At 33.6% G+C, this 113,003-nt stretch overlaps 13 protein-coding genes and 1 non-coding gene across 36 annotated transcripts; 7 read left to right on the top strand and 7 right to left on the bottom strand.

Moving 5' to 3' along the window:
• Positions 1 to 5: 5 nt before the first annotated feature.
• LOC140873711 (golgin candidate 6) lies at positions 6 to 5,491 on the bottom strand (the record flags this gene model as incomplete). The annotated part of the gene is made up of 18 exons (XM_073276930.1): positions 5,268 to 5,491; positions 5,002 to 5,054; positions 4,798 to 4,925; positions 4,656 to 4,708; positions 4,013 to 4,159; positions 3,867 to 3,940; positions 3,725 to 3,794; positions 3,593 to 3,646; positions 3,102 to 3,197; positions 2,762 to 2,812; positions 2,576 to 2,662; positions 2,348 to 2,461; positions 2,192 to 2,263; positions 1,641 to 1,826; positions 1,301 to 1,404; positions 1,171 to 1,219; positions 704 to 769; positions 6 to 506 (listed from the first exon to the last, which is right to left on the bottom strand). Coding segments are annotated over exons 1-18 (1,929 nt in total), but the record flags the coding sequence as incomplete, so codon positions are not given.
• Positions 5,492 to 9,055: 3,564 nt separating this feature from the next.
• LOC140873629 (homeobox protein BEL1 homolog) lies at positions 9,056 to 13,468 on the bottom strand. Of its 3 annotated transcripts, none has more exons than XM_073276818.1 (5): positions 12,804 to 13,468; positions 11,558 to 12,457; positions 10,880 to 11,262; positions 10,277 to 10,337; positions 9,056 to 9,953 (listed from the first exon to the last, which is right to left on the bottom strand). In XM_073276818.1, the coding sequence occupies exons 2-5, from the start codon at positions 12,347 to 12,349 to the stop codon at positions 9,309 to 9,311; spliced, it is 1,881 nt and encodes a 626-aa protein (XP_073132919.1). In that variant the 5' UTR covers positions 12,350 to 12,457; positions 12,804 to 13,468; the 3' UTR covers positions 9,056 to 9,308. The 3 variants fall into 3 exon arrangements, with proteins under 3 accessions (XP_073132919.1, XP_073132918.1, XP_073132917.1); XM_073276817.1 differs by having other exon boundaries at positions 11,558 to 12,471; positions 12,814 to 13,468; XM_073276816.1 differs by having other exon boundaries at positions 11,558 to 13,468.
• Positions 13,469 to 29,677: 16,209 nt separating this feature from the next.
• LOC140873787 (brassinosteroid-responsive RING protein 1-like) lies at positions 29,678 to 30,412 on the top strand. The gene has a single exon (XM_073277037.1). It carries the CDS (start codon positions 29,696 to 29,698, stop codon positions 30,191 to 30,193), a length of 498 nt encoding a protein of 165 aa, XP_073133138.1. The 5' UTR covers positions 29,678 to 29,695; the 3' UTR covers positions 30,194 to 30,412.
• Positions 30,413 to 33,381: 2,969 nt separating this feature from the next.
• LOC140873805 (uncharacterized) lies at positions 33,382 to 35,205 on the top strand. The gene is made up of 4 exons (XM_073277062.1): positions 33,382 to 34,182; positions 34,254 to 34,421; positions 34,535 to 34,663; positions 34,847 to 35,205. Exons 1-4 carry the CDS (start codon positions 33,631 to 33,633, stop codon positions 35,009 to 35,011), a joined length of 1,014 nt encoding a protein of 337 aa, XP_073133163.1. The 5' UTR covers positions 33,382 to 33,630; the 3' UTR covers positions 35,012 to 35,205.
• Positions 35,206 to 39,791: 4,586 nt separating this feature from the next.
• LOC140873696 (general transcription and DNA repair factor IIH helicase/translocase subunit XPB1) lies at positions 39,792 to 47,677 on the bottom strand. 2 transcript variants are annotated; one of them, XM_073276913.1, is made up of 20 exons: positions 47,605 to 47,677; positions 47,413 to 47,453; positions 47,226 to 47,301; positions 46,958 to 47,120; positions 46,022 to 46,244; positions 45,875 to 45,931; positions 45,585 to 45,728; positions 44,941 to 45,021; positions 44,736 to 44,823; positions 44,127 to 44,464; positions 43,984 to 44,059; positions 43,668 to 43,861; positions 43,135 to 43,298; positions 42,966 to 43,038; positions 42,193 to 42,306; positions 40,924 to 41,004; positions 40,762 to 40,821; positions 40,499 to 40,582; positions 40,257 to 40,399; positions 39,792 to 40,135 (listed from the first exon to the last, which is right to left on the bottom strand). In XM_073276913.1, the coding sequence occupies exons 1-20, from the start codon at positions 47,612 to 47,614 to the stop codon at positions 40,039 to 40,041; spliced, it is 2,307 nt and encodes a 768-aa protein (XP_073133014.1). In that variant the 5' UTR covers positions 47,615 to 47,677; the 3' UTR covers positions 39,792 to 40,038. The 2 variants fall into 2 exon arrangements, with proteins under 2 accessions (XP_073133014.1, XP_073133013.1); XM_073276912.1 differs by having other exon boundaries at positions 46,958 to 47,131; positions 47,228 to 47,301.
• Positions 47,678 to 48,143: 466 nt separating this feature from the next.
• LOC140873599 (beta-adaptin-like protein B) lies at positions 48,144 to 55,160 on the top strand. Its single transcript, XM_073276779.1, has 15 exons — positions 48,144 to 48,383; positions 48,705 to 48,902; positions 49,641 to 49,754; positions 49,860 to 50,110; positions 50,615 to 50,750; positions 50,905 to 51,084; positions 51,181 to 51,273; positions 51,368 to 51,579; positions 51,682 to 51,745; positions 51,845 to 52,024; positions 52,661 to 52,753; positions 53,234 to 53,628; positions 53,730 to 53,919; positions 53,993 to 54,196; positions 54,642 to 55,160. The coding sequence occupies exons 1-15, from the start codon at positions 48,297 to 48,299 to the stop codon at positions 54,939 to 54,941; spliced, it is 2,697 nt and encodes an 898-aa protein (XP_073132880.1). The 5' UTR covers positions 48,144 to 48,296; the 3' UTR covers positions 54,942 to 55,160.
• Positions 55,161 to 56,636: 1,476 nt separating this feature from the next.
• On the top strand, positions 56,637 to 65,688 carry LOC140873615 (puromycin-sensitive aminopeptidase-like). Its single transcript, XM_073276802.1, has 33 exons — positions 56,637 to 57,103; positions 57,236 to 57,310; positions 57,410 to 57,454; positions 57,564 to 57,704; positions 57,815 to 57,890; positions 58,370 to 58,446; positions 58,711 to 58,824; positions 58,935 to 59,009; positions 59,089 to 59,196; positions 59,283 to 59,495; positions 59,600 to 59,661; positions 59,750 to 59,777; positions 59,863 to 59,949; positions 60,060 to 60,085; positions 60,771 to 60,834; positions 60,929 to 61,009; positions 61,141 to 61,188; positions 61,319 to 61,337; positions 61,472 to 61,476; positions 61,591 to 61,602; positions 61,744 to 61,800; positions 61,874 to 61,983; positions 62,056 to 62,136; positions 62,223 to 62,406; positions 62,998 to 63,146; positions 63,224 to 63,362; positions 63,438 to 63,584; positions 63,688 to 63,769; positions 63,853 to 64,028; positions 64,843 to 64,953; positions 65,051 to 65,167; positions 65,251 to 65,322; positions 65,421 to 65,688. Exons 1-33 carry the CDS (start codon positions 57,026 to 57,028, stop codon positions 65,499 to 65,501), a joined length of 2,940 nt encoding a protein of 979 aa, XP_073132903.1. The 5' UTR covers positions 56,637 to 57,025; the 3' UTR covers positions 65,502 to 65,688.
• A 3,753-nt stretch (positions 65,689 to 69,441) lies between these two features.
• On the top strand, positions 69,442 to 74,166 carry LOC140873713 (uncharacterized). Of its 2 annotated transcripts, XM_073276933.1 has the most exons (3): positions 69,442 to 69,896; positions 70,148 to 70,232; positions 71,017 to 74,166. In XM_073276933.1, exon 3 carries the CDS (start codon positions 71,080 to 71,082, stop codon positions 74,083 to 74,085), a length of 3,006 nt encoding a protein of 1,001 aa, XP_073133034.1. In that variant the 5' UTR covers positions 69,442 to 69,896; positions 70,148 to 70,232; positions 71,017 to 71,079; the 3' UTR covers positions 74,086 to 74,166. The 2 variants fall into 2 exon arrangements, with proteins under 2 accessions (XP_073133034.1, XP_073133033.1); XM_073276932.1 differs by lacking the exon at positions 70,148 to 70,232.
• Positions 74,167 to 74,978: 812 nt separating this feature from the next.
• On the bottom strand, positions 74,979 to 79,709 carry LOC140873722 (uncharacterized). 4 transcript variants are annotated; one of them, XM_073276950.1, is made up of 8 exons: positions 79,552 to 79,709; positions 79,135 to 79,221; positions 78,194 to 78,290; positions 77,363 to 77,915; positions 76,571 to 77,277; positions 76,423 to 76,491; positions 76,135 to 76,333; positions 74,979 to 75,992 (listed from the first exon to the last, which is right to left on the bottom strand). In XM_073276950.1, the coding sequence occupies exons 3-8, from the start codon at positions 78,194 to 78,196 to the stop codon at positions 75,922 to 75,924; spliced, it is 1,602 nt and encodes a 533-aa protein (XP_073133051.1). In that variant the 5' UTR covers positions 78,197 to 78,290; positions 79,135 to 79,221; positions 79,552 to 79,709; the 3' UTR covers positions 74,979 to 75,921. The 4 variants fall into 4 exon arrangements, with proteins under 4 accessions (XP_073133051.1, XP_073133048.1, XP_073133050.1 ...); XM_073276947.1 differs by lacking the exon at positions 78,194 to 78,290 and having other exon boundaries at positions 74,980 to 75,992; XM_073276949.1 differs by lacking the exon at positions 78,194 to 78,290 and having other exon boundaries at positions 74,980 to 75,992; positions 79,427 to 79,556.
• A 5,837-nt stretch (positions 79,710 to 85,546) lies between these two features.
• LOC140873646 (ASI1-immunoprecipitated protein 3) lies at positions 85,547 to 90,465 on the top strand. Of its 2 annotated transcripts, none has more exons than XR_012148088.1 (8): positions 85,547 to 85,940; positions 86,060 to 86,122; positions 87,410 to 88,105; positions 88,248 to 88,382; positions 88,620 to 88,703; positions 89,573 to 89,725; positions 89,804 to 89,890; positions 90,105 to 90,141. XR_012148088.1 is itself a non-coding variant. In XM_073276846.1 (8 exons), exons 1-8 carry the CDS (start codon positions 85,611 to 85,613, stop codon positions 90,366 to 90,368), a joined length of 1,719 nt encoding a protein of 572 aa, XP_073132947.1. In that variant the 5' UTR covers positions 85,547 to 85,610; the 3' UTR covers positions 90,369 to 90,465. The 2 variants fall into 2 exon arrangements, 1 of the variants encoding a protein (XP_073132947.1); XM_073276846.1 differs by having other exon boundaries at positions 89,573 to 89,632; positions 90,105 to 90,465.
• Positions 90,466 to 91,127: 662 nt separating this feature from the next.
• TRNAV-CAC (transfer RNA valine (anticodon CAC)) lies at positions 91,128 to 91,201 on the bottom strand. The gene has a single exon. It is a non-coding gene; the product is annotated as a tRNA-Val (tRNA).
• Positions 91,202 to 93,901: 2,700 nt separating this feature from the next.
• Positions 93,902 to 101,117, bottom strand: LOC140873731 (uncharacterized). 4 transcript variants are annotated; one of them, XM_073276962.1, is made up of 8 exons: positions 100,903 to 101,117; positions 99,140 to 99,203; positions 95,856 to 95,942; positions 95,434 to 95,586; positions 95,173 to 95,260; positions 94,916 to 95,074; positions 94,627 to 94,716; positions 93,902 to 94,164 (listed from the first exon to the last, which is right to left on the bottom strand). In XM_073276962.1, the coding sequence occupies exons 3-7, from the start codon at positions 95,888 to 95,890 to the stop codon at positions 94,654 to 94,656; spliced, it is 498 nt and encodes a 165-aa protein (XP_073133063.1). In that variant the 5' UTR covers positions 95,891 to 95,942; positions 99,140 to 99,203; positions 100,903 to 101,117; the 3' UTR covers positions 93,902 to 94,164; positions 94,627 to 94,653. The 4 variants fall into 4 exon arrangements, with proteins under 4 accessions (XP_073133063.1, XP_073133062.1, XP_073133064.1 ...); XM_073276961.1 differs by lacking the exon at positions 99,140 to 99,203; XM_073276963.1 differs by lacking the exon at positions 99,140 to 99,203 and having other exon boundaries at positions 94,630 to 94,716.
• Positions 101,118 to 102,211: 1,094 nt separating this feature from the next.
• On the top strand, positions 102,212 to 104,610 carry LOC140873764 (uncharacterized). The gene is made up of 5 exons (XM_073277006.1): positions 102,212 to 102,463; positions 102,561 to 102,627; positions 102,867 to 102,915; positions 104,084 to 104,128; positions 104,265 to 104,610. The coding sequence occupies exons 1-5, from the start codon at positions 102,257 to 102,259 to the stop codon at positions 104,329 to 104,331; spliced, it is 435 nt and encodes a 144-aa protein (XP_073133107.1). The 5' UTR covers positions 102,212 to 102,256; the 3' UTR covers positions 104,332 to 104,610.
• Positions 104,611 to 105,286: 676 nt separating this feature from the next.
• Positions 105,287 to 108,917, bottom strand: LOC140873695 (uncharacterized). 12 transcript variants are annotated; one of them, XM_073276909.1, is made up of 7 exons: positions 108,831 to 108,917; positions 108,452 to 108,577; positions 108,213 to 108,357; positions 106,649 to 108,000; positions 106,426 to 106,568; positions 105,996 to 106,185; positions 105,287 to 105,896 (listed from the first exon to the last, which is right to left on the bottom strand). In XM_073276909.1, the coding sequence occupies exons 4-7, from the start codon at positions 107,832 to 107,834 to the stop codon at positions 105,310 to 105,312; spliced, it is 2,106 nt and encodes a 701-aa protein (XP_073133010.1). In that variant the 5' UTR covers positions 107,835 to 108,000; positions 108,213 to 108,357; positions 108,452 to 108,577; positions 108,831 to 108,917; the 3' UTR covers positions 105,287 to 105,309. The 12 variants fall into 12 exon arrangements, with proteins under 12 accessions (XP_073133010.1, XP_073133009.1, XP_073133012.1 ...); XM_073276908.1 differs by lacking the exon at positions 108,831 to 108,917 and adding an exon at positions 108,685 to 108,824; XM_073276911.1 differs by lacking the exon at positions 108,831 to 108,917 and adding an exon at positions 108,685 to 108,824 and having other exon boundaries at positions 108,281 to 108,357.
• Positions 108,918 to 113,003: the final 4,086 nt, after the last annotated feature.

Below are 113,003 nucleotides of genomic sequence, written 5' to 3'. Positions count from 1 at the left end.
AAATCAGACATACTGGCAGCAGTAGATCTTGACAGTGGTTTACGGGGCAGAGCTGGCTTTGCGGATGTAAAAAGCAAGCTCTTCTGCATTTCATCAAACTTCAGAAAGAAAGATGTAAGCCCATTTTTCTGGCTTATGGTATCAACAATACTGAAAGCATCTCTTCCACTCTCCGTGATTTTATTGTATATTACACACTCCCCTATGAGCACAGCAGCCAATCCCTTAACACATTTAGTCGCTGTTGGATTTGAAATTAACTCAAACAAGTATGTGAGATGCGGTCGAGAATCAAGGAAACACTGAACAGCACGTTGACAATCAGACAGCCAAATAACCAGAAGTTTCAATATAATTGGTAGGACATAGATAGACCCGGATGTGTTGGCTTTTCCATCATTACTCTTCATGGAAGAGGCAAGGGCCAGGTACTTCACCAGACGGTGCATCAAAGGCTCTGGGCCTCCCAGTGAAGGAGTAGGTGCCTCGAGGTCGATTTGAAGGACCTGCAGCAACTTCCACGTCATCATATATGTAAAAGAACATATTCTAGACTTCCAGCTACGAGTAAGGAGGAATGCTCTAAGTAGTATTGTGAATGAATTTTCCAGATAGTATTCTGCCAAGCTTGGATTAGAAACAGTGGTTTGCTAACCAGGAAAACTCCATAAAAGGAATTTAGACATGGAAATGAATTGCATACCCTCTCCTTGCAATGGATATTATCCTTCAAAATATGAGAAAGAACACTGGCTGCCCTACAGCAAGTCTGCACAAGAAAAACAAATTAAGAAATTCTGACCAGATAAGGGTTTGACATCATCAAGACAGTTAAGGTAGAGTAGAGGCGTAGAGCAAGCCAAAATAATGGGGCACATGTATAAACAAAGAAGGGCAAAAACCAAATCAGAGTAAAAACAGCACATGACAATAACAATATAAGGTGCCACATAACAGCCTCATCTTCTTATTTTTCAGACTCATCCCCGGTTTTAATATCCGAAATATCGAGACTAAATTGGATATTTCCAGGTCAAAAAATTAATTAAAATATTATGATAAAAGTTGGACGAGGTCATCTAATCCTTCTAAATAGACAAAGTTCTTGCAGATTTCTAAAGACAAAAAAATTCTCAAAAAGTGAAAGATCTATTAATTATATGGCATTACCTCAAGATCGCCATCACCCTCGTTCAATGTCAGACCACGGAGCAGCATGCTGCATTAAAACAAAATTTTAAAATCATTTAAATTCTGATTGCTGGGGTGGGAATGAATAAAAGATCTGAAACTAAATCACCTCCCAAATGACATATTGACATCCTCCTCTAGAGGAGCATGGATCATTGAGTGAGGTTGAGGAATTAAAGTAGAAGCCAACATTGTTTGACTGTCGGGATTTTTCTGTTCCAAAGTTGGCAGATCATAAAACAGCAAGAATTGCAATGAAAACATCAGAAGATACAACTAAACAAAACGAATTATTCCAAAATTATTTCATCACGATGTAAGGAAAAAACCAAAAAATGAGAAACACACGGCCACATACTACTGGACATATGGACCAATCTAAAATATACTTATTGCACTTGCTCAACAAATAAAACAGTCCACTCCAAGATAAGGCTAGTTAAACAAACCTCACAAAAGCTCTTAAAAACAGAGTCAGCTGCAATGAACTCTTGCATGCTAGAAGTTCTCAAAATAATCCGGAGAACAGAATTTAGGGCAGGCTCAACTTGTGGCTCCTCCCCAAGTACTTTACTTGCAAGGGCATCACGGTTCTTAGGGTGATTGATGACTAGGTCACCAATACATCTGAGTGCCTGACAAAAGTTACAGCATCAAAAGAAAACCACCACATTTGCACATTGAAAATGGTCTTGTACTTTGACCAATTAAGGAACATGTTTCTACACTCAACTCTCAAGTTGACAAATCACCAAAAGCTAACATGCTGACAAAAACATCTTAAAAGCATCATATGGTCCATCTTACAAACTAATCCAAACACAAGCAAAGTTATTTTTTCCGAACGAAGTATACATCGAGGGAAGTTTCCATTATTTTTCGTTGACAGATAATAACTTATTTTTTCAAAAGTATTTGGGAGAGAAGGAAACGAGAATGATCAGATGTGTGTGAATAAAGTATCAGAAAGAAATGCATTATTGTGGAACAGTTATCTTACCATACAACGAACAGCAACAGGGGCCCATTGACTCTCAACTCCCAACATCAGAAGATGATCCAATACCTTCCTCTGCAGTAATTAAAGTTAATTGTGAGAAAACAGTACAATGGGAAAATGTAAATTCTTCATATAAACTTTGAGCTTATAATGAACCTGAACCAAAACTGTTTTATTGGCCATCCTGTCGGTGTCTTTTCCAGGATCAGCTTCTGGATTTCCATGTAGGAGTAAATTAATAGTGTCCAACACACTAACAAGATTTATCGTCTACTTGCAACCAGTTCAAAAACGGCAAAAAATTAGAAGAAGATCACATGTTAGAGAGAAACTAAATCCTAATATCACACAAACAAAAGACCTTCAAGCACATTTTTGTTTTACCTTCTGCTGTGTGAATTTATAGGTGCTTCCTCTGAGCTTCAAAATCGAGATCAAAGAGTCAAAGCCCATTGTCTCCCTAAGTAACACCTATGCCACATTCCAATCCAATTCGAACATTAAGACACTAATCTAAATTTTAGTACTTATTGAGAAACAAAACGATAAACAAGTAACAGTGAGCCCAACCTGATTTGAGGCATTATTTCGAAGGAGATTGTTTAACAATTCGAGACAGTCCTGTTTGTCATCAAAATGCAGAAATATATAAGTAATAACTAAAGTCAGAGCTCAAAGAAAAATCTTCATATAAAATATTATAACATAAAAAGATTAAAGAATATAACCTAAGGTAGATAGAATTATGTACAACGATCATATCAGATAGGAGGGTGACTAATGAATCCACATTCTTCAATGAAAATTAAATAAAGCATGGAATACTGTACACAACAAGCATAACATCCAAAGATCGTTAAAAATGGCATATGAGAGAACCATGACATGATCAAAGTCTTAAATACATCACCTGCACAACGACACCACCTTCAGAACCTCCTTCCTCTTTGATGATGCTAAAAATCTTCTCAAATGCACCTTCAAAGACCACAATTTTTTGAATTTCCTGAATAGTAAAAACTTAATAAATAATCAGAAAAATAAAATAAAATAGAATTATCTGTTGATCTCTCATACATGGCACCATTTTTTTGTGTTTAACGTATAAATAAATTCAAGTTATATTTCACATGGCACGCGTCTTGACATGGTGGGATATCAGTTGGAATCAATTGCAACTCAAATAAAAATTTCCCAGTTATATGGCAGTATTATGAGTAGCATTTTTTCGTATTTTGATTGAATCGTGTCCAATAACAAACTCTTTAATTAATGGTAACTTTAAAAAAAAAAATCCTTTTTTGTTCTGTCATAAACATCCACACAGAAATCCTTCATAAATTGAGAAACAAGGAAGTATGTGAAATTATTTCAAATGGCTTTATAAAGGGAAACAATCACCTGAGCTTCACGAGTCAAATATGTAAGAAGTAATAATGCTTCATTCCGTATAACCTAAAAATAAGATATCTGTCAACTGGAGAACAATATGAAAGTTGTAAAGCAAAATATTAACTCAGTTTAGATAGATACCTCACGATCCATGAGCATATCCATAAGCCGAGTTACACCGCGTGGAGTTGTGAGAATAGCTTCCTGAAGACTGCAAATAACTCCAATGACCTACTATTTAATTTTCTTTAGAGGGATATAATAGTATTAAACATGGTTTTACCTGTTCGGAGAATTGGTTAGAAGCGCTGTCAATAATTGCAGAGTATAATATCGCACATAGAAATCCTCCTCTGCCTGCAAAGGTACTAAATTATGAAAACAAATAAATATGTGATCCAAGAACATGTATTTTTCGGTAAATTTTACCAGTAGACTCAGAAGAAGAGAAATGCTTTCTACTTCTCTAGATAGCAGATCACTATTCATCAAAGCAGGCTCAACCTCATTCTTCAATACTCTTGCATGTTCAACAGGGCTTACGGCACTTACAAGAGTTTCTAGAGCCCCTCGGACCTGACCATATCAATGAAAAATTTCAGTATCAAAGGAAAGAGTGAGAGATTGTTCATAGCCAATATGTTGGTCACAATCAATTCTACAGTAATAGCTGGACTCTGCAGCAATTAATGTTGTGCATGTATATACGTGGGCCTGTAGCCACTACTGAAACTCTGGCTCATGAGACATGAGGCAAGAAAAACAGTTGTAATCATTTAGGTTATATGACAACAATGCTAGGGGTGTGTAACATTTACACAAGTACAACATATTGCTGATATCAAACCTGGACCTAGGAAAATCTCTTTACACAAACTGCACTCATGAAATTGTAGATGTCACAGAGTATTGAAAATTCGTTCACTATAAATTACTGACTACAACAACTATATCAGCCAAAATGCCCAGACAAAGATTACAAATGGAAACTTGTCACACCAATATCAGAAGTTAAAATGATAACATTAAATTTAGGAAACGAACAAAAGTCAAGATGACAGAAGCTTCCAACCATTTCAACATCATCGCGCTCCTCCCGTAAAACACTCAACATTACTGGAAAGCCTGCAACAAAATTGAGCTGAAGGAATAAATCACAGATGAAACCAGAAGTAGAAAACACAAGCTATTCTGTTGAAAATAAATGAACCCACCCATTGCCCCAAAAGCTAACTGTGCAGCACGACTTTCAGCCACAACTGATTGAAGTTCAGACATTGCATTCCTTCTGTCCTCAGCCAGGACACCATTGCTAATGCGGTCAAGCAAGCGCTCAACATAACTATCAATACGGGCCATGAATAAGATTATCAATAAATATAAGCCAAAGTACCAAAAGTCAAAGCATGAAAAATTACCTATCGTCATTTGAGCTCGAACTGTCATTTCCAAAAACCCGCCCAACGACACCCTGAATTGAAATTAATTCAAATCGACCATACTTATAATACTGAATAAGACAAACTGAAAAGAAGAATTCAAAATGTCAAGAAACCATCGGCATGCATTCCAACTGGACTCCGCAAAATAAGACCTTCTAAGCTACAACTGACATTAAAAACTTGCGATCTAATTAAAAAAAATAAAAGCTAAGCCAAATAAATGTTGCAAAGCTGAAAAGTACCTGGTACTTGGATACTAAATCCATCCTTTTGCAGCAAAACAGTCAGAAAACTAAAATCACTGCAATGCACTATTAACAACAGAGAATCGGATTATGCAACAAAAAGCCAACAGAATTCGAAGCTTCCTAATTTCAAATTTGAGCGTAACCAATCCTCGTATCCAAAAATCCAGCAATGATTGAAGATTTAGGGTTGAATGAATGCCCTAAAGAGAGTGTTTGTCACCGTTACCTGGAAAGGGATCGACGATGGTCAGGTTGATTTGAACTCCAAGGATCGGGTCAAGATTTTGGATTTGTCATACTTATATTTTATTATCCTTTTGGTACCTTCATTTTGTCATTACTATCAAATCAGTACCTTAACTGTGCTTTTTATTTGTATCTTATCTGATATTTAAACTATAGAAATAACAAGTAAAATTTGTTTTCGTAGTCTAAGAGTGCCGAATGAAAAAGTACTCATAAAAATAAACATGAAATTCCAACTACAAAATTTTTAAAAAATAACTTCAAATTTGATTTAAAGGTAAATGAGAAGTGAATTAGAATTGTGCATGTATTCTCTGATTTATCCCCTTACAGGATATTACACTATCAGCATAGAATTAATAAGCGCTTTTTGTTTCTTGTGTTAAAAAAAATTGAAAAAAAAAGTAGCTTTTTGTTTGGACTTCTTTTATTTCTTATTGAAAATAATATGGGTCATTGAATGGCCTAAATTCATTTTAAATGGACCATGAGGCCCGTACTTGATTCAAATTTGCTTCTCTTTTTAAAAATTATGCTTGGATTGATCATGCATTATCTGATTTATCTCCTTGCATGGGAAAAAGAACTTTTTCTTTGGGCTTCTTCTATTTGTTATTGAACATATATGGGTTATTGATTGTCCCAAAGCTATTTTAAATGGACCATGAGGCCCATAATTGATTCAACTTTGTTTTTCTTTTTTAAAAATTATATATATGTTTGGTGCGGACGTTCTCCCATGATTAAAATGTTTATGTCACCGCAACACTAGTTGATGAAACTTTTCGATTAGAATATAAAAAAAAATTCGATTAGTTTCTTTTTTTTATAACTTTAACAATTGGAAAAAATTGATGATGAGTTTTCTTAATTATTCAAACTTCCAGGATGGTCGAGAGGGTTATTGGGATGCAAAATTTAAACTAATTTAATATCGTTATCCACGATGTTTCGGAAGCAAATTATGATGATTAATAGCACCAATAAAAAAAATTTGGGGCCAAAACCCAGCTATATGATTGATTGATATATTTAACAGAAACATTTGACGAATGCAATTAATCAATCTCCTCTGATATTCTCTGCTATATTAAAATAGGGGGTCCTATGTTGATTGATGATTTAAAAAATCAATAATTGGAGAGGGAGGAACGGGCTAGTGCCCTAAGTGGGCTCAAGTAGTCATTAATGTGGCCCATGCACAGCCCAAGTAGTCAATGATTTTTATACCTTTCAACTACCATATTCCCCCCACTCGTGTACTTGTGAGGCAACTGGCATGCCACAAATTACAGAATTAAATAACGTATCATATATGCACATGCAAACTCTTGCGGCCTCAGTAGATTAGGGACTCTCAAGTACTATGCCTTTCTTTTCTTTTCTTTTTTTTACCTAAACTCTTTCTTTGCGGTTTTGGTTATTTATACGATTAAATTTCACCATGCATAGTACTATATATATATATATATGTATTTTGAATTTGGTAATTTTAGTTTTTTTTTCCGATGAAAGACGATCCAAAAGCAAAAAAACGAGAAACCTACTTTTTGATTCTTGGGTATTTCGTGGCAAATTCGTTAATGCAAGGCATAAGAAAAACGTCAGTGCTTATTTATCACGTGTTGGGGGCAATTGACTAAACAATATAAACACATCGATAGGACACCCCCATTAATACATTTGTCCTCTTCAGCATGACCTTTAAACCTATATTGTCATCTCCTGTTCACTCGATTGAGCAATCCAAAATGGAAAAAGAATATGGTCCATGATTTTTAATTAAAGAAAACTTTTCAATTTTTTGTGCACTTCTTTTTTCTTATACAAATTGAGGAACTTACGGAAGTATTCTCCAAAAGTATCGTGTTTTTCGTGTGTAACGAGTATATGTTTAGCACACCTTAATTTAAAAAAATTGTTCGCTTTAATTGGCATAATACATGAATTCTTAATTAATGACATCACATAATTTTTGTGAGACGGTGTCGTGGGTAAAATTTGTGAGATAGATCTTCTAATCAGGTCATCCATGAAAAAATATTATTTTTTATGACAAAAATATTACTTTTTATTATAAAATAAATATGACCAGAGTTTGTTCGGCTTACGGATAAAGATATGTGAGACAGTGTCACAAGAGATCTACTCTTATGTCATTAATTAAGCTAAAGAGACTATATATTCATAATTAGCGTAGTAATTGAAACATCAAATTCTGGCCATGTTTTCAATTTTCTTTAATCCTAAGGGTCTAATTCGTCGCTAGGGATCCCTGAAAATTTGATGATTAAACGCATTATTGGACTTTAATTACATCAATTTAGTTTCAGATGGAGTTAAACGAAAAATATCTATAAAAAAATGATATTTCGTAAATAATCCGGGTTTTTTTATCCACATGCTAATTATTGATTTTTTTTTTTTTTACAATCAACGTTATTTTAATGATCATATATAATTTCAATAAAAAACAAATTAGTTACAAAAGGAGTCATAATTCATAATTTTTAAATAATCGAAAATGGTCCTAGCTAGCTAGCGTCCGCAACTGTTTTCATAAACTTTTCATACAACGTTTTGTAGGATAAATTAAGAAAGGGGGAAGTCATTCATATCTCCTTGGAAATTTTTAAAGTAGCAAAAAATATATATCCCTTTGTTGACTATTGAAAAGTAATACAATTCTTTTGGAGAGAATGGAGAGGAGGACCACAATGATGAGATTATATATCATGATTTTTTTTTCTTTTGAAATTTGTAAAGATGAGAAGTCCTCATCTTAAATCGAGGGTCTAATATCCTTTGCAAATTCAGGTGATTATATTTTATTTAAAAATAATAATAATTTCTATTTTCTACAATATATTACGAGGAGGTTTTGATATATTGTTATGCCTCCCTCGTTCTTTTCACCTTTTCATAACTATTTAATTACAAAAATACCGTGTTTACATTTTTCTTTGTGTTGTAGTGGATATTTATTAATGAAAATAATATATTTTTATTTCATCATTGGTGGAGTAGGTGAACTCTTGGCCATAGGTCAGGAGTTCGATTCCTTCTGCCAACACCTTCTTGGACTAGTTTGTCACACAGGGTTTGCCTAGTGCATGTGGTTTACCTGACTAGCGTAATTTGTAGGCTATTGCGTTAATCCGGTGGTTTACCCATAGCGCACCGAAAAGTAACGGTTGCGGGTTCCCACGTCATAAAAAAAAATCTCTTAATGACTCAGATCCTTCCAAAAAGAAAAATGGAAACAATAGAAGTAGAACCATAAATGTTTCCATCACTCACTTTGAATTATCAAACCCCAAATGAAGAATTAGAATGCAATTGAAAGAAGAATGGATAGTCTTATATTAAATGATTTTCCACAAATTTCGTGGCTAAAAATTTGTTTTTTCAACATGGTAGATGGCACGTAACAAATACAATATGATATAATATTTAACGTATTTCACAATTAATTAAATGAATGAAAATGGACGTATTATAAATCCATGATTCACGTGCAAAGAAATTTAAGCAGATCAATTTCATTCATAACAAAACACCAAATTGCACATAAATATGATTTAACCTATCCCAATATTTTATGTATACCACATGTAAAATATATATAGGTTTTACTACTGCAAATCACCGAACCCTTTTTTCCTTTGAAACTCCCGGCAAAATATCTTGGCCGACAGAATAGAAACTTTCTTGAATTCTTTTTTATATATATAATAAAAATCCCTTTTTTTCTAAAAAATTTTCTGGGAAAAAAAAAAATAATAAAAATCATCCAGCCAAATCATGCAGCAGCTGCGCCCCCATCAAATTCCTGTATGGCAACGGCTGGCTTTCGCTATCCAAAAGCGAATACTGAACCGTTTGGCAATCTTCCATGTGATCTCTAGGGTAAAAGATCGAATTTTGAGACGTGGGAGAGAACGACAAACTCACCCCACCATGCTGCTGCAACCCCAACGTCAACGACACTCCGCCGCCTGCCGCCGCATAGCCGTGGACGCCGGTGGCGGCGTTCTCGACATAAGAGCCCGTTGCTGCATGGTGTGCGTACGATGATGAGAAGTTGAGTTCCATGGCACCATATGAGTCCGCCACAACTCCACCGAAGGGCTGGTTTTGCACTAGTTGGTGGTTTTGGAGAAGGGTTTTGTTCTTTTTGCCGTTGTTCTTCTCCGGATTGTTGATTATGGAAGATAGGCAGTCGGAATCGATTCGTATTAACTGATCGTGGGTTGGCTTTTGATCTTCGTTTATGGAAAGATTTTGATTCTGCAGGCTTTCGTTTTCATCAAGGTTTTCAATGTCTAAAGCTCCCGCCACGCCGTCTCCGACGTCTTTCAGCTCTTCTAAGTACATTTCCTCCACCATGGGTTTCCATAGCCTCACTCTTGCATTAATGAACCAGTTTGAAACCTGAAGATGGACCAAATTAGTAGCAATTCATAAAAATTTGAAATTTTTCTGTATAATGATATAATATTTTATCATTTTTTTGATCGAATTAGTATATAGAGGAGAATGTGGTTGCTACATCTTTCCTGTCGCTTCGTACGTGATTATTTGAAATATAAGGTTTTTATTAATTAAGTCCTAGTTAAATGACAAAAAAATAATGAAATAAAATAACCTTCATTGAATAATACTTTAATCTTGGGGCTTTATTTAATGAAGATACGGTTAGTTTCATTGCATAAATAAATACATGAAGTTAATAAATAAAAAAAAAAGGGACTTGCCTGGCTTCTTGAAAGACCTGTTTGGCGGGCTAAAATATGTTTATCGACATCACTTGGATACCTGCAAAATTTCAAGAAAAAAATCAGCCTAGCTAGCAATCATAAAATTTGGATATATATATTTTTTAAAATCATTAATTGGCATTTATTTTCGTGTCATGTGAGTTTGTACTTGTTTCTCTTGAGAAAAAAAGATATGAAAAAACTTGAGTGGATGAGAGTGAGAGAGGGAGATGGGGTCCTATGGAGGTTGAAACAGAATCAAATCCACACAAAATATAACAGAAAGATCCAAGAAAATTCCCTAAAAACAAAGAAGAAATACATGGACGTCGGAGCTACCAATGTACACTAACACAAAAATGAACTGATCGAATATTCTTAAATGGTGGGGGATAGAAAACTAACAAACCATATATGCACCGGCTTACGTTTGCAAAACTAGTGATCATTTGTAACAAGAACCTGAGTATACTAGAACAGCAAGTGGAATGTTTTCTTTCCGTTGGAGAATCTGTATGGAACACTACTTGCGTATATATAAAACATACGATTCATGATCATGTATATGAGTTTGTTTATGAGGAAGAGTAGTGAAATTACGGGTGAAGGAAGTGCTCGAACAGCCAAGCACGTAGAACGGAGACCGATCTTTCGGGTAGGCCTCGTTGAGGTCTCCATGGATGAGTTTCCATCATGCTCATTTGTTGGAATTGTCGATGTTGCCTTAAGGATTGATCTATAAGTCGTAATCTTGGTGTTTCTCCTTTGCTTGTTCCTGGAGCGGTCGTATCTTTGTCTCCCATTGCCTTTTTTGTGGCCTTAATTTGGCTCACGATTCCATCTCTTAAGCATCTGAAATGCCTCGACATAGCCCTCGAAGCTAAGGCCGAGTACACTGTTGCGGCGCCATTTCCCGCTACTGATTCGAAAGATGATACCACAGCCTTCATCTGATCACAGTAGTGCTTGTACCTTCTATCCACCTAAAACAGTCAAAAGGGTAAAAACAAAATCATAGCAAAGAGGCCAAAGTTGCAACTTTTCCATGAATTTTAAGGTTAATTTACAGCAGAGATAAAGACTGAGAAACTGAAACAAGAATAGATGGTTCTAAAATTAAATGGAACTCCGGATTTGTCACCATGTGGGCATTAATGAAAGAGAGTCCCCCCATTCACTTTGTTAGTTCAGATTTTAAATATCAGTAATCAAAGATTGCAAAAAAAAAAAAATGAAAATAAAAATTTGATCTTTAAAGAAAGATGTACACAAATATACCTCTTCCAGCATATGAAGCAACTTGGCTTTTCTTTTCTGCAACTCCAAAAGGTCAAGAGAGTAAAGTGATTGGTTTTTTACGGCACTTTCATCATCATGACACTCGCCATTTTTCTGAAACTTTTTCTTTGAATTTTCATCATTTTGCTTTGTCCCAAGATTACAAAACTCATTCAGAAGCTCCTGAGCCGGCCCCAAGAACTTGGAATTCCCAAAATGGAAGAACCCCGACATCAAATTTGGCTGGTTCTGAACGTTAATAGACCTAGAACTCGACGGACCAAATCTCAAATCATCTTGTTGTCTGAGTTCAAAAGATTGAAGCCCAATAGTGGAAGGATTAGATGAACTCAAAGAAAGTGAAAGACCTTGGCTTGGCCTTTCATTACCTTCACAAGGAAACACACATCTCAAATTGGAATCATCTACCATCAACCTGTTTTGATGGAAAGAATCTGGTGAAATAATATTCATTGTCATGTCCGAAATCGCAGCTAAATCATGCGGGTAAAATTCACTTGAACTGGGCTCGTTTATCACTTTCGAAGAAGATGAACCGGCATGGTTTCCAGGCTTGTTGAAGAAAGACCCTCTCCACAAAACCGAGCTGCTATTTTCTTGGTGCAGATTCTTGGGAGGAAACCCTATCATCTCCATTCCTGCAGTTAAATTATAGATCTCTGAGTTGGGCTCAAAAGCCTGCGACTGGTTGATCAAATGAGGAGTCTGCATATTTGGGTTCCCACTTGAAGATGAATCAGAATAGCAATATCCAGTTGACGAACCAGCCATACAAAAGCTATATCACTATATATATATGCAGATCTTGGTGATGATCTTGCTTAATTTCTTTCTTTTAGCTTCTTCAAAAATCTTGACTCAGTCCCTTAAAAAACTTGACTTGAATCATATATCTGAAACACCAACCAAGATCCAACCCGTTAATCAATAAACAAGAGCCTAAACCAAAAGATCGATCAAGAAAGCTTGTGTTTGGAAACAGTAAGATTTCCATAAATGGAAGAGCATACTATGTTCATATGTTTAGGGTAACCATATATGGTGGTGGTGGGGAGAATCATGGGTGGTGTAACAATAACAAAACAACTTTAAAGAAGAGAGAAAAATATATAGATAATGGTGGGTGAGAAGCCAAAAACAAAGCAAATGGGCCAAAGCTTTGGAAGAAATTAACCAAACAGAAAGAAGAGAAAAATTGTTAACATTACAGAAGCGAAAAAAGAACTCATGCTTACATTAATTCTTCATCTCATATGATTTCTTTTGCCCCTCTCTCTTAAAAGAAAATAGTGGGACAATATACATACATACATACATAATACATACAAAATAGACTTCCCACAAGTGTACTAAATATAATTAATAAATTAACCCTAAAGGATCCACTCCTTCAATTATTTAAACCCTCCAAGATCTTTATATTCCTTTTACCATCCCCCACTTATTAATTTTCACATGAAACTAAACTCTCATTTATTTAAAAAAACACACACACACACAAGAATCATGCTAGAGACAAACTACATATTCATGAGGTCAAAATTTCAGGTAAAAAAGCGTTATCATGCATGATAGGCGTAGCTGAACACAAGTTTCTTTGATACGAATCCCCAGAAGTGAAGCTAAACTATAGACGCAGCAGGCTTTTTCAGATATGGGTACTGTGAAACTGGTGGAGTTGTGGGGCAAATTATCTGATCAAAAATTCAATACAACAGTAAAGAAAAAGATTATAATTAAGGTGCCAGAGAGATCAGAAGAAGAAGATAAATAAATAAATAAATATTAATAATATATGAGTTTATAATAATGGGAATTAGATGCCTCAATATTATTGTGTTTTGCAAAATGTTCCCTGTAATAGGGCCTGTGAGGGGCATGATGGATGAGTGGTCCTTGTACCCCAACTAATTCTAATTAAAACCATTCTATTAAAGCCATCCACCAATCTTTTCTCCTTTTTCTTTTTTTTTCTTTTTTTTTTTTTTGGTTTTCTCATCTTCTTATTTGGGACCATATAATTTCCTTCTTTCTTTCTAATTTTTATTTATTGATTTAATTTCTACGATTTTTTGTGTTCAAAATGCCAATATAAACGCTGAAATATGGCGTTCGAGATCGTATGTTCGACCGTATTTTTCTTTCTAATATGATGATGTTCATGATGATATATTGATCAAGCAAGAGTATTTGTTTAAGGAAAAATAATTTTTTTGGTCCATTAACTTGTCCATGTTTTGGTTTTGGTGCATTAATTTTTTCGATGTGGGTTTTGATACACTAATTTTTCATTTTCTGTTATTTTTGGTCCAACTGCATACGTGTCATCTTCTGATTGGTTCATTTTCTGATTGGTCCAAAATGATGACATGGACTAATCAAAAGCTGACACGTATGCAGCTGGACCAAAAATCACAGAAAATGAAAAGTTAGCGTACTAAAACCCAAATCAGAAAATTTAATGGACCAAAACCAAAATATGGACAAAAAAAAGTATTTCTCTTTTGTTTAATTAAAGCATAAATTAAGCTTCAAGCGAGCAAGCAAGCGTGCGCCTTCAAACCATGCATGTTCAACATTAAAATCCAATAATTAAGGTACGGATTAGGGTGGGTTCGGTGTTGGCTCAACATTTAACTACAAATGATTAATGAGTTTAATTAGACGGAGTCCAAATTAAAACCAGCCAGTTTTAGCTTTCCTAAATGCACTTTTAGGTGACATGTATGTATGTATATACAAATATATATATTTTCTTACGGTGTAATTAAATAAACTAATATAAATTAAATTTCGAAAACAAATATGTACGTATATATTAAAGAGAATCTCTCCTAGGGGGGCCTATAGAGAGAATAGTGGTAGAGAGACCACGCGCAAGTCACGTGCGTGGACCTCTTTAGAAGTTGAATTCGTATACACAACCTTTTTTTTTTTAATTTTTGTCTTGTAAAGGAGAGGTGGTCCTGCAGCAACCAAAGCTTTCTCCGTCGCTAGCTTCCCATTTATCTCCTCTCGTATCTGCCCTACCGCACAACACACACACCCACGTGGGTGTGTGTAAAAAGCGGCAGAGTCGGAGAATTAGGTAACGTTTGCAAATGCTTAAAAAAAAGTTATATATTATTGTGAATTTTTTGTTACAAAATGTTCAAATTCTATAAAGAAATTAGCTTATGATCACCGTTTTTTTTAAAACATTTGCAAACAATACCCTAATACAGTTGTAAATTAACAAATCTGAACAATCCATTCATGTATGTATGTATGTATATATATTAATGAATTTTCAGATAATTAACAACTTCTCTAATACTTCATGAGCATATAATATGGTTGTAGTTTTATGAAAGTTTATCTAGCGTGTGTGGTTTGTAGACTATTGGATCGGTGGGTTGTGTACCCGAATGACATTGGCCGCTCCGCGTTCTTCATCATAAAAAATACATTTTAATTTAATATGATTTTTTTACGTATATGCTACATATTTATGAGATCATCCAAGATAATTAGTATGAGATTATCAACGTGTACCCCCTCCCCTCCATCTCACTTGTTTAGGTCGTATTTCATTTTTCATTCATCTCAATTATATAGTCTAGTTTCTATATTTAGTGTTTTATTTCCAACACTTTACCAATTTACCCCTGTTAAATCAATATCGTTAACTAGTAAAAATTTTAATTTTTTTTTAAAATCTTCATTAAATAAAGGCAAAATAAGAAATTATTTTATAAAAAATTTGCATTGCAAAACACTTTTTCAAATATTTATGAAGCACACACAAGTCTAAATAAGTAGGACGAGAGAGTATGAAATAGTATACATACAAATAATACTCGATAAATTAAATATGGATGGTGAAATAAATTCTTAAACAAGTAAAAATATATAAAAATGTATAAATTAACATCATTAGAAATCAGAATCGTGTTACATGTACAAAAGTATTTGTATAACAATTCTTACACAAAAAATTCAATAAACAAAAAATTCAATACAAAATTTCGATTCATGCATCAAAATATCATAATAAATTCAATATAAAATCTTACAATATAATTAATGTAATATTTAGCATTATACTAGAATTATGGAATAGATGGACGATCACCCAGCCATCACTATAAATATACACGCACATACACATGTGTGCATTAGGTGTGATGATGTCATCCCCAAAAAGTTTTGGCTTTTTATGTTTGGTAACTTTATACTACGTGAACAATAAGCACTACTCACGAACGAAAAGATTTGTGTATTCTTTATTTTTTTTAAAAATTAAGTTTAAGTAGTTTGATTTCTTCCAAATTTTATAATTGAAATGAAATATTATTCAATCACATGGATCAGATTTTCATGCTCACTTTTATGCGCAAAAATCTTGCCTTAGAAATATAGAAAATACGCGTTTTAACCTCACAATTAAGGAGAGCTTGAATTTTAATTCTGTTTATTTTTATTTCAGGGTTTTATAATATATAAAATTTGGATTCTATTATTCCACTAATAAAGTTTATCTGTGCATCGATCAAATTAACCTCCACAACCTTGTAATAAAATTAAATTTCCATTAATCAGTTATTGACTAATTATTTGAACCTTTAATCAAATTAAATTGTCCATGTGAAGACAATAAATAGATGATGTGTATCATTAATTAACTATTAAGTACTTGTTCGGTTGATCAAGTATTCGATACATAATTTTAAAAAATGTTTAATTAGTTAAGCCACATTATCAAGTTAATTACGAAATTAGATTATTAATTTGTAAAGCGAACAAGTATAAATGGTGAAAATGTTTCCATATAAGTATTTAAAAATAGTTTCACAAATGATACCGCATATTTTAATTTCCAAATAAATTACATTTTTAATTTTGTAACTTACATATTTTTCGTTTTAAGTTATAGTCGTTCAGTTCATAGTGTTTGTACACTAACTTGCAACGCAACTTTTTTCCTTCTATTTTGCACCGAAATGTTATTGTCAAGCCAACGTTTTCCGGCAGCACATAAACATTTCTCGATGCCTCAATATTTGTAGTGGACCAAACATTAATAAGCGAGAGGGAAAAAAATAGTGAATAGTCAAATAAAAAGTTACATTTTGAGCAATTCATCGAAACTTGCATATGTGCAGCCAGTTTGGTTAAACAGATGCCTATACTGCCTTTAAATATACCGTAGAGTGGTCCTTTATGTATGTATATTTAATTTATTCAAACAAAATACAAAAAGGTGACCCCCATTCTACAAGCCTATGTACAAAAATTAAATTCCAGATCGAAACTATAATATAAAAATATATAAATGATCCCCGAATAACTGCGACGAATTGTAATTAATTAACTCAGCTTTTTGAAGTGTAATAAAGATAAAATGAACCAATGGGAATCGAATGTTGAATTCCAATGATTTCTAATTATGATAGATCAAATGTGATCGATTTTGGGTTACATAGAGCATGTGAACGGTCTATATTTGGAAGTCTAGATTTGGACTACATTAATTACGCACATTTTCATGTTCACAAACAGCTTGTACCCACCTTCAAATTCAACAACCTATGAGTTTGATTTCGCGTTCGAGCTAAATTGATTTTCGGGATTCAATCAAGCTTGAGTCCGAATTTTTTTGTATTAAAGAGAATTAATATATACCATTCATTTTAACGAATCGAAATGCATGTTATCCGATTTGGTTTAAATAGTGAGATTTAATTTAATCCAATTATTTGCAAATATTTGTTTATATGTACGTAGGTCGGGTTATTGTTTTAGATCATTATTTTATCAATTCATTAATGCAGTTATCTCTTTTCATCTTTTGTATAAGTTGAAGATCGCTTCAACTTTGACAAAGCATGTTTGAATATATCTATATCTATATTCTACATAAAGTGTGAGATATATATACTAACCGACTTGGTTTGTCAATATGACATCAAAGTGATCAAATTACATTTCTAATCTTAAAAAATATTCATGAACTTCTATTGATAAAGGACAAAATTTCCGATATCAAAATTACACTCACACTAAAATACAAATAGATACGATGCATGTACAACATATTAAACAAAATTGTGAACATGCATCGTATGTGCATTGATAGCTAGTTTAAATAATTCTTGATGAATAAATAAAATAAAAAATCTTTGTTGTAAGATTATCTTACTATTATTAAAGTAGAGAGATTTTAATTAACCAAATTTCAATTAATTAGTGAAACTTGAGATAAAATTATGATTTTATCCTAATTTAATTTTAATCAAAACCAAAATTATTAGACAGATTAGTCATTTCATACGATCTTCTCTTTTCTTAACCATTAGATTTTATCTTATTTCTATCTTTTTTTATTTTTAAATTTTTAGATTAGATAATATCACTTTTAAACTTTTGAATATCTAATTTATCATGTGACTTCTAAAAATAACATAAAAATCAATTAGCATAAAAAAATTATGTACATGCGTGCAAGAGATGTTAGTTTTTTTAAATGCTTCAGCCTTCAAGGCTGTACAACATTAGGCATTATTTATTGATTAATTGGTGGGTTCTTTGAAATATTAAGTGGAGTGTATTTTTTAAGGTAAAACTTTTATTTCAACGGTTTTAATTTTGGATAAAATTTTGTTTTCTTTCTAAAATTGGTTTATGGTAGTTTTTCCTTAAAAAAAAGAAAGAAAATACGAACTATTATTTTCAATGTCTTTACTTTTTTTCACACCACCCGGCACCCACTCAGCTTCCTTCGGGGGTTTAAAAAGTTCAATTAAATAATTTATTTGGAAAAAAAAAGTAAGAAAAACTTTCTTCTCCCTCACCCATGACTAAATTTGTTTTTTACCCCCTCAAATGTGCGTTTGATACTATTTTAATTATTGATTATAAAAAGTCACAATCTGTTTGGAAATGCATGATTTTTTTGTGACTTTGATCCCATATGTGGACTCTTATATATGATTTCCAGGTTTATGACCTTTCATTTTTCAATCTCCAAATTTTCAATTATAACATACATTAATTACTTGGAAATCTTATCATTTGAATAAATATTTCAAAAACCATAAAGTCTTTTATTTTCTTTCTTTCTCTCTCTCTCTTTTTTTTGTCGCATTTGTTAATTCACATGAGTCTTAGCCACAAATTAATTAGTTGGACCATATTATAACTCGCATATGTTTTTTTTTTTTTTTGCCATAATGAGATGGAGGATTTACTTAAACCTAATCTATGTGATAATATAAAATTCCAATACTTAACATCCCTAAATTGGTTTGGACAAAAGTGTTACTATATATTAAAAATAAATTGAAATGATATGAAAAATTAATTACCAATATTTATTATCTCCTCCTTTAAAACAGGATAGAAAGTTAAATAGATAAAAAAAAATGGCCATCTTGGTGTTCCTTAAAATTTATTATAGTATGTACATGAAATTTTTTTAGTTCAATGTTTCATGTTTCATATCGTACCAGTGTATTCATACGCACCCGTTGTATGTGATGAAAAAATTGATTTTTTTATTAAAATTAATTTCAATAAAAAAATTATCTAATAAATTTATATTAGTTTTATTTGAAATCAAATTTTCAACTCAATCCTCATATCAAATTGTTTCATGAACGGAGCCAAGAAATTCAATTAAGAAGTCAAAAATAAATGATTTTGAATGATTAATTATCCAAATGATACAATTATAGTATTTGACATATATGTATTATGTTCATATCAATTTTTTTATTAATAAAATTTTTATTGAGTTGATAAGAGGTTGAGATGGAGGAGCGGTGTGGATAAATCATTTAGAAAAATAATTGTTATTGATAATTTGGAGTGTAATATACTAGAGATGAGATAAAGTTGAGGACACCTCCTCATTTCATTAAAAAAAACAACCTAAATCGCCCCTAAGGAGTGTCCAAGTTGATGGAGTATGTGAACTCTTGACCAGAGGTCAGGGGTTTCCCCTACCAACACCTTCTTGGACTAGCCTTACACACAGGGCTTGCCTAGTGTGGTTTACCTGCTTAACGTAGTTTGCAGGCTATTGCGTTAGTTCGGGGGTTTACCCAATGTGCAATGAAGATAGCGGCTGCGGGTTTCCACGTCAAAAAAAAAAAAAAACCTAAATCTGTATTCATTGAAAGACTATATGAGAACTGATCAACGTCCAAAGAAAATTATGCATGTTAACAAAAAACTTAAATATTCTTCATTTTTTTTTTTTGAAAAAAAAAATTACATATAATTAATTTGTGATCACTTATTATTCAGAACAAGATGTAAAATTACGTCATCCATGCCACCATGATTAATTACCCTTGTAATTACATAAATTATATTGAATCTTATCCGTCAATCTTGTGGGATTTTTTATTTTTGAGAGAGACATTAGCAAATTGTCCGCATAATTGTGAATATGAATGGAACAAATTACAATATGTATAAGTTATAACCGGTCCCAAATTTTGATACCCACTAATATTTTGTTTTGTAAGACACGATTTAAATATATAAGGATTCTATTTTTTTTTAACAATCGATATTTATTCAATTCAGATCAATAGACTTAAAATATTATAATATTATAGCGGTTTAATTAGTTCAAATTTAAACTAATTAATCTTTATTAATTGTGCAAATTACTCGTGTCCCACGTACACCCACCCATGCATATATGCTTTTATATATATATGGTCCATTCCTTTTTTTGATTTTTTTTTTTTAGAAAATTCCTTATTTTGAATTAAAATGTAACGGTTGGTGACTTTAATTTCTAAGTTGAAATGTCTTATATATATATATATATGTATAATTAATTATTTGTCTATTTCAAATTGCATGACATTAGAGTAAACTAATATAACATCTAGAAAATCCTACCACATACAATCACATACAAAGCGTAATCAGCCCTAATTGGATATTTGTTGTGTGACATATCCAAATATCCTAGACCACATATAGAGTCTTTATAAAAAGAAGAAAAAAAAAATTTAGAATCTTTATAAAAGATCTCAATTAATTATTAATTAGTTAAACCAAGATCAAGATTAATTTAATTTTTTAATCAAACGAGCTAAATAATTAAGTTGGATTATGACCCACCAGATAATGAAAATCATATCGATACCCGATTTATTATATATATGATTATTTTTTTAAATATATATATATATGGTTAATTAAAATGCTTAAAAAATTATGTTGCATAGGTGCAACGCAACAAATTAGAGCCACAAGCATTGCAATAAGACAATATATTTTTATAGTACCAATTGATTTCACAAGACAGATTGTAAGTTCAGAAGAGAACATTTTTGTGGGTTAGGCTTATTTATTACTCCTAAGTATTTATTTGGAAATGGCAATGGCGGCTCATCAAATTCGTGTTGTAATAAAATTAAAAAATTCCCATGTAACCATATTCTTTTATGTTGTTGAAATCCATGTTGGCGTACATTTTGATTAGCTGACCTTTGGGAAATTATTTACAAGTGCGTCCAAAGTAATTAATTTTAAACTAATGTTTAATTAAACCAAAGAAATTAATGATCGTCTTGTTGGGTAATCAGAAGCAGTTTCTTTGAAACAATTTTGTTGGATGATTGTGAGAAAAACTAATTCTAAAACGGACAAAACATAAACATTATCTTATTTTTTCTAATGTTGAGTTTTGGAAGATAGCAATTAGATTCATTCAATTTAATATTTGGGGAGTATTACTTAATCATACATGATTTGGGATTAAAACAAACTACCGTCTGACTTTGTTTTCCTTTTCACATTTTCTCAGGGTCAGGGAACAGTCTTTTTAATATAATAATTAATGCACAACGATTATCCAGATCCATATATACAATTCTCAAGAACTTAACAACATATGTGAACCACTTCACGCCGGCTTCAACATCTAGCCAGAACATGAAGTTTAAAAGAATAAGCGGGTGACCCATAGGATAATCCAAAACATATATAATGAGTTTGAGCTCTGATATCATCTTAATATTATAGCACGAACAATAAATTTTCTGGATAATAAAGTTGAAAGTGTCACGAGTCCAAGATTTGTTGTCCGATTTCCACAACTTTTGTTTCGGGACACTTGCAGTGACCTAGGCAAACATTCCAGGTTGCAACAGTTACAAGTTGTGTCCTAGATTATGTTTTTTTAATGCTAATTATTTTTTATGCATGCACCCAACCTCTGAATAATCGACACGTCTTTTATCTTTTTATCATATAATTTAATCAAATTATATATTGATGTTGCAAAACTAGGCTCATGAAGTTTTTTTTTTTTTTTGGTAAAACTAGCTTTTCAATAGTTTTATTTATTGTTTAATGAAGTTTTTCTATGTTAATAAAGGAAAAAAAAATTTAAAAAGAAAGAGGGGAAGCTTGATGTATATCTCAATTGAGGTTCAAAACTTCAAATACAAAAAGATCTAATTTGTTATTGTTGTTTTTTAAAAAAAAAAACAAAAAATGCGAAGAATGAAATTGAAGGAAAAAAAGATTAAAATATAATTTTATTTATAGTGGAGATTTTCAAGTAAATGAAGCTTTAGCCATAATCACGTCACTAATTGAACATCAAAAATCAAAACTACCAACAAAATTAGTTTGAGACCAAAAATTCCTTTGGGCCAGGCTATCACCCAGCCCATCTAGATTCACTTCAATTTAAGCCTATTCTAGCCTGGATTGAAATGTGTTTATTTTGTAATAATTAATGTTGTTTCGGGCCCAAGTAATTAGCAAGTAGTGATCTCATGAAAAATCAGGGCATTAATTTTACGGCCCAAAAAACAAAGCCCCGTGAATACACCATGTCACAGACTCACACCCCAAATATATATATATTCATAAATTGAAAATATTATCTAGGGAAATTTAAAAATTGATGTAAATTTATATTTACCCACGCGGCCACGCCATTATTTATTTTATTGATTATTATTTTGTTTCCATCAGCGTATGATGCTTGAATTTTATAAGGGAGTTACTTCAACTATTTCTGTATTGTATTGAATAATCATTAAATAACGATATGAAAACTTTCAGTTGAGTACAATAATTATATCTGATCAATGAATAAAAGATTTGAATTGTACCATTCACAACAGCTATATATTTTAAAAAAACGTCAATCGCATCGTTAGAAACTTTTTTTTTTTTTTTTAAAAAAAGTCCCCTTTCCGCTTATTTTCTTAATGCATTAAACACAAACATGCTTTTACTGTTTACATATGTACGAGTATTTTAGTTTGAAGTAAAATCATTGTTATAGATGCAAATTTTGTAAAAAATGATTGGTTAGAAACTTATATTTAAAAAAAAACTAATAGAAATAATTAATATATTGGCTGGAGATGTCGTCAGAGTAGTAATTTTGGAAAAATAAAAATAAATATGAAGTTACCTACAACATGATTATATATTATATATTATTTAAAAACCAACATCCCACATGGTTTAGTGCCCCCACAATCTGACTTGTAATGTCTCTCCTAAAATCGTGATCTTTCCATTTCATTCCGTGGATTTTACGGGTTTGAAGTGACGTGGCATAGTATGATTGGTTAAAATCAGTGGATCCCATATGGAGTCCATTAATTTTAACTATTGACGGATTGACACGTCACCCTAAGAATAGTATCCTTGAGATAGCATAGACTTTCCCGGATTTCACATCACTTAGGCCCTTTATTTTATTTTATTTTTGCAAAACCCTATATATAGACTTTTATTACAAAGTTACTAGCTAGCTAGTCCTAGACCAATAATATTTATCACTAATTATCATAACATCTATCCAACAGACAAACTAGCCAAAAAATCAATGATGAACAAACCACGAAATATGCGGGGCGGGTGAAAAAGACTTCTTTTCATCAACTTTGCGAGAAATTCTCATGTGAAAGAATTTTCTACTTTAATTGAATCCATAAAAATTAATATAATTTAATTGTTGTAGCGCACACGCTTCATATGCGTGCACAAATACAATAGATCGTGTTTGTACATAAATTTACAATATATTTTTAATTATAGAAATTGTTGATAATTTATCTTAAATTTAGTTTTAATTATAAAAAATAACATGCACATGAGACAATACTCTTCGGATAGTTTGTGAGTTGTGTTTTCATATTTCCATAAAATCATAAAGGAGACAATATTAGAATTACGAAAAACGTTTTACCAAAAAAATAGATACTAAAAGGGCCGGGTTTCTTATTTAATTTATTAGTAGGATAGATTCCATTAATGTCCATAAGTTATATTGTTTGAGAAAAAATGGAATCCGACTAATTGAATCCAATTATATATATGCTGACTAAAAGCTTGGTTAAATTAAAATGAAAGCTAATATCGAAAATGAGATTAGGGATGACAATGGGGCGGGGCAGGGACGGGTTTGCCGTCCCCATCCTCGCCCCCGAATTATACCCCCGTCTCCATCCCCGGTCCTGCTTAACCGGGGAATCCCCGTCCCTGAACCCGCGGGGATCAAATCTCCATCCCCGTTCTCGTCCCGTCCCCGTCCCCTATTGCAGATTACGACTTGAAATTTTCGTTTTTCCAACTCATTTTCTTTATATAAATCCAGTGACATACATATAACATTATAATCTCAGCTTATTATTATTATTATTACTATTATTATTATTATTTATTTATTTATTTAATATATTTTCGGGGCTATTGGGCGCGGGTTCGGGGATGGTGATGGCCCTCCCCACTCCCCTGCGGGGATTTTAAAAAAATCCCCGAACCCGCCCCCGAACCCGAAACTCTCCCCCGAACCCGCCCCCGTTTTGGGTTTTTCCCGCGGGGACCCAAACCCGTGGGAAAAATTGTCATCCCTAAATGAGATTCTATGCTTAAATCAACGCAGGTGATCAATATTTATCGATATATGCGGGGTCTGCACAATGAAATTTCTCGCCAAATACCCTATAAATTTAATGTCCAAGAAACTAATTCTTCATTTCACTCTAATAAAGTTTAGGCGTTTGCTAAAAATTAACTTCACTTTACTAATCTCTTTTATTTATATATCTATATTTACTATGATGATAGACGCATGCAGTCCAAATCGTGGTTGTCGTTTACTCGTTTTACTCCTTGATAAGTACTATCAAAATGGGTCAGCATGATAATCGTTATTTTAGTGGGATCAAAAATTGTCAATCCAACTCATTTATTTCATGTATGTAGCAGAGTGTGCGTAGCTTCAAGAAGAATAATTATTTTAAGTTTTTATGTAATACATTCGAAAATACCTATGAAAATTAAACTAGACACTCAGTACAGAAATTTGCGTACCTTACAAATTAATTAATATTAATAAAATTAAAAATCCACCCTATTAATTTTCATACACAAAACCGCAACATATCTAGAATTAAAAATTCTCCCGAATAAAACCGCTTGATTTAACATGTTTTAGAAATAGTAAAAAAAAATTAATTCTGTCGATATAAATTATTTCATATGAAATATTGGAATAAAAATATGAGAAAATTGTTTTTTTGGTCCTATATGTTTGTCATTTTGCGATTTTGGTTCTTTATATTTTCAGATTTCAGTTGTAGTCCACTATCTTTATTTTTTTGGCAATTTTATTTCTTTTTTCGACGTGGTGCTGATGTGGTACCAATGCAGTGCTGATGTGGAGCTGACGTGCAAAGTATCACGTAAGCATTTTCGAATAAAAATAACTGAAATTGTCAAAAATCAGAACATACAGGACTAAAATTGAAATATAAAAACATAGAGAACTAAAATCGCAAAGTGACAAACATATATGACCAAAATTGTAGTTTTACCTAGAAATATATTGTTGAAGTAACATGATTATGCAATTAGAAACCCCCCAAAAAAAAGATAAAATATAATATATTATATATACGACACAAAAACTCTGAGTCATATTTCATGAATTAATTTTGTGAGACATATCTTCAAACAACCAGATAAAAAGGGTCGGGACATTAATCGATGTAAGGTCTGGAGAGGGGTTTGTGGAGGAAAAACGAGAACATATTACATCATTAAAATCTCTTTGCGCTCCATAAACCTATCAAGTTCAAAAAGCAAGATTAGATGTAGACATCCTTTAAACGAGAAACTCCAAATCAAGAGTCAAAAAGGAGACCACAAATCCAAATCAAAGGAGAATCATGTTTCTTCCTTCTTCTTCTTCTTCTTTTTCTTTTTTTTTTTCCATACTATTAAGTCGGTGTAACATGCATGGAGGGTAAATTTGGAGTACTCGACTATGTTTTTGTTCAATTCGAAAGCGTCTTTAAATATAATTATATAGAACCGAATTAAAACCATGTTTTGATTTCCGTTACATGTCGAAAAGTAAAGATTTGATAGTTTTAGTTTTGAAATCGAACCAAGATTTTTATTTTTATTTTTTTCAAGTAGAATTTTTTTATATTTCAATTGTAAAGCTTTAAGAATCAATTTTGGTACTTAGACGGAAAATAATTTTATGGTCACTCTTATAACACATTGCCAATAAAAAATTAATTATATAATTGAACGCTTGTGTATTCAATTATTATATAAAAAAATATCTAATGTGTGTTTTTTAAAAATACGACATTTTAAAAGTATCTGTTTTTTATTTCAAGTATCCTCGGAATTAAACAATTTGAAGGATTAGAATATATTAATTAAAAATAAACAATAGCATTATTACTGAAGAGAATCCCACATGTGCTGCATTTATACACACTCGTTTTTGGAAACACAGACAATAAATGGAAGGAACAAATTAATTAGACGAATGGGATATGTAATAATAACATTCTTGTTATATATCTATATATTATCTAGCAAAACTCGAGGCCCCTTTAATAATTGAATTTAGTCCAATTAATTATTATACAAAAGTATATTTGCATGCACATTTAATCATGTTAATGCACCTAAATCCAACTTATAATTTTCAATTCATCTGTTAACTTTCTATTTTCTCATCGTATATGATAGTTAATTTACATAATTACATACGTAACGTGCATGTATGCATAATTTAATTCCTTTGTTATCAAATTTAAGATATTGAAGAATTTATAGAAAGCATCCATTCGCATCAAATCCCTTGCTTTGCTACAAAACTGAGCCCCACGTAAGAAATAATCATTAAAATATTTATTTAAATTATGCTTCATGGATCGATCTGCAATGCATGCATCCCCTACTTTAATAAATATTGGTGGGGCTTGGTGCCTTTGGCCTATCAAGACAGAAATAAGATTGGCGTGAATGCAGGCAGGGGTAGGGGGTCACCGAGTCGTCATATGATATCTCTTGCTCAATGATCACAAATCATAATCGATGATCGAACCAGTTTAATTATCTTAAAAAAAATGGTGTAATCGATCATATCGTTTTAACCAGATGATCGAATTAAAAAATTGTTTATATAATATAATATAATTAATAATATATTTTAAAATTTTAAAAATCTAAAAAATGTATATAAATAGAAAAAAATATATTTATCATAGTTTGAAAACTAAATAATCATATAAATATATTCAAAATATTAATTATAGTTATATTTTTTAAAAAATAAATTAATTAATTAATTAATTAATATTACTAAAATAATATTTTTAATAAGTACAAAATCCAAATAATCTTGTATATATACAATAAAATATTAAATTAAGGTTTTAAAATTTAAAAAATAATTTTAAAAAAATCGAAAAATCGGTTGAACTGGTTCTTGGCCGATTATTAACTGGTTCGACCGGTTCTTGACCGTTTTTGACCATTTCTGATCGTCAAAACGGTTTGTAGGGATAATCCGGATCGAACCAATGACCGGTTTTCGATCGAACCGGTCGGTCCAGTCCGATTTTAAAAACATGGCTCAATCCATTCCATGAATATATATTAATTTTAATGTTAAAAGTATTATTTCATATTAATTAAAAATATGGTCCAGAGACGGAGCCAATGTCGCAAGATGGTTTTCCACTCAATTTTGTTTAATTTATAGTATGATGTCCTCGAAAATTAAAATAATTTTTTTTTCTAAATATCTCACGGATATACATTAAAATCATTTCATTGAATTTCTTGGCTATGTCTATGGGATCAATATGTCACACGAATATTGATCCGTGAGATTATCTCACAAACGACACACTCACTACACACTCACTACAAATTTATCTCGCCTCTATTGATATACAGGGCTACTTGGATGCTATCCATATATACTGTCCTAACTCTTAATTGAAGGGTTATATATATGGCGTATATATGAGAGAAATTAAATATGTATTTTTCAGATAGAGATGTATATTGTATTTTACGAGAAAATAAATATGATTTTATACTTTCGTGGTATACGTAACTCTTAGATTAACAGTGGGCATTGAACAGGTGAGACACTATTTATATGGTAACATGGTCAAATCTGATTTGCGCTTTGATTGTAAAATGTAGACTCATATAACAGATTAATTATAATTGAAGCTATCAGTCATATATATTACTTTTTACTTTAAAAAATCAATTATATTTCATATCTTAGTTTATCATATAAGTTTAATCAAATCAAATTAATTTAAGTGGATAGATGATATTATATTGTGTTCGTGCATTGTATTGGTGCACGAAATTATTAAACTAACGAAATTAGAGATGGTCGAGTTTGATAGTTGTATCCAGCTCCGATTCAACACTAAACTATTCAAATGTGATAATTAGTGGTATGTCACCTTTCATTAGAAAACGAAACTCGAGCAACTTAATTAGTAATTACAAGACGATTGTGAGTTTTCATAAATAGAGATTTAGAAAATATTTTTGATAGAATACATTCATCACTATAGTATTGTCGCATCAAAACGAATTTAATAATAATCTGTTTATGAATGATATTAATCACTTAAATTAGACAAGCCTTTTCCAATAATTGAAGTTGATTCGTGCTAAAATTTTCAACTCGAAGTGAGCCCAAAATCACAAACAGAGTTTTCGATGTAGCTGACAAGTTATCTCAGTGTAGCTCTTCCAACGCTCAAGCCATAAATTGAGTATATAGAAAATCTAGCAAAAAATAAAAAAAACATATAAATATAAGAATGAATAATGAAATCATCAAACTTAGCACAATCCACGTTCTCTAACTCATGCATACCCAGCTCCTCATCACATTCCACACTCATTATTTCATCCTTAACTCCTCAGTCCATTCCAAACTCCTTAGTTCATCTTTAGCTATGAAAAGATCTTGGAGTTGCGATAAATATTAAATTTTTTTTTGGAAGAAAAAAAAACTTGCAAAAATACCTTATGTTATTATATCACGCACATACACACATGTGTGTGTGTGTGTACATGCATTAAATTTAGTATGGTGTAGTGGGTTTGAAAAGGGACTGATGAGTGGGAACAATTAATGAGACCCACCTTAATTTGATGCCTCGTGACATTTACCTTACCTCAAAGACTTTTCTCAATCGGTCCCCCAATACACACTCACTCTTCCATCCAATCTAAGGACTCATGCATTGCACATTCAAATCAATGTCTCATCTAATTTTACAGATGTATTACTACTTTAAATGGAGTGACAATATTAAAGCGGTGGTTGTTAATTTGGTATGATGCCAACTATATACATTAACTCATATCATTCACTCTCATCACTAGTGAAATAAATATGGTTTTATTTCAATTGTTGTACGTACGTCTTAATATCACATTATAGACATCCTTTGTCTTTTTCTCCATAATTATTTTGACAAACAAAGAAAATGTGGAGATCTTATTTTTTAATTAAATTAAATAATAATAAATTGCGTTTGTATAATAATCCCCACACGTGCTAATCAACCACACGTATGCAAATGGTTACGACAAGTTCTGACAAATGGCACCCCTACGAAGGAGACAGCTGATACACCCCGCCCGCACTCTCATGTTCCTCGATTGTCATTTACTATTTTCATCAGACCCATTTTCGTCATTTCTCACAACTCCCACCTCCCTATATAATTCATCTTCGTCTTCATATTAATATTCACATTCAATATTATCTTCGAACCGGAGCTAGAGATGGGATTTCCCGTGGGATACACTGAGCTGTTTTTCCCCAAGCTACTGGTCTACGTATTGACGCTTCTGGGATTCGTCCGTAAAGCTTTATACGCCGCCTTCTCCTTCTTCGGGCTCGGGGATTTCCTGGAGCCCGAAACGGTGCCGGTTTCCACCCGGGAGGAGCCCGTGTCGGTGTCGGCGGCGCTGATCCGGGAGCTGCTACCGGTGGTGATGTTCTCGGATTTGGCGGAGATGGAGCCGCCGGAGAGCTGCGCGGTGTGCCTGTACGAGTTCAGCGGGGAGGATGAGATCCGACGGCTGACGAATTGCAGGCACATATTCCACCGGAGCTGCGTGGACCGTTGGATGGACCACGACCAGAAGACGTGTCCGCTGTGCCGGACGCAGTTTATTCCGGAGGATATGCAGGAGGCTTTCAACGAGAGGCTGTGGTTGGCTTCTGGCATTTCTGATTTCTACTGCGACATTTCCCCCATTACCGCCGCCGGCTTGTAGCTCGGATTCTTTCTAGTAATTTTTTGAGGCTTTCTTTTTCTTTTTCTTTTTTCCATTTCTTTATACATATATATTATATATATATATATACACACACACACAGAAATATATATCTATCTATGTGTGTGTGTGCAAATTGCAATATGGATTGGTATGTAAATGTAAATATTACGAGGAAAACCGTGGAGAAATTAAAGAGGATTATCGGAAATTATTTGGGATTAATTTATTGAATTTAAGAAATAGTTTTATTTTTTTTAAGTACAAATACATGTCATGACTTAAATATAGAAATGTTAAACTCATAATACACATGAAATTATAAAATTATTTCGTTACTTGATTTGAAAAAAATCTTTTCAAAATACATTAAATGTATTCATGTAATTTTTAATGCAACTTGTAATTTACGTAGCATCACCCTAAATACAATTATATGAATTAAATGCTACCATTGCACACAGGATTTTGAGCGCGGATTTCAGATATGTTAATATGAATTATATAAAAAAAAAAACTTCTAAATCTATAAACTGGTATGATAGGGAAAAAAAATTAATTAACTTGGATATTTTGTGTTTTTCAGTTTAAGATAGAAAATAAATAAAATTGCAAGGTTTTTAAAAAAAAAAAAAAATTATACTATTATAAGGTTTGCTGGTGGATTGCCCCGGTTCAGCCGGATCTTGTCATGTACTTCAGTACTTGTGCTGTTCTTCCATATTAATTCTGATCAATTAACCAGTTAAATCGGATCTATTATATTTCAATTTCAAATTAAAAATACTTTCTTTTTTTTTAAAAAAAATAATTAATTAAGAACGATAAAATTATTTATTTGTCGTACGTAGCATGCAAGATAGTACCTTGGTCTTGGTTCTTTCGAACGTAAGTATTATAGCTAGTTCATTATGACTTTCACTTGTAATGCATCTTCTGTTCCTTTCACATGGAAATAGTTTTTGTACGAAGAATACTATTTTATTCACTTTTTTTTTTTCAGACAAGGTGTGAGACGGGGGTCATCCATCATCGATGAGAGGCTAATTAGTTTTTTTCTCTCCAAAGTTCAAATTTATATATGATTTTGATCGATCATTAATAAATTATTATAATTCATCGACACTTAAAACTCGAAAATTTGTATACAACTACATTGAAAATAATGTTAATTCGCACACCGTTTGTATGTCATAAGCGTTATCATTGAACAAAATAATTCTTATTACACTTGAAAAATTAATGTCTAGGTTAAAAACAAAACCATAACGAGTGAGGATCAATTAAGCCTTAATTCTATCATATATGTTCTTTACCGCACTTGGTTGATTCTGATTATTTCTTTGGATTATCATGTTGAGGCATCTTTAAGTCACAAAGACTATTTTAAAATCAATCTAGTGCATTAGTTGGTGGGAGTAGAGGATTTTTTTATTAAAAAAAAAATAGATATATATAAATGGCGATCGCACAAAACTTGATGGAGAATCCGCTAATATCAAAGCAAAGCCACTATTTTTTATAATAATTTTAACTTCTTTAGATACATATAAAATGTTTATTTGCAAAACTAAGTTTTCGCCTTCTGGAATTCGAGATCCATTTTGCGGAACGTAAAAATTCAACATACAAGGTTTAGCTAGTTAATATGGGACGTCTGTGGACTAATATAATCACTTATTTTTAAAGGTAACAAATATTATTTAAGAATAGAACTGCTACCTCCAAAAACCGATATTATATAATCAATGTTAAAAATAAATATTTTAGCCTTTATCTACAAATCGAAAATATCCGTCCCTAATGCTCAACATTTAAATAAAAAACGTATACAAGGCGAAATACGCATGTTTCGCCAGGAAATTCTTAATTCTTGTCGATATTTCCTAATGACGGCTTTTTTTGTTACTAACACACACTCGACGTAGACTAATTAAAAGCTTACAATCCTTCAAAAAAAAAATAATAATAATAGCACAAAAATTCCTATTAAACGAATTTACAATTAAATTTTGTGAGACAAATTTTTTGTTCGATTCGATTAATAAAAAAGTATTATTTTTTATATAAAAAATATTATTATTTTTATTGTAAATATTTGTTGGATGGATCGGTCCTACTATAATAATATATTCTTAAAGTATGAACATTAATGACAAATTTTCCTACTTATTTTATTACATCCTTCATGGTATATAGGTCCACTCAAATATCCCTAAAACAAAAGGAAAGAAAGAGTGAATGAAGGCCCACTCAATTAGCCACAATAATTTCAAGCCCAAATACGAAGATCCAATTACATCGTTTATTGGGCCAACTTTATTCAAAATTATGACGCCTGGATCCACAACCATTGCCCAGATCTGATTTGTTTGGACTACCCATTTTCACAGAAACAAGTTTATATCTTACGGATATTAAGGTAGTGTTTGCAACCTCTAAAAATAAGTGATTATGGAGATTTTTTTAATAAATTTGTTAAAATTTTTTCCATAATCACTTATTTTTAGAGGTTGCAAACACTACCTAAATGATCTACCTTTTTACCTAACTAAAAATTTGTTGATATTAATCAATCAATCGAATTCACATCTTAGTATTCAATAATTAGTTTATGATCATTGGCTTCCAAATAAATTCAATCAATCGTATTCACATCTTAGTATTCAATAATTAGTTTATGATCATTGGCTTCCAAATAAATTACCCGACACAGAAAATTTTTGACCATGACTGTGAATTGTGATCTTAAAATAAAAGGAGAATATGAAAAAGACAATTAAAGATTGAATTCTATGATGTCTTGAGCTAAATTTCGAATCATCGAAAGCTTTGAATCCCTAACCTATTCTAGGAGTGTAAATGAATAGAATTTCTAATACTTTTAAACTCGTAAATTTCTTGTTCGTGCTCGAACTCGAGTTACGGACCGAGCTAGTTTTTATATATGATCATAATTTTGTTAAAGAACGAATTAAAACTATCTCTTAGTAGCTCTCTCAAATACTAGCTCATAAATCATGTTTTAGAAGCTAGTTTTTATACTTTTGACTCGGGGTTGAATTTATAAATATGTAAACGACGAGGACTGAAAGAATCATTTCACATTCGGAGGGACTAAAATGAAATTTCCTTGTCTTTTTATACCACAAGATCTGACCTTTCAATTTGCTCTGTCGTTTGAGCTTCCAAAGCTCAGCAGTGGAGGAACATTTACTGCGTGTGTTTCTTTCTATTTGAGGAAAACAATTTTAAAGTGGGAAAAAAAAAATAGATAATGCAAAATAAGATTCTTGTCATCTTGCTCATAAATTGACAAGAAATTTGATTGAACAAACCATCAAATTTCAACTGTCATCTCCAAATTTTGTTCGTGCTACAACAGAATTTTCTTACCCAGAGTTCGATTCAATTCAATTCTGGGTGCTGGATTTTCGATGGCTTCTGATATGTTTTTATACGAAAACTCTATTCTAGCCGATCCATTCTTCCCATTCACCGATTCCTCCGCCATTGATGCCCACCTTCATATCCCATTTCAAGAAATTCATGAATATCAAGCGACTGATACGATCCCAGAAAACGAGAGCGGAAACCCAGTTGATGAAACGAGTCTTCTAAACGAAATCGCGTCTGTTTTGCTCTCATCTTCTTCCCCACCAAGTTTCAAGCTCGAAAATTTATCTCTAACCCAGTTGAGGAATGAGGGGCGGAACTCTGTTTTGGGTGTGAAAACAGAGGAATGTGGGTTAAAATTCGACTCAAATCCTTTTCTGCCGCAGAATAGCATAGATGAATTATCTGCAATGAAGTTCATGCAGAGGAGTTACAGCAGCAATTCATTCGTATATAATTGCCAGAATTCATCATCATCGTTTCGAGCTGGATTCGACAGTGTTATGGAGTCTCTGAACTTGCAAAATCCACCTGAAAGCAGCATCTTCGGCTCCGGTCAAATGAGAAGAGTTTGTAGCACCGGAGATTTACAGGTAATTAATTATACATAAATTGGTTTTTCATGTATATAATATATTTGTGACAGAATGTGAAAACAAATCAGATGGCGAAAACAAATAATGCTTTGAGTTCGAGTCCTTTATCGGCAGAAAAGTCATTAATGGAGGAAGCAAATTTCAAAATAGGACGCTACAGTACAGAAGAAAGGAAGGAGAGAATTGACAGATACAAAGCCAAAAGGACTCAAAGAAATTTCAATAAAACTATTAAGGTAATAATTAATATTGGAGAATCAATTATATATTGTTATTCAAATATGTTTTATTTAATAAATATTAGTAAAATCTGTTTGTTTGTTTGTTTATCATGAATGTGAATAAAAAGTATGCATGCCGGAAAACGTTAGCGGACAACCGATTAAGGATCCGAGGAAGGTTTGCTCGGAACGATGAAGGTGGCGAGATTCCGAAAGCATCAATGTCTCACAGATATGAGGATGAAGATTATTTTTGGGTAATATTCCTTTTTATTATTATTATTATTATTATTTTATTTAATTTAATGGTCCAGTTTCTTTGTTTTTATAATAAAATATTAATACTTTTGTCTATGCATGCAATGAAATTAAATTTTTTTGCAATAGCTTTTTGAGTATTACTACTAGTTATATGATCATGATCCGAAATGTGGCTGCAGAACGATGGATTTCACCAAGAAGACGACCAAGGAATCGAACGACTGGGATCGTCGTCCTTCCGCGGTTTGAATGCGACAATGCTACAAACTCAGTATGAGAATTATAATCATCGATTGATTACAAGTTGTAGAGAGCAGATGCCAAGATCAGTTCAGTTCAAATGAAGTCTTCAATGATATATATTATTAAGTTCGAAGGGCAATTTTTATCAATTTTTGAATAATTTTTAAAATTAATAAGCTCTTTCAATGGGAAGTTGAGGTTAACAATTAGCATAGATCCTTTCCATGAGATGGATGTCTTGCATTTGTTTTGTAATTGGCATTACTCAATATAATTAGCTAGTTACATTTCATTATTTCATAGATTGTTTTCAAATTTCATTATGATGAAATTCTTAAATCGTTAATTACGTCAAATTAAACACAAATTCAAGGCTATTTTTGATTTGATCGTCGAGCTTAATTAACATAATCGTTTTATATATTTAATCTAAAAATATTTAGTTCAAATCCATTAATAATTTCTAAATAATCCGCAGAAGAAAGGAGTTGAAGATATTTGCATCGATCAATTAAAATATTTATTGTCTTTTTAAATCGGCTGTGTTTCATTCGAAACGGCATAATATACTCGCTGCCTCCGGAAACTGTATATAATTTACACAAGTTAATTTCAGTTATTAGGCCCATAAAATATGATGATTGTTATTTTATTAATTTTATTAACAAATTATTTTACATTGATCACCGTTTAAGTACTTGCAAATTAAAATTTTTAAGAACCAAAATTTTGATTAACAATTATCTAAAGTCTAGGAGTCTAGGACAGTGTTGTTTTCATTATCATTTTTTTTAAAAAAAAATTTATCATATATATTATATATATATATATATATATTAATTTTTATTGTATTTTTTTACCATTTCATATTGAATATTTGTTTTTTTTAATTCTAAAATATTAAACAAACTATTAAAATCAATAAAATAATGGCAACTACTTTTATAAAATCACAAGAATATAATTTTATTTAAACATAATCAAATAATCCCAATAAATTTGACTATATAGGAAATGATTCAACATTCTCGTTTTTCTCCGATTATTTTTCCTTATTTTTTCTAAAATTTCGGTTTCCAGAGAATTATGAAAAGAAAAACAATACAAGCTCTAAAGTGTAGCATTAACGCGTAGAATTTTGGGGTGGGAATGGTGCTTCAAAATTCAGTTGATTCTTTTATTTTTGCTAAAACTAATGCTTTACCTCGAATAGTGTTAATTAAAGAAGTAGAAGCGATGACTTAATTTCAAGGAGGCCCTTAGTTAAATTGATGGCATGGGTTTCCAAGATGTAATTTTTGAGTCAGATTCTAAAGTAGAGATTGATGTAGGGAGTATTTGCAATAGATTGTGCTTTTATAGAAGTGATTAATTTATAGATTATAAAAAAATTAAAAAAAATCAAAAGTTGGTAGTCTTTGAAAACATATGTGAAAATCTAAAAATCAAAGTTGAGTAGTGTTTTATAAATAAGTGATTAGAGTGATTTTAACAATGACTTTCTTATTAGAATCACTTTTGAAGAATTATAATCATCACATGACTTGCTTTTAGATTTCAATTAAGTTAAACATAAGGTAACACATAATATAGGTTTAAGAAACACACATTTTTAAGCCAAAAACTAACAATCACTTTTTTTTTAGTGATTGTAAAGACTCCCGTAACGTGTTGCAAACAATGTTGCTATGACGTCTTATTTTCATGCTCATCCTACGGTCAGGACTTCTCCTTCGGATCTTTGAGTGAAGATTGTTATTTCTCTAGTTCTTAATGATATTATTTTTTCCTTAAAAAAAATTACACAGACAAGAAAACAAAGGCCAATTGTGATACTCACTCATCATAGAACTTTAGAAACATTTTGCCAATAGTATAAGAGACTACCAAAGTGGTAGCCGCACTAAAATAATAGCATCATTTGCAGGTTGATCATGATTATGTTTTCCTTAAATTATAAAATTAAAACCAAGTTTCTTCGCATGATTGGACATCTTCGAACCAAATTGTTTTTACTAAAAATGTATCATATAAATCAACAAGAATCACGACTTATAAATTCATCTTGGTCAAAGATCTTCAAGACCTAGCTAGCTAATATTAATTAAGACATATAGTAGGGCATATATATATCATGCATGATTAAAGTATAGTACTTAATTATTTCTCAACCCTTTTCATCATGGTCATTATCAAATATCGTAAATTAAATCATAACAAAGTTCCCCATTGTCTTCCTATATTTCAATAACAAGATCGATCGAAAATCATTAATTGGTTGATTATCGTTACCAAAATTTCATCACGGATCCAGCGTGTAATATATGACCATGTACGATAATTAAGATTAAACTAATTGTTAATATATATGAATAAGAAACATTCCTTAATAATGTACATGTATTATATATATATATATATATATATATATATATATATATATATATATATATTTGATTTGCTTGCTTTACTCATATCATTGTACTAATTAATCCTGATTCTTAATTTGTAATGATCAGTTTATAAAGCAAATTCTTTTTATAAAAACCGATCAAAGCATCTTCGAATGTCTTTAATAATATTTTAGCCCATTGATGATGAAATGACTCGATCCTTTCTTATTATTCTTGACTAAATTCTTCCAAAACCTTTTTTTCCCTAAAAAAATATGATTATTTTGATCTCTGAGACCACCCTAGCAAACTTTTTTTTAGCCCCATTAATTATATTGACACCTACTAAAGAGCACTCAATTGTAATATGTATAAAATAATATGAAACCCCATAGAATCTCCAAGAGTGGAGAAGAAAAAAATATTGTGAGAAATTAAGAATCTCATAATACTTTCACTAATTGTAATTTAATGCAACCCGTACGCATTTTCTCTTTGGTATGTATGAAGCGATTTCAGAATAAAATTCAATCAGAATTATGAATTATCAAAAAGGTCAGCACTTTAATTTTTTGGTATTATATGCTACCGTTAATATCTATATTCCAAGAAATCACTTTTGACCGGATATAATGGAGACAATACAGTAACTACTTCGACATTCTATAATAGCAGCCTACAGAATATAAAATAAAATGATTGTCACTTCAAATAAATTTTCTTGTCAAATTTATATGTCTAAATCGCTTGGTGCAATAATTGTCTTATTAGGAGAACGAATAAAACGATAAAAAAACTGATGTTTGAATGATTGTACAGTTTGAAATATTTGATTTACATAGTTACAATCGACTATATATAGTTTTTAACCTAATAACAAGCGTGTGTTTGGTCTTGACAATAGTATTAATTAATTATATTAGGGATAATCATAAGATAAATATTGTGCACGAATGGTGCATGACTTTACGAAATTCAACACTACTAAGTGACACTACACCCAGCAGGCAGGAGATCATGCATGTGTCTCTTTAATCATCAAACATTTGATTTACTATACAACAAAATGCATTGAACTTTGACTGCTCCTATAAAATCTTATTCGTATAATTTAACATTTTTACGTTTTCATCGATTATATATTATATATATATATATGTGTCTCCATAAGCATAAAATATATATGAATTTAACGTCGTAATTTAGGGCAATGGTGCTACCTTAAAATAAAAAAAAAAATTAATTTTTTTTAGAACTATACATATTTTAAAAATATATTATCCGGAAAATATATAGTTGCTTTCCCCTACAAGTTTTGTGCGCTTTCCATTTGATTCTTCCAAGGGAACAATAAGCTCCAAACGAATAAAGTGTACTCTCACTTGGAATCTATGTCTCGACCTAATAATATTAATCCAAGTGCCGTCGAGTTAAAAATATTACACATCAGGTTCGAAAATATTTTATTTCATTACAAAAAAATATGTTAAAGGTTCCATTAATTAATCATATAAATCCCCTTAATTTTTATTTTTTAAACATTTTTCACTTGATTTTGGGTAGAACTAATTGATGAATACTTATTTTCAAGGAATAAATACTTACTCGATCGTGTGAAATTTTGTGATTTTTTTTAACATGAAATTTTGCGTGATTTCAATTATGCAGTCTACACATATAAATTAGACACGAAAATGAATCAAATTGTCTTTTCAAATTTGTGTGCATGTTTTGCAAAAAAAAATAAAAATATTCAGATAAAACCTTGGCTCAATACTAGGGGCCTTATTCCATTGTAGAGAGTATAGATATAATAATAATTTCAATTCGTCGCGTACACATTATAAATGGTTAAATGCAACCCCCTCGATCACAATTATGGAATAGGGAATGTGCCAAAAGCAGTCAAATGCATGTTGGAAAGCTCCACTTCATAATATATATGTGTGTGTGTGTTTTAGTGTGTTTTTATTTGATAAATTGAAGAAAATTACTTGGAAAATGTGAAGAGGAAAATTCCGTTTCGTTTTCGCGAGGAAAAGTGAATTCCCCGGATTGGAAGTGTGTGTGTGTGTGCGCGTGGGGAGTGACTTTTACCAACTTCACAGAAAGTGACATTCCATTTATTTAATGCTATAATTGTCAATTTGCCGACGGCACAAAGAGAGATTGTATAGTATTATTAATTTGATATAATTCTCACTAGTCAAATATTTGTCCACCATAACTATAAGAGTTTTAGTTTGATTTCACGTGAAAATAAAATAAAAGAATGTCTACTCTAGTCCAAGCCCCAAAGTACTATTCAAAGCCCAAATGCGAAGCCACATTGCAAAGAAAATTAACTGTTGCCCAAGAAGGTCAAGATATCTTGATTATAGGTTCAGGCTATTCATCAACATGATAGTTATTATATCTAGAGATCATACATCTCGAGCAATACAATATGCTCCTAAATAATAATTGATTCATAATCGAAACGCTCAAATTCTACCAAATCCCAAGTCCACTGCACTTCCAAAATTACTTCAAACACACTGATATATACATCGTCTTACTCACAAATCGAATGTACGAATTCATCATCCCAAACTACCAAGTTGCTCAATTTTTCCATGAACACCCAACATTGTATTACGTGGGGATGATGATGTATCACAGTTATACTCATCTTATAACAAAAAGTTTCCAACAAATGCAGAAGTAGATAAAAGTTTTGCCAGATGATCACAAATTTAAGGACCAGTAAAACGTTTCTTGAACAAGTGGTGCCTCTTGGCCGGATCCTTAGGCTTGCTCTTTAGCTGCCCATGTAGCCTTTTCTGCCCGGTACTGCAAGGCAATCAACAACGGGGCAATTTAATACAGAGATCAGGAAGAGCGACAAAAAATATTATGAGAAATTGATTTTATTAGAAGGATCAAGGATGCATGACATGTGATGAATCCTTACTTAAATTCCATGTAAACCATTCCACTAGCTCCAGACATCACACTCATGGACCCGAATGAGCGGCGGGCTTTTTCAAGAGCCATGCCATCTGCATCTTCTTCTAGTTGCTCTAAACCGACTATATCATCCCCAGCACATAGCACCTATTTTGTGACATATAAAGAGGAGTCATCAGTACTTGAGTAGTGATAGAAAAGGGATAATATTTCAAGCCACAAAACAAGGACACAAATAAAGAAGACCTGGCCGAGAAGTGCTAGCTGATCATCGAGATAATGGTAATTCAACTCGGGTCCCGAGTCTGAGGGTGGTAAGCTCGTGATAACCTGGAACAGCCAGTTAAAACATTCAGAAGCATGGCCAAAATGCAATTCAAACATTTGTTATATTTGTAAATGAAATATATTTCAAGAAGCAAGTATGCGGGACTTGAAGGGATAATGTAATTGGAGTCGTTATAATGTAAGAATGCTAAAGTGCATCAACTTTTGAAACTGTTATGTACCTTAAAACTATAACCTTGATCAACCAAAAACTGCTGTCTTTTGGTTGAGTAATACATCTCCTGCATTAAAAATAAATCAACAATGTGATTTTGGGGGACAACTTAAGTGGGGAAAAAGAGCAAGCAAATCACTTGTAAATGGGAAGGAGAAGACTAACATACCTGGGTGTCTGTAGATACGAGTGAATAGAAAAATGCATTGTACTCTTCCTTGCCTCCTGCCACCCTGTCTTGAGGCTTACCCTATTAAATCAATAAATTCAGACACGACGAGAAACTCAGTCCAAGGGAAATACACAAACAGAGGTAGATGTGAATAAGAACAAACTCAGACTGAATAACTAATTTCTTATTTCCACAATATAAAGGTGACCAACAAAAACAACAATGAATCAAATATTGGATGATCACAGATATACTGACTTACAGAGTGGTCTAATTTTTCCCAAATCGATCTCAAAACTGTTTCAAAGTCAAATTACTTTAAATAATATATATATCATAAGGTTCTCCATGCAGGAAAAGGATTCCTGGGCAGCTTGTGTCAAATACTGATCTGACCTCCAAAATCCAAAAGCTGCACCTTTTTATACGACAAATTTTCTTGGAGAAGAAAATTCACAACTTCTTTCAAGTATTGATTTAGTTATGCGTGAAGTGCAAGCCAGCAGAGGCAGTATTCTTTCTGAACAACGAGATAACATATTTATTCCCCATACGAAAAAATAGGTGCTAATAATCACTTAGACATCTAGAAAGTAAATATGCTGTCATAACTAATCATCAACCTAAAACATAAAATGGCAAGATGATGTGAATACAGGATCCAGGCTATACTTGGTACATGAAAAACTATAAACCATTTTTCAAATGTATATTACTGTAAAAATAGTATTTTTGAATGGTCTATAAGTTTTAAACTCGCATCAGTGCTGCCAAGGGTTGAGCCACAGGATTTTATACCTGAGTGGGCTAAACTAATACAATCATAAATTTTTATTGCAAATATATTCATAAAATTTAATGTATCAAGATTAATATTGAATCAAATATATCATTAACTGATAACATTTTAGTCATGCAACAGAATATGTAAAAAATATTTCTTGAGTAGGATATTTTTTTGGGATTTTTTAATAGAATTTTAACAATTAAACATTGCATACCCATAGTTATTAATATTTGAGTCAGACTATTACTAAAAAAAACGGTTTAGTTAATTTGGGTTATTATTTTTAACAATATAGTCATGCATCATAATTAAGTGGTAAATCGACTACCATTTGTATAACTCTCTAGTTCAACCACAAATATTCACATAAAGCCCAGCACAACCTATATGCATAATCATGCAATGAATTCACTGCCCTTTACATAGACATTCTGCCCCTGAGTGCTGCATGGTGAGCATGCATACCAGGAAAAGCGTACCTTCGCCCTAAGAATACGCCCCAGCCGTTGAGCCTCTTGACGCCTTGAACCAGCATGTGATGAAATCTGAATGATCACGTTTGCCTCAGGAATATCTATGGAATTATCACCCACCTGGAGTCAAAGAGACGATGGTTAAATTAGTCCATCATCCAAAACTACCACAGGCTCTCACAGGACAAAAGAACAGAGAATCAAGATACAAATACAATGACGAAATGAACATAAACAATATATAAAAACAAATGATTAATAGACATCATGATTCATGCCTGAAGTAAAGATGTTCACTTGTGAACATAATGCACGAATTTTGATATCATCACATCGGCAAATAAATTAGCAATCTCATGAAACAAAATGATGAACAAACATCTTCACTCATGACTGAAGTCAAGCTGTTTGCCTGTGAACATGATCCAGATATCACATCAGTTATTCACTTAGCAATAGAGTTTGACATAAAAATGGCTTTGTGGAACTTAAGCATCATAAGAGTGGGCAAGAAAGCACAGGTGAAGATTTGTATACAAATACACATTTCAAATGCATAACACGCAACAAAATAACAGAACATCAAATAAAGACTAATCATGTTCTTAAGGACTCGCTTCTAAACATCTTGTTTGGTCAAGGAAAGCACACACTGATGCATCACCACATGCTACATAGTTGCACATAGACGGATTCAAGAACACTTGGGAAAACGATAGTCTCTTCACATAGCTCAACCAAGAGGATGTTAATACTTGGGCACTAACGTGCATACATACCTTCGAGAGGAAAACGGTGTTCACGTCCCGACTGGTTTTAAATGCATCAAGAATTTTAGTTCTTTCAGCGTGGCTGTGATTTGTGAATCACACAACCCAATTATTATGACATAATATTAAAACAGTATAAGCACGCCAAATTTCAATAGAATAATGATAAAAAGCAAACCTAGTTTCACCAAAAATCATAGGTTTTTGAAGCTTTATTGCATATTCTCGCAGCGCAAAAAGATTATCCGCAAAAACTATTATCTTATCACCCCGCTGCTGCTCATGGAAACGGATAAGGAACTCACAAGCTCTGAATTTATTAGGGTTCATCACATAAAGAGCCTGAAATATGCAATGAAAAACGTGTTGGAAAAACACAGCAAATATAAAATTTCAATTTTCCTGTAAAAGTTTTTGTTCATGGCAGGGAAATAATACTAAGCACAAATTTCAACAAAAAAAAGCCTCTAAAACTTGTCAGAGAGCTTAAAAGTCACTGATCAAGCATGCCACGCTGACGAGAAAAGACCAAAGTTTCAATAAAAGGGGCACTGAAGGTGATTTTAATCAAGGATCGGTGATGTTGCTCTGAGAGCATTTAGTTACGGTAAATTAGTTTGTCTTTGACACGCCGAATACCATGAACATTAATTCAACAGAATTGGATTCTAGAAAAATCATAGTTGAATACTCATCGAGTAAATATAGGACCTGTTTCTTCTTTGAATTTTCTTTCTTTAGATACTCGGCAAAAAACTCCTTCGTCATTGGACACCAGACTTCTGCACACTGAACATTTGCAATGAACCCTCCTTTCACTAAATCCAACCAATTAGCCTCGTATAATTTTGGACCAATAAGGAAGTTCAAATCGGTAATCCTCTCATCTTCTCTCACAAGTGTTGCTGCATATAAAATGACAACAATTTGACTCATCATTCACAATTGCTTATATATTAATATATTAATATTATATTAAATATTTTTAAATATATTAAATATAAATATAAACGTGGCACAAACATACCAGTAAGCCCCAGTTTGCAGTGAGATTTTGTGATACTGATGACCTTCCGGAACATGTGAGCAGGGACTACATGCACCTGGTTTTAAAGAAAATAAATGTAGGCATCATCAAAGAATGTAAACAAACTTATGTCATTAACAAACCTCATCCATTAGAAGCAATCCCCATTCCCGGTTTCTTATTTCTTCGAGGATCTTCTCAGATTCTTCAGATCGTTTGCCATTAAATGCAATCATATTATATGTTGTCACCACCACCCCAGCATTGCCACGAAATCTCTCTTTGCTGTCAGATGTGAAACGACATATTTGTTCCTCTGTAATAGTTGACCACAATTTAAACTGGAAAGCCCACTGATCAACAGACACCGCATTCGTAGCCAAACAAAGACAACTCTTTCTTATCCTGGTGGCAGCAGAAACACCAACCAAAGACTTTCCTGCACCACAGGGTAGCACAATGATACCAGAGCGGGCCCTGCCTGAAACAAGAAAAATAATGAAGTACTGAGTCCTAGATTTTACTCTGAAATATTAATTCTCTTAGCCAGTAAAATAGAGTAATATCCTTGGTGAACTTTTAAGGCCTATGGCATTATATATATATATATATATATACATTTTATACCTGGATAATACATTCAAAATGAAATACGAGCTACAAATAATTGGTATATTATCATTGGCAAACAGATAATACAAATACAAATAAAATAACCACATGAAATGAAAGTAGGTTGCATTTATGCTTACCATTTCCAAACATTTTACTAAGACTTTTTTCTTGATAAGGCCGTGGTTGCGCATGGGGCTTCAATTCAACCTCCAGATCAGGATTTACCTGAAATATCCACAAGAATCACCAAGCATACCCAATGCTGATAACTAAAACTACTGATATTATGATCTCCGATACACATAACTTTCTAAGTTTGGGAAGGATATAAGAGCCACTCACAGTGTCATTTCTAAAGTCATACTCCTCCAACATGGGATAGTTTAGAGCGTTCGGCAAACACCGTTGCTTTACATTTTCAACCTGTTTATGAAAGCTAGTTAATTCCGTGCCCTTTATGCTGAATAGAATACATTGTCTATCATCTGGAATGCCATCAAAATAATACAATTCTAAAACATTCAAATTTGCACCATGTTTGGTAACTATAGAGAGAAAAACATAAATGACATTAAATTGTTATCATCTCAAATTTGCAAGAGAACTAAGCTGCAGTCAGCTCATTGAAACAATTTCCTGCAAGTACGTGGTTGAAAACATGGATAGGCATATGTAGTATATGTCCATGAAAAAAATGTAAATATCTTGAAAATTTATAATATTAGACTGCGTAAAATAGTAGATCATACAGATGTTTGTCTAAGTAAATAGTTTCAGAATCAATATATTTAGCAAGGAGAACCTCCAAATGGCATTTTGCTTTGAATATTTAATGAGGAATAAAAACGAATTGAATTGTCATATCTGGTTCAATGTTGAAGCATTCCGGCTAAAAAGAACATTAATCGATATAAAAAACACGAGAGTTAAGGTCTGCAGTTTGTCACCCCAATCACAGTTCATCTTAAAGAGATGCAAAGACCAACCTGAGCAGGATCAATTTCAAATGAATGAGTTTCTTTTTCTTCAGCTGCAGCTGCCAACTCCACTTCATTTAGCAACTCATTGTGCCCACCTTCTATTTCACCAATAGATTTTCCTATTGTAAACCCATCACCTCCTGGAACTCCCTAAAATAACAGCATTCAAAGCGTGTAAATTATGAACCAAAGATAATAGAAATGCTATATGGCTTAGATACAAAATTGGCCAAGCAGTAACAACAGGTTTTTAAGGGGAGCATTAACCATCCCGAGGCGAATACCTAAACACATACCTCAGCGGAAATCCTTGCTCGTCCTATAACCTCATCCATTAACAATTTTTTCAATACCTGAAAATTTTCGATGGCAATAAAAAAAATATAACATCAAAATCATAAGCTTCATTTTAACTGAAGAATGGGTAGAGTAGAACATCTTGCCTCTGGAAATGGTGACTCAACAAAATATTTATTCTTCTTGAGCACGAGCTTCACTTTTCCATAATTAGCAGTGGAACTATGTATAAAATCAATCATGTCTTTTGGAAGTTTGGTCTTTGATAATTTATTGAGAACAGAAATAACAGTCTCTGTTTCAAGTCCAACTGACACCGCAGCATACAGGGAATGTGGAGTCAAGTTGTACTCATGCATTGATTCTGGCCTGTTGAGTAAAACAAGCATCAAGCATCAAAGCCCGGGCACATGAACAAACTTTAAACAAAATTATTTTGATTCAACCATCTCTTTGCCTGCTTGAATCGGACACTTTTAATACCAACTAGTCTTTTGTTTTGAGTAGTAACTGATTGCATAATATCCCGAGTTATTTTTATCTCTTTTTCGATCTTCAGAAATAATAACTAATATTTGATTCCATAAATCTATCGGATCACAAGTGTAACTAAAAGTTAAGTACCTGATGAAAGATATCGGCACACGCTATGGAGATTGTGCATAGGTCCAATAACAGAAGAGGTTTGAGTTCATTACCTCAATTATGAATTTTCTCAAACCTTACTACTACTACTACTACTACTACTACTACTAATACTACTAAGAATAGCATATTTTGTTACGTCACGTGGATCAATCACAGTCATATCATATATGACCAATAACCAATACAAAATGCATAAAAACGTCCGGCACACAATCTTACATTGTACTTGAGCTATATTATGTTAAATAATAAATATCATGCTAATAAATGCACTGCAATTCAACAATTGGATGATAGTGGTAGGATGTTAAAAGATTAGTTGTGGACAAAAACAAACTGGAAGCATATATTAAAACACAAAAAAGTACAGCAGCAATCAATCAACAATCAAAACTTCCTTGGCGCACCCTTGGAACTAAAGTGTACCAATTTACCTGCAAACTGGTTCAGCAATGGCAATAAGAAAATCATAGGCCTGTTTATAAAGGGGAGAGGAAGTCTCCAAAAAAATTCGACCATCGGCACAAGCCCACAATGGCCGATTTTCATGATCAGGTTTAAGTTCCAATTTTGTAAAGTCTCTCTTTTTCCCTTCACCTGAAAGAACAAATTAAACAAATTGATCAACTGAACCCTCACAAACGCAACACCACCAAAAGTTGGGGAAAATTTATGTCACAATCTGTAAATTAGCGCCAATACCATCTCGAAGATCCTCGTCCATATCTTCATGGAAATGAGAATTATCTTCATCAGCGCCTATGTTCCTATGGTCCTCCTTCAATATAAATAAAAGCAACACAAAACGCATAATTCCACGACAGTTCAGTTTAAAAAGATCAGAGAACTAAACATACAAAAAGAATTGAAATGGAAAAACTCTATGAACCTGAGAGTACTTGATTTTTTTGATATGCCGACCTTTATCGCCTGGAATTCAAACGATATTCAAATCAAATTGAGTATCGAAACTTTAAAAAATTTCCATTCAGAATCATCCTAGTATTACTGCCTGTGTGCTCGTGAAAATACGAATTAATTCAAATTTAATTCGGACAATCAGTTCTTGCAAAAGAAGTACCGTTTCCCATTCCGCACAATTTTGGATTCACTGTGTTCTTGGGGTGGGGATCTTCGGTTGCGTGGTATATAAATAGAAGAAAGCTGAGAGCTCTTTACAAAAAGACCCCTCAATAATACATTATTTACTAATGCTGGATATTTTTTTAATTTAAATTATATAACGATAATAAAAATAAAATAAAATGAATTATTATTAATGCAAATTGCTCAAAAATCCCCAATGCAAATATGTTTTACTCTGCACTTTTTAGCCATTTTTTTGTACCATATTTTTTGTTAATTTGTACCACATCTTGTATGGTTTTGTACCACATATTGTATTGTTTTGTAACACATTTAGGAACTCCAAAGCAAAACATGTTTGCATTTTGGAATTGTATGGTTTTGTACCACATATTATATTGTTTTATAACACATTTAGGAACTCCAAAGCAAAACATGTTTGCATTTGGGGATTTGTGAGCAAATTGTCATTTTATTATTATATTTTAATTTTAAATTAAATTAAATTATTCCATGAAAATGGACAATTCTACGCTGCTCATCTCCGGACTCCAATTTCAGTGTCTTGATTTTACATTTTCCTTTCCTTCATTGAATCAATATTATTATTCGTGGCCGATCGATCCCCTCTTTCTCCTTCGACTGGTCTGCACACGGCGGAAGCGGAGCTCTGCAAATTGAAGAGCGATGAGCGGGCACGATTCGAAGTACTTCTCCACCACCAAAAAGGGTGAAATCCCCGAGCTCAAAGAAGAACTCAATTCTCAGTACAAGGTGCCTCTTTCTCTCCTTCAGTCTATGTTTCGTGGGATTTTTTCAATTTGCGCGTTGATGAATCTGCGCGGATCTTCGTGGATGTAGTGTGAATAAGAGTTGGATCTAACATTTTTTTTGGTCTAATTGACGAGAAATGCTGTTTAGAGTTATCGTTATTATGTCAGATTTATGGGGTCTTATCTTCTGTTCATGCCATGTTGTGATCTTGTGGGTAAAATCGTGGCCTTTATTTGTTGAATTGGGAATCTAACGGACTGGGTGCATATTCATTAATTTGATCGCGTGCCATTTTTTACATGTGCGCCTTTGTGGATTCAGGACAAGAGGAAAGATGCAGTTAAGAAGGTTATTGCTGCAATGACAGTGGGGAAGGACGTATCATCCCTCTTTACAGATGTTGTGAATTGTATGCAAACTGAAAATTTAGAGCTTAAAAAGCTTGTATATTTGTATCTCATCAACTATGCAAAGAGCCAGCCTGATCTTGCTATATTAGCAGTGAATACGTTTGTTAAGGTAAACAGCTGTGTTTATTTGCACGAGCTCTTGGATGTTCATAGTTTTTATGTTTAGGCTCAACATATGATCCCCATTGTTACTTTGCTGGTTGAGATATGTATTGGGCAATCTGCCATGTACAAATTCAATTAATTGTTGCCATTTTGCTGTAATAAATGCATTTTGTACCTTTCAATTCACAGGAAAGATATTTCTCCCATGGAGGTTCGCAGATAATAATAATAATAATAATAATAATAATAATAATAATAATAATAATAATAATTAAGAGGGTGAGGGTGGGTCCTTATCTTTCATATGAAAACTAAGTCGTGCTCGCTGACAATGATAGTGCTTTCACCCCTCCATTTTTTTTATGTTAACAATCTGTGATCATCTGATTTCCACACTCCACCCATCAATAATAGTTAGTTTTTGTTTGCATGATTGAAGAGGGTGGAACTGCAGTGAATAAAAGAGAGTGGTTGTGCTAGTTAAGGTGGTGTATGAAATAGAATTTTGGTATGCACCTTAAAATATTTACATGTGTTGTATTGAAGAAATAACGAGAAGCTGGAGGCTGTTAAGCCATGTTTGGGTTAAACCATAAATGATATCTTAACTATCCTTTGCTAGGAAACTGGCACCTGTGTATAATGTTGTACCAATGTTTTTCTAATGATAGACTACAGCTTCTAAAACAATTTGTGAATGGCTATAGTGAGGGGTAAAGTTTCCTGCTATCATGTTTTTCAGGATTCCCAAGACCCAAATCCCTTGATCCGTGCGTTGGCAGTGAGGACAATGGGATGCATTCGGGTTGATAAAATTACAGAGTATTTATGTGATCCCTTGCAGCGATGCCTCAAGGTATATTCACCGATTTTTCTTTTCATTTTACTACCTCTGGGCATGATGAAATGTGGTTGAGTAATGAATTAAGTGATGTCCTTTTTTCTTCTCTCTTCATATCAGGATGATGACCCATATGTTCGCAAGACGGCAGCTATATGTGTTGCTAAACTTTATGACATAAATGCAGAGTTGGTGGAGGATAGAGGTTTCCTAGATGCTCTGAAAGATTTAATTTCGGACAACAATCCCATGGTTGTCGCAAACGCTGTTGCTGCACTTGCTGAAATTCAAGAGAACAGTAGCAGACCCATCTTTGAAATCACTAGTAACACGCTCTCAAAGCTTCTTACTGCTCTGAATGAATGCACCGAGTGAGTAAAAACGGCATGAGTGGTTCACCGTTATTCGGAGGAAAACTCAAATTAATATTTCACATTACCCACCTGTTATGCTCTTAATCACCCATATGTTAAGTTTTATACGCGTGTTCTAAGTTCGCATTCAATCACATTGATGTGGATTTGCTGATTTTCTACTCTTCCCTTTTAATGGGAGTTATGAAGTTATGGCTTTCTCTTCATCAACAGTTTACCAGATTGTCAAAAAATTAGAAGAATTATGTGAATTTTCCAAGTCAAGGTTTTCTTTTCATTTATTTTCCTGGGTGTGCAGTAAAAACTGGGTAATATTTATTAGTACTGAGATGAGATAAGTGTAAGGTGTTTGGACTATTCATTATAAAACTTTGAACTTATTGCTTAGCAGAGGACTAATATTTGGTGGAATGTTTATGTCCTGCTCTGTTTGATTTGTCAAAAGATTCGTCTTATTTTTCCATGCTCTTTAGTGCTGTAACAATAATATACCACCTTCAGGTGGGGCCAAGTTTTTATTTTGGATGCTCTTTCCAAGTATAAGACAGCTGATGCTCGTGAAGCCGAAAATATAGTGGAGAGAGTTACGCCGCGATTGCAACATGCGAATTGTGCAGTTGTTCTTTCAGCTGTAAAGGTTATAAACATTTACCTCTAGAATTTTTTGATCGAGTTTAACTTTGTTTAGTTGTTTATCAGCGTCTTTTTTTCCTTGTTTACTTCTTCCATTCGTCACTGTATTGACATTCAAAGCACATTACCTATGATGTAATCTTGTGGAACATTTGCAGATGATCCTTTTACAGATGGAACTTATTACTAGCACCGATGTAGTCCGGAATCTTTGCAAGAAGATGGCCCCTCCTCTTGTGACATTGCTGTCTGCGGAGCCCGAGATTCAATATGTTGCTTTGCGAAACATAAACCTTATTGTGCAAAAGAGACCCACAATTCTTGCCCATGAAATAAAGGTAATTCTACATGATGTCTTATACACATTCAAATTGGGATTAGAGGCTCAAACATGTTGGCGAATCTACAAACGATCGTGCTGCTTTGCCACTTAGGTGTTCTTTTGCAAGTACAATGATCCAATTTATGTGAAGATGGAAAAGTTAGAAATCATGATAAAGCTTGCATCAGATAGAAATATAGACCAAGTAAGTTGACTTTGGTTGCAGTAGATTGCATATCTTACCTTGTGCGTGAATAGATTGTGTTCCATTATTATCCTCTCTACACTTATGCTTGCAGGTTTTATTGGAGTTCAAAGAGTATGCTACTGAAGTAGATGTAGATTTTGTCAGAAAAGCTGTTCGTGCCATTGGACGATGTGCAATCAAGTTAGAGAGAGCAGCTGAACGGTGTATCAGCGTGTTGCTTGAGTTGATCAAGATCAAAGTAAACTATGTTGTTCAAGAAGCTATCATAGTGATTAAAGATATCTTTAGGAGATACCCTAACACGTATGTTCAATTTTTTTTATCTTTGAGTCTGGTTATTAGTGTCGGACTTGTTCTAATATGTTTTGACTTTCTGAACATAAATAAATTCGTTCTCTGTCTCAGTTATGAGTCCATCATTGCTACACTTTGTGAGAACTTGGACACCTTGGACGAGCCAGAAGCAAAGGTACTTTTTTGAGGGATGAGATCCTTTGGCGGTTGGCCTCTATTCAAAATGTTTCTTTCTGGCCACTTTGAGCTTGTTTTCCTCCATATTTCTTTACAGGCATCAATGATTTGGATCATTGGTGAATATGCTGAAAGAATTGATAATGCTGATGAGCTCTTGGAGAGCTTTTTGGAAACATTTCCTGAGGAACCTCCACAAGTTCAGTTACAGCTGTTGACAGCGACGGTCAAACTTTTCCTCAAGAAGCCAACTGAAGGCCCACAACAGATGATCCAGGTTTTTCTTTTATCTATTCTTATCTCATTCATCGTCTTTAACTTGTTTATGTCGTTCTTGATTGACCCAATCATCTGTGATTCATTTGAACATCGTTTCAATGGCGGCATGCCACAGTTGTTTGCAAGGTTTCATGTTTAATAAAAACTACTAGAATTTCGATATTGCAAGTAAAGATTTTAGGCCGATAAATGATCTGGCCAAGCTCTCGTTTTCAGCATGTTTTGTCTTGGAAGCCGTTGTTTTCTTTGATGGGAGAAAAGGGGCCCATATATTTTGTTTTATCATCCTCAGCTTAAGCCTTAGAAACAACACCTGAAGTTGCAAGGTTGGAGTTATGTTCCACCTCTCTGCATCTAGCTCCAGGATGCTTGCTGCTGTTGCGCCTTGCACCTTGGTGTACTCCTCATGTGCCTTGAACATTGTGTTTGTTCAGTTTTTGTTACCTCTTGTTAAAAAGGGCGTGTTTATGATGAATTTATAGTCTTTCCTTAAATTTAGTTTCCATGTAACAATTGGAGGTAATTCAAAATTTCCCATGTTCATACCTGAGTTTTGAATTAAGATTTTTCAAGATCCTTTTATCTTTTTTAAATGCATGTTTAGAATGTGGCTTCACTATAATCTTATGAACAGGTTGTTTTGAATAATGCCACCGTCGAAACCGACAACCCAGATCTTAGAGATCGTGCTTACATATATTGGCGACTCCTGTCAACCGATCCAGAGGTAACCATGTTTTTTTGTTAAAATTTTCAAATGCTGATTTATTGTTTCACAATATTCCGCTTTCTCACTCGTAAGAATTTGTATCTGATTGTCACTGCATGTTACACCAGGAAAATTTGAAGAAATAAAAGAAAAAGAAATTCTTTTCTGGTGTTCAGCTGAACTGGGGTTGATGTGGTGCATTTGTTTAGTTCAGCATTGCTTGTGCCAGCTTAGGTCTAGGTATTTTTCGGTTGTGTAGGACTTGAGTTTACCGTGTTTGGCATGTGGAAGAATTGGCCAGTCAGTTGGTTTTCAAGTTTACAACTCAGGTTGTGCTTGCGAGCCTGGTAGTGCTTGGTTTTCAGTGTTTCTAGTTAATAGATCCTAAGTCTTTCCACTATTTGTGTCTTAGCTTCTCACTCCATTTAGGCAAGGTAACCTTTTTTTGTATGCATATATTTCTTTATAGTTTATTAATAACAATCTTTTGAATTTCAGGCAGCAAAGGATGTCGTCTTAGCTGAAAAGCCTGTGATAAGTGATGATTCAAATCAACTCGACTCTTCTCTCCTGGATGAGCTTCTTGCTAACATTGCTACATTGTCCTCTGTCTACCATAAACCCCCTGATGCATTTGTAACACGTGTGAAAACCATCCAGAAAACCGAGGAAGAGGATTATCCTGATGGGAGCGAAGGAGGGTATTCTGAATCATCGGCTCAAGCTGCTGATGCAGGTTCATCATCGCCAGCTGTCACGGGTAATGCTCAGAATGCAGCTGGAAGGCAACCAGCTGCTGCACCAGCCGCTCCTGCGGCCATACCTGATTTACTTGATTTGATTGGCTTAGATAATAACAGTGCAGCTGAGGATCAGCCTGCAACCATTTCTGGGTATGCTTCTTGTAGTTCAGTTGTGGTTATTATGCGTTTTCTTTTCTTGTTTGAAAATGTTTAACCGGAAGATTCATCAACTGGAACCTTTTGAGTTGCAGACCTCCTTTACCAGTTCTATTACCTGCAACTACTGGTCAAGGTCTACAAATCCGTGCCCAGCTCACTCGGAAAGATGGCCAAATCTTTTACAGCATGTTATTTGAGAACAATTCACAGATTCCGCTTGATGGGTTTATGATTCAGTTCAACAAGAACACTTTCGGTCTGGCTGCAGCTGGGCCGCTTCAGGTATTTATTATTAGCAATTTGCTAGGATGTTGGCTTTTACCCTTCGTTCCAGCTAATATCTTTTTTCATTCAGGTTCCACAATTGCTACCTGGGACATCTTCAAGCACTCTTCTACCTATGGTTTTGTTCCAGAACGTTTCTCCTGGTCCACCGAGTACACTTCTGCAGGTTGCTCTGAAAAATAATCAGCAACCTGTATGGTATTTTAATGACAGCATTCCTATGCTTGTATTTTTGGCTGAGGATGGGAAAATGGAGCGATCAGCATTTCTCGAGGTACGAAACTTTTCCATAGCTAATTCGTTAAGAGTGATGAGGTCATTAATTTGTCGAATCCAAATGTGCTTTCTTCTGCTTTTGAGACAGCTGAATGTATTATATATGCTGCCAACAATATCATTCACCATGATACTGCCCTTAGAGATTATCTGTATGTTGATAACCTCAAGGGCGAACATACAAAACCACTGTTGGCCTCACTTCTCCTGAAGTTGGGCTGAAGATGCCACTGTGCCCTGTGGTAACTTTTGACGAAAATGTTAGCTGTCAAATATGGATGGATATGCGAGTACAAGAAATTGTGGATTGTGGTTGAATGTATGTTTGATTTGCAAACTACTAAAAAAACAACCAATGCATAGATGAATAAAACATATGAACGACATGGAGCTATTTTGCAAAATGTTTCTGGAAATTGATTTTGCACCTCTGTCCATCGCAGACATGGAAATCGTTACCTGATTCTAATGAGATCTCCAAGGACTTCCCAGCAATTGTGGTGAATAATTTTGAAGCAATCATAGACCGGTTGGCTGCATCCAACATGTTCTTTATTGCAAAGCGCAAGCACACAAATCAAGAAGTTTTGTATCTATCCGCCAAGATTCCTCGAGGGACCCCTTTCTTGATCGAACTTACGGCAGCCATCGGTATCCCTGGCCTTAAATGTGCAGTAAAAACACCAAACCCTGAAATGGCCCCTCTTTTCTTCGAAGCCATAGAAGCTCTCCTCCAGAATTAATATGGTTGTATCCTTTCTCTCTATTCCAGTTCCGATATGTTCTGGTTTTTTGTGTGGGTTGTGTTACGACTTCACATTTTTTGAACACCAAAGTTGGAGTACCTTATTGCTAGTCATTTAGCATATTTTCTTATCTATCGACGACCTTTTATTTAGCTATGCTTTGTGTCTGATGTTTGAATATGTTGATTAATTAATTACTGTAATTTTTTATCTTAATTTTAACATTTCAAGTCATAAAAATGTGGGGTTTGGGGTTGATTGCATCAGCTCCTCGTGAAAAGTTTAACCCCTAAAAAATATTAATAGGATCATGCATCTTTCATTCTTTAAAAATCAAACATATTTCATTGTATGTTATAAAAGTGGTGTATGTTTGTGATTTGTCCAATCTGGTAGGGAGTTTATGTCTTATTTAATCTCTGTCTTATTTTTAAAAATAAGTATAAGTATAAAATGTTATCAATTTTACATGGTGGTTTTTTTTTTTTTTTGAAATATTACATGGTGGTTTGGTTGTTTTCTTTTTATTTTCTTCTATTTTTTATTTTTTTTTTTTTAAGTGTGTAGATGCGATTAGCTCAAAATGTGCGACATTGGGAATGCGGAAGGTTGCACAATGCGGAAGGGTTGCAACTAAAATTGTAAATGAATCGAGTCGAACATAGAGAAAAATTCAAGATGGGAATATATTTGAGCTTGAGTTTGATTTCGACTCAAAATATTTAAACATATTCGCGAGTTACTAGAAAATAGAATATCATAATATATTATATTATCTTATATTTATCAATAAAATATTACAGTTTACTAACAGTTGAATAAAAACATTTAGGTTATAATTTGGTTCGAAAAAAATTATAACATATTTGAATTTTTTTTTGGGTCAAATACGCTAATATGTGTGAGTGAGACAGGTTGTTTCTTTAATATTTTCAGAAAAAAGTAATAATTTTGATATAAAAAATAATACTTATCATGAGATAAGTCGCATTGGATATCCGTTTCATAAATTTAGACGGTTTCACATGATTTTTTTTTTTTGCTTTTTTAATATTACATTTGATGTTTAAACATTTTAAATGTATTATATTTTGTTACAATACAACATAGTATTTGAATATCTTTTTAATGACAAAAAGATTGAAATGATTTTCGGGAATGGTAAAAGGTAAAATTTATAAATCATTTGTGTTGAACGATGTGAAAAATGATGCTTTAGAAAATGACAATAAAAATGGAATAGTACTGTCTTTTTTCGTTGCTAAAAGATCAGAAAATATTTTTATCCTACAAAAAAAAAACAATTTTTTTCAAAAATATAAACAAAAGAAACCTAAATTTTTTTATATTGAATAAAGAAATGTCAGTCAAAGTCTCACTGCTTTACATCATATTCAACTTCGCGTTTAATATTTTAGGATTTAGGATCCTTGAGAATTGAGATTTTTTTTATAAAAAAAATAAAATAAATTGAAATAACATTATCCACACTTTTTTTTTTAAAAAAATGGACATTATCCCCGTTTTATAATAAATCTTTTTTTATTTTTTGGGATTTTTTTTTTTTTAACTATTTTGTTAATATTTTGTTAATTGTTCAGTTGTCTCTTAGGTTTTTCTGAGAGATCTGTGTTTCTTTTGTCTTCATCCCTGATCATACAAACAGGTAACAAAGATGATAGAACAATGGCAATGGAAATAGAGTTTAATTAGTTTGCATTTAATTGATTATTTTTCTTTATATATATGATTTTTATTGTCCAATAATTTCAATTTATCCATATCCTAGTGTACAACCTTATAAGAGCCCCTGTTCACTCTGTTTCACTAAAATTTCTGCTCGGGATAAATTTTTTTTTTTTTATCAATTGCGGCGTTTTTTGCTTTATTCTTGAAATTCCATGGTGTTACTTTATCTGGGCATCCCTTGTTTTAGTTAAAAATTGAATCTTTTTTTTAATATCAAAGTCAAATTATTTTCTGGTTTTTGGGGAGAAACAGAATACTCAGACGGGTTTTTATTAAATAAATTTTTAATCAGTCTTGTCGGATTATTAGGAGTCAATTATTTTGATAGTATAATGTCTCGATTGATTCTACCATGCAAAGCTTCGATCTTGTCAAAGACTTGTCTCACGGGTTTGGTCTCTAACACTCCTGTAATTCCTCCATCCATATTTGTTTTCAGTTTTTGTTAGTTTTTTTAGCTCGTGATTATATGCATATTTTTCAACGTTGAAAAAGTTATGGAAATGTATGGCTCTGTCTTATGATCTTTGGTAATATTTCAGCTTCGCTTAAGTTGTCATGTTAGGGGGCGTTTGGTAAAAAATATTTGCTGGTGCAGAAAATTACCTATTTCCGAGGTTTGTGTGCTTTGTTTATGAATTTTGGCTTCAGATATCACTCTCCTGTTTCGATTGTGCCGTTTCAAATACACTTTCTTGCTTAACTATTGCCACCAGGTTCCTTATCCGAGGAGTTGTCGATTACCGAATCACTCATTGCCTGTAAGTTTATTCATTCATTAGGGAGCCTATTGATTTCCCCCAAACTTATCAAATTGCGAAATTCTCTTGGTAACATTATTCTTTGTGCTTGCTTTTCAACATCTTCTAGCGTGTTCCCAGTATCGGTAGAAGGTTTATTTGCTCAGTTTCAACAGCGACACTGCCAAAGCAAGTTGAAGAATCTACTATGGAGACACCAAAAGAGATCTTTTTAAAGGACTATAAGCAACCTGATTACTTCTTTGACACGGTAATCCAATATGCATCTGGATTCTTGTTGACAAATTTCAAAATGTACATGAATTTCTGATATTTTTTTATCATTGCCGATCTGAACAATGAAATACGCCATTTTCTTAGGTTGATCTAAAGTTTACCCTTGGTGAGGAAAAAACGATTGTGTTTTCCAAAATTGCTGGATATTCCAAAGTGGAAGGTATTTGATCATCTTTTGAATAATTTTTATTGTCTCTTCCCTTTTTTGCTTATACAAACTTCCGAAATCTGAAGTTGTGTCCTGTTAAAAGAAAAGCTGAATTAGAAGTCCAATAGTAAGATTTATGGCCTTTGGCTTTTCGATGTGTTTTCCTTTGACCAAATATTTGTTTTCTTGTGGCTCAATAGCTTGTAAAGCCCATATTGGATGCCTTATGAAAAGGTTTATGCCTAGCGGCCCTAGCCTGTACCTTGGCCTGGACTGTATGATACCTAGGCACCTATGTGCACCTTACACCTCCTATGAATTATGATAATTTGTTTTTAATTTAAAGTGTCTTATGTGACTCAAAAAAACTAACATGTCATTTTTTTTTTCAATTATGCTAACAATGTAACTTGAGTTTTGTCTTTCGTAGTTAAAACAATTTGGATATTCTTGAGAAATAATTTCTATCATCTGCTTTTCTTCATAAACAGGTTGTTCTTCACCTCTAGTCTTGGATGGGGTAGACTTGAAACTGATTTCATTGAAGATGGATGGCAAGGAACTGAAGGTATGTAGCATTAGGCATATACTGAACTTTGTCTGAGCTATCAGCGATAAATGATTTTTTTGCATCAATTTTACTATATTAGTTAGCTTATAGTATTTAATCCCCTTGCTTTTAGAGCCGGGACTGATTGCCCTATTGTCCCACGTATCTCACTCCGAATTGAAAATTTTATTTATTATTTTTATCATAGAATTGAAAAGTTTATTTGATATCATGTACACTTGATTCCTTAGTGCTTAATAGAGTACAAATCTTTGTTTACAGGAGGATGATTTTCACCTGGACTCACGCCATCTGACTATTAAATCACCTCCAGTTGGTAAATTTATATTGGAAATTGTCACCGAAATCTATCCACAGAAGAACACAAGTTTAGAGGTTCTTCCCGAATTTGGAATCATCTTGTGATTGTATTGAAAACTTATTGATGCACATATATGTATAGTGTTTGATTTCTCATTTTGTTCATCTATGGATTATTCATACAGGGGCTTTACAAGTCTTCTGGCAATTTTTGCACACAATGTGAGGCAGAGGGTTTTCGAAAAATTACATTTTATCAGGTATGCTACTGAATTGATGTCAAAACTTGTGCATTTATTCTTTTGAAACTTGCTGCTAAAAGTTTGGATACAACATTAGGACCGTCCTGATATCATGGCGAAATACACTTGCCGTATTGAAGCTGACAAGTCATTGTACCCTGTATTGTTGTCTAACGGAAATCTCATGGAGCAAGGAGACATGGAGGTTTTGTGTGTGTGTGTGTGTGTGTGTGTGAAAATGATTTTTGATGTAAATGGCAATGTGATTTGTATTTTGTTGCATTAATGCAGGGAAACATGCATTATGTGATATGGGAGGATCCTTTTGTGAAACCATGCTATCTATTCGCATTAGTTGCTGGACAGTTGGAGAGCAGAGATGATACTTTTACGACTAGTTCAGGTCGAAAGGTCTTACTTCGAATCTGGACCCCTACGCAAGATCTTCCAAAGACAGTTCATGCCATGTACTCTTTGAAAGCTTCAATGAAGTGGGATGAAGATGTAAGATGTATACTTTTTTCAAGTGCTTTCAACGTTATGGTTACCTTAAAGTTAAAATGCACTTTATTATTTCTTTACTTCTTTGATGTTTTCTTTCTACATAGGTTTTTGGGCTCGAGTATGACCTGGATCTGTTTAATATTGTTGCTGTTCCAGATTTTAACATGTCTGTTCATACCTCTGAGACCTGTATTTCATTCTTTAGATTAATTTTAAAACATTTCTAAAGGATCTCTATTCATCCTGATTGACAGGGGAGCCATGGAAAACAAGAGTTTGAATGTATGTTGAATACCAAACCACTGCTTTTTATGAATTTACGTAATCGACATGTTGCCTTGAATTCTCTGATTTTGTCTTTTTCCAGATTTTTAATTCCAAACTTGTCCTGGCATCTCCTGAAACTGCTACAGATGGAGATTATGCTGCAATTTTGGGTGTCATTGGCCATGAGGTGTGTCACCTTTTGAGACTGCTGCAGTCAATTTTTTCTTTGACTTGGTGATCTACTCTGTTGGGGTTTTTTGCCCTTTTTTATTTTTTTTCTCTCATCTGTTTTTGCAGTATTTTCACAACTGGACAGGAAACAGGTTAGTTTGTACCTCTCAATCTCATAATTGCGGTGATATTATCTAATTTTTTGTCTCATGTGTTGGAGTATTAAATCGTGGCATTCATTGGCTTTTTTTTTTTTTTCTTCGCATGATTTCAGAAGAGAACTATATAGGACTTGTTTGGTTTGGGAATTTTAGGAAACGTTTTGGGAAGTAAATTGTATGTTCAGTTATTTATCCGTTTTCTTATTTTGTTAATTGTTAATTGGAGTACTCGATTTTGACAACTGACATGGGCTGGTTAGTTATTTTTTTCACATGATTTCGTACGAGAATTATATCACTTCTTGTATTTGTTTTGGGAAAATAAAATTGTTGCTGGAGATGTTAAATCATGTCAGAAATTGTGTAATAAAATATTTTTAAATTAATTTTGGCTTATAATATGATATAAATGTAGATAAAATTATTTTTTGGGCAAAGAAAATAAAAATGAATGAGAACGCTTGCTTTTGCTTTGGGGGAAATTGTTTTCCCAAAAATGGAGAAACAGTTAAGGATGATTGTTTTCTATATTTGAATGTTTAGTCCACTCAATTGATTTGCACCAGTTGATTTCTTTGAAATGGATTTTGTGATCTTGTGCTGCATTCTTGTAGAATGCACCATTTGAGTTGTTATAAAGTCTTAACATTAATGTTGACATTCAACCAAATTCTAGAGTGACATGTCGGGATTGGTTCCAGCTTAGCTTGAAGGAAGGCCTCACCGTTTTCCGGGATCAGGTGGAGACACATCTTGTGCAGTTGTGCTGGAGTAGGCATTTAAGGTTGTATTAGCATCCCAGCTCGAGACACTAATTGAAATGCCTATTTCCAGGAATTCTCATCTGATATGGGCAGTCGTACAGTACAACGGATAGCCGATGTTTCAACACTTAGAACTTATCAATTTCCTCAGGTATGGACAAAGTAATCTAGTTGCGTTTCGACATACATTTTGAGATCACTTTGAGCTGTTTATGGTCAGATATATCGGAACCTATCAAACCTCGTGAGTTGTAGTCACTGGCTTTTATCTTGATTTTCCAGGATGCTGGCCCGATGGCTCATCCTGTGCGACCTCACTCTTATATCAAGGTTTCAAACTCACTCTTCTGCTAATTCCATTTAAATAAGGTTGTTGTCCTGAAGCTAGTACCACCTAAATTTTTTATGTTATATGAACCTTCTTTTTTTTTTTTTTTTTTTTTTTTTTTGCTTTTGACAGATGGATAACTTTTACACCGGCAAGTGCCCTTTTTCTATATTTGACACAGATACCATTTATCTTTCATTACTTTTATCTGATGTTTGGGTATTTTGGCTCTTCCTTCTACTGATGCAATGAACGTGACGGTTGGTCTTAATCTGAAACATGCAGTAACGGTATGTTTTTGGCATCATCATCGTTCTATCTCTTTAAATAGAAGTTTCTTCTGTGTGTTTGGATTATTGACTCAGTGTTCTTTTTTCTTCCTGGTTTTATTTCCTTATTCGCAGGTGTATGAAAAGGTTGGCTTTTTTCTGTCCATTAATAATTTGTTTTTGCCTTGGGCTTGAGGGTTGGCCCCTTGTGCTTTCGGATCTTTGAGTTGTCGGAGCTATGGATTAGTTTTGGTTTCATCGTTGCTTAGTTGAATCTGCTTTTATCAGGGAGCCGAAGTAGTCAGAATGTACAAGACATTGTTGGGTAGTTCAGGATTTCGGAAGGTAAAGAAGAACATTGTTGCCAGATCCAATATACCACATGTATCATTCTAAATCTATTACTTCATCTTTTTAGGGCATGGATTTATATTTTGAGCGGCATGATGGGCAAGCAGTGACATGCGAAGACTTCTTTGCCGCCATGAGAGATGCAAATGGTGCTGATTTTTCCAATTTCTTGCTATGGTATGTTGTTAACCCTGCTTTAACTTTCGAAAATAAATTGTCTGCGGTACTTGATTTAAAGGGAAAATGTAGGTACTCCCAAGCTGGGACGCCTCGTCTGAAGGTTGCTTCCAGCTATAATACCCAATCCAAGACTTATACTCTGAAGTTTAGGTTAGAACTTGTGTTTTCATTTAAATCCAACTTCTTCTTTTTTGTGTTGTTGACTCGATGAATAGCATAATTTGATTGTTTTGCAGCCAGGAGGTTCCACCAACTCCAGGACAACCAGATAAAGAGCCAATGCTTATTCCCGTAGCATTGGGGCTTCTTGGCTCCGATGGCAAGGACATGCCTCTATCCTCTGTATACTATGAAGGAAAGTTGGAGAGTCTCACCGAAAATGGCCAAGCTGCCCACACAACAGTGCTCAGAGTGACACAGGTTAATCTAGCACTACACTTGTGATGACTAGAGCTGCAAATGAATTGGATTGAGTCAGAATCTTGAAACTCGAGCTTGAGTCTTCTTACTTGCACTGACTGAAAGCTCATTGCACTACTCTGTGCTCAAATTTGTCTTTACTTGGAGTTAGGGTTCGAGCTCCTTTTATTTGATTTGAAGTTAATTATCAACTATAGGCTCCAATTATGATCAAACACATTAGCTCATTTAATATTAAATACATTATTATTTAGTAAATGTCGATGAATTTGTCAGACTTGGTAGCTATTGATCGTGATTTGGGTTCCAATTCGGCTCTAAAGTAAATTCGGACCTGTTTTTAGCTTGACTAGTCTTTGATACTTTTAAAGACGAATCAAATGATATCTGAGTTTGCTTCATAGTGAGATGCCTCCGGATCTTTTGAAGGTCTTGATCTCTTTGTATTTTCAGTTGCTTTTATTTTATCCATCAAAATGCTCATTAATATTTTTTATCATGAGCTGCCTTGGTGCTTTCACTATTCCATGTTCCATTTGATATTTTTACAGTGATGATCTTATTTAGTTTGTGGTGGTATATTTTGAGCAGAAAGAGGTAGAATTTGTGTTCAACAACATCCCAGAGCCACCCGTACCGTCTTTATTAAGGGGTTACAGTGCTCCTATTCGACTGGATTCTGATCTCACTGATGATGATCTTTATTTCCTCCTGGCGAATGATTCTGACGAATTCAATCGGTATGCAATTTCAAAATAGACATTATGTTTACACATGGAATTACTTGAATTCTGAAGCATCCTTTTTTCTGCCTCAGTTGGGAGGCTGGGCAGGTGTTGGCAAGAAAATCGATGCTTGGCCTGGTATCTGATTTTCAGAACAGCAAGCCTTTGGTTCTAAGTAAGCAGTTTCTGCACGGAATCAAAAGCATACTTTGTGACGCGAGCTTGGATAAGGTATACATAGATCTGTCCATGTTTTCTTTTCTATGTAAATTCATTAATTTTCTTTACACGCTGCTGGTTATTTAGGAATTTATTGCCAAGGCAATAACTCTGCCTGGTGAAGGGGAAATAATGGACTTGATGGACGTTGCTGACCCTGATGCTGTTCATATAGTTAGGACTTTCATCAGAAAACAGATTGCTTCCGAATTGAAAGAAGAGTTGTTCAATACGGTGCATTGTTGTTTTACTCTTAGTCTTGTACAAAAAGTAGAAATAACCTGCCATTCCTCGAAATTTTGGGATTTAATAATGTTCTCTTGTACATGCTTCACAGGTCAAAAACAACCGGAGTTCTGAGCAATATGAATTTAACCATTCAAATATGTCAAGGCGTGCACTCAAAAATACTGCCCTCGGTATGTTGTTCATGTTTGTATTTATTTTTAAATAGAACCAGTTTCATCTTAACTAATATAAAGATGTGTCTATGGTTCGGCAGCTTATCTTGGTTCACTTGAAGATGTAGAAACAACTGAGCTTGTCTTGAACGAATATAGAAATTCCACGAACATGACCGAAGAAATTGCAGCCTTGGTAGCTCTTGATCGAAAACCTGGTAATATTCGGGATGAGGCTTTGGCTGATTTCTACAACAAGTGGCAGCACAATTTCTTGGTATGCCATTTTTGCATCTCTGGTGAATCTAGTTTCGTTTCTAAATCTTTTTTTTTATCTTGAACTCTATCTTGCATTTGGTGGCTATACTTGACAACACTATCCTGTGTGGCTTCTCCTATCTGTGCATGTAGCAAAGTAATCGAAGCATTGTCTCCTATCTGTGCATGTAGCAACGCAATCGAAGCATTGTCCTTTGACTACCGCATAGTTTATAATTTGGGTGGCTGTACTACTAGTTATATCTACTGTTAGTGTAGCGACATACCTTTGATCAGGTAAGCTGACATCAGTTTTGTAAATGGCGGTAAGCGGTGGGCGGTTCGCGCGGCAGCATCGGTGGTGCGGGCGGTTCAAGGCTGGTTTTTGTGTTTCCTGTGAGTGATTGGGTTAACTATTTTGTTTTGAAGAGAACATGTATAATTTATTAATAATTAAGGTTTTTAAAAACTTTTGTTGACTTTTGACGGTCTTCAGCTTGCCTCACCCACCTTGCCTGTCCCGGCTCATCTTCAACCACATAAGGCAAAGGCGGTTCGGTCGATGGCCGCCTTTGCTGCCATTTAGAACTTTGGCTGACATATGTAGAGAAAATTGCAGGTCCAATTGTGCTATTGAGATATTTTAAGATTCTCTTTGTTACCCTTTTATCCATGTACCGGGATGATAAGAAATCTCTTTGAATCATACACGGATATTTCTGTGAGATGCGTTGCAACAAAAGTTGAAGATACCAAATTTGTTGTAATAAATCACCTGAACTGAGTAATTTTGTGAGATTTTATGAAAAACTGAGCAGTTAAATTTTCACCAGGTGGTAAACAAGTGGCTTGCGCTTCAGGCTACGTCGAACGTCCCTGGGAACATTGAGAATGTACGGAAACTCCTGGACCATCCTGCCTTTGACATACGCAATCCGAACAAGGTTTTTAACGAATCAAAAGCTGGTTACTTCAACTCTAAAGATAGAATTTTTTTTTTCTTTTTTGCAAGAATTGTGAGTTATTTTGAAATAAATACAGGTGTACGCACTTGTTGGAGGATTCTGTGGATGTCCAGTCAACTTCCACGCTAAAGATGGATCGGGCTACAAGTTTTTAGGTGAAATGGTGGTTCAGCTCGACAAGCTGAATCCTCAGGTCGGACGACTGTTGCCTTAGCTCGTAGTCTCATACTGGTTTTCATGCGATGTTTCCTTAAAATCATGTAATAACAACTGCAGGTGGCTTCACGAATGGTGTCTGCCTTCTCTAGATGGAAGCGTTATGACGAAACTCGGCAAGCTCTTGCTAAGGTACATACAGTCCATTCTCACCAACATTGAGAAAAAATCGTCCTTCAGCAAAAGTTTTCCAGTTTTGGTGTCGTGATATCAAAATTATACTCTTGCAGGAGCAACTCGAAATGATTCTGGCAGCTAACGGGCTATCCGAGAACGTGTTTGAGATTGCATCCAAGAGCTTAAATGCTTGATCCTTTTTATATGTTTACTTGCTTGGGTGAAAGTACAAGAACCGCCACCAGTTGGATCGAGTATATCGCAAACATGATGATCAAGATACTGTTTGATATGATTGATGAGATAGATATAGATTGTTCAACCAACTATCAACGAAGATCATGAAATAAAAAAATATCTTATATCTTTCTATTTTTTTAATCGACGTACACACGACTATGGAGCTCGTTTTTCATGCATCGCTTGACTCGTGAGATATGGCGATAGAAAGAAAATTGATATATGACATGAGTGATACAAAAGTTATAAATTAGGAGTTCACAATAGTGTTCTATTAACAATCTAAAATTTCACCTATAATCATTAGGTGAAACATGGCCGCAGAAGTGGAACCATATGTTGTTGACAATTCTTTGTACTTTTGTTGCCATATCAAAACTATGTTCAGAGGATGGCCCACTATTGTCGGCCCAACTGTACTATGTGGTCCGCTCCAAGGCCCACTAATTATAAATAAAACTAGCAAATGACAAGTTTGGTTTTATTCTCCTGGGATTGAAATTTCAAAATAATTTTAATATCGTATAATAATCGATTAGTTTTAGTTAAAAATGTTGATTATAGTGAAGACATACGTAGAAAATCAATCAACATTTAACTAATATTTAAAAAAAATAACATGAAATAATTACAAATCCTAAATCCATGCAGCTTTCAAGGGTGAATTTTCAATTTTGTGTTGAACTTCATTATATCATGGACATTTATCACATCTATTTACTTGAATTTCTTCATATGTATATATTTTTTGTTCGGGTAAATAATTGGTAAAAGGATAAGATCAAGAAATTCTACAATATTCAAAAGATTATTAAATTTAGCTCATTAATCCCCACATGATCCAGATGACAAACAAACAGCATGCCAGGGAGTAAGTTGACTTTTTTTTATTGTTAAATAAATTGAAAATATACAATTTTAACATGTGGATAGGTCCCCTCTCTCTGTCTTCTTCCTTCTATATCTTGAATATTATTTATGTAAAAAAAATTTAATAAAAATGGCTATTAAAATTCATTTGAATTGGAATCGATATTTCTAGTGTACGTGAAAAAAAATTGGGATTTTTCGAGAAAATGGGACCTCGTTATTTAATGGTGTCGAAAGAAAGCCAGTGCGCTTTGAAATTTTTCGACCTCCAGTGTAGGAGTGCAAACGAAGCGAACCTGTTTGTGAGGTTTACGAGCCCGCTCGATAAATATTTGATTCGTATTCGAGCTTATCGAACTCGAGCCGAATTCGAACATGTTCGAACTTTTTTTCGAGCCGAGCTCGAGCCAAAATTACTCTGTTCGATAGTTCGCGATAAGTTCGCGAGCCTTAATATTTAGTTAATATAATATAATTATATAATAATATATATACATTTCGAGCTTTCGAACCATAATATCCGAATAGGTTCGAATATTTCGAACCGAACTCGAACTCGAACTTTATTTCGAGCCGAACTCGAGCCAAAATATTTAAAATTATCGAACTTCGAATCGAGCTCGAACTCGAATATACTCTTATCGAGCCGAATTCGAACCTTAAAATTTTACCTTATTCGGCTCAATTCGGTTCGTTTGCACCCCTACTCCAGTGCATGCACTTGGCGCATTGATCAGAGTAAAATCCAAAACCAAGGGAAAAATATCATCTGCTGTGGAGAGAGAAACAACATTGGTGCTGTGCACTGAAATAACTTTGATTTACAATATTTCATGTGTATAATTAATTAAACATATTATTTTTTAATCCTGTGATATGAATTAAAGAAGCTATTTCAATGCACAGTACCTTGTGCTGTTTTTCTCTCCACAGTAGAGGATCCGAGTCCATTGAACAACATGATATATGCTCGATTTTATTCTGATTGCATATTAGTGTTTTGATGCCAGCGTTGATAAATTTTTAAATTTGTCATCATAAAAAAGAGGGGGAAAAAAGTCATATCACTTTATTAAACTTGGTCGATCGTCCGCCTCCCCATCAATAACAATAATTCTTAATTTCGACATTGAATTGGAGAAATATGATACATGCTAGATTATATTCTAAAAATAATTTTTTATTATAGATATAATATATATCACGTTAGATTATTTCGTCTAAAGAAAAGGACCATAGCAACACAGCTTGATACTAATAATTTCCATCAACTCAAATTCCAAATGCAGATGGATGCTTCGGATTCAAATCAAACACACTCACGCGCGTGCGCGTATATATAGATACACTCATACACACATAGACACCTATTTTCTAGGATTTTTTTGAGAACACATACAAACCTAAATACAAATATGCACACACAATTTCAAGATTTTGGGACACAGTTAACTATAATGCATCAGATGTGTCAAATCTAACCCTATGTTTCTGTCTAAAAAGAGTGCGTGAAACACTCAAGATTTCTTTCATAATTTTGCACTCACATGGAAGCATGTGCCCTTAAAAATATAGTAACAAATTAGTGTTTGGAATTTTGTCTTTTAATTCCTCCGAACACTGTTAAGGTCCAAATTCCGAATTCAAAATTTTCACATGTCAAACTAGCTACCTACATAAATGTACACCAAAATACACCATATAAATATATATTTTTATCTGAGAGCTGACAACAAGAATGCATATAATTTACCATTAGAAAAAAGAAAAAAAAAGAATGCACCTAATTTTATTTTTCCAAATCTTGAAACCAGTACTGAAACTACGTCAGGAGCAGTATTATATCCAATTCCACTTCATGAATAAAAACCATTCTTATTTCCTTGATAAAACAGTATAAATAATATATATAACGACAACATTTCTAATGAATTAGATAGATCGATAATTTAGGTAATGTTTGGAAGAATTTTTGGGATGTTTGGAAGAATTTTTGGGAAACATTTCTCATTTTTTTTCACATATCAATAACGATTCTTGTATAGACGATATTTGATCATTCAACTATTCGAATTAATGAATAGCAATAAGCGAGGGTGCCCCCCACCCCCCATTTAATCTTCCTGCTTTAAAATGTCAACATTTCATTATCCCACCCCACGATTAGTTATGTTTTATTGAAGCAATAAATTAAACAAAATAATGTGATCCATACAAAATATGAATCATTCAATTCAACATCATTGTATGATAATGTATAGCAGAATACTATTTTTTTTAATGCAAATAAACGTCACACAAATGCTGCTAGGCTGATGAATAGGTTTGTTTCAAGTGTTTCAAACTACCATGAATTAAGCTTCAAAATTTTGAAGAACAAGGGGAAAATTACTTATTAAGTGAATGTTTTGGTCTTCTAAAACAAAAATCATTTAATTTTACAACCACCACCCTAAAAATAATTATACTTTATTATGCTCTTATACAACAAATTATATTCTAAAATAAATTATCAAACATTATTTAAAACTAAATCTATGTGATGCGAACTAATCCAATATGTTTTTATATAGCATGGCTTCCATAGTCAAAAGATTTTCTCCCCAACTCCAAGAGAAGAAGATCCAACCCCTCGCCTCCGCTGCCACAACACAAAACATCACTAATTATTAAAGATCTATTTGTTGTTTAATCTCTTCTATTATCTTTACTATATACAACAATGTATCGTTAAATTTAACTATTTTTTCAGTTTATTTGAGTTTTTCATTGTGACATACACCTAAAATTGCATTTTTTGGCATTAGGTGTGAAAAAAGAAGTTGCGATATGGGAGATATCATCAAATTTATGAAATCAAATCGATGACCATTTTAAACATACGAGACTGAACCGGAAAAAAAAACATTTGAATGTATCCAAAACATATATTGAGCCAACAAATGAATTATGATCTTTAGTTTTAATCAAATTGATTGCAACAAAAAACACACACTTTAACATTGCTGGTCCTTTGTTGTTGATTAAAAACCTTTGACACCAAAACAGAGAAAAGAAAACCTTTGACAAAAGCAGCATTCCTCGACAGATCCGTGCTTTTGTGTCGGACCCCACTTGTATCGCGCCGCGTTTCCAATCCTACTCTTCTCCATTTTTCATAAATTTCCCCACCCCTTTTTTCTCAGTTTCACACACATCTGATTTCTGATTATATCTACATTTATTACATATTCATGCATATCTGCGTGAAGGGATCGAATGGGAGGGATTAATGGGATCTTCATCTAGTTGGGAGTCACAGAACAGAAGCGAGAGTGAGGGTGGCCTCCAAGATAACACAGAATAAAGAGAGTGAGAGAAACAGATTGCATTTTTTTCAAATATATATGTAAGTTTATCTGGAGGGGTTTAATGGGTTCTGTGTTTTTGGGAAGAGGGTAAAGAAAGTGCGAACCCATTGGATTTTTTGTTCGGAAAAGGTAAGTCAATTTCCCTAATTTTCTTTCCCCGTGTACTTTTTAATCAAAATCTTTATTGCCCTTTTCGACCAATTTTTAAGAGCAAGTCCGTCTCATGAATAGTAAACTTTTCTTCGTCAATAGTAAAACTTTTCTTACTTACATCCACTCTCCTTCGACAAAATATTCCCTTTTGCGTAGTCAATTGTCGACTTGTGTGAAAACAAAACATGTTTGACGTTTGAGTAATCATTATTGAAAGTATTTAAAAGGTTCCATGAAGATATTTTTGAGAAGCTGCTTGTGGGCTCTACTCAGCGGATTTAAATCGAGTTTTTGTTTGAAGCTTTAGTCCAGGTATAAGGGAATTTGGAAGCGTCGTTTTCGCTTAAGATTTTGCTATTTTATTTACTTAGATTCGATGATTTAACTCGTTGATGCTTTCAACGGTACAAGAGAATTTATGTTTCAGTCGTTTTCATTTGACTTTTTGTAAGGAAATCGTTTTGGGAATCACAATGGATTTGGATACCGTTCGAACAAATCATTGTGGATTCCTGGATTTGATGTGAAAAAGGAAAAATAAGGTTGAAACATTGAGATTGAAATTCGTCTTGTTTGAGTTCTTCAGATCTGATCATGATACTGGGATTTGTCTTTTGAATTATGATTGAGCATCTTTTGTTTTAGCTGTTTCTATGGCATTTGGAGTTTTAAGTTCTTTAGATCTACAATGCTTTAAGATTCAAGCTTTTCATTCTTCGATGCTTCCATTGACTGTCAATTATGATGTTTCATGGTTCAAGACGGGATCGTAGACGATTGAATGTGAAAATTTATCATGTTGCATATGCTTGTAGTAATTGAATCTTTTTAAGCTTTAACTAATGTCTAAATCTGTCTGCTTTTGCAACATTCGATTTTTATGGTCAAAAAAGACATTTTAATTGTATGTAGCTCTATGGTTCTTTTGTTAACATTTTCTTTCATTACAATATGGCTGCAATTTTTGTTTTGCTTTCCTCTGCTTGCTGCACTTTCGGTTTTTCCTTGTGTAATGTGTTGATATAATTCTCTTTTTGGCCTATATTCCAAGTTCTCGTGAATTTATTCATTTTGAAATCTTTGTTCTCTATTTCAGGCGTCTTTTCCTTTTCAAGAATGCATATAATTTCAGCTGACGTCTTATTGCGGGACTGTAAAAATGGATACTCCAGAAGATAGTCGTGGATTCGGACCGTTACCTTATTCGTCTTTAAGGAATCTCTCATCGTCCTCATCAGCATTTTTTTCGGCAAATCAATCACCCTTCTTTTCTCCAAGCGCAAGTACAGGTCTCGTATCTACACGTTCTGACAATCCATGTCAGGCTGCTGTCACAAACTTGGATTCCCTGGATTTGAATAGGCCTGTGGAATCAGAATATTTAGCAAGCTCTACATTTGCCTCAATTAACGTATATCCTGGTGCAACCACGCGCACATTGAATGATCGCAGGAAGTTTGAAAATGTATCTTCAACATTGGGAGTATCTGACAGTCCCTTGTCAAGTTACAACATAGGTCATAAGAATGATTGTTCTGAGCAAAATATTAAAACAAAAGGGCCTAGTAAATTTCTCGAAATCGCAGTGCCCCCAAATTCCTTTTCTTTGAATAGACTGAGGAGTTGTGACGTGTTCATAGGTTTTCATGGACGAAAGCCTTCACTTCTCAGGTTCGCCAATTGGCTCCGCGCCGAGTTAGAGGTTCAAGGTTTGAGTTGTTTTGTGACAGACAGAGCTAGATGTAGAAATTCTCGCAAGCATAGTATCATTGACAAAGCTATGGAGGGTTGTACATTTGGAGTCGTTATCTTGACCAGAAAGTCATTCAGGAACCCATACACCATCGAAGAGCTGCGATTATTCTCCGGGAAGAAGAACTTGGTTCCAGTGTACTTTGATTTGGGTCCTGATGATTGCCTTGTGAGAGATATTATCGAGAAAAGAGGAGATCTTTGGGAAAAATACGGTGGTGAGCTCTGGTTACTTTATGGTGGACTAGAGGAGGAATGGAAAGATTCTGTCAACGCCCTTTCACATACTGACGAGTGGAAACTAGAGGCTCGGGATGGTAAATGGAGAGATTGCATATTAAGAGCTGTCACCCTGCTGGCATTAAGGTTGGGTAGGAGAAGTATTGTGGATAGACTGACCAAGTGGAGAGAAAAAGTGGAGAAAGAAGAGTTCCCTTTTCTTCGGAATGAGAATTTCATTGGTCGGAAAAAGGAGTTGTCCGAGCTTGAATTCTTACTTTTTGGTGACGTCAGTGGAGATGCCGAGAGAGACTATTTCAAACTCAAGGCCAGACCAATGAAAAGAAACTTGACAATTGGCCGTTCGAGGACTAATTCAATGGACGAAAATAGAAGTGATCAATTAAGTGAGAGTAGCAAGCGGAAAGGGAAACAACCACTTGTGTGGAAGGAATCTGAAAAGGAAATTGAATTGCAGAACACCGAGTTTTCTCAATCCCAGCACAGACAAAAATCGAAGAGCAGTAGGAAGCATGGCAGGAGAAAGAGATCTATGAAAGCCATCTATGGAAAAGGAATTGCGTGTGTCTCTGGAGACTCAGGTATTGGGAAAACCGAGCTTCTCTTAGAGTTTGCTCATCGCTTCCATCAAAGATATAAGATGGTATTATGGATAGGAGGAGAAAGCCGATACATTCGACAGAATTACTTGAACTTGTGGTCGTTCTTAGAAATCGATGTAGGGGTGGAGAGCTGCACAGAAAAAAATCGAACCAAGAGCTTTGAGGAGCAAGAGGAAGCTGCAATAGCCAGGGTCCGAAAGGAGCTCATGCGAAATATTCCATTTTTATTAATAATCGATAATTTGGAGAGCGAAAAGGACTGGTGGGATCACAAACTTGTAATGGATCTGCTGCCACGTTTAAGTGGCGAAACTCATGTTATCATTTCCACACGCCTATCTAATGTGATGAATCTTGAGCCCTTGAAACTTTCTTACCTATCAGGGGTTGAGGCGATGTCTTTAATGCTAGGAAGCGTTAGTGATCAATCGATCACAGAAATCGATGCATTACGAGCTATTGAGGAAAAACTCGGAAGGTTAACTCTAGGCCTTGCAATTGTAGGGGCTATTCTATCTGAGCTTCCCATCAGTCCCAGTAGACTTTTGGATACCATTAATAGGATGCCGTTAAGAGATGCAACGTGGAGCGGTCGTGAAAACAATTCATTAAGACGCAACAATTTTCTTTTGCAGCTTTTTGAGGTATGCTTTTCCATATTTGATCATGCTGATGGACCAAGAAGTTTGGCAACTAGAATGGCTCTTGCAAGTGGTTGGTTTGCACCAGCACTGGTCCCTGTATCCATTTTAGCTCTGGCTGCCCATAAGATACCCGAGAAACACCAGAATCAGCAGGTCTTGAAAAAGATTTTACGCTCCTTAACATGTGGTTGCACATCATCATATTCACGGAGATCAGAAGCAGAAGCATCCTCGTTACTTTTGAGATTCAATATAGCAAAAGGCTGTACTAAGGACAGTTTCATTCAGTTCAACCAGCTCATAAAACTCTATGCTCGAAAGAGAGGTGTCACCAGAGTTGCACAAGCCATGGTGCAAGCTGTCACCAGCCGTGGCTTTATATCCAATCACTCGGATCACATATGGGCCGCCTGTTTCTTGCTCCTAGGATTTGGAAAAGACCCTGTAGTTGTTGAGCTCAAGGCGTCAGAGTTGCTTTTTGTCGTGAAAGAAGCGATATTGCCCCTTGCAATTCGTACATTTATGACATTCTCTCGTTGCAGTGCTGCTCTCGAGCTGCTTCGTCTCTGCACAGATGCATTAGAAGCAACTGATCATACGTTTTCCACCCCGGTTGAAAACTGGTTGGATAAGTCCTTGTGCTGGAAACCCGTTCAGACAAATGCGCAGTTAAATCCGTTGCTATGGCAAGAACTCGCATTGGCAAGAGCTACTGTGCTAGAAGTCAGAGCCAAGTTGATGGTACGAGGTGGACAGTTAGATATAGGGGATGATTTAATCAGGAAAGCCATTTTTATTAGAACTTCGATATCCGGTGAAAATCATCCGGAAACGATATCTGCTCGTGAGACGCTTAGCAAACTCACTAGACTTGTTGCCAGTGTTGAAAACCATACTTCATCTGAGACATTTGAGCATAATTTATGATAGAGTTGTAGTGCAAAGTTTTGAATACAAATTCAGAGAAATTTTATACCATTTTTTAGTTGAATATTATGACCTGAATTCTTTCCGCACTTCTCATTGTTTTGTAAATAAACATTTAATTTTATTACTGAGTTTTCTTGTTCTAATATTTTTCTTCGTTTAACGCATCCATCAGCAATTCATATTTTTTCTATTACGACGCGTTTTCTTTTATGAGATGAGATTATATTGACTGCAACGTATAATAATAAATATATATTGCTATAATCTAACAACATAGAGAATAAGTTAATTATATTTAATATATTGGATACATTTTATCTATAAAAAAAAAAGTTAATTATTCAAGTTGTTGCGAGTATTATTTTCGTTACAAGTGAATTTTCACCCAAAAATGACATTAAAACTAATATATTAGCATCTGTCGATAATAAAATAATACGTTTCGCATCCATTTTGTGAAAATTGATTCATATACAAATTAGTAATTACCCTTATAATAATAGCGACATACATTTTGATAATATCTTTAACTTATTATATGTTGTTTCCCAAGTGTGACGTGTACAAAAGCTGTCTTTTATATTGTATTTACGTCTTTAAATTATTTTTCGAGACCGTAAAATTACCATGACTAATATAACTGAAATTTCAAGATTATTAAGTCTACTTTTATAATTTTTATGTTTAATAACAACTTTCTTTCTTCTTTTTTTTTTCTAACAATACACTCTAAAATAAAAATCAATCATCGAGCAGTATAACAACTTTCTTCTGTTATCCTTTATTCTTATATTTCGTGATTTTCTGAAAGCTGATAAGAGAACCAGTTGTAGTTTGCCTAAATCACAAAATTAATATAAAAAGTTGGGTTATGTGGTTACCAGAGCTCCCTCTTCAGTTCCCAGTATCATACATGATCGCTACATATTTCAAAGTCCCCAAGGATCATGGAGATTCCTGCGAGGTACTTCTTCTGGTTCTGGCTTCACTTTCTTGAAACTCGGATTAGATGCGATACAAAAAAACTGAGCTCTCAAATTCAGTCTCCCCAGTGGTGAAGTCTTTATTCGAATTTTCTTCAATGGATAAAAGGTTGCGACAAATTTATTCACCTTCAGTAAAAGTAAGGTGAAAGGTGGGTTGAATGAATTTGCGCTTGGGATGTTGGGCACCATTTTTTTCCAGAATTTCTTCTGAATAACGTCCTCCCATCAAGTGGTGGCGTTCCTCCTTTGCAGTGTCATTGCTGGCTAACACTCTGCTGATTTTGGCTTCTCACGATCTCGGGATTTCAATTTTCTGCTGGGAAATGTGATTGTTGATTGCATGGTGAGTACGGGTTTGGGGGTACTACATGGATTGCCTATGGGGCTGCTGTAGTTCTCTCTACGGTCTGAGAGTCAAGCTCGTGTCTGTGGCGTTAGTGACTAGAGAAGAAGAAGAAACCCAAGTTTTCATTTTCTAAGTACCTCTTGGTTGTCATTTTCTAAGTTTAATTGTCATTTTAGCTGTGATTGGGATGTTGATTATATCGGTTAGCAGGTCAACAGAAGGGTGGTTCAAACTCAAAAAATTAGCTTACAAGGGCCTTCAAAATTTATCAGCCGATGCATAATTGTTACAGAAACAACATAAGATCGCTACACAAACAAGATGCTTGTCATAGAAAGCTAAAAACAAAGAAATGTTTTGACCAAGCAACACACTTAAATTACAAATTAGCAAAACCAAACTAGTTTTCCAGGTAAAATGCATGTGTTTCCTATTCTGAAATCCACCAGGTACCTGACAACAGATATAAGCTAACCTTGAAGATCCCAGAAATATGAAATATCATGATGGTACGACCGTGTCTTCTCTACCATAAATGCGTTGAAGCTCCCGGGTTGCAGCTTGATATGATGCTGGTAAATAAAACATCAAGAAAAAACATAATTTAATTTCCTAGTGGAGAAAATAAAGAATTGAATGAGATATTATTAGGACCTACCTAGATGAACACTAATCCGTCTCCGGATCCAGGGATAAAGAAAGAAATGGGCTCACCTTTCCAATTATGGAAATTTTTCTGGTTGATAGGGGAGCCCGTCACATTCTGAATCGCTTCAAATAGTATTTCCTGGGGGGTACTCCTCAGTTCTTGAACCACTGCATAGATAGTCTTCCCATTCTCAAAGTAAATATGGTTATTTGGGTGTTTGGTTTTGCAACCAGCATGGCGCTCGAACTCATAAGCATTGATAACCTGCACAGTGCAAGGACGCAAACTTAGCACAAGAGTTAATTCAAGCTTCAACATTGTCAGGAAACCATCTTCACAATACGAGTTGTTACCTTTGAAAGCTTACAATCCTGGCAGCTACACAAGTAACCCGTCCCTTTTACCACACCTCGAAGATTCTTCTGCATGCCTCCATAACATTGCTCAGGTCAAGAGAAAGGCCGCGAAAATAAATGAAAACCAAATAATAACTAATTTTACCTCTCTTGACCATGATATATACTTCACTGGAATCCCATCAAGTATGCCAGTTGATAATAAGCTTTTAACATTTGCAGGGAAGTTGTTTGAAGTTCCTTTTTTTGTCTTAGGTTCTAAACTCTTGGGTGTGCCATCTGTCCTTGAAGCAGCTACCGAGGCAACATTTGCAGTTATCTGTTCCACGGAATTTCTCTGTCCCAATGCTGCAGAAGATTGAGCAGACAATTGACTTACCAAAATATCACGGCTGCATATGAGTCTGCCAGAGGTGTCACTATCAACAGGGTCATCCTGCAAGCGGCCAAAAGAAATAGTAGTTTGTTCATCATTCTCATGATTCTCACCCAATGATAGCATCATAGAATTTTCTTTGCTGTGGACCGTTCTTTGTGGCATAAAGGTTACATCTTGCCGACTATGAACATATGTTGCTGATGTAAAATCTCTGTCACCCTTATTATAAGTAGAACTCGCAAGTATATTGAATGTTTCATTGGCTTTATTGTAGAAAGGGTCCATTGCAAAGAAATTCTCCTGCCCCTGGCAAGTCGAACCAATTGACACGAAATTGCCACTGCTTTTTTCAATTGAACCAGTATCATAGTTCCTTCTGTTGAAGGCTTGACCAACAGAGAGCATATTGTCATCTATCCCACTAAAGAACTGATTCTTAACCGTAGCATCTCTCTTGCTGCCAGCCTGTTCAACTGAAATAAAATTTTCATCCATTATTAAACGCAGAATCCACCAAAATAGTTGTATTTTAAGTAGATTTAAGTAACAAGATACTACCATTCTGAAACATGGTGCATGGCTTTTCATTTTTCTTTCCAGGGTTAGAGTTCTGAACAAATTCAGGCAAGCAATTCTGTAAGATCCTTATATCATTAACCATTACTTTCCTAACTCCTGAATTTAGACATAAAGGATCTTCCACAGTTTGAGACATGGAAAAACAGGTTGATGAGTCAATTTCAAATTGATCCTCAGAACCCCCCTTTTCCATATGAGGCTCAGCAGAAACAGTGGAGAAGACATTCTTCTGAGAAAGATTTGAACTCTGAACAGTCTTGGGGTTGACGAGGTGGTCACCTATATGACCTCCTGACTGAGAACTGGAAATGTCACTCCATAAAGGATAACTCGTTACTGTAGCTACTGAACTTGTTCCTTTGTTATCAGATTCTATCGCTTGCTTCTTGTTGAAGAATAGCTCTTGCTCATGTGAGCCAACAAACCACTGATAACCACGCTTGTGCTCATTTCTAGTCGAGGAATCAGCCACCTCTCCATTATCCTGAGAACCAGATCTAATAGGAATCCAAATTCCATTGTTTGGAAAAGACTGCAAAAACCAAATAGAATCACACTAAAGTAACACCATGAAACATAGGGTAAAGTAACCTCTGTCACGCATAGGTCAATTCTTGGTGTTTTTCAGGTTGGATGATTGATAAAGATTTTAACCAGATAATCGTATAATCATCCATGAGTGCCATGAATACAAAGGAGATGAATTTGGACTAAACCATGAACCATGGTTACGGGGAAAGGCACAAAAAGAAAATAAAGAACAGCTCAAAATATTAAAGCAGATAGGAAATCTGAAATTGTACTAACTACCATATCCTCATCTTTCCAAGGGACAAGAAAACAGATTCAAATGGATCTTAATTTATTTATAGGAAAGGATTCACACTTCATCAACATCAAGACATACCTTTTTACACCAAATGAAGAAAAGCCAAAGCTAGTGTCTAGAAGGAATAGGATGAGAAAGCCAATAACGAGGAGAATAATTAGTTCCGTGATAACTTATATACAAGTGTTGTTTAGATTGTGGATCCCAAAATGGGAATAGATACCCAAAAATCATATTATCCATGTATTGGAAGTACACATCATAAAGTTTTCAGAATTATTGTAATAATGATAATCACATCCGTAAAATAGATAAGCCCCGAGATATGGATGAAGAGTTCTACAATTTTTGAATGATGTGTATGCCATTAGATAGGAACTCATCAGAGCTCTGCAGAATTTCCTTTTCCTATTTTCCGTTACATTTTAACACACCAAGAAAATCAAGATTTCTGTCTTTTTTTCTGGTTGCATTTTTTGCTCTTAACCGACATAACATCATGAACTTTACAAACATCCATTGCAAGCAAACACGTTGCTGAATAATACATCAGCACCAATTAATTTTCTTAAAGCAAATTCCTTCAGTTTAAAATCTTTCCACTGAATAGATATGGGACAATTACACATCTCGCAAATGCAAAAGCCTACATGCAGATCACATCTTTCAGTTACTCCAAAAATCTTAAGGCACGCCATTGTTATATCAAATCATCAACATGTTCAGCAAGGCAAACTTATCTAAACTAAAATAACAAATCCTGATCCATTGCCATGAATTAAAATTTATTTGATGATTCACTAAAAAAATCTGAAGAAATTATTCGAAATAGGTACATGGTAGAAAATAAAAGCCAGGGAAACGAAGCCAAGACAAAATTAAAACTACAATATTTTTGCTGGATTCATTAATGGAGATGTACCATTTTCACTTCAGCTTGGAAAGAAAGAAACTCAGCTCATTCGATCAAGTCCCCTGCTTCAATTGTGCCAACTAATGCGCCAAGAAACTGATGCATAAATAAACAAATTAACAGAAAATCGAAGAAACTTTTCATCCAAACAAAAAAAATAAAGAATCAATTTTCATTTCAAAAAACAAAGTTTCGCCAACCTAGTAGCACTGAACACTCAATAAAATTCTTAAACCCTCAATATATTCTCACAAAAATGTAAAAAAACAATCCACTAGCATACATTGATAAATTCGCGTACATTGGATGCTCAACGAGCCTGCAAATCGGATGCATTTCATGAAATGAAATCCACCCGTAACCCTAAGTAGTACTCAGCGCTCGGGTGCAGTATTCTACGAGTTCATAGTCGAAAAAAAGTTATACCTTCGCCGGAAACTAAGCAGAGGCTAGCGATGTAAGATCCCGGCGATGCTGCGGCAAAGGAAATGAAACGGTTTTTTTAGCTGTCCGCGTTTTTTTAATAATAATATGTTTTTTTTTGTGAAAAGTGCAGAAAGGCCGCACTGTACTTTGAGAAAGCGACGTTTCGACTCGTGGAATTGCCATATAAAAAGGGTTTCGAATCTCTCAAGTTGGTTCGTGACATTGTTTCACCCTGACATAAGGTGATTCATGATATTGTATATTTTTATTTATACAAAAAATATAGCTATTTATTATAAACAAAAAGTAAATTTGACTTCTCATAAATAAAAATTAGACCGTTTCACGAGATATCAAATCATTGTTGTATACACCACAGAGAATAACTCATTGTTTTGTATACACCTGATATCTATCACTGTCATGTATTCAATTTTCTTCCTAATTCTTATATCCGACGAAGATCCTACCCAAATATTCTATTATCTACTACAATTACATTTAAATTTGATTTATTTCGATAAAATTATGTTTATTTATCAATTTCTTAAGAAATAAAAATCATATAAGAAATAATAAAATATTATAAATAATTTATTTTAATATCATTATTTTACAAAAATAACTTTTGTTTTATCAAAAAGAATTTCGTTTCATCCAACTACCATCATTCAACAAAAAGTAACTTAGAATTAATATTTATTTAACATAAACGTATATGCATATATATATATATATATATATATAATCGGATATTCGAGTTGGATATGGGTAAGATGTTACTACATCCGCATTCATCTCCCAACCCAAAAAAAAATTATTTTCAATAACCAATATAATTTCAATAAATTTGAAGATGAGTAATGTGTTAAGAGAAAGCCAAGTAACGAGATTTATGACATTATTGTGTGTTGATTATTATGGCATCTACATCGTTTCTTCTAGCCATCTCATCATTACGGATTTATCATTCTAAAATCACAGACACATCAATCCATTTGTTTTGGTTCTTCTAGATGACGATACAAAGTACAAACACATCAATGGCATCTGCATCATTTCTTCTAGCCACCTCATCATTACGAATTTATCCTTATAATCCTTCTAAAATCACAAACATATCAATCCATTTGTTTTGGTTCTTCTGGATGACGATGCAAAGTAAAACACATCAATCCATCTGTATTTCATCGATTCTTCGGGTGGAATGAGACATTCACACTTCATAATTTGAGGTATGATTAAGAATCCCGATTCTTATTTTGTTTTTGCTTCGGAGGCAGCAGGAGAGTTTGGATGAAATGAACAAGAAAAAAAAGATAGAGAATGTTAGAGTTATGGAAGGGAGGATAAAAAGTGTATTGACTCGTATATAACATGACCCAGATCCATGATCTGTATCTTTGTTCTCATTTTTTCGCGAAAAATCATAAAAAATATTCCTAAATGTTTTTCAAAAATTATACTTGGAGAACAATTTTAAGAAAAAATTTCAAAAGATAGTCTTCAAAAATTAGTTAACTCTCCATTAAATTCAAAGGGTAATGTTGAAACTATGAATTTTTTTTGCTACGGTATTTTATTTTATTAATATTAATATTAATACTATATATAACAATAATAATGGTAATGATAATACTTAATATTATTAATGATATAATAATATCAATAATATCAAAAATTTATTAATCATACAAAATATAATTATAATTATATTGATAATAATAATTAATATGATTATTGTCATAGTGTTATGATCTATGTAATTTTGATAATTGTTATAACAAAAAAAACATATAAAACGAAAAACATCAAACAGTTTTAAGTTTCTATTATCTAATTTAATCCAAATATTTTTTTAAAAAAAACCATACGACTTATTAAAAAATATTTTATAAAATTCTAGAATTTATAAGCCGTTTTAAATAAAAATAGTCAAATCTATATATATATATAAAAACAGAGTTTTTACTAAATATAGTAGTTTCACGCCAAAACGTACTTACTATAAATAAAAATTATGGATGATATTGATTAAAACTACAGATAATGCGTGTTTTTGTTCAAATAATAGCAATAATATGATGATTAAAGTTGTAGATAATTTCTTTGGTTCAAATAATTCTAATAATTTTTTGTTTAAATTTGTAAAAATAAATTTATATTTACTACTTTTATCAATAAATTTCAATTGATTTATTGTGTCCATATAAAAATTAATCTTACCAAAAATATCATAAATAATTTAAATATCGTGTGTGTATATATATATATATATATATATCAAATTAATCTTATAAAAAATATCGTGAATAATTAACACATAAAATTTAAATGTTATATATATATGTGTGTGTGTGTGTGATAGTTTCCTAAAATAATAATAATAATAATAATAATATGATAATTTCTCAAAATAATAATAATAATACAACAGTTTCGGTTAAAAATTGAAAATTTCTAAATTTAAATGAATTGAAATAATAATAAAAAACTTACGACACAACTTAAAACATTTATATATGCTATACATATTTTTTTTATAAATGCTATATATATATATATATATATATATATTTGTGTGTGAGATAGTAGTAATAAGGAGATATGGTAATTTCTCAAAATAATAATAATAAAAATAATAATACATCATTTTCGGTTCAAAATTGAAATTTTTTGAATTTAAATGTTAGTATATCACCATTTTATCTTATTAAACGAATTCTAAATAATTGGCAAATCTAAATTTAAATGTTATATATATATATATATATATATATATATATATATATATATACCAGATCAAATCCTATTAAATATATTTAATATACCAATAAATTTACATATTTGATATTCTATCTTAACAACATATAAAAATTAATCTTATAAAAAATATAGTAAATATATATATATATACCAACTAGGTAATTTATATAATTTCAAATAAAAAACTTACGACACAATCTAAAACATTTATATATACTATACATATAGTTTTTAAATTATATACATATATATATATATATATGTGTGTGATTGTTTCTAAAAATAATAATAAGATATGATAATTTCTCAAAATAATAATAAAAATAATAATACACCAATTCGTTAAAAATTGAAAAAATTTGAATTTTAATTAATTAAAATAATAATAATAAAATTACAACACAACCTAAAACATCTATGTATGTTATATATAGTTTTCATAAATGCTATAATATATATATATATATATATTTGTGTGTGTGATAGTTTAATAATAAGGAGATATGATAATTTCTCAATATAATAATAATAAAAATAATAATACACCAGTTTCGGCTCAAAATTGAAAAATGTTGAATTTAAATGTTAGCATGTCGTCATTTTATCTTATTCAAAGAATCTTAAATAATTGACACATCCAAATTTAAATGTTATATATATCTCAGATCAATTCCTATATCAATATATTTAATATATTAATAAATTTACATATTTGATATTCTATCTTAACAGCATATACAAACTAATCTTATGAAAACTATCGTAAATAATTAAAAAAATTAAAATTTAAATGATATATATGTCTAATTAATGTATAAAAATATCATAAATAATGAACACAACAAAATTTAAATCTACGAATTAGCTAGGTAATTTATATAATTTTAAATAAAAAAACTTACAAGACAACCTAAAACATTTAAATCATTTTATGTTAACAGTACAATAGTTGAAACTTGCATAAGCTTACATGAATGTCTAATATTTTTTTTTTTTTCAGATATGAAAAAATTTTAGCTACTGATCATGGCCATTCAAAAACAGATTAAATTTGTTTACATTTCGATACACGCATTATAATACTTACACAATTATATGTTTATAATTTGAGAAAAATTCTCATAGGTTTGGATTCATGTCTACGTAATCCCATAACGTATGAGATCTAGATATACAACTATCACCTTTTGGATTCATGTCTACGTAATGCCATAAATTTTTTGTTGGATACGCTATTGAAGCTATACATATACAATTTTATATTTTTATTTTTTATTTGTATAATTGACATTGAATGATGATGAAATTAGAAACTATGTCTTAGTTGAAATTGAAAAAATATTGCGAAGCTTTGGAAAGAGTTTACGTGAATTCGAGTCAACGTCATTTTCCAGTGATCAATATTTTCAGTATTTACCAATTAGATTAATATATGATGAGTTGTGGTTTGATTGACGATCTTTATCAGAAGAACGTGATATTCTCCTTAATGATTTGAACTATGAGCAATGTCATGTATATGATACGATAATAAATGCAGTTCATACAAATAAGGAAGGGTTTTTTTTGTTATATGGATATGAAGGTACTGAAAAAACATTTGTTTGGAAGATTGTATCTACATTTTTTAGATCGGAGGGAGAAATTGTGTTGAATGTGACATCCAGTGGTATAGCGTCTCTTCTATTGCCTGGTAGAAGAACTGTTCATTCCCACTTTGCAATTTCATTTAATCCTAATGAGTAATCAACATGCAATATCAAACAAGAGAGTCCTCTTGCGGAGCTTATTATAAAATCTAAACTTATCATTTGAGATGAAACTCCAATGATGCATAAGTATTGTTTTGAAATTTTAGATAAAAGTATGAAAGATATAATGAGATTTGTCAATCACTCAAGCCTTCATTTGTTGTTTTCGGTGGCGATTTTCGACAAATATTGTTTGTTATTCAAAAAGATAGTAGACAATATATTGTTCTCGCCACCTTCATTCGTCGCATATCTGGAGACATTGCACGATTTTGAGATTGACGACAAACATGCGGCTACAAAATTTAGGTTCTGATGAAGATTGTTCAAAATGAAGGAATTTTTGGATTGAATTGATAATATAGGAGATGGAAAAATTGGAGAAACAAACGATGGCTATGCAACGGTCGATATTTCTAATGATCTTTTGTTAAAATATTGCAATGATCCTATTGCAGCAATAGTTGAGAGTACGTATCCATCTTCAGACATATGTATCACCGACACTGCATATTTTCAACAGAGGGCTATTTTATGGCCTCTACTCTCGATGTTGTTCAATCCGTAAGCGAATACATGATTTCTCAAAATCACTCCGAGGAAGGTTGTATTTAAGTTTTGATACATTGTATTACTCAAATAGAAAGAAATGTCGATCTACTGCATGATGTGCATACCCCTGAAATAAGATGTTCTCGAGTATCAAATCACAAGTTAAACTTGAAGGTTGGAACTCCAATTATGTTGCTGCGGAACATAGATCATATCTTGGATTATGCAATGGTATTAGATTGATTGTGACGAGGCTTGGAAACCATATTTTGGAAGGATAAATTCTTACTGGAATTAATGTAGGTCATAAAGTGTTTATTTCAAGAATGTCATTGACCTTTTTGATTCAAGACTTCCTTTTAAATTTGAATGAAGATAATATCCTTTGATTGTATTATACGCAATGACAATCAACAAAAGTTAAGGTTAATCATTGTCTCACGTAGGACTTCTTTTAAAGAACCCCTTTTTTAGTCATGATCGGTTATACGTTGCTATATCCAGGTTTACGAATTTTTGGGGTCTAATAAATTTGATTTGTGATAGTGACCGTGACATCAACCAAAAAAATATAACGACACATGTTGTGTTTAAGGAAGTTTTAAAAATTTTTAGAATAATTTTTTGGTTTTCTAATTGTCTATAATTCATTAATATTTTTGTAATTTAAATTTTTATTCAATTGCTCATACTTATTAATTTGAATAATTAATTATATAAAATAACATTCCGTGCATCGCACGGATGAAATACTGGTACAAAACAAAGACAAGATAATAAGATATACAAAGTTCAATGCAAATCTACCCGGGCACGATGGCAAAAGTGTTAATAATATAAAACCCGAGGGACATTTCCGTAACCGGCTCATCCGCTCTATAAATTCATTTCCCAGTGTCACCACTTGGCGCGTTAAATTCCCGTAAGTGGAAATTATCGTCTGTTTTTTTTCCCGACTCCCCTCTGAGAGACTTGAAAGTGAGGAGAAAAATGCGCAATCGCCGCATTGCACACGTGCCGACCAGCGATGACGAGGACGACGCGCCGCTGCAACAGCCTCGTGACTCTCCGGGGGATGAAAACCAGAACCAAAGGAAGCGCAAAAAGGTGTACCTATCGGACGACGAGGATGAAAGAGAGGTGAAATCGCACGGAAAAAGGAAGAAAATGGAGGAGAAAGAAGAGCCGGAGCCGGAAGATGAGGAGCAGGAGGATGCAGTTGCGCAGCCGATGGGCGAGGTAGTTAGGGTTTCTGGGAAAGGGAGAGGAAGGAGGAATCATTATGACTCATTTGAGCTCGATGGTCTTCAATATCATCTCGTGAGTTGTTTGGTTTGGCTTTTTTTTTTTTTTTTTTGTTATTATATCTGAAAATTATGCATGTATAATACATTTGTGTTAATTGCTTCAATTATCTCACTAATTTGATTAATTTGTAGGAGGATCCCGTGCTTTTAGCTCCTGAGAGAGAAGATCAGAAGCCTTATGTGGCCATAATTAAGGTAGCTATTTCTCACGCCTTAGTTCCTCTGAAAGACAAGGTGATGTGATGAATGCAGGCTTCTTTGTAGACAACTACCACTTTGAGAACTTGAAGTCGTGTTGGTATCCATCTAGTGTAATTGAACACTTAGTTATTGATAGTCTTCGTGAATATTGTGTTTGTGTATTGAATATATGTTAGGTTATAAACCCATGGTATCCATCTAGTGTAAATGAAAACTTAGTTATTGATAGTCTTCGTGAATTTTTTTTTTATTTTTATTGAATATACATTTGGTTATAAACCCATGAGTTGTCCATTCCAAAAAACTTGCCTATTGGGTGAGATTACTTCAAGGTTTTATAACTCACTCTTTGTTAGTTTTATTATTCAATATGGGACAATTGTAACATTGCCGACCCCTTGAGAAGCCAACGTCCGCAGCGGCCCAATCTAGACGGCTTTCATTCACCCTTCATCCTGTGGTACTACCACTTTCTTAGGTCGTCTACGCCGGCTCTCAACGAGAGTACCAATGTTAGGTCATAAACACATGAGATGTTCATCCCAAAAGGCAAGCCTTTTGGGTGAAATTACTTCAAGGCTTTATAACTCATTTTTTTTAGTTTTATTATTCAATGTGGGACAAATGTAACAATATATGTCTGGTATTTATTCTCCTGGTTCTGAGTGGTTTTTCGGTTTACATTGTGAGTTCTTTGTTATAAAATTTTGCAACAATGATGGTACGCAACTAGACAGATTAATTGAAACACATTTCAGTTGTGAAATAGGTGGTCATGGGCTTCCAGTTCTATGTAAGTCTGTTCTCTATTTCTGCTGATTGATGACAAAGTTTCATGATCTTAGTTTTTTGTTGTGGTATAAAATGTTCTGGAGTCTCAGTTGATGTCCTCTGTTCATTAAAGTTAGTGCCACTGTCGTGGTAATTTTAATTGTGTTCTTTTTTGAATTTCATTTCTTACATCTCGAGAGTAAGTATATTGGTCCAATGTATGCAACTGATTTCTTATTTGCATGAAATCTGCTACTTGAAACATCAAATATACTAGCTATTCCCATGATATCATTTGTTGCTTCCTTTCATTTATGATTTTTATCACGAAACTTGGAATTAATAATATGTTAAGATATGATTCTACTTGGCTGAAAAATGGATTTTGTATGATTTGGTTCTGATTGATGCTAGAGTTCACTATATATTTCTCACGTAAAAAGATTATGTTATATGATGCAATCGACCGACTTTGTTGTAATTGGTATTGAATTGATCATTTGTGAACAGGACATCACTCAAACTTGGAGTGGTGACATGATGGTAACTGGGCAATGGTTTTACCGTCCGGAGGAGGCAGAAAAAAGAACCGGTGGAAATTGGGAATCACGTGATACAAGGGAACTGTTTTATAGTTTCCACCGAGATGAAGTACCTGCAGAATCTGTCTTGCACAAGTGTGTGGTGCACTTCATACCACTACATAAGCAGATTCCTAATCGCAAACAACACCCTGGTTTCATTGTTCAAAAAGTATATGATACTGAACAGAGGAAGCTTTTTAAGCTAACAGACAAAGATTATGAAGACAATAAACAACAGGAACTGGATGATCTTGTTCAAAAGACTCTTAAACGGCTTGGTGATGTTCCAGATCTTGAACCTGAGGATATGGTCGTGGATCGGGAAGATCAAATAAAGAGTAAACGACTTATTAAGAAAAAGAGCATGACACCTTTGGATGTTTCTAGGGATAACGAATGTTTTAGTAAATCGCAACTACTTAAAGCAGAAACTCCAGGAAGCACTGGTGTAGGTACATCTGAATATAATACAATTCTTTCAAACCTTATGCTGTTGACTGGGGAAACACAGCGCGACAAATGGTTAGAGAAGCTTCTGCAATCAGTTCAATTCATATGCTCTCCAGTGAACAGTGAGCAGAATGATGTGGAAAAAAGGGGCGATCCAGATGCGGGAAATAAGGTTTGCAATTTTAGGGTTTGGAGCCTTTGTCTTAAATGTGAAACATTCAATGGAATAAACACTATTTCTTAGGAGATAGGGTAAATTCCTGTTAATCTTATAAAAACTTTACTGTTTCATTTTTTCTATTTATATTTTATAGGTAGATGAGTCATTTGACTGGCCAGATGCAGCTGTCCACACCATAGTTGCTCTTGAGAAAGCTGCACATGACTCACTTTCTGCAGATTTCCAGAAGTACAACCAAAAGTTGCGGCAGCTGGCATTTAATCTTAAGGTAGCTAGTGTTGGAGTTTATGTTGATCTTATGCAGAAGTATCTCTGATATGGCTGTTGCATATCCTGTTCAACACACCAAACAACGTACTGTTTTGTTTTTGGACACTGCATTCGTGGAAATTTAGACCTTTTCATGCCATCTTTGCAGCATCGATTCCGTAATATTAGTTGACGTTATGATTTAGATACAATTAATGGCATTTCTTTCTTTTTTTTTAATAAAAAAACTTGACAGAGCAATGCCGTATTGGCACGACGTCTTCTGAAAGGTGAGTTGGACTCTGCACAGATACTGAATATGTCACCCAATGAGTTGAAGGTACCAACTTCTACTTTCTTAGAATTAAGCTTTCATTACATTGTTTTCTCTTCTTATAGTCTGTCAGCATGTTTTTATTTGGTATCGTTGGATATTATTGGAAACTGAACTTGAAATTTGACTTTAATGTGGGTTCTGTTATTTTTTTTCCACATTGAGTGCCTTCTGTTGGCAATGCATTTTTGGGTAGATATTATTAGCAATATTTGTCATCAAACCTTTTCTTTCTGCATCCATGGCTATGTTTTACCAAAAATTTTGTAGGTGGTTGTTTTTTTCTCAGTTCAAATGGAATGTTGATTCCTATTTTCTTTCAATTCTTTTCATACGCTCCACTAAGACGAGCCTTGTTCCACTGGGGTTCAACAGCTAGAATTATTGATTGTACAAGCGTCCATGTTGGCATACTTTCTCAGAAGGTGGACATTTTCTACTGCTGTCCTTCGATGGGAACTTTCTTTTGATTTAATTTTTGGGACCCTTTCTTCGGGGCGGTGCAAGGGAAGTGAATTTATGTTAGTTGTTGATTTATCAACTGACATGTTAGGAGCTTAATGGCTTGGGATATGTTGATTGGTCTCTAGTGGTCAACTGGACCGATCAATCCATGTTTTTTTCTCCAAAGTAAATACATATGTAATTTTTTTCCCGATTATTTATTCAAACCATCTTGTCCTATGTAGAAGCGACTGTTACTTCATTAACCGTTACGGTAAGATTTAAAAGATGCAAGTGAGCACGAGTCCAAGTGAAGGCCACATCGGGTTTTGAAAACGGTTGAATTATTATTCATTGTGAGAAAGTCACAAAGCCTGAATTTGATTCAACTGGGAAGTTCCTTTTATCTAATTCATGATTTGTTTTTGCAGGAAGGTTTAACATCTGAAGAGATTTCTAGCAGGGAGCCGGAGGAATCTGGCATTATGCAGGTTGTATTGGCTGTTTCTATCTGATGTTTTGAGGCTGTGAGCGCGACGTCTTCTTGCGATAAATTACTGCACTGATCCTACTTGCTCTGTAGAGTTAATAATTCAACTTTCGGATTTTTTTTTCTATGATAACCACTGTTCTCTGATAAGTTTTTCATTGTCGAGCCCCAGATGACAGATGCTCGTTGCAAAAGATGCATGGAGAAACAGGTGGGATTGAGGGAAATTATTCAGACTGGACATGGTGATCGCTACCAGGTTTTGTTTTTTTTAATGAGTATTTAACACTAGCCTTCCATGTGGGTATTAAAAACTTAGGATATCTTTCTGCCAAAAGAAAAATATAAGATATATCATTCTGCCAAAAGAACAATATAAGATATATTACAATTACATGGTAGATGGCCTAATAGTGATGAGCAGCAAATACTTTCATGTTCTAAACCATAATGTTTTTGTGTTGTGTTCCCAGTTGGAGTGTAATGCTTGTGGGAACACCTGGTATGCTTCCAGGGATGATGCTGCTACTCTGACCATAGAAGGTCCAAGTTCTGCAAAAACGGTTGGCATTGCACCGCTGGCTACCGCCAAGTTTGAAGATGTTGAGAAGAATTTGATTAGTCCACGTGGAGTTGAAAGGGGGGCTAATGATGTATTAAAGAAGGCGTCGGAAGCATATGTACCGGTGTTAGATAACCAGCAATTGTCAAACAAAACCTTAGCTGAAAAAAACTAGCGTAGGTGACACTTTGGTAGTTAATCTTCTGGTACTGGTGTGGTTATGTGTGCTTTATTTGATGCCCGTTTTGTAAAAAAGAACATTAAGTAGTCCAGCAGGGTGGTATGCCTCTTATGTTTTGTAAAGCATATAGTCAACAGGGAATAGATGCAAGCAACAGATATATTTTCGCAAAAATCTGTGGATTTCTTTATCTTTTGGAGGTAGATTTGGATTCTCACTATTGTAGAAATTTTTAGAAGCAATCTCCAACTCTATATTCCATAATCTATGCACGTGTGCGATCGGTTCGTGAATTCAAGGAATTCGGTGGATGATTCGCTAAAACTATTCAAGGTGCACGCAAAATTACAGCCTCAAAACTCATATTAGAGAAGAATGAGACGATGAGGATGTCAATTACGAATAAAATTATATAGATCAAATAAGACAATTACGAATATCGCATCACATCTATAAAATATGATAACTACTGTGATTATAAAAATCCAATCAATAAAATATGATAATTGCTATGTTAAAAATCGTCTATATGAAGACGATTATAAAAGACATGCATTTGTATCAAGGAATTCTGAAAGTGTTCATTTACACGGAAGACTTGTGTATTCATGGCTGGTGGTTTATTTTTACTTTTTTTGTTTGTTTTAGTTTTCACCAATTATCTTTGATTATGCTCATCTTTATATTAATCTATCTAGGAGACTCCATTAATGCAAATAAAATACTGAACTATAATTTGATGAGTAAAAAAATTGTCTGAGCCCGGGTTCGAACCGGGGACCTCTAGTGTGTGAGACTAGCGTGATAACCAACTACACCACCCAGACTATGTTGAGATGTTTAGAAAGCAAATATATATTTAATAAACACAAATTTTCATGTTGTTTCATGTTGATTCATACCTCGTTACAAAAGGTGGGCCACTATTTTCCTTGAAACCAGTGTTAAACGTTTGCTCAACGGACATTCAATCACGCTTAACAGGGATGGCAACGGGCGTGCTAAACTCAAACCTCGTCTTAAACTCGTCCCGTTCGAGACACCTTCAAATCCACTCAAAAGAGTTGCAGGGCTGGCAAGGTCCAAGTCAAGGGGTTATATTTCATTTCATAAATATATATGTACGTATATATATTTATATATTATTGTTATTAATGATACTCAATAAAATTTGATGGTCCGAATCTCACTCAAGCCCAAAAAGCTTCAAGTATAGAGATGAACTTGAAATCAAGCAAATAATGTTAGAGGGGGCCGGGAGGGTATCCCGGCGTAGCCCCTCCAACGCTCAAGTCAGAGACGCGAACGAATAAGAGAAAGAGGAGCTTAGACGCCCTTCAAAATGAAAGTGAATTAAATTCAAATGGAGAAAGCAAACCCCGTATCTATAGGAGGTAAAGTAGGGGATCACGAACATTTTGTAGGGGACCACGAGTGTATAGTTCACACGCCACTCCTTTAGGGCTCGCCCTCCAAAAAAAACCAAGACACAAAATCAGGGGCATATCCAGGATTTTTTTCTTTGGGGGGCTTCAAGTATAAATTATTAAAAAAACTAAAAATTTAGAAAATCTAAAACCTTCAGTTCAAAATAATATAAGAAAAACACGCATAAAAATAATATTAGCAAGTTAAGCCACTAAAATTATACATTTTACGTTAAGCGCAATCTACGATTTTTCAAAAGATCAAATCTATCGAGTATATACTCCAAATTAATCTCACGAGAACAATGACAAAAAGAGATATTTAAATCGAAAACAACATAATTCAAACAAATAAAAAGCTACAAAAATTATCCAAAAATTAAAGCATAAATGAACGCACTAATTACAAATAACCTAGATTTGAAGAAATCTATTAGTAATCATTCACGGGCATTAATGCAGGAATATTTAAGAAATCATAAATTTGATAAAAAAAATATTAAACAAATAAAAATATAACAAAAGCAAATAGAAGATCACAAAAACGAGTAAACACATCGCAATTGATTCCTAACGTGAGGGCTAAGTTGATTTGGTGAGGTTATTACTGATTTGGTAACGTGATTTATGAAGAAAATCGGGGAAGTGTCGAGTGAGATTGTGCGAACTGAATGAAGGGTACGCCTATTTGATTTTTTTTTCTGTGCTTAATTAATACTTGGGTCACAGCCCATATATAGCATACCTATATAATTTTTTTTTCTTGGGGGCTTGCTGGGCTTAAGCTCAGTCAATCCCCTACATATGATACGCCGCCTCTGCACAAAACCAAACTTACCATCCTAGGGCTCGCCCGCCTTAGGGGTCGCCCACCATAGGCGAGCCTTTCCTCCATTTCTTTCTTCTACATTGTCCATATACTCTTTCACATCTCCATTTCAAATTGTCATAAGCTTTTGACTTATCTTAGAGACCTCATGACTAGGGTCCAACTTGATAGGGCTCTCCCTCACTCATTCAGAGCCAACATATACCTTCTTCCACAATTTTCTCATGGGCTAACCCTACCCTTTAGAATAAGACTCAGACCCTATTCTTTAGTTATGTCTTTATTGGGCTCAAGCACGTTAGGGCTCACTCATGAAGTATCAATTATTTTATAATATTTTTAAATTAAATGCATAGCAGCTCCATGACTATAACTTGGGTTGGACCGTGGACGCGTCCGGTTTTGAGGTGATAAAAAATGAGGCGGGCAGGTTCGGGTCTAGTTCTTAATTTTTCTTGGCGAGGCGAGACTCAGATTTGATCAAATTCGTCTCGTTATCATCCCTACATTTAAATTTTAATTTATTTAAACTCGATTAAGGAACCAATTTTTTAACATAAACCTTCACTTATTTTTTTGAGTAAAAATATTTTAATATATTTAAAGCCCTTTTCGATGTTGTGCGCCTGCTCGCCCTTGAGGTGCCTCACCAGACTATATACTCGATTAAATTAGTAAACCATGAAAAAAGTGATATGTAAAGAAGTATAAAATTGGAATTTTTTTTTTGGATAATGCTACATGTACAATGAGGCTTACACATTGGGTCACAAAATACATTTAAAATTATAAAACTATCCTAAATGCATTTTTGAAATATTTTTTCCAAATCAAGTGTAGAAATAATCTTCTAATTGAAAATACAATTGGTAACTCAATTTATAACCTTCCTTGTACATATATCATTTTCCTTTTTTTTTTTCCCATGTTGGACAACACATGTCTCGTCCCGTTTCAACAATAAATGGGTCTTAATTAACAAATGTTGAATATCTAATTTTTCATTCACCGAAATCTATTTAAGTAAATTAATATTTCAAAAATATTTACTCCAAATATAGATTTTAATTTTTAGGTCAATTTTGATTTATCGGAAGGAAACTATTCGATCTAACCGATCGATAATTGCACCCACGCCCATTTTTCCAGCATAATAAAACCATCACCTACAAAATAAAGCTAAATTTTTATGTATATTATTTTCACAATTTCTTTTGTCAGAAAAAGAATACATATACTTGAGTATAAATTATAATTTCTTTGCTGTCAATTTCTTGTTATAAATATTCCACTGTGTATTTTTGTTGCAATTAATTATTTTTTGTGATCTATCTTTGCTTCTATCTCGTGTACAATAAAAAATAATATTTTCAATATAAAAAATAATATTTCTCATAAGGCATCTCGACTACACAGATTATTTTGGACAAGGATTGTAGTTTCTAAATCGAACTTCACCCTGAAACATCAGAACCAACAATTGAGCCATCTTCAGTATTTGCTGGGTAGTCAGTCATCACCACAATCATTTTTGCTGCATTAGAATGTAACAAATAATCAATAAGAAAAATACATTATAAGCATGAAGAGCCACCAAATTATACAACACATCTCATCCGAAAAAAGATCGTATATTTAATCAAGACAGCATATGATCCAATAAAAAATAACAAAGGGAAGAACACATAGAAAAACCATGTGCTCACGAAACATCAAACACTGCCTCTTGAGCTAAGGAATCACAAAAGTGAAACTATCAACATCAAAGCCATCACAAAACAGTCCCTCAAAGACTTAATTTGGCAAAACAGCATAAGGTTTTGATATTACCATGACCAGGTAATCACATATAATAGTAATGAATGAATATCATAATTAGACGTCTTTACAACACTAAGACCACAGATCACCTCAAAGCAACAACATAAAAAAGCACACTTGTTAACAAAACTTGCAAGCTGGAAACCGTCAAGTATAACTTGTGGAAATATAATACCACGTGAAAGGAGAGTCATTTTTACTGTCACGATCCTTGAGAACTGACATAATCGTCGTCACTGGGCAGAAGTGTGACTTCGTCATTGCCCTTAAAAAAAATAAATAAAAGAAAAGACTGAGTGCTAAATTTCTTAGGCCAAGAATGAAGAAATCATACAATTATGACCCTCGCTCACAATCACATGTTTAGAATCTGAGCTAAAATTCATAACTTGTTCCTCATTTAACTACATAAAATAATATGATAAAAATTAAAAATAACAAGGTCAACACAATGAAGATAGCACCTTGATTTCACAAAACGCCGGTTTGTCCCCGCCCACACAATGAATAGCACCTCGAAAAAGTGGACACTCTTCACTTCCTTCTTCCTGTGCCCTAGTCACCCCGAAATATGTAGATCCATAGTTGATCTTGCAAACCTTCACAAGCTTGAAGTTTTTTGCCTGTTAACCCGTAGGACAAAATGCAAAACAGAACATTAAAATAACGATGGTAATAATCATCGCCGTAGAATGCAAATGCATCAAATAACTTATCTAACTTTGGTGTTATTGCAAAATTTCAAAGCTGATTCCTGCATTGACCGTTTCTCCATCATCATCAGGTGGCTCCATACATAAATCACCCAACTGTGGACAAGTTTAACCAAAGTTGAGTTAGCGACCCAAAATGTCAGATCCGATTCATGAGTTTAATGCTGTTGAATAAGTTTTAAAAGAACAAAACTGTCGGGTATCAAGAAATTTGAAAAGAAGTCTTGTTTGAGAAAAATATATATGATCCATAGGAAAAAATTTCATACTTCACGCAAATCCAGTAAGATGGATCTATAAGCCTCTGCAATTGCAAGAGGCTTGGATTCTGTGGACTCCGTATGGTTGAATTCCGTATCGCTGGATTCCATGTCGCTCTGATCCAAATCAGTAAGCTGTTGTCGCTAAAGTCTATGTCATCGCTGCACGTTTCACATTGACACCAAATCAGAAAAAAAAATTAAACAAAATAAAGAAACGCTAATCCAGTTTTCAAGAAAAATAACCTAATAATCCTCAGTTTACAAACACAACTAATCGTTCAAACACAAATACATATGATAATTCAAACACCGATCTATAAGACATCAAATCCAAAACAATAACGGATATCAACCTCTTTATTATTTAATCAAATTCCAACAAGATAAAAGATCTAAAAAGAAAATATGCGAACGAAACAAGAGAATACCTAATTTTTATTTTTTGTTGAGGAGAAGACATCATTCATTTTGCAGAAATAACAGGGACGACGAACAGTGAGATATCGCCGAACAACCTTAGAAAGAATTAACGTGAGAATGAATGTGTTTATGTTTCCTCGGTTTCAAAAAACCAAGCACATGAGATGTTCAATTGTTGGCATAAGATAATTCCCCACAACCACAAGAACTAAGCAATTTCAGTTATTTAATTTTTCTAGTTAAGGTGATATATTCAGTAAAACTCAATAAAATAATAATTAAGATGAAACATAAATAGTTAACTATTATCATATTTAATGCTTGCGATTCAAATAAGGAATGTTTATTTTTATAGACCAAGACAATCATGCTGCTAGTTTTGATTTATAAAAAACCTCAAGCTTTAATTATTGATAGAAATACAGGAAATTTGGTTGCCAAATCTACATTATTTGTGAGACTAACTTAATAACAATTCGTTAATAGCTTTAGATTTAAAAACAATATTCAACCTGCCGTTTGTTTGGGTTATGGATTAGTTTGTTTGTTGAAACATATGTGTCTAATTACATGTACCTATTTCATTTTCTCCAATGGGCAAACACTTAGAGAGCAATTACATGCGTATCTGATAACAAAAAATTATCGATTCACAATTATGGATATTAATTTCCATGAAGACATTCTGTCACCAGTTAGAGATTAGGGTAAGCTACATGCATGTTCATACATCTCATCTGTCGCTTGTGTTGAGATGATGTGCAGGAAGTTTGGAATTCAAATCAAAGACTGCCCTGATTACTTCTTCGATATAGATGAGGTGCATGATAATTTAAACAAGGAATATCCCAAGCCTATGCAATCAAAAAATTATTCAGTCGGTGAGTTTTTAACTTACATAAAAGAAAAAGGCCTCATGGTGACTAGCCTCGCGATAAAACTGCGACCACAAAATATCTACTCTAGGTTTTGCGGTGAGGTAAGTATTTAATTTATCATTAAAGCATCTTACATTTTAATTTATTTTCTATTTTTGCGTACATTTAATAATGTATTATTGTTTTTAGTTCTATAGACAGAAAATTAAATCATACGAGGAATTTAAAGATCTCGAGAAGGCGTTCCAGCTGTCAAAAAGCTACCCGGTTATTTGTAGCTCGTATATCTATCGATCGTTTACTGAATGTGACAAGGTTTACATTAAAACCACATACCTATAAGTATTGTATTATGTTATTTTTGAAATTTTTTAATATTTTTCTATCAGGTTGTATGTAAGCGTCATGTCAAAGATGACGAACCAGTGGGCAATCACTCGATGCTAATCGTCGGTAATGCTACATTTAAGATTAAATAGAAAGTGAAAAAATACTTTATTTTACAGAATAGTTGGAGTTTAACATTCGGATACAAGGGTTTGTTTTTATGTCAATCGATAAAAATTTGCTTGCTCGATTTTGGATACCCATCATGAAGGATATGTCACTGCCTCTTTCAAGCTTGTCTCTTTGAAATTATCCAGAAATTACGAGTTCCTTTTGTCATCTTTCCTGTAAAATTTGTTTGTTCTTACTTCTTTGTATGAAAGACTTTTGGTTTGAGCTTATTGATAAAACTGCTATTTGGTTTGAGTTTATTGATAAAACTGCTATCAAGAAAACAATCATTACATTGAGTGTTACGAGTAAATTGAGATCTGATTGTGAGAATGAACACCCTAGAAGATACAAGATTACTGTTATTTAATAATTTTCTTACTTCATTTCTTCTTAATTTCCTGAAAATTTGATGAGTTTCTCAAAATCTCTATTTCTTTCATATGCATGTCCATGAATATAGTAGTGATAAGATCACATCAAGGTATCGTTTGGCACGAGTATAATTAGTACATGTATAACTTATCCTATTCAATCATGCGTTCTTTTCTTCATATTATTAATCCATCTATTAATTATAATTTATTTCACATCAATCAAATCATTAATCATTTATCTTACATTAATCAAATCATTGAACTTAAATTACTGTATTATTTTTATAAATAATATTATTCATATTTTATTTATTTTTAAAAGGACAAAATGATAATTTATCATCTTTATATAAAATTTAATCAATCAAATCAAATATACTATAATCTATCAATAAAATCAAAAACTACATAAACTATAATTTTTTATTACATTTAATTACTTATACTTGTATTATTTATCTCATCCTCGAACCAAACGGTACCCAGAAGTTTGGGTTATGGGGAAACTGATTTGATATTTGGTACTCCACAAGATGGACTGGAATTTCTTAGTCATTTCTGATCTTACAGTTCAGTTTAACAATTGTAATAGACAACACGTGTGGTTAAAATATTCAAAATATAATTCAAGTTATATTCATAGAGAATGAGAAGGCAAAACTCCGATGCAGTAAGTTTAACAAAATTTGTCAAACATTCAGCAGGTTGAATATCATCAAAGACATGAGTATAAGTTTAAAAAATGCATTTGATCAAACATTTTTTATGCATAGAAATCTGTATTTGAAACACAACGCCATAAATAAAAACGCAAGCGTGAAAAGAGCTGAATCAACGAGAAATTAATTCAACAGTACACAATAAATTTTAGGTGCAATGTTAGAAAGGGTTTAAATTAGAAAAACACATCTATGCATCTCCGGGACACAAGCACTCTAAGGAACTACATACTTCCACAGTAGACACCTAAACTAGGGGGTGAAAACTGAACTGTAAGATCAGATACAAATTATAAGAGTTAAAAATCACAATTCACATGCCTAAGAAATTCCAGTCATCTTGTGGAGTACCAAATATCAAAATCAGTTTCCCCATAACCCAAACTTCTGATGTGATCTTATGTTCTAAGGCGTTCATTCTCACAATCAGATGTCAATTCATTCGTGTGACTACTCAACAACACTCAATGTAATGATTGTTTTCTTGATAGCAGTTTTATCATTAAACTCAAACCAAAAGTATTTCATACAAAGGAGTAAGAACAAACAAATTTCGCAGGAAAGATGACAAAAGGAACTCGTAATTTCTGGATAGCTAATTCTTTCTTTCTATTAGGGAATGCCTCATACATTTCAATTTGAAAGAGACAAGCTTGAAAGAGACAGTGACATATCCTCCATGATAGGTATCCAAAACCGAGCAAGCAAATTTTTATCGGTCGGCATAAAAACAAACCCTTCGTATCCGAATGTTAAACTACAGCTATTCTGTAAAATAAAGTATTTTTTCACTTTCTCTTTAATTTAACTATAGCATTACCGACGATTAGCATCGAGTGATTGTCCACTGGTTCGTCATCTTTGATATGACTCTTACATACAACCTGATAGAAAAATATCTAAAAATTTCAAAAATAACATAATGCAATACTTATATGTACGTGCTTTTAAAGTAAACCTTGTCATATTCAATAAACGACCGATAGATACACGAGCTACAAATAACCGTTAAGATGTTTTAATGATAAATTAAATACTTGTGGTCGCAGTTGTATCGCGACGCTAGTCACCATGAGACATTTTTCTTTTATGTAAGTTAAAAGTTAAAACCTAAACGACTGAAGAACCCTTTGATTTCGTAGGCTTGGGATATTCCTTGTATAAATTGTTATGCACTCTATATCGAAAAAGTAATCAAGACAGTCTTTGATTTGAATTTCAGCCTTACCGCACATCATCTCAACACAAGCGACGGATGAGATGTATGAACATGCATATAGCTTACCCTAATCTCTAACTGCGGACAGAATGTCTTCATGGAAATTAATATACATAATTGTGAATCGATATTTTTTTGTTCCAAGATACGCATGTAATTGCTCTGTAAGTGTTTGTCCGTAGGAAAAAATGAAATAGATACATGTAATTAAACACATTTGTTTCAACAAACAAACTAATCCACAACCCAAACAAACGGCGGGTAGAATATTGTGTTTAAATATAAAACTATTAATGAATTGTTCTTAATCTCATAAATAAAGCAGGTAGATTTGACAACCAAATTTCCTTTATTTCTATCAATAGGTTTTTTATCACTCAAAGATTGACGTTCTGGAATTGCTAGCTGCAGTCCAAGGAAAAATCCCTAGATTTATTAGCTATTCATTTGGAAAAAACTATGAGAATTGTGATTCTATAGGACTGTAAATTAAAGTGTATTAGTCTGACAACGATATTTTCACTATATATTTGTAAAGAATCAAGAATTGTTAATGAATTATGGTTTGAGTTTCTTATTCTCATTTTTTTAGCAAATTACTTATTATTACCTTAACTTCTCAACATTTAGGCTGAAATTATGTAGTATGTTCTGTAAGCTTGTAAATTTTATTACTTAACAGTTAACACATGTCACATGATTTATTATTTAGTTGTGCATACGAGTATAAAGCTAATGTAATAATCTGGATACCACTACATTTGAGGATCGTTCCCTTGGGTTCAAGTTAAATAGTTTAAAAAGGTTTATATAAATAATATAGTTTTGTCTTAGTAATCAAGGATTAAGAGAGCATGGTTTAGAGAAATATCAGTAAGCTTGTCTTGGTCTATAAAAATAAACATTTCTTATTTGAATCGGTTGTTGTCGTAGACTAAGTTTATGGAACAAGCATTAAATATGATAAGTAAAAATAAACATTTCTTATTTGAATCGGTTGTTGTCGTAGACTAGAATAAATAACTGAAATTGCTTAGTTCTTGTGGTTGTGCGGAAGGTTTATTATCTTATGCTACATCTCATGTGCTTGATTTTTGGAAATTTGGATTTCTACCATATTAGCAATTAAACATCCCTGAGAACTGGCATAATCATCGTCATTGGGCCTTTAAAAAATAAATAAAAGCAAAGACTGAGTGCTAAATTTCTTAGGCGAAAAATGAAGAAATCATACAATGATGACACTTGCTCACAATCACATGTTTAGAATCTGAGCTAATATTCATAACTTGTTCCTCATTTAACTACGTAAAATAATATAATAAAAATCAAAAAGAACGAAGTCAACACAATGGAGATAGCACCTTGATTTCACAAAACACTGGTTTGGCCCCGCCCACACAACAAATAGCACCTCGAAAAATTAGACACTCTTCATTTCCTTCTTCCTGTGGCCTGAAAGTCACCCCCGAAATATGTAGATCCATAGTACATCTTGCAGAAATAACAGGGACGACGAACAGTGAGATATCACCGAACAACCCTAGAAAGAATTACCTTGAGAATGAATGTGTTTATATTTCCTCAGTGGGCTCAGTTTTAGGCCCAATCTCGTAAAATGATTCAATAAATACCGAGACCCTCATAACCTGTTTCGAAATAAACAAAAATATATAATATTTGAGTAAAAATTAATTTGATACACAAATTATTGGTTAAATATTAAGTTGGTACACGAATTTTTGTTGATGACTTAATTGCTACATGTCAACTTGATTTTGACCAAATTATGATGAACAAAAGGGTATAATAATCTGTTGATAATACAAATTAATTAAAACAATAATATTATTTTGTTTAAAAACCAGCTTCATAATTTTTATCCGTCAAAAAAACCAAAAACAACTTTCAATTTATTATTAGTCATGTTCAAAATAAAATTAATGTGTTTAAATAAACTTTAATTTTTTTATTTTTGATTAAAAAACAGGTGGCACGTTATGACGGAATTTAATTGATGTTATAATGAGTTTTTCTTACAAATATAATTTTAAATTTTAAATTAATTTTTAGTAAAACTTACATAATATTTAATTAAAATAATATATTCAATAAATTTTTATATAGTTAAAATATTAAAAAAAATATTTAATCACTATCATTACTTATTTAATATTATTTTCAAAATATTATCGAGAAAAATATGTATATAAAAACAAAAATTTTAGCTAAAAATATTTATTTATTTTCTATAGTATCAATTTATTTATTTATAATTATTTAGATATTGTATGCATTAATATAATTATTTAATATTTTTCGTTGAAATATATAATCTATTTAATACATCTAATATAATAATATTATGTACAAATAAAATTTTTAATCAAATCAATTTTTATGTATAAAATATAGTATACAAATATATCTAATTAAAATGAAAAATAAAATGTGTATTTTTTGTAATAAAGGATAAATTGGACATTTTAAATAAATGTCATCAGAAATTGATCAGAATTTGGCGAACATGTATCAATTAAGCCATTAACAAAAATTCGTGTACCAATTTGACATTTAACCAATAATTCGTATATCAAATTAATTTTTACTCTAAAATATTTTATAAATACTTTCTTTAATTAACCCCACTTCCCATCCGATCATTGAGTCATTACTTTGTTCCAGACCGGATTTCACCCGGTTATTTACCAACCAACGATGGCGGACTCGAACTCCACCGATATCAACGACGCTCCAGCCAATACGCGCGCGCCACGTCATCATGAGGGTGATTGCGGTGACACGGCGCCGTCTCTTAGTAGGAGGGAGATTCTGAAAGCTCTAGAAGCGGTGGAGAGAGATTCCGCCGCGATCGCCGATAGCTTCTCCGGTCTCTTCGATTCCTTACGCTTATCACTTTCTCAGGTTCGCTAATGATTATCTACTATGTTTTTGTTTTCGATGTTTTGATCCATTATCTTACTTAGATACAATTCTTTTTAATTAAAAATGTAATTTTTAGGCTACGAGCAGTACGGCGGAGCATATGAGCTGTTTTAGTGATGCTGCGGGACGCATTCAAGAAACTGGTGATGATTTTATTTATTTATTTTATGTAATTTAAGTAGATACATTTTTTAAACCCCATCAATGGCGATTCAAACTCGGAGCTCTTATTTGGAATATGATTAAAGAATCATTTTCGTCACGCTCTTCACCAAAGTGGATGCTCAGTACTCTTTAGTCAGAATTTTTTGTTTAATTGATAGTTTTGTTTGCTTATTATGGATGTCTGAAGACTTTGCATTTTGATGTGTTATTTTTGCAGTGCTTGATGCATCCACAAAAGGAAATCGTTACATAAATTCTTGCCTGAGGTCAGTATTTGCACTTAACTCCTTGTATCTATGATACTTGGAGAAGTTGAATCTCTCTCATCAATTTCGTGCTAGCTACTGTAATGAGTCATGCTTGATTGTGTATCTAGTTTTCTAATTTCAACAGTAAACCAGTATTTAGTTCCCATTATTGGTTTGAATAGTGCTTTTCTGTTGAAGTTGTGGAGAATTGTAGGTGCTATGTGGAGTCCTGCCTATTATTTTTGCAGCAGATGCCCAAAGATTAAGAGACTGGGAACTGTTCACAGTTTTGTTTTTCAGGTGTTTCAAGTGATCAGATTAAATTATTGTGAATGAAGTCATGAAAAATCTACCTCATATTCTACTTAATGCCTTTTTGGCTGTGGAAAACTTTTCTTATGCTTTTGGTTTTATGGTAAAATTGTTGTGTTGCTTTTCTCTTTCACGTGTATGAAATTGTGCAAAAGGTTACTCTTTTCCTAGTGTTTGAGTATGGCTTTGAGAGGTATAGACTTCTGAAATGAGGTCTAGAACTGGTATGTCTTAAATTGATTGTTATTCCATCTGTTATTTGGTTGAATCAAATCTGTGGTCTATTGGCAGGAATGAATAAATATACCAATGCTGAGAGTGAAGGGTCATTACTCATTAGATGAGTATTTCATATGTTAACTGCGTTTGAAGGGCTAGCAATTTTGGTGCACTTAACACTGTGCCAGGCTAATGACACATCAATACGAGGTACAGGTAGAAAACAGTCACTATCTAGGTGCAAACACACGAGTAAATTACAACACCAGTATACCACCTAACTCCGAGGATAAAAAAATTAATGTCACTTAAACGTGACCAGATAACAAAATTTCCACGATGCAATACACCAATATATCCAATTTAGGGAGTGAAGGTTGCAGTATATGCAGCTTTGAGAATGTTAATAAGATAAACACCAGTTGTAAAAACATGCAGCTAAGAGGTGACTGGGAGGTGCATGTTGTAGACCAATGACTTTTTAGGCCTCGGGGTTTTTTTTGGGTCATTTTTTTACTATATGTGTTGAGTAACCATGGTGTAGAGTTTTATTATTCTTTTGGCTTATTTGATTGTCCTCTCTTGCAGTGAGCTCCTGGTTTTGTTCATACCATCCGACTTTTCAACTTTCCTTGTGTTATATTTTCTTTTACAGATTAAATGAAGAAATGAAGGGGATGGACACACTTGCCGCACAACTGTATCCATGATTAACTTTCACCCTGTTGCACATTATTAAAAATAGTCATACATGATGTTTTTTACTTTTCTCTCGGCTTGATATTTTCTTTTGAGATGTGATATATAGAAATGTTAATTTCTTGACAAAACATCAGAAAAATGGTCCGAAGGCATGCCGACGCACTGGAGACTGCGGTAAATAGAAGCATTCGTTTCCCTTGATGCTCAGAAGTCGAACTACTGATGTATGACTCACACTCTTTGAAGTTCTTTGTGTACACTGAAGGTGTTGTTCTGACTTCTGAGCGTGACCTGATGACTTCCGTTGAGATGGGCCTGTTTCCACTCTAGTCATTAACTTATTTCTGTATGAACTCCGGACGCTTCATAATAGCTTTCAAGAAGTATTTTATTTTTATTACATAATTTGTTAATGCAATTATATTTTATTATTTTTTTGAAACACAATGTAGAAGTCGAAAACATATGAACAAGGTTATTAACCCAAATTATTCTTGCATTACATGATATACTTGATTGAAAATTATATATACAAATTAGACAATAAATCAAATACGTATTGAAATTTTCAATTCTATTCTTCAAAAAAAAAAAAAAAACTTGAAACCATGCGAAACTGGAGTAGAATTTTTAAAATTTTGATAATACGATACAGCAAATTACTCTTTAATAAATATGAGATTTCAATATATTATTTCAACTATCCTTCTTTCTTTCTTTCTTTTTTTTTGTGTTGAGATTTATTTACTTTCTTTCGAATATGAAATATTGTTGAAGAAGCCACGTTGGCTACATATGTATTCTGTAATTAAAAATTAACACTCTAATTGTGGATCCATAATTATAAATATTTTTTTAAGTCTGAAAACGTAACTATCATTCCACAAATGATATATATAATCTAGTCAAATGGTTTGTTATAATTAAGAATAGATTTTAGAGCTTGCTAATTAGATTTAATTGTTTGAATACAAATAATAAGATATACTCACAAGATAACAAGAATAATAATAACAAGGTAAGACTATTTTTTTTTACAAAGTTAATAAATATTGAGAAACTGAGAAAATTATATATCATTATCTGCATGTTATCCTCAAGTTATCACAGGTTGTAACATTATATAATTCTATTAGTACACAACGTACTCCGAACAAAAAGCTATACGTACATGCATAATCAAATGAGAAATTCAAGAATGATATCCAGAACAGATTCCTCCAGAACCTCTTCTGAGACATCATGAACAATTTGCTCGGCATCAAGCCGGATATCCAGCCACGATCTTGAATTCTCGACATCTTTTGAAATTACCTGATTGAAAGTTCTTTTCTCGGTCCGAGGAAGCAGATAGAAGTCAGCTTCTCTCATGATCTCATGAAGCACAGCCTCTACAAGTGGAAAATGTACCATTTTTGGTTTTACGAAATCCATCGAAGGTAGAAAGTGGAAATGGCATTGACACATCTGTACTAAGACTTCATTTATAAGATCAAAGAGGAGTTTAGGATCAGTAGTAGAGTCGACTGGAAGAAACTCAACTTCATCGAATAAGGAGGGATCGAGCAGTTCTTGATGTGATGGCTTCATTGCTGATAGATGGTCCCAGTTTAAACAAGAAGCTTGCAACACTAAATGCACGTAACGGGAGATGTAATTGTTTTCATTTATGCTGGAACTTCCATTGGCTTGTGGGTTTCGAGGGATAGACTCTGATGAGGGCTCCTCGAAGTCAAGGCAAAGAGGTGGTACTTGCTGCTGCTCAGCTGCAAATGATAATAAAATCTGTTTGGCGAGGCCTTTTTGACATCATAAAATAGAATAGTTTCGGACGAATTTATGTATATGATCTATGACAAATTTACCAGTTTGAAGCAAGATGCTTTGTGGGCTGATGGAGTCGTCAGTGAAAAATGGCTCGAGAACAGAATTTGGGCTTCGATGTTCTTCTTGATATTTAATGCTGTCAGGCATGTTCAACTGGTAACTGAACGAAGGGGTTGATGGGGCATCATCCACTTCAGGTACCAATATCTCATTCTCAGGAAGTGAGTCCTGCAAAGGTGTATTTGTGTAAGGACTAAGGAGGATATGAAGCTAGTAATCAAATCAGAATTGGAGCCACGATTTAGGATAAGGGCTGATACTGGCCAAAGAGTTCAAAATTTTTTAATGTACTAAAAGAACTTTATAAGAGAAATGGATGGAAGGGCGACTGCCTTCTCCGATGCCCTTTAGCTTCGCGCACAATCATTCAAAGTTGGGAAAAGAAGGGGCATGGCCATTGCCACTCACCTTGAGATGAATCTCATTCCTATTTTCCTCGTGTACAATGATTCTGTCAATTCTTGGTCTAGTTTTGACAGCATTATCGCTTTTTATTTCACTCGACAGTTCAGAATGCTGAACGCAGCTCATTTCCTCTATCATAGATTTGCCTGAAGAAAGGTGCCAATCAGATAAACCAGCAATTAGCAGAAATGGAAACTTAAAGAGAACATAAAACCATGTAAATTACAGTTCATATAGTTGGTCGCAGCAGTAACGGCATCATGTGCTTGATCAACACTGCTTCGAATCCAAGATGGACTTGTCTTCGTTTCCAAGATCTCAATACCATCATATATCTTAAAATCATCCCATGATGTAACCTCTTTATCTGGTCCTGATGGACTTCGAGTAAGAGAGTTGCTGAAAGGACTAAATCTCATCTGTGCAGAACCAGGACAATATTGGTCATTCACTTCCGGGTTAATAAGCCAGAAATCATGATCAGGAGAGGAGAGAATCTTCTCAAAAGTTTTTGGGGATTTTTTCTCCACGAGGATCTCAATTTCAGTTGCATTCTTCACCCTTGTAGAAAGGTGTCTTCTTGGCTCAAATAACACATCGAATTCTTGTTTCCTGGATAGGCTAACACTGGGGAAGTCTAATTTTTTGCGAACAGAATTATTCATACCAACAATATCAGGGCCCATTATGGATTTGAGCCATGGTTTGTTGCATTGATTTTCCTTCATTTCTACATTTTTCGAAAAGATGAAAGAATCTTTCGTGTCCACTTCATGACAATTACAGTCTCCAACTTTAAAAATCGATCTACCAGTAGCAAGTTTATGAGAATTGCCATGTATAAAAGACTGGTTCGATTCTTTTCTAGTGCCTGCAAATGTATTCTTCAGTTTCCTCTTCATCTCTTTGAGAGAAAATGGTGCAGGGTTTGCTTTCAGTATTCTGCCCCTTGATTTCTTATAAGCCGAGAGGGATGAGCAATGGCATGTCACATTATCAGAATACTCGATGTCCAGGGAAGCTGGCTTCAGTATTACTATCTTATCAGGATGGGCCTTGAAACTTGTTTCCGAAGAATATTGATGATTGATAGTTTTCAAGTCGCGAACGTCGGTACTACCATGCCTCAAATCAGTAGCACCTTTGCCTTCACATTCTGATAATTTGTCATTCAGAACTGGATGGATGAACCTAGCAATTTTTGGTTTCGGTCCAGGAAAAAACTCCATGAACAAATCCTTGTTTGTACTCAAAATTTGCAATGCATAGGATAAGGGTCTGTGCTCAGACCTCGACCCTTGTTTGTAGATGAATTTTCTTTCACTTAACATCTGCTCGACAAACGCTTTGGCCCTCATCTGAGCATGTTGAATATTCTTCTCATTATTCTGAGTGTTGATTGCCTCCATCATTTCAGTAATTGGCAGCTTCTTTGAAGAGCTTTCAGCATTATTCAAACGCGCATTGAAGAAACTTTGTTTCAGTGCTTCTCAATGAACACATTTTCTTGCATGAAATTCATCACACTTAAGTCTTCCTGGCATGACTGGACAGCATCAAAGTCTGCAAGAAGCTGATCTAGAACAAATATAACACAAACTAGTTCAATTTAAAGATGAAATATGGGCAGGAGTAAAGACTTTCGATGTATGCGATTCATTCAACTGATGAAAATGTTATCTCTTGCACCAAAAGAAAGTTTCTAACCGATGCATAAAACATATTTGTTGTGAATGATCCCACACAACAAGAAATTGTGTCTACTAATGGCAATACAAGATAGTAGGTACCAGTCTATATGGCCTAAAAATCATGAGCTCTTTGAAGACAGGGTGCCGGCATAAGAAAACAGCATCACCTTCATGTTTGGGTACCGATCGTGCGTTTTTTCACAGTCCCTCAATCGAAATCAGCTCAGGATTCCCTCCACCATGGCTGGTTCAAGAATTTCGTTATAAGCTCAACCCACGGTCCCCCTTCATCTCAGGAATTCTTGGTGAATTCAATTTGCAATAACAAGATTACACACCTTTCCCTTTGATTGAAGCAAGTGCTGGATAATTGATGAATCGGTTTTTTGAGTTCAAGTTGCTCCAGAATTCAATTTGCAATAACAAGATTACACACCTTTCCCCGCCTACACCAAACATAGAATCTGCTAAGAATAACAGAAACAAGAAAGCCCGACAAGATGAGCAGAAGTTTCATCAAACACATGGAAATCAAGAAAAAAAACTACATGCTCAAATTGTTAATAATCACCACATTTTCTCCATTTCTATAACTTCTAAACACGCCCATGAACAGGTTTCATCACATCCAGTATTTGGACCATAGAATTTCCCAAGAAACAGAGCATACAATTCAAGAAACACAGCAGCGGAATTTGGGGGAGAGATGGTGGTTACCAGGATACTAGGAGCTAGCTTTGGCCTACTTCTTGAGGGAAGGATGAAAATGAGACGTGAAATGAAACAAATAAGAGAGACTGAGAATGTCATCTCTGGTAAATAAATATTATCAATTGTGAATATAAATTATATTTTTTTATGAGAAAAAAAATAAATTCATTAACAAAAATCCGGATGTCTAGGCTATTATCATCAATGAAACCAACTTCATTCTATCATCTAGTTTTGATCTTAATGGACATTAAAATAATAAACAAATCCATATTTCTATTGTTTTAAGGGAAAAAAAAAGTTTCATGAAACTATATAAATGACAAAACATTATCATTCTCCCATGATCTATTCCTTGCACACATATGAAATGTATTATAAAGTGTAAAGATTTTTTTTTTTTAGAAATACGCATGAGATTTATAAATTCATAATCTAACAAAGATATTTTGCATGAAGTGCACCTTCCCCGACAATTATTGTAAACGAATTGTGGCTTAAATTATGCAGCATAAGAGAATGGTCAATAATAGATATTTCACTTTGGGTGTTTTTTTATGCTTGAATATTTAAATTAAAAAAACAATTCATTTGAGATTTATTAACATTTTTTTGTTTTTTGTGCAAACATCTTGTATAAAACACATCGAGTACAACTTATTTCCGAGGCAGTATAGAATCATCAGTCGATAATATGTACAAATTGTTGAGTAAATATAATTACCGAGTTTTAATATTTGTGAAGAACTTAACTAGGCATTATTATGAACGGCAATATCCTTCCTGATTCAAGATTAATTAATTGCACCAACTTCAGCCTACCGGACACCCGTGACGCCATTAATTAAATTAAATAACTTAAGGTTTATATATATATATATAGATAGATATCCAATTATTTAATATTAAATTACACTGAAATTGGACTTTTAAGTTTTATCTAATCATGTATATGGCAATGTCAATTTCTCCCTGAATTTATGCGTAATTTTTTTTCCTTTTGCAAAAAGCTATATATAATTTGTTTACATAATTGGAAAAATATATTGGAGAACATTATGTATCTTTAATCTATTTATATGTCATCGAATGAATGCGTTATGTTATTTGTGCCACATTGAAAACATATAGTTTTTTTAAAACATGTTGCAAATATACAAAATATTTTTAATGAATGAAAAATTCAAGCAAAAAATAAGGATACATATGAGTATGAAAAATATGTTTTCACGAAATAAAGAGCATATTAATATGGCTTTAAATTCTAATGACGGAAAATAAGGACCAAAAAAATGAAACCATAACATCAAGTCGTTGACGTTTGAACAGCTTAATGACACGAGTAGCAAAATTTGACTCAATTTTGTTCACTATTTTAGTTATCCACTCATTATTCTTACTTCATTCCAAGCCACAATATTATGGCATGATGATGGACATTATTAGGGATGAAATAAATAAACACGATAATATTTGTTTGCTTTCTTATTATTATATGTGCCTAGCGGCGAGAATTTTTAAATAATTACTTAAAATAAATTGTACAATTCTAGGTCAAATTATTTTAAAAAATATATAAAATAAAATGAAATTCGTCTTACCTATAAAGACACGCATTCGGGGGGTTGGTTGTTGAGTGTTGCCCCTCAACCTCAAATTTTTTATTTATTTTTTTTTTTTTTTATCATGACACGATGTGCTAAGTAATTTTTACGAAAATATTTTAAAAAATAAAAATAAAAATAAAAATAAAATCGAATTTACCACATATATTCATAATAAATATTTTTAAAAATATAAAATTAGTAAAACAAATGTACTCTTAAGAATCCCGCTAGTGGAAGAACTTCAACCAGTTCATTTTCATTGCAAAGCAACTGTGTGTGTTTCCAACCACACGTATTCTATTTGTTAAAATAGGATCAATGATCATGAGTTTGGTTTTATTTATCAATATTTCGTCTCACATAATAATGGTTAAGCCGAAATTAAAAATCTATCCGGATTAAAATTTTAAACTCCGAAATCTTTTAATTTTTTTAATCGACACCTAGACAACCAAACTAATATCTAATTAATTCAAAATTTCACAAAAGTAATATATTAAAAAATTTGGGTCACTGGGCTAATATTAGGCTCCGCCACTACACACATAGTTTGTCTAATACAAGCTTGCCGACTAGCTTAGTTTACGAACTATTATACCCAAAAGTTTGATTAATACATGATGCGATTATCATAAAATGAGAACCCGGGAGTGGGAAAATTTCCAGATGAAAAGATAGGCGAGTGCCTTATTCGTTAGGAAATGAAGTTTATACGGATATTTGAGAGAGTGAGTGTGTGCGGAATAATGATGATCATAAGTTCGAGAGCCCCTTTGTTGAGTGTCCAAGCCTGGTTTTATACTCGTCAGCCCGGGTCCTCAATGATTATTGGGTATGGTCTTACTGACAGCTTTTAAGATGATGAGATGGTTACCACGTGTGATTTAGACACCCGTAGTTTCAGAAAAGAACTCACTCCGTTGGAACGTGATTGGTAATGATTCGGTCTGTGATTTGATCCTAACACACTCTAAGTAGACGTGGCTGTTTCTTGGCCTTAAGAATAGAAAAGCTCGGGTCCCACTAGTTTTCCTTCCTTTCCTATCTCCCTTGCTTTTACCCGGGCTTCTTTCAATCTCCCGGGATCTCCACAGATTCCATGGGTCTCTAGGATGGCCCGGGTGCTTAGACCTTCTGGGTTATCTCATCATCCGAAATACTCCCGGCCCCCGGGTTCTCGCCACCTGGGATATCTTACTAGGATATCACTACATTCCCTAAAGATAGTCGGGCTAGGACCTGCTCCGCTGTCCCGAGGAGTTGGTATTACGATACCCTGGGCCCCGGGTTCTCCCTGGGTCTTTGGGATGACCCGGGTGCTTAGACCTTTCGGGTTATCTCATCATCCGAGATACTCCCGGCCCCCGGGTTCTCGCCACCCGGGATATCTTACTAGGATATCACTACATTCCCTAAAGATAGTCGGGCTAGGACCTGCTCCGCTGTCCCGAGGAGTTGTTATTATGATACTCCCGGCCCCCGAGTTCTTGCCACCCGGGATATTTCACTAGGATATCACCGGGTGGGGAAATCCTGACGTCAGCCCTAACCGCTTCGTAGTGCGTGTGTCAGAGGTTCTGTCAGAGGTCGCTTCAGCTTCTTGAGCATGCTTCGTGTATCTTTGCCGTTCAATTCAAAATATACGGCTCAGATTGTTTTAACCCTTTCGAGTATTTAATCCTTTGTGACCCTTCATTCCTTTTCTCACCGTCTTTTCCCTTTGCGCAAGTGTTCTCTGGTTTTCTGCAATTCCTTCAAGTTTCTGTCGCTTGTTCCTTGCATTCCTTTATTCGCTCTTATCCTGTAAGTTCTTCTTTTCTTTATGTCAATGGGTACATCTTCTACCTCTGGGGTGAATTCCAAAGGCTCGCCCAGATATGAAGAGCCAAGTGGTAGCTCGAGCGACGCTCGCTCCACCTCTGCTCTTTCTTCCCAGCCCCATTTCTCTAGGAAAACTTCTCACCCCCGGCCTAAACCTTCCGCCGCTTCTTCTTCCCATCCTAAAGGAAAACGAAAAAAGAAGGTGAAGAACCCTAAACCCCTCGCGGCTTCTCCTCCTGCCTTGGGTTGGTACACCTACCTCCCCTGCAGCCTATCTCAAGGGGCTGCGGAGGAACTGCGTGGCTCTGGGGAAATCCCTTTATCCTACTTTTTATTCCGCCCTTTACCAGAGAGCACGCCCAATACCCCCCCGGCGGGTTGTTATACTTTCTTCCGAGACCAAATTCGTAGTGGTCTTCGATTTCCCATACCCCCTTTTTATTTGGCAGTTGCCGATTTTTTTGGGATCCCCGTCAACCAATTCCATCCGAATTCCTTCCGTATCATGGCCTCCACGTATATTCTTTTCAAAATGCATAACTTATCCATTACCCCTCTTATTCTTCATTATTTCTTCTCCTGCCGATTTAACAAAGGGGCTTTCTCTTTAGCCGCCCGACTGAACGCTCGCTTCCTTTTTGATATCCCTTCGTCTTTGAAGGGGTGAAAGGAAATATATTTTTTTATCCGCCCCCTTGCTCCTTTTGCCTTTAGGACCGGGTTCTTATCCAGTCTTCCTCCTCAACCCGAG

Source organism: Henckelia pumila, unplaced genomic scaffold (assembly GCF_033568475.1).
Source record: "Henckelia pumila isolate YLH828 unplaced genomic scaffold, ASM3356847v2 CTG_80:::fragment_1, whole genome shotgun sequence".
NCBI lineage: Eukaryota > Viridiplantae > Streptophyta > Magnoliopsida > Lamiales > Gesneriaceae > Henckelia > Henckelia pumila.
Note: the sequence above shows the minus strand (reverse complement) of the source record. Positions and strands in the feature narration are given on the sequence as shown.

Excerpts from the sequence above, each read along its gene's own strand:
- LOC140873629 (XM_073276816.1), bottom strand. The coding sequence starts at position 12,349 with ATGGCTGGTTCGTCAACTGGATATTGCTATTCTGATTCATCTTCAAGT. Across the intron at positions 11,263-11,557 it reads TGCTTCATATGCTGGAAGAG|GTGGATAGAAGGTACAAGCA; the intron begins GTATATTTGTGT and ends TGACTGTTTTAG. Across the intron at positions 10,338-10,879 it reads TTCGAGCACTTCCTTCACCC|GTATCCAAGTGATGTCGATA; the intron begins GTAATTTCACTA and ends GAAATTTTGCAG.
- LOC140873787 (XM_073277037.1), top strand. The coding sequence starts at position 29,696 with ATGGGATTTCCCGTGGGATACACTGAGCTGTTTTTCCCCAAGCTACTG.
- LOC140873805 (XM_073277062.1), top strand. The coding sequence starts at position 33,631 with ATGGCTTCTGATATGTTTTTATACGAAAACTCTATTCTAGCCGATCCA. Across the intron at positions 34,183-34,253 it reads GTAGCACCGGAGATTTACAG|ATGGCGAAAACAAATAATGC; the intron begins GTAATTAATTAT and ends AAAACAAATCAG. Across the intron at positions 34,664-34,846 it reads AGGATGAAGATTATTTTTGG|AACGATGGATTTCACCAAGA; the intron begins GTAATATTCCTT and ends ATGTGGCTGCAG.
- LOC140873696 (XM_073276912.1), bottom strand. Across the intron at positions 47,132-47,227 it reads ATGGACGAGGATCTTCGAGA|TGTTCTTTCAGGTGAAGGGA; the intron begins TGGTATTGGCGC and ends ATTTGTTTAATT. Across the intron at positions 41,005-42,192 it reads GGCGTATTCTTAGGGCGAAG|GGTAAGCCTCAAGACAGGGT; the intron begins GTACGCTTTTCC and ends TTGATTTAATAG.
- LOC140873599 (XM_073276779.1), top strand. The coding sequence starts at position 48,297 with ATGAGCGGGCACGATTCGAAGTACTTCTCCACCACCAAAAAGGGTGAA. Across the intron at positions 50,751-50,904 it reads TTGTTCTTTCAGCTGTAAAG|ATGATCCTTTTACAGATGGA; the intron begins GTTATAAACATT and ends GAACATTTGCAG. Across the intron at positions 51,085-51,180 it reads TTCTTGCCCATGAAATAAAG|GTGTTCTTTTGCAAGTACAA; the intron begins GTAATTCTACAT and ends TTTGCCACTTAG.
- LOC140873615 (XM_073276802.1), top strand. The coding sequence starts at position 57,026 with ATGTCTCGATTGATTCTACCATGCAAAGCTTCGATCTTGTCAAAGACT. Across the intron at positions 63,147-63,223 it reads GATTCTGACGAATTCAATCG|TTGGGAGGCTGGGCAGGTGT; the intron begins GTATGCAATTTC and ends TTTCTGCCTCAG. Across the intron at positions 63,363-63,437 it reads GTGACGCGAGCTTGGATAAG|GAATTTATTGCCAAGGCAAT; the intron begins GTATACATAGAT and ends CTGGTTATTTAG.
- LOC140873713 (XM_073276932.1), top strand. The coding sequence starts at position 71,080 with ATGGATACTCCAGAAGATAGTCGTGGATTCGGACCGTTACCTTATTCG.
- LOC140873722 (XM_073276950.1), bottom strand. Across the intron at positions 77,278-77,362 it reads ATGCACCATGTTTCAGAATG|TTGAACAGGCTGGCAGCAAG; the intron begins GTAGTATCTTGT and ends ATTTTATTTCAG. Across the intron at positions 76,334-76,422 it reads AGGATTGTAAGCTTTCAAAG|GTTATCAATGCTTATGAGTT; the intron begins GTAACAACTCGT and ends TGCACTGTGCAG.
- LOC140873646 (XM_073276846.1), top strand. The coding sequence starts at position 85,611 with ATGCGCAATCGCCGCATTGCACACGTGCCGACCAGCGATGACGAGGAC. Across the intron at positions 85,941-86,059 it reads ATGGTCTTCAATATCATCTC|GAGGATCCCGTGCTTTTAGC; the intron begins GTGAGTTGTTTG and ends ATTAATTTGTAG. Across the intron at positions 88,704-89,572 it reads TGTCACCCAATGAGTTGAAG|GAAGGTTTAACATCTGAAGA; the intron begins GTACCAACTTCT and ends TTGTTTTTGCAG.
- LOC140873731 (XM_073276962.1), bottom strand. The coding sequence starts at position 95,890 with ATGATGTCTTCTCCTCAACAAAAAATAAAAATTAG. Across the intron at positions 95,587-95,855 it reads CAACAAAAAATAAAAATTAG|CGATGACATAGACTTTAGCG; the intron begins GTATTCTCTTGT and ends TGAAACGTGCAG. Across the intron at positions 95,261-95,433 it reads TCTTACTGGATTTGCGTGAA|TTGGGTGATTTATGTATGGA; the intron begins GTATGAAATTTT and ends ACTTGTCCACAG.
- LOC140873764 (XM_073277006.1), top strand. The coding sequence starts at position 102,257 with ATGGCGGACTCGAACTCCACCGATATCAACGACGCTCCAGCCAATACG. Across the intron at positions 102,916-104,083 it reads TACATAAATTCTTGCCTGAG|ATTAAATGAAGAAATGAAGG; the intron begins GTCAGTATTTGC and ends TTTCTTTTACAG. Across the intron at positions 104,129-104,264 it reads GACACACTTGCCGCACAACT|AAAAATGGTCCGAAGGCATG; the intron begins GTATCCATGATT and ends ACAAAACATCAG.
- LOC140873695 (XM_073276900.1), bottom strand. The coding sequence starts at position 107,834 with ATGATGGAGGCAATCAACACTCAGAATAATGAGAAGAATATTCAACAT. Across the intron at positions 106,569-106,648 it reads TGCGACCAACTATATGAACT|GCAAATCTATGATAGAGGAA; the intron begins GTAATTTACATG and ends ACCTTTCTTCAG. Across the intron at positions 105,897-105,995 it reads AAGCATCTTGCTTCAAACTG|CTGAGCAGCAGCAAGTACCA; the intron begins GTAAATTTGTCA and ends TATCATTTGCAG.